Source organism: Ursus americanus, chromosome 28 (assembly GCF_024610735.1).
Source record: "Ursus americanus isolate L20-20 chromosome 28, mUrsAme1.1.p, whole genome shotgun sequence".
NCBI lineage: Eukaryota > Metazoa > Chordata > Mammalia > Carnivora > Ursidae > Ursus > Ursus americanus.
In genome coordinates, this window is record NC_142154.1 from 31,141,981 (window position 1) to 31,244,406 (window position 102,426).

At 49.5% G+C, this 102,426-nt stretch overlaps 3 protein-coding genes across 22 annotated transcripts; all 3 read left to right on the plus strand.

Annotated features, from left to right (window-relative positions):
* Positions 1–5,781: 5,781 nt before the first annotated feature.
* On the plus strand, positions 5,782–32,554 carry PARP6 (poly(ADP-ribose) polymerase family member 6). Of its 9 annotated transcripts, none has more exons than XM_045795269.2 (24): positions 5,782–5,935; positions 7,172–7,431; positions 9,301–9,498; positions 10,118–10,195; positions 10,946–11,040; positions 11,448–11,508; positions 11,752–11,842; positions 12,219–12,285; positions 15,043–15,192; positions 16,152–16,362; positions 16,885–16,938; positions 18,659–18,754; positions 19,361–19,453; positions 20,088–20,213; positions 21,484–21,549; positions 22,461–22,528; positions 23,836–23,884; positions 24,133–24,245; positions 24,989–25,061; positions 25,764–25,833; positions 31,079–31,158; positions 31,556–31,619; positions 31,767–31,851; positions 32,194–32,554. In XM_045795269.2, the coding sequence occupies exons 3-24, from the start codon at positions 9,496–9,498 to the stop codon at positions 32,294–32,296; spliced, it is 1,896 nt and encodes a 631-aa protein (XP_045651225.1). In that variant the 5' UTR covers positions 5,782–5,935; positions 7,172–7,431; positions 9,301–9,495; the 3' UTR covers positions 32,297–32,554. The 9 variants fall into 9 exon arrangements, 8 of the variants coding, with proteins under 8 accessions (XP_045651225.1, XP_045651227.1, XP_087712928.1 ...); XM_045795271.2 differs by having other exon boundaries at positions 5,787–5,935; positions 7,175–7,431; XM_087856802.1 differs by having other exon boundaries at positions 5,796–6,155.
* Positions 32,555–39,026: 6,472 nt separating this feature from the next.
* Positions 39,027–65,580, plus strand: PKM (pyruvate kinase M1/2). 2 transcript variants are annotated; one of them, XM_045795277.2, is made up of 11 exons: positions 39,027–39,161; positions 49,684–49,865; positions 50,417–50,508; positions 55,146–55,277; positions 55,703–55,889; positions 56,470–56,740; positions 58,460–58,610; positions 58,839–58,991; positions 61,482–61,648; positions 64,016–64,197; positions 64,846–65,580. In XM_045795277.2, the coding sequence occupies exons 2-11, from the start codon at positions 49,712–49,714 to the stop codon at positions 64,950–64,952; spliced, it is 1,596 nt and encodes a 531-aa protein (XP_045651233.1). In that variant the 5' UTR covers positions 39,027–39,161; positions 49,684–49,711; the 3' UTR covers positions 64,953–65,580. The 2 variants fall into 2 exon arrangements, with proteins under 2 accessions (XP_045651233.1, XP_045651234.1); XM_045795278.2 differs by lacking the exons at positions 39,027–39,161; positions 61,482–61,648 and adding an exon at positions 62,048–62,214.
* A 1,141-nt stretch (positions 65,581–66,721) lies between these two features.
* GRAMD2A (GRAM domain containing 2A) lies at positions 66,722–99,726 on the plus strand. Of its 11 annotated transcripts, XM_087856807.1 has the most exons (13): positions 66,751–66,817; positions 71,503–71,811; positions 90,771–90,863; positions 92,078–92,135; positions 92,526–92,601; positions 93,216–93,319; positions 93,915–94,013; positions 94,139–94,210; positions 94,752–94,814; positions 95,751–95,895; positions 96,152–96,251; positions 97,118–97,222; positions 97,465–99,726. In XM_087856807.1, the coding sequence occupies exons 2-13, from the start codon at positions 71,783–71,785 to the stop codon at positions 97,475–97,477; spliced, it is 957 nt and encodes a 318-aa protein (XP_087712933.1). In that variant the 5' UTR covers positions 66,751–66,817; positions 71,503–71,782; the 3' UTR covers positions 97,478–99,726. The 11 variants fall into 11 exon arrangements, with proteins under 11 accessions (XP_087712930.1, XP_087712932.1, XP_087712938.1 ...); XM_087856804.1 differs by lacking the exon at positions 71,503–71,811 and having other exon boundaries at positions 66,722–66,817; XM_087856806.1 differs by lacking the exon at positions 71,503–71,811 and having other exon boundaries at positions 66,722–66,817; positions 97,500–99,726.
* Positions 99,727–102,426: the final 2,700 nt, after the last annotated feature.

Below are 102,426 nucleotides of genomic sequence, written 5' to 3' on the forward strand. Positions count from 1 at the left end.
TGTGGCGTGGAGGATCAGACTTTTTCTCTGGAATTTCTCAGGCCGTAAACTCCAGTATCTCCTGTTGGATGTCCCATGTCCATGCTTTTGTTTTCACTCACTTAAGCTTGAGGCAGAAGGTCTGGCTTTTACAATCGCTAAGACACGTGATAACCTTGGCAGCCTGGCTTGCTGGCCGCAGGCGGAAAAGCCAACTCTGAACCAAACTGGGTATAATTCTGGTTCTGCCAGCATGGACGCGAGTGGAACTGCAGACCTTAATGAAAATCTGAAGAGGCCAGCACAATTCAACATTCAGACATTTTTCCAGTGTGTCCCCAAGATCTCCATCTAGGACGGATGCATGGCCCAAATCTCAAGATACAATAGGGGACCATTTAGCCAGCTGATTTGATATCACATAACAGGGATTTCCAACTCCCCAGCCAAGGACTGTCAGATCCCCACTGCCCCCATTTCACTTTGGTTCCACCATTCTAGAGTCTGCACACCCCATTCCATTTTTGTATTAGAACGGATTGGGTGACAGGTGATAGAAACCAACACAAACCAGCTTAAGCAAGAAGGAATTGAGAGGTGTAGTGGTATTATTGACTTTAGGCAGGGCTGAATTCAAGGGTTCAAATAAATGTCACTCCATCTCTCAGAGCTCTGCTTCTCTTTGTGCCTTGGTCCCATTCTCTTTCCTGCCACAGACACACTTTCTCCCTGTGGCAGAGACAGCCGGATACCAGCAGCTTCAATCTCATATGCTCCTAGCACCATGGCCTCAAAAGCAAGAGAGCTTTGAGGAGAAAACTGATTGGCTCTACTAAGGTCACGAACTCATGCCTGAACTAATCACTTTGGGCAGGGTGATGGAGTCCCCTGCCTGGCCCAAAGGGTCATGTATCCATCTCTGTGGGGTGAAAGGGGGAGGTGGCATCGTGACTCTCAGCCCCATCGAGGACTTATGGAGTGTAAAGACATGTCCTGCAGGGTCTGTAAGAATGTGTCATTTGACTTGGCTGGAGTTTAGGATGCAGATGAAGGAGTAGTGAGAGTCAGATGGGAGCCAGGTCCATAGAAAGGGTATCAGTTTCATCATGGGGGCAGGAAGGAGCCATTTTAGGGCTTTAATAGAGGAGTGACCTGATCAGATTTGTGTTTTAAAAAGATTCTGCTGGACAGCTAAGTGGAGAATAGACCAGAGGAGTAGATACTGGGATAGAGGGTCTAGTTAGGAGAACAGTGCAATGGTTCTGGCGAGGAAGAGTAGGAATATAAAGGAGAGACTGATTTAAGATGTATTCAGAGGTAAAATGTAAGATGTTTACAAGATACAATTGGTTTTGTTTAGATGAGGGTGGGAGAAGTCCAAGCTGCTTCTCTCGCAGACTGAACAAGTCATAGATGCTATTTACGAAGTAGGAACACGGAAGAGATGCAGACGAGAAGATGTGTTTGCCTACGAGACGTACAAATGGAGTTGTCTAAAAGGCAGCGTATCCAAAAGACAACTTGAAGTTCAAGAAGGAAAGGAGGGAGATATACATTTAAGAGTCCTAGTCACCTGCAGTCAGGGTGCCACACAGGATGATTTAAACAGAAAAGCCATTTGCTGAAGGGCACTGGGTGGGTCACAGTATTGCCAAGCAGGACATGCAAATTTGGGAAATGAGTGGGAACAATGGGAGGGCAGTCCACCAGAGCACAAGCCAAAGTCAGATGTCAGAACCAGACAGTGAGGATACTGTGGATTTCATCATCAGTGGGTGCCTGATGTCCCCGCCACCAGTACCCTAGCACTACAGCCCCCCAAGCACGGGGGAGAGCTGACCCTGCTCTGACCGCTGCCAGGATGAATTCTCCACGGTTCTATTTCTCTGAGTCAGTTACTCCAGAATCTACATTTCTGGAGGCTACTTGGCCAGGCCTAGGTCACATGCCTCTGTCTTAGCTGCCGACCTTTTCAATGTCTGTCATGGAATGTAGGCTCTGCTTATCTCCAAGACTTGTAAGAAGGAAGGGGAATCAGATTCTGAGAGGCTCCAAATTACCAAGGTCTGCTTTGGGTCGGTGCTGTGGAGGTCACTGGGAAGGGTGAGAAGATGAGGAATAGTGTGGACTAAACTGTTTTCTCATTTTGGGGGAAGATTTTTATTTATTTTTATTTTTATTTTTTTAAAGATTTTATTTATTCGACAGAGATAGAGACAGCCAGCGAGAGAGGGAACACAAGCAGGGGGAGTGGGAGAGGAAGAAGCAGGCTCATAGTGGAGGAGCCTGATGTGGGGCTCGACCCCATAACGCCGGGATCACGCCCTGAGCCGAAGGCAGACGCTTAACCGCTGTGCCACCCAGGCGCCCCGGAAGATTTTTATTTTTAAGTAATCTCTACACCCAATGTGGGGCTCGAACTCATAACCCCGAGATCAAGAGTCACATGCTCTACTGCCTGAGCCAGTCAGGTGCCCTGTTTTCTCATTTAAATAGTGAATGACACAAAAGGAGTCCATGAAGGATACTGTGGAGTGTAGTGAGTGTAGGAAGAAACCGGAATTGTGTAGCCCATAAGAGCTAAGAGAAAAAAGGGGTACAGGGTCAGGGTGATCAACAAGCTAAATGACATCAAGTGGTCAAATAAGTTAAGCCTGAACATTTCCAGTGGATTAAGTCATTTGCAACTTCAGTGAAAGTATTTTCAGTAGAGATTTTGGGAAGAGGTCACTAGATCTAAGCACTAGATTTGGAGCACCTGGGTGGCTCAGTCGTTCAAGAGTCTGCCTTCGGTTCAGGTCATGATCCCAGGGTCCTGGGACCCAGCCCTGGGCTCCCTGTTCAGCGGGAAGCCTGCTTCTCCCTCTCCCGCTCCCCCTGCTTGGGTTCCCTCTCTTGCTGTCTCTCTCTCTGTCAAATAAATAAATAAAATCTTTTAAAAAGATAGATTTAAGCAACTGATTGAAAGAGTACATTGGAGGTGAGGAAGTGGAGACGGAGAGTCACACTACTCCCTAGAAGCTTGTTGAGGGCAAGAAAAAATGTGCAACAGTCAATAGCGTGCGGGATTAAAATTGGATTTTTTTTTTTTTAGGTTGGGCCAGTTGATCAAGTTTATGTGCTGAGATAAAAAGGTAGGGGAGAGGGAAAAGTTGAATATCTGTGAAGGAGAGGCATAAGTGAAAGAGCAAAGTTCCTGAAGAGATAGAAGGGAATGAAATCCACATCACAGTGAAAGAACTAACCATGGATTTGAAGGGAGACCTCTCTTCTGAGAAAGAAAGGGTGGGAGAGATTCAGATGCTTGGAGGGGACTGGAAACTAAGGCAGTTTCTTCCCTCTTGCCTTCATTTTTTCTGGGAAGCAGAATAGGGGATGGTGGCAGAAGCTGCCATGTGTAAGGATTGCTGAGTACACTATGGACCCAACTGAAGAGACTGAATTTGTAGTAGCTCTGCCCTGGATCCATGCTAAGTTAGCTTAAAAGATTTATTCTAGATAAATGTGACTCACAGACCCCAAGGTCAGAGGGCCTCACAAAGGGCCGGGGAAGCTTTCAGGAACCAGGGACCAAACCCGCCATTCCTGGTCTCTGCCTCTAGATGGATCATTTTCTCCCTGCAGGCAGTCTTTCTCCATCTCTCATTCCTCATAGTAGCTGGGAGGGAGATGACCATAGCTCCTGAGTTTTTATCTCTTCTCTTCAGGAAACCAGTTCAGTCAGAATCATAATCTCTAGTCCCTAATCCAAAAGTCCCAGGAGAGAACATTTGCTCAGCACAGCTTGGATTAGGAATCCACTCACAGTTCAAAAAAGCTCAGCCACAGTGCCAGGGGTCACAAAACAAACATGGCCCTGGGGCCTACAGATCTGGAGGGCGAGTATAGAAAATATAATTTCCGGGGTGCCTGGGTGGCTTAGATGGTTAAGCGTCTGCCTTCAGCTCAGGTCATGACACCAGGGTCCTGGGGTCGAGCCCCATATCAGGCTCTCAACTCAGTAGGGATCCTGCTTCTTCTTCTCCCTCTGCTGCTCCCCTGCTTGTGCTCGCTCCCAAATGAATAAATAAAATCTTAAAAAAAAAAGAAAATATAATTTCCGAAGAATAGGGTTCATGGGCTGGACTAACTCAAAACAGTGTCCATTCACAAGCTCAGCTCTGCAGGATTGGGTGATTTCCCTTATCTTGGTTTAGGATGGGAGAGGAGAGGAGGTAAATGGCTGGAATGACCCAAGATTTTGATTTTAAGGGCAAACATATTAACAAAAATGTGATAAAAGTAACTGACCATAGGATCTGGACTGGTTAGGAAAAGAAGTGAAGTCAGGAAGATACTGATAAACCATGAGGTAGTCAAGACTCACGTGATTCATGAGTAGAAGAGCCGGTGGCGTGAGATGGGCGGGGGTGAAGAGGGGAAATCCTGGAAGGTTGTATAATACTGGATTTTAACATTTTACTCATGGGGACAGACCCCCTCTGCTTACCCAAAGTGCTTGTGTTCAAACACTGCCAGGCATGTACGGCTTTTAAATGCTGTTATGAGGCCCTTGCTGGGGAGCTGTTTTAGGGAACAGAGTCAACTCCTTCCCCAACTACTCTGAACTTCTACATTCTGAGACTAAGGCCATAAGCCCTGTTATTTATATTGCTCTGGCTTTTTTCAGTTATTTTGAGCAATGGGCGTAACAAACTGATGCTAAGACAGTGTTGTGGTCCAGGCTGAGAGCAAGGTGAAAAGATGGGTGGTGGGGAGAGGCATCAAAAGGAGGGAATCTGAAATGAGATGCTGAGGATATCCAAATGTAAAAACCACCACCAGGAAAATCCTGACTGCAAGGCTGCTCACGAGGGATAGATATGACATGCCTATATTACTCAGGGCAAAGAGGGAGCGAGGAAGGACAGTAGATCTAAGATAAACCTTTCCCCGTTAGTGCTGATGGAAAAGAGGGGCATATGGGAGTCCTGACACCCAATTCTAAGGATGAAGGGAGATGTGGCCATGTCTGAGATTAATAACCATAATAGCCACAATTATAGCTTCCATTTATGGACTACTTCCTAGTCGCAGGTTCTTACATACATTATGTTGAACTGTATGACATTCCAAGTATTTGACTCTTTATAGCCTACAAAATGGCAATTTCATAAGGTTCAAGCTATTACCTTATTTCATTCTCACCACAACAACCCCATTAAAAGGTATTACTGCCCCCACTTTACAGATGAGAAAACTAAGACTCAGAAAGTGAAAGTCGTGGTTTGAGGCTGAACAGTCCGCAAGTGCTGAAACCAAGCTCTGAACCCAGATTGTTTAAATAGAAAGTCAGTGCTTTCCGGCATGCCACAGCTACCAGAGGAGCAAATGAGTTAATCTTAAGAAAAGAACCGGAGATGTTTGACTCCCCCATTGCAAACCAGAGATTTTTGGAACCCGCGAGGTGTCAGGAAGCCCTTCTCAATCTCTACCTGCGGCCCGGCCTCCAACGCGGAGAGGCAGCCGGGACGGTCCTCCCTGTTCATTCCTCCCAACCACACGGGGCGCCAAGTGCCGTCAGTCTCTTTCTGAAGGCTCTCCGCGCACCCCCAGAGCCCCTCGTTTTTCCACTCACCCGCCCCAGCCGAAGGCGCAGGCGCCACCTTCGCCCGCACCGCACCCCTCCCAACCAGTGACCACCGCGCAAGCGTCGGAAGCCTGGCGACCGGGGCGGTGGCGCGCCCAGAAACAGGCCGCATGGCGATTGGGCAGGAGCCGGTCACGTGACTACGGTGTAGCCGCGCGAGCGTGCGCACAGTGGCTCTGCGCGCCCGTGACGGAACGACGAGGCGTGGGGGTGCGCGACCTCGCCCGCCCGGCCCGGCCCCCGCCCCTTGGCCTGCCGCTCCGCCCCCGCGGGGCGTCCCGGGCCGCTCGTCCCCTCAGCGGCGGCCGCACGCGGCCCGGGGTCGCCGTGAGTACTCGCGAAGCCGGCCTGTGGGGCGGCGGCCACGGGGACGGGGCGGGGCGGCCGGGCCGCGGGAAGGGTGCGGGGCCCGCCCCGCCTCGGCCGGGGTGGATGAAGTAAGGGGCTTGGACCGGGTGGCTCTGAGGGGCCTCCTAGGCTTGACAGGCTTCGCTCAAGGCCGGGCGGCTGGCGACACCGATCGGGCACAGAGCTTCTTCCCCGGGAGGCAGGTGTTGGGTGTCTTTGGGGTCTCCGGAGGCAAGCGGAGAAGAGCTATCGCTGCTCCCCCCGGGGAGGCCTTAGGGCCTGCCCTGGAAGCGCGGATGGCAGCCAGTGTTTTGGGGGCTGACCTCGTCCTCTCTCTCCACCGGGTGTACCGGAGATAGCGCCAGCCTTTGAGAATCTCCCCTCCGTGGGTTCTCCCCCGCACTCTTTGTTCAGTGACTTAGTCTTTCTGAGAAAGGAGCACTCGGTATAGAGCGGAGTAACCCCCTTTCCCGGGACTACAAAGCTGGGAGTCAAACCGAGAGTTAAACGTTGGGGTCGGAAGCTTTTTTGGCTAGATGAAAAGTTGTCACACCGAGAAGTGCCGGTGGACCTAGAAAAGGACCTTTGTGATCCAGACTTGAGGTTTATTTACATTTGGCCTTTTCCCATACAAATCCGTAAAGCCTTCTGTGTTAGCTGCCATCATCCAAACTTAACACTGAGCTGAACAACACCCTTGTTTTGGGTACTCTTCACACAGTGTATACTTGGCCCAGCTTCTCTTGAAAGCTTCCCTCCTTCACCTCATTCAGATAAATCAGATAGGTCTTTCTTGCTTAATTCATTAAACAACTCCTTTAATTAGTTATAACCACATTACAAGAAAATTGGATGTAATTAGGACCTGTCAAATGTGCTTAAGTCCCAATTCCACTATACTGATGCTAAGCTACTTGCTTGGCCTTCCTGCACCTGAGTATTCTAAGTATAACATGAAAGCATTGAGATAGATCATCTTTTAGGCTTGCTCCTCTTTATGTCTGTGAGTCTGTGAATTTCATGACCCACCACTACCCATTTCCCACTCTTTTTAAACCCATTCTCTACCTCCAGAGGAATGGGCTTTGAGAGTAGAAGATGGGGGTCCCTTTCACTGAAACAGCGTGGTTTGGAGAAGATGGTAGTCTCTGAATTGTTTCTTCCCTGGACAAGAAAAATTCCCTCTGAACTGCCTTTTTCTCCTTGTGATAACAGCAGAAACCAAGCAGCAACAGCCCTTGGAGAGAGGCTAAGTTTTTCTTGACTTCTACGGTGACAAAGACCTTGAGAAAGTTGGTACTTCTGGCCTACGCTGCCAACGTCCTACCACCCAGCCCAAGACAGCCCAAGCTGGACATTAGTGCCTCCCTCTTTATTCCTCATCCTGATCAGCACCTGACTGTTTATTTTCAAACCTCACAAACCCAGCTCAGCCCTCAGATCTTCATAATTTTGGTTCTCAGCTGCTCTGGAAGGTGAATGGAGTCTTGCTTTTTAAAATCATTTTTGTGTGATTTTGTCTATGTGTAGACACATTTAGGTTCTTGTATGTATCTCTCCTTTGGTTTAGGTATTTAGCAGACAGTTCATTCATTTATTAATTCAATAAGTGTGAGTTGAAGGACTGACAACATAGTAAAGAGTCAAAGCCTCTGCCACCACAGAGCTTATATTCTGGTGGAAGATAAATAAACATTTTGTATGTCAGAGCGTGATGCTGTGGGAAACTGTAAAGCAGGTAAGGGGGATAGAGAGTGCTAGTGTGTGTGTGTTGAGGTTCTGCTGTTCTATAGAGGATGGTCAAGATAACCTTTGAGCAGAAATCTGAAAGTAAGGAGCAAGCCATATGGATATCTGAAAAGCATTCCAAGAAGAGGCAACAGCAGGGACAAAGGTGGGAATATACTTGATATGTTTGAAGAACAGCAAGGAGGCAGTTGTGGAGTTTCAGGGATAATTTTCCTGTTCACATTTAGAGTTGACTTTTTAGGGCCCCTAAAAAAGTCCAAGAGTAGCCTATGATTTTTTTTAACTTGTTGGGAAATTTTCAAGCTATACACAAGAGTACAAGGAACTCTCATGAACCCATCACTCAGATTGATCATTAATATTTGCTGTATTTATTTCATCCCCCCCCCCCGCACACCCTACCCCCCTTTTGGGGCTGCAGTAGTATTTACAAGTAAATCTCAGATATCAGGCCATTTCATCTCTAAGAACTTCAATTGAAATTTCCCTTTGCATATTGTTTTTGATGAGTCAGGCACTGCTATCAGCTCGAGGACAGCTATGGTGTTTGCCCTGGCTTTGTGCCATATGCCCCACCCTAGGTCAGTTACCAGGCTTAAGTTAGTATCTGGGGAACAGACCACAGGCCGCTGGAGCACGCAAGGATTTAGAACAGTGGTTCTCAAATTTTATCGTGCATCAGCATAACTTGGAGGGCTTGTTAAAACACAGATTACTGGACCCCAGCTCTGGAGTTTCTAGTTCAGTAGGTCTCAGTAGGGGTCTGAGAATTTACATTTTAAATAAGTTCCCAGGTGATGCTGATGTTGCAGATCCATAGACCCCTCTCTGATCTATAAACCTAAGGTTCAGTAGAACCATATTAGAGACCAAGAACACCTCTGTTTAAGGTTGAAGTGGCTGAGACAGATATGTGCAGAACCAGGAAGGCCTAGATAGTGGTTCTTAATTTTGTGTTAGGGATTAGTGTTTTTCTGACTATTTATTAGGATCAGTATTGCATTTTTATTTGGGGAGTAAGTTCCAAGATTAGTCCAGGGTGTTATTTTGGCCGTGACAACTCAGACCATGTCTACCAGGAGATGTTCAGTGTTGTTGAGGATTTTTTAAGTTAGCTATGATTGTCATATAAAGGCTCCTAATGATACTGATATTTAATAAGACATGATGATTCAATTTGAGTAAATAACTAGGAGTAGAGATTCCCAAAAAAATCTGATTCTGACGAGGGTTGGTACTGTAAAGAATGTTCCTAAATGAACTGACTAGACAGAGTAGCATATCATCTGGTCCTGCCACCCTCACTTTTGGCTTAGGGTCTGATACAGCATTATAATCTAGAGCAGGGACTTGCTTTAGTCCCAACTCTTGATCTCAAATGGAACAGTAGTGTCTTATGTTTGTATAGTGCTTTCATGGTTCATTATCTTTAAAGAACTATGTGTACAAGTGTGTGTACATGCATGCAAGTATGTCTCTATGTGCAAGTGTCTGTAATATGTCCAATAAAAGTGTATCCATAAACATGTGTGCCTGTGTAAATACCATCTAGCTGTTAAGTGGTGATGAAACCAATTGTTGTCTACTTTCCACAGGACAGTGACTTGTTACCACCACCACAGCAGAGCCTGACATCCCCAGCAGATCTCCAGTCAGCCCCTGACATCACCCCCTCCCTTGTCTCCCTCTGTGGCCTCCTAAATGCCCATCCCGTTGGCCTGGGTTCAGCTGGTGGTATGGAGGGGTGCTGCCTAGCACTGACCTGGGAGTGTGTGTGACCCACTGACCCAATGGTGAGAACTGACTGCCCACCTCTCCATAGATGGGACAAAGTGCAAAACCTTTCCCTGGTTTTTTTCCCTCCCACCCTTTTGAAAGGTAGAGTGGGTATCTGAAGTTAAAGGAAGAAGGAGCATGGAGACTGTATTACTTGGGGTGTATACAAGTAGATTTTCTTGGGAAGGAAGGAGAGAGTTAAATAAGGGTTACGAAGGGAGTGATAAGACGAGAGAGCTTGCTTATGTGTGGTAGCTGCTTTGCAGTAATCCTAGAAGAGGCCAGCTTGCACTAGGATCTAGATATGCTTAGGAATCAACATTGATATTGAAGTCTGCATCCCTCCCCCACTGGCTACCAGAGCCTTAGTCATCATACTTAACACTCAAGAAGGCCAAAATTCCCTATTTTCTTCCATCCCTCACAAGTCAGAGGTAGGCCATGGATATGACCAGATTCAGGAAGAGACAGGTGTTCCCAAAGGGTGAGGTGAAGGGAGAAAAGGGAATAGGGCCTCAGTTTTTCTGTCCCAAGGGACCTCCCATTCTTTGTGGGAATCTGTTCCCTATCACCCCACTCTGTTCCATGGGATGATAGGGATCCAACAAGGGTTGTATCCTTATTTCTCATCACTAGGACATCAAAGGCCAGTTCTGGAATGATGATGATTCGGAGGGAGATAATGAATCAGAGGAATTTCTCTATGGAGTTCAGGTGAGATTACAGCCCCTAAAACCCATATTGGATAGTCTAAATGTGTGCTTCTCTGAATACAACAAGTAGTGAGAAATTATTCTGGAGCAGAGGTAAGATGAGGATACAATACAATGTTGGTGTGGTCTGAGCTCTGTCTTATCAGAGCTGATCTCATATCCTTGCTCTTGCCTGGGACTCATACCTTTCCCAGACTAAACATCCTTTGTATGTGGAAGCTACCAATGTGTTCTTGGTCAGAAATAATTAGTTTTTGACTCTTCCTTCACTAGCTAGTGGGTGTCATTTCATTCATTAGGGTCAGTTTTTTAAAAGATTATCCTGCCAGTGATTGCTTTATATTCTGACTACCCAGGGCACAATCCTGAGGAGGAATGTTGGACTCTTCACACAGAACCATCTGAGTTAAATTCTGTGCTCTTCAGTCTGTCCTGAGTTCTCATAGAAGGGATACCTAAGTATCCCTGGTCAGGGTCAGAAGAAAGCTGCAGACTTAAGGCTGTGTACTTCTCGAGCAAGGCCTACATTTGGTCCACTGAAAGTTCTTAGAGTGGAGATGGTGGGAGACTTGTGTGCCAATGGTGGGTGGCTAGGGCCACCATCAAGAGCCCCTTCACAGAAGTAGTCTTTTACTTATATGTACTGCTGCCATTTGATTTTCTTGTTCCTGGTGTTTGTTCATGTTCTTTTTATTTCGCATCTCTCTTTCCCCTCCCCCCAAACTCCCTCGCTGTTTTGCTGCTGACTCAGGGGAGCTGTGCAGCTGACCTGTATCGACACCCACAGCTTGATGCAGACATTGAAGCCGTGAAGGAGATCTACAGTGAGAACTCTGTATCCATCAGGTGGGGCTCCACTTCAGGAGCAAGCCACTTCTTTCTGAGCTGTAGAAGGCTAGAGGTTTTTCTTTTTATGGTATGATAGGGGGTCTGTGGACATTGATAAATTATGAGCTCAATAATAGATAGTGGGAATTGCTCAGAATACTTAAGCTTGGCTGATGGGAGTGTTGAAGGAAGTATAGCCACTTTTCTTAGAAGTTTCCTCTTTAGGCTGATAGTTTGACCTTTGAGGTCAGAAGGGCTTCTGGAGAAAGCCCTGATCATGTAAGTGGCTTGAGGCTGTAGCTAAGTCTAGATACAGAGCTGCCTTCCACTCTTTCCTCTCCCCTGGCCCCACGCTCAGTTCTCCCTCCACCTCAGTCTCTGTTCCCTTCTTTCTCCCTTAATGAGTCTCCCCTGTATCTCTGTAGAGAATATGGAACTATCGATGACGTGGACATTGACCTCCACATCAACATCAGCTTCCTCGATGTAAGTGGTGCTAGTACCCACCAACAACATGTCTAGCTGGACTTGTGGATTTTGTCATGTAGGCCAGGAGTCTTGTTCCTGAGTGCTGTATTTGGAGCACATATTCTTCATCCCTGTCTTACCTAGACCATCAGCAGACAGTGGTGTGTACTGTCATGTGCACGTGTGCGTCATATAGGGAAAACTTCCAAGTCCGTTCCTCTCTGTTGCTAAACTAGAACCTGTTTCCCTTACTCTTTTTAGGAGGAAGTCTCTACAGCCTGGAAAGTCCTCCGAACAGAACCTATTGTGTTGAGGCTGCGATTTTCTCTCTCCCAGTACCTTGATGGACCAGGTAAGGCAGTGACTTTTGGCAAGTAGGTGCCTTGAGTGTGGTCTAATCCAAAGTCCTAAGTTAACTAAGCCAGAGAAAAGGTAGGAATAAGGCCCTTGGGTGTAATTTGCAGGCCATTGGTAGGGGCTTTTCGGTTTTCTGTCATTGGTGTCTTCATTTCCTATCACCTGATAGCCATCCCCTAAAGCCTTCTTGGTTAATGAAATTGTTTTCTCTGGTCCCCAGATATTATTTATTCTTTCCATTCCCCTCAACTTCTTTGCAGAAGCGAAATGATTTGTAGAATCTGAGGAAGCTTGACCACTGAACTGGGGCTTTGGACTCCCACAAAAATAGAGACATGTACATACTTAGGAGCTTTTTCTTCTCTTTGCAGAACCATCAATTGAGGTTTTCCAGCCATCGAATAAGGAAGGGTTTGGGCTGGGTCTTCAGTTGAAAAAGTAAGAACTTTGATCTTTCTGGTTATGGACATATGAGGGGAAGAGATGAACATATGAATGGACAGGCAGACTGTTGGATGGAATGTTTCTTCCCACAAATATCTTTCTGAGATGTGCCCAAGAAAGACTAAGTTAATTTGGAAAGCCAAATTTATGATTAGGTAGGAGATCCTCTGGTTCTGGGTTGTCTGGCCTTGAGACTTCCTAGAGATGAGGTGGGCTCATCAGTACTTACCATTTAAGGATAAGTACAACCCTAGAATTAGGATCATGCTTTTCACATTTTCTCTGTGGTTTTCTCAGTGGGGCTCCAGATGCTCAGTTTTAGTTTATGGAATGTGTCGAGCATCTTGCTAATGTTTGGTATACAAAGAGAAATAAGTGAATGATAGATTCTACCCTCAGTGAAGAGAGTCCAGTGGATACATGTTCCAATACAAGTGAACATGTAAGGGTTAGAAAGAATATAGAGGAAGGGGTGACTCAGTCTGGTGGTGGGTGGAGGGCTATGAGTGAATGAAAGGGAGATGATTCATGTTTTCAAGGATGGGTAAGAGTTGTCCATGCAGACAGACACTGAGAATGAATAACATTTGCAAGGACACAGTCAGGTGAAGCAGCCTGTGTGTAGGAAGCTCAAGTAGTTAAATATTGCTAGTAAAATACAGGGGGAGAGTGGTGGGAATTGAAGCCAGAGAAGTAGGAAGGGGTCCAAATCAGAGAAGATCTTGGGCTTTTATCTTGTAGGCAGCGGGAGCATTGAAGGGTTTTAAGCAAAGAAAGGATGTGGTCAGATTTCGTTTTAGAGAAATGATTCTGGTAGCACTGTGTAAAATAGGCAGGAGGGGGTGAGACAAGAGACCAGAACTAGTTTAGTAGGAGCCTTTTGTAGAATTCCAGACATGAGATGATGAGGGCCTGAGCCAATGTGTTAATGTAGGTGAGAATAGAGATGAAAGATGGACTAGAGAGATTTGTGGAATATAAAATCAAGAAGACTTGAAGACTGATTTGGATATGTCGTATGTGGTCATAAGAACCAAGGAATAGTGGAAAATTACTCTTAGGTTTCCAGCCTAGATGTCTGGGTAAATTGTAATACCACCAATTTAAATAGGAATATAAGAAGAGGAGCAGGTTTATGGGATAAGGATAGATAATTAGTTCCATTTTAAACATGTTGTTTAAAGATAACCTTGCCAGGGAGGGAGCGGAGGACACCTGGGTGGCTCAGTCAAGTAAATATCCAACTCTTGGTCTTGGCTCAGGTCTAGATCTCAGGGTCGTGAGTTTAAGCCCATGGAGTTGGGCTCCATGCTGGGGATGGAGCCTACTTTTAAAAAAAAAAAGTGATGGTAACCTTGGGTTATTCACGTGGAGGTACTCAGTACATAGTTAGATATGTAACAGAAGTTAGGGTTGAAATATATTCAGTGAATGGGTGGAGATTACATCCGGTGTAGAGTATAAGATTGCTAAGGGAAGACATGATAAAATGAAAAGAAAATAGGATCAAGGGCAAAACACCCTTTGACATCCAGACAAAATACCCAAGAAAACCAGCAGGATGGGCAGAGAAAGAACATTGAAGGTAGGTCAGAGAAGGTGGAGAAGAATAGGAAGTGAATGGTGTCACAGAACGCAAGGGAGAGAGTTTGTGCAGGGAGGGCAAGATGCCAGAGATATAAGTAAGAGGAGAACTTAAAAGCGTTTTTGTTGGATTTAGCGTTAAGGTAAGAGCAATCATAGTGGAGGGGCGAAGGTAGAAACTAGACTACAGTTGAGTTGAGAAGTGAGTGGTTAGCAATGAAGTAGAAACAATAAGTGCGGACTGAGATACTTGGATGAGGATAGGAAGGGAAGAGGGAGAGGTGGCTAGACTGAGGTGCAGAAACTTGAAACTTTTTTTGACTTTGGGAAAGGAACTGACAGGAAAGGGGGATGATTGACGGAACAAGATCGCTAAAGAGGCCAGAAGGGGCTGAAATCTAGAGAACAAATAGAGGAATTAATAGAAGGGTCACCTTGTCTTCAGAGAATGGAGGAATCAAGGTAGAGTGGAAATGGAAATAGATTTTGTAGTAGGGTTGGAAAATTAAGGGAGCTGGTAACTGATGGCTTCGGTTTTCTTTGTTAAGAAGGAAGAGGTTATTGGCTATAGGTGAAGTTAAAAGCTTAGAGAAGGCGGTAAGATTTAAAATAATAACTTAGAGTAATGCCAGAGAAGACTGATCAAAGACAAATGAAAGGATTGACAGGACTAGCTGAGGGCCCAGCTCAAGTTGGAAGCCATAAGTTTGGGGATATAATTTTTTGCCTAACAATGTCAGTACCCCTAATGTCCCTACTCCTTTTCTTCACTGTTTACAAAGTAGAGGGTGGTACTCAATTCCAGCCCACTACTTCTGTTCCACTGTCAGTATAGTCATTCTTGGCAATAAATTCCCAGGTTTAAGACCATTGAAGGCTCACCTTTGAGATCTTCCATTAAGGGCAAATCATCTCAGAATTGTTCTGGTCCATTAGACCAGGTAATGGGAGTAGATATTTGCCCCTTAAGATAAAGAGGTACTTTAGGACAGTACATTTCCATGTGCTAAGGTCATTATCAGGGTGTCTTCAGACATACATTTTCCCACCACAATTAGCTTTATAGCCCCTGGGTCTGAATTTTGGATTAATTGCTTTTCATTGTTCTATTTCTTGACCTACTCCCCTGCCTGAGTTTTCATAAGCCTGTTCTCTTTGATTCCTTAGGATCCTGGGTATGTTCACTTCCCAACAATGGAAACATCTCAGCAACGATTTCTTGAAGACCCAGCAGGAAAAGAGGCACAGTTGGTTCAAGGCAAGCGGTACCATCAAGAAGTTCCGAGCTGGCCTCAGCATCTTCTCACCCATCCCCAAGTAAGTGCTCCCCAGGAGCAGATCATCTCTAATGATCGTGGTCTTGTCTGAGCTCCCACCCCACTTTCTTGATTACCTAAACTTATCTATTTTGCCCTCTCCCAAGGTCCTCTAAATTCTGCACCTTTAACTATTAACACCACCCACACAGTCCTGTCCCCTAGGTGTCTTTATCCTTGTACTTCTGACACCAGTATTCATACCTTGTTCTTTATGTAAAACACAATACCTAGCTCATGGTATGTATTTGAAGAATTGTATGCTAATATTTTCCATCTTCTCTCTTTGAACTTCATCCATTACTCCCTCTCCTAAGAAGGCAAAGTCTGAGAATAGGCATCAACTCCTTATTCTCATGAAAGGGTGCACTGATTTATTATTTAGGTTTTAGAAATAAATATTATCTCATTCTCTGCCCCCAGGCCTACGTTTTGTCCCCCTGGGGTCTCTGACTTTCCCAAAAGCTAATATAAACCCAGATTTGTAGCTTCCCAGGCAGTATTATTGACAGACAGAGATTGGGCTCTTTGGGTTGCAACTACTTCTTGCTTAGTACAGCAGTTAGCAGTTAATCATATGTATATAAACAACACACACACACACACACACACACACACACACACACACACACACACTGAGTAAATGAAACACGCATCCTGTCCAAGGGATCATTCCATACCTGGCCTAGATGCCATAGAGATTGACTGAGACTTTGCCTCTGCTTGTTCTCCGTGTTCCAATCTGAAGAACACACAAGTAATGACATAAAAATCAATCCAGGTTTGTGATCTACTTGTTTCAAAAATGTTTAAGATCCAATGAAACTTTACTCAGGTAGAAGTTCTTCTTTGGCTTAAGTCACTTCACCCATCCAGGCCTAGGACCTGCTTATCTCCAGTGTTCTTCTAGGGCTCATTCTGAATCCCCAGTTTCATCACCTCTCTTTGTTCTCTCTCCAGGTCTCCCAGTTTCCCTATCATACAGGACTCCATGCTGAAAGGCAAACTGGGTGTACCAGAGCTTCGAGTTGGACGCCTCATGAACCGTTCCATCTCATGCACCATGAAGAACCCCAAAGTGGAGGTGTTTGGCTACCCTCCCAGCCCCCAGGCAGGTCTCCTGTGCCCCCAGCACGTGGGCCTCCCTCCCCCAGCACGGACCTCTCCTTTGGTACATGGGCTGGGGAGGGTTTGACTTGGGTGTCAGGAGGGTGGGAATGGAAATGTGGGAGTATAGCTTCCAAAAATGAGGTGGGAGTATGGTTTTTCAGGTGCCCTAAATCAGACTTGGGCATGTACCATGAATGGGTAGAATGGAGCACATTTTTTAATGGCTGAAAACCTATCTAAACTGTTTGGCACACTTCTCTGATAGCAGGCCATGAAGCAGGGAGTCTGAGCTTGGGCATCCTAAGATGTCATGTATGATTTTATTAGGTTGTGGTTAGGACTTGGTCATCATCTTCTGTATTAACGTATCCATCTTCCTTGAAGAAGGTTAAGGACAGGTGAGCCTTTTTCAGAAACCTTTGGCAAAAATGTCTAAAGGTCTTCTCTCCAGCTTTGGGATTATTTAGGCTAATCGGAGCTAGGGCGTAGCTGCTTCAGTAGAATCCTAGGTGGTGAGTGTGAGGTCTCTCTAGGCACCAGGTTCATAGGAGGCTGATGATGTCTGTCTTTCTACTCTCATCAGGTCAGTGGTCACTGCAAGAACATCCCCACTCTGGAATTTGGATTCCTTGTCCAGGTAATTGAGTTCAAAGCTTCATTCCTAAGCCTTCCCCCTGTTGTCTGACGCATCTGATCTTACATCTCGCAGCTCCTCAGTCAGTTAACAAATATATCCTGAGTTGCTCTGCTCTCAGACCTGTACTAAGCATTGTGTGGATAGGAGAAAAGAAGGCATAGTTCCCATCCTCAAGAAGCTTATAGCATTACTGGGAAGACACTAACAGATCATGTCTGATCAAGTGCCAAACGATGCAGTGCAAATTTTAAGTGCATAGGTGTCAAGATACGAGAGGGATTGACATGCTTTCCTTATGATCCCCAACATCCTCACGCAAGTGGTCTTCAGTTTTCCCTATACCTCTTTCATTGCTCAGCTAGTACTGCGTCATCTCTTTTTCATATCTCTTTATTCCCTGGACATGCTTTTTTTTCACTTTTGCATCTCTGTTATCTTTGTTCACATCATTCCCTCCACTGGCCTTCCTCCCCATATCTGCCTGTTGCAGTCAAGGCTCAATGCTACCTGTGCCATAAAATTCTTCTTCGTTACTCCAACTATTTTAGGTGGGAGTGATCTCTCCTCTCATTGAACTCTTAAGATGCTTTCTGTTTTGTATGGCACCTGTGTGTCACATGTCCTATGCTGCTCTGAGTTGTAATTAATTTGTATACATGCCACATCTCCCTTGTTGGTGTTGAGGGTCTGAGAAAACAATCCTTTATGTTACTGGATAATCAACGAGACCATTCGCCGATACTGGGTACATAGCGGGCATTCAGTACATCTGAGTTAATAAAAGCTGTTCCATGTCCCTTCACCAGCCCAAAAGTCTATGAAATGGGAACAACTTGATTTATGCAAAACCTGGTACCTGGTAGAAAGAGTCATGTTAAGACAGAGTGTGGTTTTATTTCATTATTGTTGTTCTTTAGGTTTTGTTTTTGTTTTTAAGTAAGCTCTACACCCAGTGTGGGGCTTGAGCTCATGACCCCGAGATCAAAAGTTGTGTGGTCCACTGACTGAGCCAGCCAGGTGCCCCTAGACAGAGCGTTTTAAAAAAACTCTTCAGTAATGAGCACTGGGTGTTATGTGCTGCTGATGAATCACTAAATTCTACCCCTGAAACTAATAATACGCTATATGTTAACTTAAAAAAACATTCTTTAGGATATTGCCAAATGGCTCTGGATTTGTGCTGTCTTCCCAACAATTGTTTCTGTGCTTTTGACCAGTGAACAGACTGATTGTTCTGGGTAGCTGAAATGGCTTCTCAGGCCCCCTACCATGTAATCATGGACTGAATATTCACCTGTCTCAGAGAGATAATCTGTAATTACTACAACTAAGGTTAATAGTTTGGTTAGTACCTGTTAATGTTTATAAAATACTTTCATGAAAATTATCTCATAAATCTCCATTCTTCTGTGGGGTGAATAATACCCACTTTATAAATGAAGAAACCAAGGCTCAGGTTAACTGATTTGCCCAAAGTTATATGTGTTATTAAGTAGTGGCGGGGGGGAGGATTTTAACTCCGGTCTTCTGCCATGGCTGGTCCTGTGTTTACTGTATATAGTTGTAGCTCTAGAGTTGGGCCATCAGTTTAACTAAGCACAGGGCCCAAGAATAGATTCTGCCTTAGGCACAAGGCTGGCACAAGGCACAAGGCTCAAATAATTTCCCATATCTGTGCCTGTTCTTCCAAAAGACTTGGTACAATCTCTTCTCTCCCCAGATCATGAAGTATGCAGAGCAGAGGATTCCAACGTTGAATGAGTACTGTGTTGTGTGTGATGAGCAGCACGTCTTCCAGAATGGGTCCATGCTCAAGGTATATGCCCTAATCTGTGACCCTCTTCCTTGGACCCTTAGCCAAGGCTGCTTCACTCCTCATCTCGCCTTCCTTTCTTCCTGGGTCTATGGTAAAGGTAGAATTCTGTCCATATTCCCTGAGACTCTAGAAATAATTGTTTTTCTCAGAAAACAAATCTCAGCAGTCCTGTTTGGAAAGATGAGGATATATGAATATTTTTTGAAGCTATAACCCCCACCCAACATTTGAAAATAGGGATCAGGTATTGATCAAGATGATTGCATATGATGCTGTTCTCAAGGGCGCCCAAGTCTAGGTGGGTGGACAGATATTGCACTATAAGTATGGAGAGGAAAGATGAGCAATGTTGTGGAAACGCACAAGAGAGAGCATCTAACTACCTAGGGAAGTCATGGAAGGCTTCATAGAGGAGACAGCATTAACTCTCAAACTTATATATAAGGTGTTTTAATTAAGGCTATTCTATAGTTTTCTCATGACATAGAGGGCCCCAAATTCCTACCTCATTCTAGAGTTGTCTGAGGTCAGATTTGTCCTTCTGTCTATAACACCTTCTTACTGCACGCCCTGTGCCACTACTGTCTGTTTACTATGTCCATTCAGCCAGCCGTCTGTACTCGTGAGCTGTGTGTTTTCTCCTTCTATACGCTGGGAGTCATGTCCGGAGCTGCAGAGGAGGTCGCCACTGGAGCAGAGGTATGGGAGAGGGAAAAGCTGCTGGGGAATTGGAACAAGAAAGGCCAGGCAACCTAGCAGTTTCACTCCTTGCAGTTTAACCTCCAGAAATGCTTACATATGTAAGGATGTTCACGATACTCTTGTTTGTAATAGTGGAGAAAAAACCACATGGATACAATTCCATCTGTGGGATTCTGTTAAAGAAACCATGGTATGTCCTTCCAGTGGAAATGCTGTACAGGTATTACTTATGGGTAGAACATTACATATAAAAAAGAAAATACAACAGTATGTGTAGTACAGTTCTTTCTTTTTCAATGGTCTATATAATAAAATAACTATTTCCATAGTAAGGATAATCTGAAAGGATAGACAGCAGACTTAACAGTAGTACCTGTGATGTATGAGATTTTTTGGGGGCAGGGGATAATTTTTATCTTTTCTTTAGTCACTTTTTAATTAACTGTTACTTGAGTTTTTATAAACAGCCTGTATTTTCTAATGAAGAAACCATAAGCATGTTTGCTTTTAAAAAGAAAAGCAGAGAGAAGTTCTGAGAGCCTCCGAAATGTAGATCTGTGCTGGATACTGTGTGACTGCCAGCTCTGGGAGATCCTTTAGCTTCTGCCCTCTTTGTCTCTTTTCCCCTAAGGTGGTGGATCTGCTGGTGGCCATGTGTAGGGCAGCTTTGGAGTCCCCTAGAAAGAGCATCATCTTTGAGCCTTATCCCTCTGTGGTGGACCCCACTGATCCCAAGACTCTGGCCTTTAACCCCAAGGTATCGTTGCTTGGGAAGAAAGTCAGGGCTAAGGAATAGAAATGATAAGAGATAGTGGGAGTCTTTGGGCATCATTCTAGTGTATCTGGCAGCTTGGAATGCAGGACAGAAGGAATGGAACACTTGGTTCTTGGGAACTCTTAAACCCTAAGCTTTAGCTATTTTAGTGAATAAATAACAGTTTGTTAGAAGGAGGAGAGAAGAATTAACCCTGTTGGGGTTTGCTAGTGAAGAATATTGACTTTGGAGCCAGACAGACCTGGATTCCATTTGAGGTTCTATTCCCTAGCTGAATGGTGTAAGAAAAGTTGCTTAACCTTTGTGAATCTTGATTTCCTTATCTATAAAAAGGGGATAATACCTACCTTGTGGATTGTTATAAAAATGAGAGATAATATATGTAAAGTACTGTATTAGGGTTCTCCAGAGAAACAGAACTGATAGGAGCTAATATGTAGAAAGAGATTTATTAGAAGGAAGTGGCTCATGCAGTTATGAAGGCTGAGAGGTCCCAGGATCTGCATTTAGCAAGCTGGAGACCCAGGAGAGCCAGTGGTGTAAATTCCAATCCAAAAGCTGGCAGTCTTTTTGGAAAAAGAACAGATTTTTCAATTCCAGTCCAAAGGTAGAAAAAGACCAGTGAGTGTCCTAGCTTCAGCAGACAGGAAGGAAGAGTTCCTTGGCCTTTTTGTTCTCCTCAGACCTTCAACTGATTGTGCGAGGCCCACCCAAATGAGGGCAGGCAATCTGCTTTACTCAGTCTGCTGATTCAGAGGTTAATCTCATCTAGAAACACCCTCACAGACACACCAAGAGTAACTGTGTGACAAAATGTTCAGGCACTCCATGACCCAATCGGATCAACTCAACGCAATTAACCATTGATGAAATTAACTACCACAAGTACCCAGCAGAGTGCCTCACTATTACCCTTCTTGCTATATATCAGGCACTATATAGGTTCTTTACATATGTTATTTAGTCCTCAGAACATCTCTGTGAGTGTAGCGGGAATTTTTATCTTCATTTACATACAGGGATACTGAGGTTCTAAGAGGTTAAGTAACTCCCCCTATCACTTCCAGCTGGTAAAAGAACTAGCATGTGATTCTAGAATTGTCTGCCATTAAATCTGTATTCTTTCCATGACATGCTATACTGTTTCCCTGGGTCCTAGAGTTCTTTTGTACACTGGCCCTCCTTTTCATCATATCTTACTCTCCTCCACTTTTCTTCATCTGGGTCTTCTCTTCCCATTGATTCCCCACAGAAGAAGAATTATGAGCGACTTCAGAAAGCTCTGGATAGTGTGATGTCCATCCGGGAGATGACCCAGGTATTCTGCCCTCTGCCTGTCCTGCTTAAGTGCCCTGTTGTGCTTGGAATCCGTGGGAGTGGAGTGAAGATTTAGAAATGCTACTCAGATTCCTCACTGTATTTTCTTTAGTTTTCCCTCTTCAGCCTTCCCAATCCTTGTTCTCTGTTACTCCTTTTTCTCACTCCTGATGTCTCTCTCAACCTTTACCTTTGCTGCCAGTTCCTTCACAAGTTGTTCATATTTAATGTTTTCCCCATAATTCTTAAGGGATTAGAGAAGTGAGGGAAAGACTTCTGCCCAGGGTGGGGAGGGTGAGGAGGGGGCTTTGACATAAGGAACTAGCCCCAGGGGCCTACATCTTCTGTCCTTCTAGGGGTGGGGCAGCAACATGGAGCAGTGACCATCCTTTGACTCAAGGCTGCCCCTCACCAGACTTCCCCACCCCTCGTCTGCAATCTCTGCATGAATAGACATTCATTTGTACTCACATTTACAGGTGGGCCTCTTCTCAGCAAATCCTATATATCACAGTTCAGAGTAACACATAAGATATACCTAGGAGGGATGATTTGTCAGAAGGACTCTGCTTTATGTAAAGTTTTACCACAGGATTCCTTAGTCTGATCTTTCTGGGACATTGATTTTATTTATTTTTGATTTAAAGTCAACTTTTTAGGGTTGTAGGAATTGCATAAAATGAGGGAGACCCACCTGCATGTTGTTTTGTAAGCATTTTCAGTCATTTTCATATTTATTTATGAGTCTTTCCAATCTGACTGGGCTCCTTGAGGGTGGGAACCCCATCTCCTCTTGCCTCTGTGTGGCCTTTGGTGCCGCCTTCCTTGCCCTGGGCCCTGATAGTTAGTCTGTCATAAGTGGGAGGGCTCCCACCTCTCCTGGGAGATAACTTTATGGCCTTTGTCTTACAGGGCTCATATCTAGAAATCAAGAAGCAGATGGACAAGCTGGATCCCTTGGCCCATCCTCTCTTGCAGTGGTAAGTAGGATGGATAGAATGGGACATCCTTCGGGGGATTGTAAGGGGGGCGTGAGGGTGTATGGTATTAGACATGGAACCTACACCTTCTTTTAGAGGCAGTTTTAGCACCCCACCCCCCCGAGGTTATAGATGTTCTGGCTGCTTTTTCTTGGGATTTTATTGATATCCTTGCTTTGCAAAGAACTCAGAGCCTACCAAGAACTCACAAATTCTGACGCCATGTTTCAGGTTCTCTTTAGGTGTGGCTTCCCAATAGGTTTTTAAGTATTCTCTGCATGTAAGCATTAGCACTGTTTCAGCTAAGTTTTCTGTGCATCCAGAGAGGTCTGTCTCCCTCTTCTATTCCCTTTCCCTGTCTCAAGTCCATCCCTGTTGATGTACACTGTCCAGAGCCTTGAGGCACTATTATTATTCCCTTCTAACAAAGATTCTGAGCATTCTCCACTGCATTCCACCGCCTGCCCTCCTTCCCTGATCTTGATTTCTGTTGTTTTCCTGACATAGCTTTCCCCTCTTTTCCTAGTCAGCTTTTGACATCAGTACTTTCTCAATCAACATGCTCCCTCATAGCATGAGGTGTGACCAGGCATGGGCTATCCAGGATGGCACCACAAGTAAACGGGTGAAGCCTAAAGAACCACACTGTATCCACTACATGAGATAACATTGCCTTGTTGAGCCCTCACTGTTTTATGCCTTTGTTCTCTCCTGCACTCTGAGTTCAGCCTACACACAGCCCAGTCTGTCCTTGAATCCTCAGGAAGATTGTCGTAGTTTCTTCTGTTCTTTCTCCAGGCCAAACAGTAACTTTCTTCCATTCCTCCCCATCCTCGAGAGCCCTGAAGGCTTCCTCTGAACTCACATGGGATGGTTCTTGAGCCCTAGTTTTATGTGCCTAAATCCCAAGTACAAGTTGTCACCTTGCTAATAGAGATCCCTGCTTTCTGGTTTTTTTTTTTCTTTTTTTTGTAGCTGATCTTATGTACTCTTCCTTTTGTGTTATCCTCCTCTCTTCCTAGATGTAGCAATCTCCTTTCCACCTCTCTCTTTCTTTCATCCATCATTTACTCACTAACTAGCTGATCTCTGGTCAGTAGCTTCCCTTTTGTGTTTTTCTACATGAGCGTTACCACCCATGGGAATACCCAGGTAGTGATCTGAACCTTTCACACAATGCAGACAGCCCTGGAATCCTTGCGTGTTCTCCCAGGGGTTCAGCAAGGCTGCTGCTTTGTTCTGGATGGTCTAGCCACACACTCATTCTTTCCATTCCTTTTTTTTTTTTTTTTTCTGTTTTATGCTAGGATCATCTCTAGCAACAGGTCACACATTGTCAAACTACCTCTCAGCAGGGTAAGTGACCATTCTCCTTCTAAGCTCTTTAAATTTCTGGTGCGGGGCAGGGAGGGGCTCCAAACCAGCTACCACATTGGTCCTAGACTTGCCTCATTGGCTCTGTCCATCAACAGTAGTCTTCGGACCTAAGCATATTCTCTTTATTTGGGGTCAGTGCAAGCCTGATTTGCTCCCTATCCCCAACCCTTCCTTCCCTGATCTCCATTTCTTCTTTGTTTTCCTGACCCGACCCCCACCCTGGGCAGCAGCTGAAGTTCATGCACACCTCACACCAGTTCCTCCTGCTGAGCAGCCCTCCTGCCAAGGAGGCTCGGTTCCGGACCGCCAAGAAGCTCTATGGCAGCACCTTTGCCTTCCAGTGAGGAGGGTGGGGACTGGGGGTGGTGGGGGTTGGGGGGGACAACAGATAATTTAGGGGGATGGGAGGGCAACTTCGCTTGAGGTATATGAGTGTGTGTTACCTATATCCATCAACTGATGAGTCAGATATTTATTATTATTGTGGTAGATGATGTAGAAGGTAAAAAGACGCATATGGTCTGGTCTTTATTCTCAAGCTACTTACATTGTAGCTGAGGAGAGTTACATTTACATATGAGAAGATGTGGTTGAAGAGAACAGATTGAAGGAGATAGATTTGAAAGCCGTTTTGAAGGAAATCAGCGATTTATGCCTAATTGCGGGAGGGGAGAGAGAGATTAAGAAGGGAGTAGTGGTACCCTTTTCTTAAAATAGATGTCAAGTCGGGACTGGCAGCCATGTTTGGAATCAGTGAAAGTTTGTTGAGTGTGAGATGAATCTGTTTAACTTGAAATATCAGGAAAATAGGCAAATGAAAATACAGAACCAGCATTTGGGGATTTAGGATGGGACTAGCCGAAGCACAGAAAAAAGGATGGGACTGGAAATTAAGATGGAGGGTTCTCCACACACACATATCTTGCATGCCTGTGACTGTGTCCATGTGCATGTCCATCACTAGGTGTCTCTGTGTCTATCATCATGTCCTGTATGGGTGAGGATGGGTGGGAGTGGCAGTCTTGGAAGTGCTTCTGGGAACCTCCTACTGTGAGGAGACCTGTATTCTACCCTGCCTTACAGTGGGTCCCACATTGAGAACTGGCATTCGATCCTGCGCAATGGGCTGGTCAATGCATCCTACACCAAACTGCAGGTGAGGCTGTGCCCCTTTCCCTTTCTCTCCACCCCCCCCCCCCGCCCCACTCAGGTATGGGGAAGGCTGCTCTAGAGTACTCAGCTGTTTTTGCCTCAGCATCCTCAAATCTAGCCTGTTGTGGGGCTTCCCTAGGAAAGAGGTTGGAGTTGTTTGTGTAGCATGAATGTGGCTGTTGTATAATTGACCCCAGGCTGTGTTTTTGGGTGGTTTGGGGCATGGGATTGTAGCAATAGGCACAAATATGAATTGCTGACTGCAGCCACTGTGATGAATTAACCTGTTAGAGCTTTTTAATTTATTTGTTCATTCAGAGAATTGACATTAAAGACTTATTTCTTTGCCCTGTGAGACTCCAAGGAATGGTTTTTGTCCTTCCTCTTGGCTACCTGTTCTATAGTTCCTTTTTTGGAATCTGCGTATGTACCAAGGCCTGGGGACAGGAGTATGGATTCTGAGGGACTGACTCAGTGGCTCTGCCACTCCTCAATTTCCAAGACATCAGTATCTAGTAGGGCAGAGGGGTTAACCTGCATCCACTTTTCAGCCAATCAGCTTTTTAAGCGTAGGTTCCTAGCATTATCTGAATAAGTGAGAAAGGTAATTGGAGGGACAGAGGGCTGGATAAGCCTTGCGGCTGCCTAATATACAGCCCCGGGAGGGCCCAGGCTCATATTGCTCATCCTGGTGTTTCCCTGCAAGCTGCATGGAGCAGCCTATGGCAAAGGCATCTACCTGAGCCCCATCTCCAGTATTTCCTTTGGATACTCAGGTAAGAAATACTCTCTGGCCACCTTGACTCTATTTACGTCGCATTCATTTTGTAAATACATAGTCTATGCTGTCTCCTCGTTCGTCACGGATACTTAGTCTGTGTTAGCTCTTTCCCCAGCCCTAGATACATAGTCTGTCTCTCTACCTCCTCTTATTAAAAATCTATATTCTTTACAAGGTGAGGCCAGTTGTCTCCCTTTCTCTTAAGTAGTCCTCTTTCCATAGGGATGGTTTTATTCATTGTAGAGGCTTGGCTCTGAGATTGAGTTAGGGAATAACTGGGAGATTGAAAGAAATGAAGCTTTTCGTAGGCCACATTTTTAGTGTTAGCGGTAGCCTGTCGTAATTAGGGATGGCGTATGTGAGTTTATATATGAATACACTTGAAGGCTTGAGTATCTTCCATAGGCTTACATGTTTGGAGACATTGTTCTCCCTGTCAACTACCTTTTAAAATTTAAACTGTCTATAATTACATAATATAATAGTTACATTGAATGGAAGAGAAAGCCTTTTATTCCAAAAATAAGGCATGACTGAAGCCCATATTCCAGTCAGGAGATAAGTCCCGCTTTGTTCTGTTCAGAAAACGAATCTGACTTGAAACTCTCTCAGTGTTCCAGGGTTATGTCTTAGTTCCTCTTCAGTTTTCTTTAGTTCTTGTTCTGTATAGTCTCTGTATTAAGGATAACCACCATATATTGCACGTCTGCCATATAAGGGGACAGTATGAGATTCTTTATAGATTATTATTTAGTATTCTCCAGTAATTGTAACTGTTATAAAGAAAACTTAGATCCAGAATCATAGAACTTAAAAGAGTCTCTAAATTTTAAACTACTCTAACAACAACAAAAAACAAACCAAAAAACGCACTGAGCCCAGATAGTTTTATAAGTGAGTCTTTTTTTTTTTTTTAAAGATTTTATTTATTTATTTGACAGAGATAGAGACAGCCAGCGAGAGAGGGAACACAAGCAGGGGGAGTGGGAGAGGAAGAAGCAGGCTCATAGCAGAGGAGCCTGATGTGGGGCTCGATCCCATAACGCTGGGATCACGCCCTGAGAGGAAGGCAGACGCTTAACCGCTGTGCCACCCAGGCGCCCCTATAAGTGAGTCTTAAACCAAACTTTAACCAAACGAAACCAATTATTAGTCTTATATAAAATTACTCTGAGAATGGAAAAAAATTATAAATCATAAAAAATCAGTAAATTTGAAAACTAAAAACTTGTGTTTATCAGAAGACATCTTAAGAAAGTGAAAAGCTACAAACCAGAAGACATTTAGCAACACATTTAACTACAAAAGATTAGTAATAAAGTATTTTTAAAATACTTAAAAATCGGGGCACTTGGGTGGTTCACTTGGTCAAGCGTCTGCCTTCAGCTCAGATCATGATCCTACGGTCCTGAGATCGAGCCTCGTATCAGGCTGCCTGCTCAGCATGGAGTCTGCTTTCCCTCTGCCCCTCCCTCCTGCTTGTGCTCGCTCTCTCTCTCTCTGTCACTCTCAAGTAAGTAAATAAAATATTTTTAAAAAATAAAATGCTTAAAAATCAATAAGAAAAAGACAACCCAATAGAAAAATAGGCAAATGATATGAACAGGTATTTCACTGAAGAGATGGCCAAAAAATATGTAAAGTTGCGTAACTGCTATTAATTAAGGAAATAAAATAAAGACCAAAAAGACTTACTATTTAGCACCTGTGTGGATTGGCAAAAATTAAGAAATCTGGTAGTACCTCTAATGGTTCTAGAAATTGTAGATCAGCAGGATCTCTTTTATTGTTTATGGGACTATAAATTGGTACAACCACTTTGGAAAACAATTTTGTGTTAAATTTCATAGAGCTAAGAAATTTTATCCCGGTGACCCAGCATTTTCATTGCTGCATACATACACCCAAGGGTGTACATGAATGGTCAAAGCAATACCATTTGTAACAGCAAATCGTGGGAATAACCCAAGTGCTCATTATCAGATTATCAGGAGGATGGATAAATACATTTTAGTATATTCTTAGAGTGGATTATTACTTAGCAATGCAAATGGATAAACAGTGGCTCTCAACCATGTGGCAAAATTTTAGTAATTAGTTGAATTTAAAAAAGGCAAGCTCAGGGGCACTTGGGTGGCTCAGTTGGTTAAGCCTTCAACTCTTGGTTTCAGCTCAGGTCATGATCTCAGGATTGTGAGATCAAGCCCCATGTCAGACTCTGCACTCACCGTGGAGTCTGCTTGTCTCTCTCCCTCTGCTCCTCCCCCCCCACCCCCACACACACTCTCAAAATCTTAAAAAGAAAAAAAAAAAAGCAAGCCCAGAAGACTACTGTATGATGTCTTTTTTATATTGTTCAAAAGCAAATAAAATTAAACATTAGGTGCATGTGTGTGTGTACGTATGATAAAACTAAGAAATTTCAGGACAGTGGTTACCTCCCAGTGAGCGGCAGATAGATATGTCACTAGTGATGTTTTAGTTCTTCGATTTAGTTTGTAGATTGGGTCTATAGGTATAAGAGATAATAAATAAATAAATGATAGTGTGTCATAAACCAAACCTGATGATGAATCCACACAGCGTAAGTGCCCAAAAATATTTACTGAATGTGTGAATGGATCTTACTCTGTGTGCCTGGGGTGCAAAGTAGGGGTTGTGTTGGGGTAGTCTTTTTGGCTTCTTTGTCCAGGTTTCTCAGTTTTTATCTTTGTCCAAGCCTGAGCTTCCCTCATTAAGCTCTTATTTTCTGAGTTAGTGAGATTCTCCTGGTTCTTGGTACCTAGAAAATTCTTGCTTCCTGTCTGTTCTCTCCCTCTTTCCCCTCTCACTGGCTTCTGTTTACTGCTAAGTACCTGAGCCCCTGTAGTTATCATATGGAGCCAGGAATCTCTGTTGACTCTTTGTCTTTCCTCATTACTTTCCTGATTACATAAAACATCATTATGACACCATCCTTTTCCCTCTTGCAAATGTCCATTGATTATGGATACAAAATAGAGCAGAATTTTACTCTTCTAGATCATCTCATCCAGTCCTTTATTACTTTATAGTCAGGAAGGCTCTTACAGAGAAGTTAAATGACTTTCCTTGGGGTTCACAGCTGTGAGTAGCAGATCTAGGATTGGAATCTAGGCCTCCTAACTTGTAGGCCACTTTTCTTATCACTATATTGGATTGACTGGGTAGGCTTTACTTGAGTGAGTCTTTGAGGGCCCACAGATATGTGAGAGTCTCCATAATATGAGATGTGTATAAATGTCCAGTTTATTGTAGTTACTCTAGCATTAAGCCAACTCTGTATTCTTATATGTTTCCGTCTACCCTATTCTGCTCTGGTTTTTCTCTGTTCTTCCTCAGGGTATCCTTAGTTTTGTGGCATTCGGTACCCTCTGGGAGCTGGTATAAATGGAGAATATCCATTTGGCTAGTGGAGCCTCCATTCCAATGACTAATGATAATGGCCATTATGTGCAGGTTATAATGAGGGCCAATGAGGAAGGAGATGGTAAACATCTGTTTGTTTAGTTCTGTTTAGAGACTTCTGATATGCGTATACTCTGGACACAAAGCATCCAGGGATTATTCTAGCCACCGTGTTCTCAGGTTCTGGTCTTGGTAAACTGACAGAAGATCATTGGGTCAATATGGACAGGACAGTGTGCAACAGGAATGGGATGAGACAGGATTTGGATTGTATCATAAGGGCCATCTCTGAGACCAGCCATAGAAATCAGATTGTTCTTTCATGTCCTTGGGTAGAATTTGAGTGGGAATTTCACTCAGAATCTCGCACTGAAATACCCCGGATGAGAAGGTCATGACGTTTGGATTCAGAGCTAAACCTAGTTAAGGCTAATGGAGAAGTGGAAATAGAGGGGTGGTAAGTGTCCTGTAGGAGAAAGAAATTAACAGTTTAAGTCTTGCCCTCAGTTTTGTTCAGGCCATAAATCTGTCCTGGGACTTCAGTATAAGTGCATGATGAATTGACAGCCTGAGCAGTGAAGAATGTCCGTCCGGTCATCACCAGTCATGCACCATGGCTGTCACAAAACCAAGAATTGAAGCAGAGTGGGAGTAGTAATAGAAAGTTCCAGGGTGGAGTGGTGAGATAGGGGCCCTGTTTATGGTCTGTTATGATAGCATCATTTCCTATCTTCATCTCTCTCCCTCTCTGACAGAAGGGGACACACACACACACACGACTGTGATAAGGCTGGGCCTATGAGAAAGCTTAGTACGAAGACTGAAGTCCTAGTCACGAGCCAAAAACAGTTGAGAGTAGGGGCACATAAGCAGTGTTTTGTATCTAAATAAGAAAAATATAGAATGAGTCTAAAAATGTTACAAATAGGGCTATTCACTGGGAGATAAGGATGGTGGAGGATTTATGAATTTAGGTAGGGGGAAACTGGAGGGAATTGGCACCACTTCCTCAAGTCTGGGAAGACTTGAGGAAGGAAGCAGGATTCTTAAGGTTGTTGCCATTGTGGTTACTTGTGGAAAATTATTCATCACTTACCTGCTATGCTTTCTGCCTTTTCTCTTAAGCGACTCTGGTCATAGTTTTCTACGTAACTTTGAGACTAGAGCAGATCTGACTTGCTCTGCTTGCTTCCTCTTCACTCATTTTACTCAACCTGGCGTTGATCCAAAGTGTTGATACCACTTGCCTGGGCCCCTCATTACTGGCTCATTTCACGTGTTCCTCCCTGCTGAGGGCCTTTTAGTGATTCTCTGAGGTTTTCAGGATAAACTCCAGTTGCCTTAACATGGTCTGTAAGGCCCGCCTGTTCTGATCCTAGCTTAAAGCTTCCGCATCGTCTGTTGTCACTCTCCTTCCACTGATTATGCTCCATAAAAACTAAGGCACATTGCTTTTTTCCTCCAGGCTGTCCATGTCCTGTTGCCTCTGCCAGAATACTTTCCTCCTCTTCATTTAACTAATTCTTCCTAGCTGTCACTGGGAAGCCTTCTTCAAACCCCTAGCGCAGGCTAGTTCCCCTCCTCTCGCAGCTCACACATTGTTCTAGAGTCTCCCCATCACACCTCTTACCGTACTGTGCTGTAATTACTTGTTCTTTGCCTCTGGTCTCCATCAGACTAAATTGTGTCAGGGCAGATACCTTGTTTGTTTTATTCGCTACATGTCTAGCTCAGTGCCTGGCACATAGTATGCACTGTAGTAAACATTTGATTGAGGAATGGGTGAGTGAACTGGATTTGTTGTTCTGTGACAGGAATGGGAAAAGGACAGCACAGGATGCCCTCCAAGGATGAGCTGGTCCAGAGATATAACAGGATGAATACCATCCCCCAGGTATTATTGGTTGGCACTGCTCTAGTGAGGCAGAACCCCTCCCCTGGGATAAGTTCAGGCTACAGAGATGGATGGGGAAGCAGATGGTGGGGGAGGTGGGTAGTTTACAGATCATTTAAGGAATCAGATACATTCTAAGGTGAACACACTTCCAGAGTCATATGTGGCCTTAGTCATAAGTATGAATGCAGAGACTGAGTCTAAATGCAGTGACATGAAAATGTAAAGATGGAAGCTATGGACTCATCCAGACTGATTATGGGAAAGCAAATTTGGGGAGATGGTGACTGGGGAGTCCCAGATATCCCTGATCTGCACCGCTAGCCATCAGTAGCTAACCGTCCTGTCTAGGGAAAGCTGTAACAGTCCACCTGGCTCTGCTCTCCTTCTCTTCCAGACCCGATCCATTCAGTCGAGGTTCCTGCAGAGTCGGAATCTAAACTGTATAGCACTTTGTGAAGGTAGGTAGCTCACCCAGTCCCTGCTTTTCTGTGTCCCCAACCTTACGATTCAGCCAAGGGTGGTGTTGACACATTATGTCTTCCCTCCCCTCCCTGGACTTTGTGACTTAAGCATCATGTCTATAACTTCTGGCCCCTTCTTCCTAGTGATTACATCTAAGGACCTCCAGAAGCATGGGAACATCTGGGTGTGCCCTGTGTCTGACCATGTCTGCACACGGTTCTTCTTTGTGTAAGTCTAGGAGGGTACCTTGGGGCTCACTCTGAGGAATGAGGGTGGGGGTGCAATGGTGTGACTACTGGGAAAGTCTGTTTCCGTCATCCAAGACTTGGCTCTGGCTACCCTGAGTGGAGCTGATACTGGAACTTTCCCTGTGGAAGATGGGGTTGGGTGTAGGTCAAGGTCTGTTTAAAGGAAACCAGATAAGCTGAATCTTTTCCACCCAGAAGAGTAGCAAGAAAGGGTTTTGACTTCTGGGATGGGATGGCCACACCTCCAAATATAGTTCCACTGGTTGACATTATTCTGGTATTGTTCTCCCTCTTATGCTCACACTTGCCCTATCTTTGGCAGATATGAGGATGGTCAGGTGGGCGATGCCAACATTAATACTCAGGACCCCAAGATACAGAAGGAAATCATGCGTGTGATCGGAACTCAGGTTTACACAAACTGAGGGGGCCCCAGCCCTCGTACCACCCCTGTTCCCCCAGGATCCATCTGCCCTCATTCAAGGGCTCAGGAGCAGCATGCGAGGCTGCCCTGAGGAATCAAGGGGCCATTACCAAGGGGCAGGAAAAGGATAGAAGAGGCGGCCTTCATGGTGGAGACTGACCCAGGAACCACTCCACATTTGGATGGCCCAGACTGACTCCCTACTCCTGATTTTCCCAGTTGACTTCACCCTGTTTGTAAATAAAACAATAAAATGGAAGGTGCTGTGGACTGGATATGATCACTGTGGTCTGACTAGCCTTGGCCCAGCACCTGCCCCAAGCCCCCAGATGGGGTGTTGGGTGGGGAGAGTGGAATATCCTCAGGGTTGGAACTAATTATGTTGGCTGGAGTCAAAGCTGAGTCCATCTAGGGTAGTGTCCTACAGATCTGGCAACATTTTTTTCAGTGGACTGGATAAAGAAGGGAAACTTACCAGTTGTGCAGATGACACAAACTCAGAAGGATAGAGAATACCACTGATGCCTGTTCCTCAAGACTTAAAAGGACTGTTGAGGCCAAAGCAGCTCAGAATTGCCCCCCTTGGGACCTCTCTCTGCTTTCTGCATTTAACCTAGCCACTCTCCCTTTCTCTCTCAGGGGTTGGGCCCCTACTCTCTTCCTCCCAGCTATTTCTTTAGGAAAAGGGAGGTGGGGGGGAAATAGCTGACAGGCGCAGGAAGTTGGCTTGGTCTCGAATTTGACATCTAGAGAAATGCAGCCTCCCTTAATAAAACAAAATCCAGATTCTCCAAGGAAAGACAGCTATTTCTGGGAGACCTAACTGTTTCAGTGAAGTGCATCTCCCTATTGAAATTCCCACTGCCAACCTTCTGCTGGCCTTTCAGGCTGTGTTTCATGTGCCTATAACCCTAAGTTGGTTCTCTGACAGGTTGGGCATTGCCAAATATTTTATGAAATATTAATGAAGAAAAATAGGAATATAAGCACAGAGGATACAAAAAACATTAAACAAGCCTGGCTTTTCACGTATTGGCTTTTTATTCTGTTATAGCTTCTTGATTTACAGTGTCTGCCCAACACCACCTAAGGTAGCCTTCTTTGCCTGAGCACCTTACCTGTGTTGTAGTCCCTGACCTGCCTTACATAGAAGTACCATTCTTAAGGTCCATCCCCCAGGAGCTTTTTCTTAAACTTCCTCTCCCGTTCTTTTTTTTTTATTTTTTTTTATTTTATTATTATTATTTTTTAATGATTTTTTATTATATTATGTTAGTCACCATACAGTACATCCCCGGTTTCCGATGTAAGGCTCAATGATTCATTAGTTGTGTATAACACCCAGTGCACCATGCAATACGTGCCCTCCTTACTACCCATCACCAGCCTATCCCATTCCCCCACCCCCCTCCCCTCTGAAGTCCTCAGTTTGTTTCTCATAGTCCATAGTCTCTCATGTTTCATTCCCCCTTCTGATTACCCCCCCTTTCTTTATCCCTTTCTTCCCCTACCGATCATCCTAGTTCTTATGTTCCATAGATGAGAGAAATCATATGATAGTTGTCTTTCTCTGCTTGACTTATTTCACTTAGCATTATCTCCTCCAGTGCTGTCTTCCTCTCCCGTTCTTAAGACTGTTGCACTCTGACTCTACAAGTTTCCTAAGGCGTCTGTCCCATTCTGTTTTCAGGTCTAGGAGAAATACCCTTCCACTAAGTAAATGACCCCATCAGGAAGCCTACCCTGACTGAGATTCCTGTCTCCTAGGAGAAGCTCATCTGTATGGTGTTAGAGATAGCTAACATGTTTTAGTTCTTACTAGGTAGGTGCCAGGCATTATGCTAGTAAGCACTTTAATAATTTGCCAACACTTTGGTTTACTGTGTGCTTGGCATTGTTGGAAGTGCTCTACGTGTACGGCCTATGAAGTAGGGGCCAACATTCTGATTTTATAGGTGAGAAAGCAGAGGCATAGAGGATAAGTGATTTGCTCATATTCCACAGCTAGTGACTAACAGGTGACCTGACTCCAGAACTGTTGTTCTGTTTCTATGCTAGATAGCCTTTCAGACTTTACAAATCACTTTTTCATTAAGTCCTGATAACAGGAAGATAGATTTTCTTTAAAGATCTTAAATAACGTGCCTAAGGTCGCATAGCTGGTTAGTGGCAGTGCTGGGTTGTTAACCAGAACTGCCCAGCTCCAGAACCTGAGTTCTTCACCATTGTTTTAATTCCTCAGAGGTTCTCAAACTGCACCTACAGGTGTTCCAGCAATTCAGCCTAGGTTCTTGGCCACTCCAGTGGTATAGCAACATTTTGCTCAATTTTCAGAAATTGTTAATGGATTTTTCTCGGTTGTAAGCATTTCATATAATTTATCAGTGGCATCTGCTATAGCAAGTACTAGCAAATGATAGAATGAGAAGTAATGCACAGGTAGTATATACGACCAGGAAGAAAATTCAAATATCTGAGCTAGTGTCATGAGTGTTACTTTTTTTTTTTTTTACAGCATATACATAATGTCTTTTTTATGCCAATAAAATTGTAATGACCTTAAATACACCATTTTATAGTGTTCCACATAAAAGCAACAGGACTCTGAATCTAAGCACTTTGAAAGCCATACATAATCATATCTGAAAAATTTTAAAACCTATATGGTATAAAACAAATCTAATTAAAACCTATGGCACTTCTCTAACAGCAATGCCTTCATTGCAGGGACCTTGCAGGGTGGGGCCCTGAGTTTCTGGAGAGGAATGCTCCCACAGCCTGGAGGAGGAGTGGAGGGAGGATTGCCTCTTTCCCTGACCCAGGCCTGCCTACCGGGGAGGTGTGGATTGGGGCCTGTGAAAGCCAGGTCTGAACCAGAGATCATCCTTCACAGAGGCCAAGGCTAGTACAAATACTGCACACAGGGTTGACAGTGGCCTCCTATCTTTCACATAGTCCTGGGCTCAAGGAGCCTTATTTCATTTAGACCTGGACATGCTGAGTTAGGGCTAGGGCCAGGGAAAGAACTATCTTCCTCAATTAGTTCCAGGTGGAGAGTGGCTATGATTTCTGGATTGAGAACTGGAAAACCCCTGGAGTTTAACTTTCCTCCTCCTTCTCGTGGTAATTTTCCATACAGGCAGGGTGTGGTCCTGACTCAGTTTGTGGTGAGGATGTGGCCATCCATAGGGGAGGAGCCTTCTGCTTGGTTCTGCCTTTCATTCTGGCCAGTGGGGAGAGGGAGGAAAGAGTCTGGTGCTGAGTCATAACTGGGTTACTTAACAGCTTCTCATAGGATGGATTCTGACGTGGAGGTTTGGGAGATGTCTCAGCTTCTGGGACCAATTTGAGAGTGGTGGGGAGGAAGCCTCATGGGTCACCCAATTCCCCCAAAGCACCCCTCCCCAGAAGAGTGGGAATAAAAGTCTACTCCAATTCATTTGAAGGGGCATCATTCTGTCTGGAGCATAGGACTTTCCGCAGAGATTTCAGACCCCCCCTCCCTTGCAATGGGGCCAGTGATGCCATCCTTTAAGTTAGAGCATTACCTACAAAAATATTTTATCTAGGAGAGAGAGCAAAGTGTCCTTAGTTCTAGCTGTCCTTTCTAGGCTAAGTGGGTCAGGTTATCTGGTAGCCAGTAAGCATGGAGATGAAGACCGGAGGTATGGTGCCAAGGAAAAAATTTGGCCGAATTGCAGCAGGAGGAATTCCTGGGGTGGGGGGTGGGGGTCACTTAATCCACTGCTCACTGATCCCTTTTTTGGTCTTCCAAATCTCGGTTACTTTTGGGGGATAGGGTCTGCTCACAATCCCACCTGCATCTTAGCGAGCCTAGCCGTGACTACACTTGAAGGGAAAAAGGGGAGAGCGCAGGGCATCCATGGGACTGGCTTGGTGGATAGGGTTAAAGTACTTTCGGGAGAATTTGTCCTGTGAGCCCTAACAGTTACGGGCTAGAGAAAGACTTGCAGTGGGTCATGTAGGCTGATGGGGTCATTTTGGCTGAGGCAGTACTTCCACTGGAGTGAACAAGGACTTCTCAAGCTTCCCTCCTGCTTCTAAGTGCTGATGAAGCATTTCCTCAGGAGGGGGGACCTAGCTACACAGTTGCATTCAGAAAGCATTCTATACCTTTCCTATCCCCTGGAATGGCCTTCCTATACCCATCTCTATCCTAACCAACCCTCCATGTCTCTTCCTACATGAAGCCTTCCCCTTCCCAGACAACTTTTTTTCTCATCATCCCTAATTTGAAATGCCCAACTTTCTCTTCCAGGACTTTTCTGTGGGGGAACTCTGGAATTAAGATTTTGTGCCACCCTGGTGAGCCTGAAGAGCTCTTGGGAGTCTGAAGGAAGGCATAGAATAAATTACATCTACTTGTCTAGCTCTGGAAAGGGCATATAAAGTCCAAAGTGATAAGCACTTCTGCTTCAAATCTGACACTCAGGGCCAATGGACTGCCCTGGAAATCTGTATTGGCCTGAAAGAGAAATAATGCTGCCATTTCAGGCGGAGGCCCAGAGGTCATGTAATGATAAAGCCTGTAAACCTCACCCTCTTCACCACAGCCAGAGCTTGTCTTTGGACCCTAGGGGTTTGGGTCCAGTACCATTTGTTGATACACTTACCCATCAGGGACTCCAAATGACATTCCTGAATTAGACCGTTTAATCCCAGATTCTGTGGTTCTGTGGCCATGAATCCAAACAAGTACCACAGCAATCTATACCCTCACTCTTACCCCAGTCCAGTGAATCTAGCAGCTTCCCCTCCCATCCTGCCATGTCAGAGAACATAGTGGAAGGACTGGCTCTAGGGGAAGAGCCTCTGCTGCGGGGAGGGGAGGGTCAGTGTTCTGCCTCAGCTTCCCTCCAGGTTCATGTAGCCGGGGGAGTTACTTGTTGCTGGGTCAAAGGAGTGGAGATTCAGGATGACCAAGAGAAGGCAAACGGTTACTTGAATTTAGAAGAATGTTCTGGCACTAGTCAAGAGGACCATCCTCCACAAGGTCAATTCCCAAAAGAGGGGAATCCTGCTGGGCACCATGCAGTACTCATTCACATACATCATCTGATCAAACCCATCCTATGAAGCAGGAATTGTCTTCAATGTACTTTTAAGGAACTGGTCATAGAGCTAGTGAGTAGAATTGGAACTAAGATGGAATCCTAACTTTCTTGTATATTATGCCACTTTTCAGCAGAACAATGACAATCACCTTAAACTTCATGACAAATTTTCACTATGCATCTAAATGTGAGCGAGCAAGGATACGCTGGATTAGTCTCTGCCAGAGTTTCATGGACAACATTTTTTTTTAATGACTCTCCAGTTTAATACATGTGCATTTCAATCTTGGGAATATATCTAGACTTAGAACGTAAATGCAGCATGGCCCAGCACTGGCCAGATCACTGACACCCGCTCACCCTGGTGTGGTCCACCACTGTTCTTAGTTCATCTTTAGCTCAGGGCCTACCAACCTCCTATCTGCAACTAAGGGGAACCAGAAAAAGCTTCTGGAAGAAATTGAAGGATTCTAATGCAAACAGAAACTTACTTTTAGGCTGTGACTTTCTGGTCCCACCTTATCTGAACTAACAGGAAAGCGGAATGAAAGACCTGTGATTCAGCGGCAAGGCAGATGTCTGCCTAGCAGGTCACACCCATTGGTCTCATTTTCCAGGAAAAGGAAGGACCCTAAGAGAATAGTCTTAACGATTTTTAATGAGGCAACATTGTATCTGTTCTCAAAACTTGGCTTAATGAAGGCAAGAGTTAACAGCTGCTTCATTGATAACTGCTGTCATCACTGATTGTTGACCAATCACTAGGAATCGGAAAATACTTTGGAGAAAAATGTAAGAAAAGCTCTACCGATATTGATTTAAATACATAAGGTTGAAAACAAAAGTGCTGATTCCTACAGATTATCGGTTGTAACGTTCTGACATATATTTCCTGATGGTCAGTTCTGCACTAATATTAATACCTTGTATTCGCTTTCTACTCTCAGGCACGCTCTGCAGGATTCCAGCCCCAACTAAGTATTCACCTGGCCCCAACTTGTCCTTCCTTGTTCTAGCCCTAAGAACAAAAAGACCTCGCGCTCCCGCTCCATGCACACTCCGCCCTCTGTAGTTGTCCCCTCGCTCCAGTGCTAGAGCCCTTCCGAAGGCGACCTCCAACCATCCCACGAGTCTCCATCTCTCCCCACCTTCTGATCCCAACTCAGGCTCCCCTAACTTCTTGTGCGACTCAGTTTTCGAGGTGTGTGCCCGGGGCGGGCACCCGGAGGGATGGGGAGTCGCGGGACGGCGTTGGGGGAATGTCGCCGGAGATCCATAAATCTGGGCACTGCCCGGTTAGGTCAGGACAGCTGGGGCAGCCTGGGCCGAGGGTCAAGACAAGAACCCTCGTCCAGCACTCCCAAGCTGGCAGCAACAGGTGGTGGGCCCGGCGCCCGGGGGTCTGGGAGGGAGGTCTCTGGAGCTCCCGGGGCGGGCCTTGCCGTCTCGCCACTTCCCCATTGGTCGGCTCACAGAGTCAAAGCTGCGATTTTGATGTAACGTGTCCTTCCGCCACGGAATATAGTCCTCCCCTAAAGGGCAACCTGACGGCGCGTTCCGCTGCGCGGCACTTCCTCCTTAAGGTGACTGAGCTCAGCGAAAACGCGGAGGGGCGGGGCCCGGCGAGCCGGGAGCCAGGATTGGGTGTGGGGCGGGGCGGCGGAGGGATTGCGGCGGCCGCATCCGGGATAACCTTGGGGCTCAAGCTGCAGACTCGCACAACAGCGACGCGTCGCGAGGGTCCGGACCCTTCTGCAGTAGCAGTGCAGCTCGTGCGGGACCGCGCCGGAGGTGAGCGGGGCAGAAGCCGGGCCATCCGTCCCCACCTGGGCTCAGTGCGCTCAGCCAGTGCGGAGTCCCGGCCGCCTGCGCCTTCAGGGCACCCACACCCGGGCCGGCGCAGGATCTCGGGCATCTTGCACCCGGTTGGGGTCGGGAGAGAGGAGACAGGCAGCTCGCGCCTTAGGGCCTGCTCTTCAGGGCCCCCAGATCCCCAGCTCCTGTTCTTCCAAAGCCGGCCCTCTCCTACCGCAGTGCTTACACCCACTGTGGTCCCATCCTCGTCTCCTCGATCTGCTTCCATTCCATCATCGCCTTTCTTCCAGTATTCCCTCCTCATCGGGTTCCTTCCTCTCCCTTCCTCCCTCCACCCCCCGCTCCTCTGTTCGCCTCCTCCCGTGGCCCCTTAATACTATACCATTCCCCCTCCCCGTCTTCAACCTGGCCGTGTCTCCCTCATTCTGATGTTTCTTTGTATATTCTCCTCGAAACCCGTTCCCCAGCTCCCCTCCCCCGTGCCGCCTCCATTCAGCGTCGTGTGCTCTTCCCGCGTCCTTGTCCCCCCTCGTGCCTACCCCTTCCCCCATTCATGCTCTGGTTACGCCCCTCCCCCTCCATTCTAGTCACGTCCGCTCCTCCGCATCCCTCTCCTCCGCTCTCTGATTCGTTCTGCCCGGGTCCTCGCCCCTCCCCTCCGTCCTGGTCACGTCCGCGTGCACCCCCCCCCCCCCGCCTCCCGGGTTTCTGCAGCGTGTGGGTCCTGGAGCCCCGGGCCCGCGTTCCGGGCTCACCGTCTGAACCGCAGTGGCCTGAGGATGGGCAGGGCCTGCTCCCGTGCGGCCGGGGGATGCCGCCGCGGCCCGGGGCGCAGTTGGAAGATTACGTAACCCTCGGCCTTCCCGCTGCTTGGGGAGGAAAGGGTGGTTGCCCCTGTGGCGCATTCCCGCTTGAGCCCGCCCCGGATTCGCTGAGCTGGCCCCAAGGGGGTCGCGGGGCTCCCTCCCGCCGCGGGGCTGCACGTAGCGGCCCGCGACCCGCCCCGCCCCTCCGGAGGACCAGCGCAGCCTGGACTCTGCTTCAAGACCTTGCTGAACGTAGGCTCCCGGATCGCAGAACACGGAGGTCTCGGGTGGGTGGGATCAGGTTATAGGCAGGGTAGAAATACGTCCAGAGCTGGGCACCACATACCGCGTCCACTCAATAAAATCTCTGTGTGTTAAGCTGTTTTGGGGAGGGGGGATGGCTAGAAAGGTCACAGCCTGCAGCGCTCACAGTGTGATTAGGGAACTAGCATAAAAGTTACCAGTGGTAAGTGCTGCGAGGAAGGGACCGCTTCCTGTTGGGTGAGCGATGTGGGGGTGGTGGTGGTTGAGAAAGGCCACACAAGGTGGCATCACACACTGGGTTTGAAGCAGAAAGGTACCTTCCAATGTGAAGGTTGTTTAGAAGTCCAGTCATGGAAAGGCGTTCCTTGGCTTTTTATCCGTGTTCTTCAAACCCAGGACATTGATTCTCTTCTGTACACGTGAGTCTGATAGTTAAGATCCAGGAATGATGGACTGAAGCATTGGGAATTTAACAGGCTTTTAGAATCCGGTTTGACTCATTAACATACAGGAATGATGGAGGGAATTCAGCCCCAGGACCTCCGTTTCCCACGTGTGAACTGGGAGTAACATTTTCCTCTGGATTGTTGAAAAGATTGGTTCCTGTACACATACCTACGTGTATATGTGGTGAATATTCTGCGCACTGCCTAATCTTTAGTGAGATGTCCAGAAGAAATGGCTCCAGGTGTATTCTTTGGTCACTGAGCACAATTACTTAAACTGTAATGGAGCGAGGGCTCACTTCTCCTTGCCATCCCCAAACACATACTCACATACTCAGAGTTAATCTTGGGATTAACTCTTTAGTCAGGGTTTCTAAATACCACACATCTCCTGGAAACCAGTCCCCTAAGGGATCCTGGTACAGTGTTTACAAAGTAACTCATAATGTTATCTTGCAGCTCTCCACTTGCTACAGGGGCTCTTTGGTCTCCGAGGAGGGGATGGGGTTGGGACCTGGAGACAAAGGAAGGCAAGGAGGGGCAGAATTCCGGCAGTTGGTTGTTGGTCTGTAAGAGTAGAAACAAACTTGCAACCCCCAAACTGAAGTCTGCCCCTGCTATCCCCACCTGCTCCAGGTGGAGTTCTAGGATTTGCTAAGCCAGATGGTAAGTGCCAGGTTAGGATTGGAGGCAGGGACAGTAGCCTCCTGTTGTCAGGACAGGGGGTGTGGCTACCCCCTGGGCTACAGAGGGTATCCTAGTCAGGACTCCCTCTCTGTGGCATTATTAGCAAATAATTTACTCGCTTGTTGCCTGAAGATGCTGTTGGGAAATTCAGTGGGGCTGTCCTGAGGGGAAGGGTATGTAACCCATCACCAGGTCTGTGGGGGGATGGGGAGGCCTCTGGGGGGAAGATGACTCAACCTTTGAACTTCTCTGCTTTTGAGGGAATTCTCTTTATCGGGTGAGTGGGAAACTGCATTGTGGTCTTCACAGTTTTTATAAAAAGTCCCTTCTCTCCATTCAGTGAGTCAAATAGCGAAGCGTGCATTTTCCCCAAATTAAAAATGGTTTCAGTTAAGTGAAAAATGGTAGTCCAGGTGCCCCAGCTCTCTCTACTGCCCTAAGAGCTTAGGCACAGTGTGGCAGAACCCCGTGCCTAGGTAATGTAGTCTGTGCACCCACATTCCTGAGGCTTATGCGGGGGGACATGGCAGCCCTTTGTGGGAGGGGGGCTGTCGTGGTCATGAATAACGATGACTGAAAGGATGACTGAAAGAATGTCTTTGAACTCATTTCTGAGTTACTGGACTTGAGTCAAAATAAATGGACATTAGTCTCGTCCTGTCTTAGTATAGCCACTCTCATCTTAAGCACTGCGTTAGGAGTAAATAATTTTAGTGTTGAATTCATATTTTAACAAAAAGCATTATTGGGTCTCTACTAATTTGCCAGTGACTTGGCAAATTTGGTAGCTGGGGCTCCAAACAGAGCTAGCACCTTGTTGGCACAGAAGCCGCATTGCTTCTGTGCCTTGAATGTTGTGACATGAATGGGGGGGGGGCTCCACAGGAAAAGCCATTTTATTTCTTAAAGCTGTGTGTTTCTTAATGGTGAGGCAATGGAAGAAATGAGGAAATGGCTTATGAGCTAGAAAGTACAAAAAACACAGCTCTTGCATTATCAACTCACACTACCCTGGTTCTAATTTACTTTGCCTCAGCTTGTATGCAGGCATGTCAGGGTGTGTTATTTTCACCAAGAGCTAAGAGTGAGCTGAAGGTAGGGGAAAATGACTCATTTGACATTTTATTTCTGAATCATTCCAAACATCCACAGTCAAATTTCAGTTAGTTGGCACACCACAAGGATGAGTTGCCCGTGTGAGCAGAGTTCTCTTGCAACCTTGTCGAGGATGTTCAGAGATACAGAATTGATTTACTTGGTAAGAGGTCTTAGAGGAGGGGTGCCTGGCCGGCATGCAACTCTTGATCGGGGTCTTGAGTTTGAGCCCCACAGAGATTAGAGAAAAATATTTAAAAAGTCCTCTAGGACCGTGAGTCATCATTTTAAATCCCTATTCTGGAATAGGTAGCAATAGAGCTAAGGAAGATTGTTGCTAATGCTAGCACATTTTCTGAGAACTTGGATTTTTCACGAAGAGCCAGGCTGACTAGATAAATGAACGGTCTGATTGTTTGGGGCTTTGTTAAAGAAGCTGTTTCGGGGAAGGTGAGCTGGGGTGTGGAGTGGATGGGGTGTGCAACATCTGGTGGGCCTTTTGGCCTCCCGCTGTGACTGCTCAGCTCTGGAGGATGGCAGGGCCACCAAGTGGTGTGGCGCCCCGCCCCTGCAGTGGTTTGTGCTGGTCTGCACGTAGGAGGGCGAGCCTGGCTGCAGTACCTCTCCCGGCCTCTGAGACTTACCTCCCCCACTTCTGTCCATAGGCAAAGCTTCTGGGGAGCTCTAAGCCTCTCTTTCCTGACGCCAGCAAGCTATGTTTGGAAAGTTAGGCAGGGGCCCTGGTGGGGGAGATATCAAGACCAGCTATGATAGTGCGAGCTTAGCTGATACAGTCTGAAAAATTCTCTGGAAAGGAGGGCATGCCTTCCAAGCCTTTGAAATCAACCTACAGCTTGTATTTATTGAGCTTTAGACAACTGGTGTCTTCCCTGTTTCCAGCGATGAGTGCAAAAGAATTACCCATTCAGTGAGTCGGTCAGTCATGGTATAGGAGACAAAACCATGGGCATTTTGGTGGAGCCCTGGGAGTTTTGATCTAGTTAGAGGTAGGGAAGTAGAGACTTTTGATATCCAGTATCCCTCTTGTTATTACATTAGAAAGCAGATGAATAAATACCATCTGTCAGGAGGGTGAACATTTTAAAGCTCTGACAATATTGAAAGTTGGCAGGGTGTGAGAGGGCCAGAACTCACGTTCCTGGTTGGTTGTAAATGGATATAACCACTTTAGAGAGCAATTTGGTGATATTTAGTAAAATAGAAAATCAACATACCCTGGTGACTCAGGAACTCCATTTCTGGATATATGTAGAAGCTCACACTTGCACAAGGAGCCGTGTACTAGGAGAGTTGTTACTGCATTGATTCATAGGGGAAAGATTGGTTTAATGAGGGGAGGATGGCCAACCAGTTAGGGAACAAACAAATGACTGACCTAGTCGTGCAGTGAATCAGTGTAGCAGTTCATACGTGTTAACTAGGTCTACATACCCACTGAATACATCTTAAATGTGCTGAAAAAAGCAAGATGTTTATTAGGGCATTTTAGAAAAACAATATTGTAGGGGTCAGTGTAGATATAGGTGCACTTACACGGATAAGAAGGATACAAAATTCCTGACAGTGGTTGGGTGTCAAAGTTAGGGACGGGCTGTGGAAGGGTTGGAGGGGCCTGGGGATGGAGGGCAAAAAAACTACAAAATTGTAAATTTTTTTTTTTTTTTTTAAGTCTAAAGGAATTCTGGCTAAATGTTAGTGGTCAGTTCTGGGTAGTAGAAATACAGATGTTCATATTCCTTTTTTTTTTTTTTTCTTCTTCTTCTTTAGTTCAAAGTAGAACAAAATAGAAGCAGACCTATGAAGGTCACTGTAGGAAGACCAGTCAGATGAACTAGGTCAGTGTTCTTGGAGAGCTGGCACGGCCCTTCCTCCTTCCATCCCCCCTTCTTCTCCCTCCAGCTCTGATGCAGGGCAGCTCGTCCTATAAATGCTGGGCTAGAATGCCTCACTTTGTGGAGGCCGTCACCGATCCTGGTTGTACCCGACTTTGACGGGCCCTAAACTACAGAGTCCCCAGTCCCTTGGGGCTTCCAGAGTATGAATATCATGCCCTGAAACACTGCTTCATTATGTTAAGCCTGGTAAGGAGGCCGCATAACACAGGACGACAAAAGCTTCCTCCGAACTTCCTCCTCCAGGCTGAAACCAGTTCTCTGCTCTGAGCATCTGTGGTCAGGCAAGGACATCTGAAGGTTCTCCGACTGACTTGGGACCTCCTACCCTGGAGCTGAGTGGTCCTGGGTGGGCCCATTTTGTATCTGCTTTTGTGCCCTAGTCACACTCTAAAATAGGACCTGAGGTTCCTGCTTATAAAGTTGAAGTCCCTTAGGTTTAATAAATGAACGCAAGGGAGTGGGCTCATTTTGGTTTATGTAACCAGGTAAGCGAGACTTCACTGTCTGTTAACGAGGCTGCTGAGGGGAGAAGGGACTTAGCGCAGAATTGCTTCTCCTCTGTGCCCTGTTCCATATGCAAATGCACGATATCCTTACTCTAACTATAAATCAGGACAAACAGCCGTTCAGTGCAGACCTTACTGGGCTCCGTGGGTGGCCCAGCACCCATTTCGATCTCCTCGTCCTAGATTAGGGCCCGTCTTGGGAATTCTGTCGCTCCATCATCCCGGAACGCTCTAGAGAACAGGGTGGCCCGAACACCTGGTCTGTTCTGAAGATCAGGGAATCGAAAGGCCTTCCTCATGCTGGCTTGCAGACTTGGAGGTGTGGGTAGCACATTGACGACAGAGCCGGGAACACAGTTGTGGGCGCTGGGTGCCATTATGATTGGGTTGCTGTGTGTGGTGAGGTCGGCATCAGGGCAGACTTGGTGCAGGGAGCCCTGGCCGGTTAAAAACTGGCTTATGGGGCGCCTGGGTGGCACAGCGGTTAAGCGTCTGCCTTCGGCTCAGGGCGTGGTCCCGGTGTTCTGGGTTCGAGCCCCACATCAGGCTCCTCTGCTATGAGCCTGCTTCTTCCTCTCCCACTCCCCCTGACTGTGTTCCCTCTCTCGCTGGCTGTCTCTATCTCTGTCAAATAAATAAATAAAATCTTTAAAAAAAAAAAAAAACTGGCTTATGCCCGTACAGGCTCACGGGCCAGGCTGGTTTACTAGGGCAGAATGATTTGGGCCTTTGTGAAAGAATTGGTGGAGTGAAGCGTGAATCTTTCCCGGCACAACTTGCCAACAGTACTGGCTCTAAGAAGTGGCATGTTGGATTTTTTTATATGATCCCTCCCCCTGTGCTTTCTGGAGCGTGGCCAAAGAATTGTGTTTGGCACAGAGGAAGCTATCATTCTAGAGACCCAGGAGCTCCTTGAGAACGGAAAGGTGGGAACAGGGACACGTGGAGCTGAGCTGTGACTGTGCCTACCCCATTCCCTCGGCCTGCCCTAAGGCCTCTCATGGTGTCTCGTTTCTCACAGAGGAGAAATGGCTCTGAGGAAGATTCTACTGCAGGGGCTCAGGCTCAAGAATAAGGTTCCCGTACACGGGCCCAGCATTGGCCACCATCGGTGGATACACCGGGCTTCCACTGCTGGCTGGAGGTTGGCTCTGCATGTCTGTGCCTCCCGTGGAGGGGGATGCAGTAGTCAGACTAGCACCGGCTGGGCTGCATGTCCTGGCAGGCCTCCGTCCAACGGCCAGCACAAGGGACCCGCCCTGAGAAACCATGGCTTGGGCTGCTGCCCTGGGGCCAGGGGAGAGTCCCAGGGTGTTTTAGGAAGAACTGGAGTTAGGTGGTTGGCAGGACGGGCGCAGCTGGTGCTCAGGAGGAAGAGGCTTCTGGAAGACCTGGGAGACAGGCAGCAAGAGCGCTGACCTTCAGCAAGGGAGGCTCCCGGGCACAGCCCGAGTCAGGAGACCACTTGGTGACCTGGGGATGAGACCTGGGTTCTCTAGTTTGGTAGAGGTCTTTAAGGGCCTGTTGAGATCTCGTAGGAGTCTGGACAAGGAAGCTTTTTTATTTTTATTTCATTTTTTTGATTGCTGGTGTGGAAATCCACTCATGCCAAATAAATTTTCATTTGTTCATTTTTGCAGTTCATAGGCTGGGTAAGCAAAACATCAGAGCTTGTAAAATCTCAGATTTCATTTGAGATGGTAAAATAGGGTTATTGTTTGAGTGCAGTGTAATTATATGTGCTAATGGCATCTCCTGGCCTTGGAGGCGCCCTTCCGTACTAGGGCACCCTTGTCATAAAGATTTTGCTGTGAAGCTTGAGGACGGACCAAACAGGAAAAGAACTTGGCTGGATTTGGGTGTGTAACTAACAGGTGTTTGGCATAGACTTGTCTTGTGGACGATATTAACTTCTGTTTTTTTCTTTGAGGTTCAGAATGGATGAAGGTTGGCCTTCTTAAGGCAGTGGAACGGTCTGGCAACGCATGTGTGGTCTAGGGCCTCAGATGGGTTCTCTCGCCTCTGCCCCGTTTAAGCAAAGTGCTTCTTAAGCGCGCAGAGCGGTGGTTGATTAATGAAACTGGAGGCTTCACCTTTATTTTAATTCCAACACTTTTACCAGGAAACTTGCACATAAATCATTTTCGGAAGAGGTACATTTGTGATTTTTCTAATACAAAAGTATTTTGTATCAGTAAATTTATTAGTAAAGGCAAGAACAAACTTCCCTGTAATCCTACCACCCAGATGACGTGCTGTTACTTTTTTGCATAGATACACTTCCAGTCTTTATTTATGTTTAATTTAGTATCCCTTCTCTCTCAAAAACTGGGAGCAGCCAGGTTCATGAATAGTATAGTCAAATGTTAGTAAACCACAGACTTAGAGAGAACTTAGAGGGAAGACAGTCTGGGTACGTGGGAGGCGAGAAGCGTTGTAGAGCAGCCAATAAGAACTTAGCTGCAAATTTTCCGTGACCAGTTTCTTGGTATTTTCTTGGGAGGTATCTGTGTTTTTCTCTGTAACTTAGCCGAATCTCTAGGAGCAGCTGCCACCTGGTTACCTGGTTATTAAGGTAATTTTTCCATTACCCCAAAGAACTTCAGTTACACTCAGCTTCTACCTTGATCCTTGTACAGCTCTGCAGAGCAAACCTTACTCAGCTCCGAGCGGTCTTTGCAAGTGGGGCCAAGGAGCCACCCTGAGCCAAAAAAAGAGCATTATGTCACCGGAAGCCCAAGCCCTGAGAACACAAGGTATGACCCAATAACCTGTGGCCCCAGCCAGGTCTTTGCAAGGAAACCCTCATGTCTAGGTCTAGAGAAGAGGCAACTGATGATTTTTTTGTTTTGTTTTGTTTTTTGGTTTTGTGTTTTTATTTTTTGGCAGCTTATGATTTTATCATAAGGGGTTAGGGGTTAGTTAGGGGTTAGTTACTCCAACCCACTCATTCAGATCTTATTTTCTTTATGATAACAGTCCTCAGACTGGGCGATGACTCCAGTTGGAGGCCACAGGAAGGCCTTTGTGTTCCAATTGGCGGGGCGTGCCCCCGGTGCCATCTCTTCAGTCATGTTCCCTTAACAACCAGACTTACCCAAGCCCCGCCATGTGCTTCGAAGGCACGCGAGCCCTGACTGCCCGTGAGTGCTGCTAAAGGGACCCTGGCCGCCGAGGCAGTCCCTCCAGGAATTCATAAGTTCTTCAGATTTGGGGAAGGGGAGAAGGGAGGTATAACTTTAATTTTGACCAAGAGGCATTAAGATACACGGAAAGGGAATTCAACAAACACTGGAATACTTCCAAGTCTGTGTGCTAACAGATACGAAAAACCAAATAGGTCATGGAAGAGAAGACCTCCAAACGTTGTCATTTTGGTGCCTGGTGAATTAGGGAGTTAGGAAACGCACAGTGCACTTGCCATGTGGAATAGTTAGCCTGTATCTTATGTCCCCATTTTTAAAGTTTTAGCCTCAGTAGCTGACCGAAGGTTTGCCCACAACGGGTCACAGGGCTTCTTGGGCTTTCAGTGAGAATTCTTGAGGGTAGCAGAGACGGGTTGAGATGCTTGCTCCACCCGAGCTACCCGGAAAGGGCACAAAGTCAGGACAGAGGAGGAGAAAGTAAGAGTGATATATGTGGGGTACGTTGATTTAGGGCCCTGAGATTGAGGAGGAGCTGGGACAGGGCTGAAGAGGGGCTTGTTCGGGAGCCTGGGCTGAAGCCTTTGGGCTCGAGGGTTTTAGGAGTAGCCTTTGGTCGAGAACTTGAGGGAAGCGTGGCTTTGTGCTGAGGAGTGTGCGGTTTCACACTCCCATCCTTACCTGATGGTTGTTCAGACATTGCCTGGAGGCTTCTTAGGTCTTTGTTTGTAATCAGCTAACGAACCGGCTGAGTGAGTTTGGTTGTCAGTCCGTAGTGAAGAAAAAAGCAAAGGTCGGGACCAGTTGTCAGGATTGTGACCTGGCCTGGTTAATTACCTGAAACGGATAGTCTTTGCGGTGTACTTGTCAGAAAGGGAATTCGGATGGTGTATCAGAAAATAGAAAATCAGTTGGGAAAAGGACTTGGCAAGCCATCTTGATTTCCTTGTGTTGTAACCATCCTGGGAAAGTAGCTGTAATGTTTTTAGAACCAGACCAGTGTCATTGGGGTTCTCTCTCATTTTATGCAAATTGCTTTGCCCGCCCTAAAGTCCTGCTGACCAAAAGTCGTTGTAGTTTGTAGTTGTCTTTACAACCAGGAAGATCACTTGGAGTTTGGGTGGGGATTGTTAAAAACCAGCGTGGATGCCCCGCCCCGTAGCAGCCATTTATAGCTTTGAGATAGCTTGTCGTACAAAGATGTATATTTGCCAAGGTACTAAACCAGGAGTCAGTTCTTTGTATCACTGTGTATCACTGGGAGCTTGGTTACAACTTCCTTTGGAGGCCGCTCCTTCAGCGTCTGTGAACTGTTCCTTGGAGGATTAACAGGAAGACTGTCAAGGTAGATAGTAGCCCATTGGAAGGGAGGTCGGCTTCCGGTGGATACTTGGGAAGTACACGCATTGGGTACAAGGTTTTAAATTGTTCTCTGAGGTCCTGTCTGCTTGCTCACGGTCACGTGAACCCTCTGCCCGACTTGAGGAGTGCCCGCACGGGCAGAGTGTGGCAGGGCTCCCTGTGGCTTGTGCACAAAGTGTGCTCATTGAGTTAATGTGTAAGCAGGAAACGGCCTCCCGTGCCGAGCGGTATATTCACCACCTGGGCTTCTCAGACTGATCACTCTCTCTCCAGCTCCCCTGGATCCAGGACGTCAGCAGCCATGTCGAAGCCCCACAGCGATGTCGGCACTGCCTTCATCCAGACCCAGCAGCTGCACGCGGCCATGGCCGACACGTTCTTGGAACACATGTGCCGTCTGGACATTGACTCGCCGCCCATCACGGCCCGGAACACTGGCATCATCTGTACCATCGGTGAGTGGTCGTGCCTCCCATAGGACCGTGATCTTTTCTTTCCTTGAAGAGACCATAAACGTCGCAGACCTGGGTGCTGAGTGAGCTGCCACACGGGTTCTTGTGGGGACTCGGGTCCTCGGAAGTTGCGATAAGGAATTTGCATGCTTTGTGTTTGCTGCTAACGGCAGATTTTAGACCGTGTCTTCCTTAGCATATCTTTTAGGAGCCTCTCAGAAATCTAGGGAAGATCTTTTTGACGTGCTCTGAGATTCTGTGGCTGGAAAACCAGCGAGGCTTTGGGGAGAGCAGAGGGTTGGCCAAGTCTTACTTAGGCTTTCCTCGTTCGATGGCAGCCTGTAGCATTTGAAGGGAGTAGGAAAAGTGTCCCCTTAAATCAAGAAAGTGGGCAAACACATTAACAGCCATCTGTACGCTTTTTAAAGAACCGTGAACGATTTGTAGGAGGAAAATTTAGTGAAAAAGAATATCAAGGGTTCTTCAAACTTGAAAGTGTTATTCCTCCTTTGAATAATTAGCACTTTGGCTTTAAAACTTTTTTTTTTCACTAGGCCCAGCTTCCCGATCGGTAGAGATGCTGAAGGAGATGATTAAGTCTGGAATGAATGTGGCTCGTCTGAACTTCTCTCATGGAACCCACGAGGTGAGCCTCGGCTGGGCAGGTTTGGCCACTGGGGCAGCGTGCAGGAAATCGGGTGGCAGATAACTGTTCATTTAGCCACAGTGGATCAGGCAAGAAAGAATCTGGGGTTTATAGCCAATGCAGAGATCATCTTCACTGGCCTGTCCCTGCTGCCCTTCCCCCATCCCAGCTGGTCGAGGCTCCTTACGCAGAGATGACCTATTTGATTATTGGCCATGGTTTTCCCACACACCTGCACTGACAAAAGTGTGGAAGGCTTGGGACACCTGGCTGGCTCTGGCAGTGGAGCATGCAACTCTCGATCTCAGGGTTGGGAGTTTGGGCCCAAGTTGGGTGTAGAGATGGGTGGGAGAATAAATAAATTTTAGAAAGTGTGGAAGGGTCTACTGGAAAACCCTGTAAGCCATTAGGTATCATGGCCACAGTGCTTGACACCTCCTACCCGTGGGTCTCTGTCACAGCTCCTATTGCAGAGATGAACCAAAGGTCAGATTGATTTCTGGCCTATTCTAGATACAAGATAACTGCGCAGGTCCAGGAGAGGAGTTGATACCATTGCAAGTTGGGTGCTGACTCTAACGCACCGACACACGCCAGCATGTAATACCCGCTTCGTCAACATTGTGTGCCTGGCCTATCTCTTCCCAGGGGTTCTGGTCCGTTAAAGTCGGCATGTGTCCCCAGCAGCCCAGCCAGGGTGTGTTTGTGCTGAGGCTGTGCAGGACCTGACTTGCCCTGTGGACAGAAGCCTTACCCGGGGACCAGGTGGCAATGCCTGGTACATGCTCCATCCCTGCTCCTGTCCCCAAACTCATTTTGAGGGAGGAGTGGAGGTTCCCTGAGGGACGGTTCCTTTTAAAACCCATCTGGCCCCATCGTAAGCTGTGGGATTTCATACGGGCATTGATACAGAAGAAATGGATGAGCCAGACTTGCCCCTCTCTTTTTTTTTTTTTTTTTAAGATTTTATTTATTTATTCGACAGAGATAGAGACAGCCAACGAGAGAGGGAACACAAGCAGGGGGAGTGGGAGAGGAAGAAGCAGGCTCATAGCAGAAGAGCCTGATGTGGGGCTCGATCCCAGAACACCGGGATCATGCCCTGAGCCGAAGGCAGACGCTTAACCGCTGTGCCACCCAGGTGCCCCCAGACTTGCCCCTCTCTTGACTCCTCATACTTCCTGTTCGGAATAAGGAAAATGCTACCCTGTAAGGACAGGTGGTGAGGGGTTGCCCTCTGGCATTTGGAAACTGGTGTTAAGTTTAGACTAAAAATAAAGCCTCAGGAAGTACAGTCCAAGAAGTGAATTTCTCGTTCTGGAAATGTGAGACTCTCCATCGTGGGTTCCCTAATCTGTGTTTCATAAACAGCCTATGGCCTGGCAGGCGGCCGGCCTCCAAATGTCATGGGGGCCTGACCAGGCTCAGAGGAACTGTGCTCAGCCAGCAGCTTAAGACAGCCTGTGATGACATTCCATAATTTTCCAAAGTCAGGGTCCTTGGTGGGAGTCACCGGGAATTCTTGCAAGTGTTAGCCCAAAGAGAGAGCTGAAGATACCAGTGGGGATTGGTTCACCACTGATCCCTGTTGCTGGACCGTGCCAGAGTCTCCTGTGTGCAGCAGAAGAAGCAGAAATAGATTTTAAGAAGTTGACCTTTAACGAGGCTTGATGGCCTCTTCCATCCAATCCAGTAAATTAACACCGCCACAGCTCCAAAATGGCGAGGCCGTGGGGCGTCTGCTGCACCTGCCAGAGCGGGGCTGGCCCAGGGGTTTGGGTGTTTTTAAACTACAAGAGGCATTTGAAGATAATCTCTGCTTTAATTCTTATTCCCAGATTAGAATTGGGATTTAAAAAACAACAACAATCACACCCCCAAGGGCCTCTCATGGGTTTGAGGTTTTTGACCAGGATAAGGTTGTCTTTGGTGTCAGGGGTTTGGAAACTCATCTCAAATTGTTCTAATACTATATCATGTTTATAACAGTTTGCGTGTCAGGGCTCTTCATAGGCACCTGTGACTAGTGGCTGCAACCTGTTTTCCCAGCTTTTAACAATTTTTAAATATTCTTCCAAACAGAGCATTGGAATAGTTTTCTCTCCCTGACTCTGACAGAGGGACATCTACTCTCTGCATCTGATCTTTTCTGCCAGCTTTGCCCACCCCGGTGTCCCTAGCCCCATTTGGCAGTTCACATGCACAAGAGGTGTTCTTCCTGAACGTGTGGTCCCAGAGATACATTACTTTGAAACAACCTGAATTTAGAACCTTCCACAAGGACAGTATTGATTGATGGAATTCTTTACCACTTGGTAGCATCCAACAAAAGCACAGCCATAGTGGGAAACTGCAGTACCCCTCCCAGAAATGTATAGAGGATTTGAATAATGTAAGAGCTAATAATCTCATTGGTATGTATACAATAGATGATTTATGTCCTCCAAGAACAAAAACCCATGTTTATTTAAAATGCTTATAATTATAAAATAGGTCATGAAAAACCCTCAAGTTCCATAAAATGGAAATTATAGAGACCATATTCTCAGACATATTTTTTTAATGGAGATTTGACATTTAACAGTAATCAAGAAAACTTAGAGGGACATGGGTACCCGGGTGGTCAGTCGGTTAAGCATCTGACTCTTGATTTTGGCTCAGGTCATGATCTCAGGGTTGTGATGAGTGTGGAGCCTGCTTAGATTCTCTGTCTCTCTCTCTGTCTGTCCCTCTCCCCGCCCCAAAAAGAGAAAAAGAAGAAAAGAAAACTTAGAGACTTAAATGTACTTATTAGAAAGCAAAAGACTTAATGAAAGTAAATGAAATAAGTCCTCACATACTAAGAACCAAACATCTAAAAGGGATGAAAGAAAAGCATTGATTTAAAAGCATAACTTAATGAAATAGAAAATTGACAAACCAAAAAACCCCTGTAAAACCGAAACTTCCGGAAAGCCTGGTCAAGAATGAGGATGCACAAAAAAAAAAGACCACGGCAAGGGAATTTTTCCTATACATTAGCAGAGAATTTGAAAATCATAAAAAGACTTCTTTAATTTCTAGAAGTTGAGATGAAGTTGACTATCTTCCAAGAAAATGTAATGTCCAAGAAGTAGAAAGTATAAATCGATTAACAGCCTGAAGAAATTGAAAAGGTAACTATAGGCTCTAGCTCCGTTCAGACCACCAGGCCTAGAGGACTTGGATGCCTTACTTCTGTCTCCCCTTGAAGGAGCAGTTACGGCCTTTGTCATGCTGTTCCAGAGCCTAGAGAAGTACAGAAGTCTTCCCAGTATGTACCTTGAAGCCAACACACCGTGATAGTGAGATGAGACAAGGACAGTACCCCAGCCAGCCAGGTTAGCGCGTAGGCCCAGTCTCACTTAGAAAGAAGACAGAAAAGGTAAAATTCAACAGTCCACATCCGGCTGTCCACTAAAAAATTTCCTGCGCCATGACCACGTAAATTTTATTCTAGGAACACAAAGTCCACACTGGGATGAAATAAGAGTGGCCAGTAGGAGATGAGGGTGATACTAGGTGCTTACCTCTGTTCTAAGGACTTGGTGGATTCTTGTACCCCTCACATCGGCTCTGAGGAAAAGCCATTTGACAACATGAAACACCCATTCCTTAAAAAAAAAAAATTATCTCTGTATTCTATTCTATACTGTTTTTGTTGCGAGCCAGCAATAGAAAGAAATGTTCATAACTCAGAGTATGGACCTCTGCCCCCAGAAAACAAGCCAGCGGTCCTTATTAGAGACTGTAATTAGAAGCTGAAGATTCTCAGATCCAGGCTTCAGGCAGCACCGTCCTTGGAGATCAGCCTCTGGTTCCAGCTCCCCTCCAGCTGCCTTGCGGCTGCCATTCTCCTGGACAGGCTGAAGGACAAGGCCTGCAGAGTGCTGACCAGGGTGCCTCTGATCACCAATGGCCTGTTGGTTACACTAAGAACTCTTGACATCTTGGCTTTGAGTCCCTTTTTTAGTCAGACGATAGTGGCAACTGGGAAAAGAGCGAGGGCTTAGGAGAGAGATGGAAGTCAGGGCAGTTGGTTCGGAGAGAGGCACATTTTCACGTTTCCCCGGGCCATTCCAGAACGTGATTGTGAAAACCAGGTCTGCGGAACCTTAGCAAAGGCTTGTTTAGTTTGGGCCATTGTAAGCTTAAGTAAATAACTCCAGAGTTTGAATTGTCGTCGGGATCAATAGAGGAAAAGCTCAGAATTGCCAAATCTATCAGAATCTGACACCTGTTGTCAGACCAGTATGACCCACACCCAAGGGCAAGGTCTTTTACTCCAGTTGTCTGCTGATTTGCCGAGGGCGTGTGATGGGTCCCAGGGAACATAAGGGAGACAAGCTTCTTCTATGTTGAGACGTGTTCATGCCATCCCTGTAGTGGGTTTTGCTGGCAGTATTCGAAAGTTTCTCAGATTGGCCCTGGAGTGAGCGAGTGCTGTGGAGGAGGTGGGCGGAAGCCGAGCAGGTGGAAGTGAGCAGGGAGGGGTGGCTGGCCCTGACGCCACACGCAGAAGGTGGAGTAGAACATCACAGGCCTTCCTGAGGGCTCGCCTCAGCCCCGGCGCTGGACCCTTGTGTGGGAGCACCCCTGTCATCTTCCTTTCCCCCCAGTACCACGCAGAGACCATCAAGAACGTGCGCACAGCCACGGAAAGCTTTGCTTCCGACCCCATTCTCTACCGGCCGGTTGCCGTGGCCCTGGACACCAAAGGACCCGAGATCCGCACGGGGCTCATCAAGGGCGTGAGTATCACGGGGAGCCGCGAGAGGGAAGGCGCAGGAGGGAGCGGGCTCCAGAGAGCCACCCTCCGCAGTCCATGCCCCTCAGAGGCCACGTTCCTCAGAGTTCAGATCTAGACGCGAGCGTTGTGTTCATCATTGTAAAGAGAGGTTGCTTTGGTGTACTTTGCTAAGACACGATACAGAGAGGAGCTCTTTACTCTAAAAACCTAGTCCCAGTCTCTCTTCGTTGCTTTTCCCCTTACCATTTACATAGCGTGACTAAAACATGGTAGGTTTTCCTTGGGTGACTTCCGGAGGTAAGTTCAAGAACACGATCCTTGATTCCCAAAGCCAGAAGCTTTATTGTTACTTCTGCCGGAGAGGAGAGCATTTTTCCCTGGGGGGAGAGCTGCTCTTTGGACTCCCGCTTATGCTCTGGTCCGTAGAGCGGCACCGCGGAGGTCGAGCTGAAGAAAGGGGCCACGCTCAAGATCACTCTGGACAACGCCTACATGGAAAAATGCGACGAGAACACCCTGTGGCTGGACTACAAGAACATCTGCAAGGTGGTGGATGTGGGCAGCAAGATCTACGTGGACGATGGGCTTATTTCTCTGCAGGTGAAGCAGAAAGGTAGGTACAGGAGGTGGCGTCTCAGTCTCTAGAACCATCTCTAAATTTCCCTTGACCCGAGGACGATGGGAAGTTTGTTGGGCTGCCAGCGAGACGAAGGCTGTGTATTCTCACGAATTGCTTTTATGCTTCCTTCCCCTTTCAAGCAGACTTCAGTCCAGCTTAATCGCACACTCAGGGAGCACGTGGGAAGATTTCTGTTTTTTGTAATCCGTCCTCACTGTTTCTGCCTTTCTCCTTTCCTTCCTCCACCCCTCAGTGTGACCGGTGCAGGAATACCTGGGGATGATAGCTGATATTTAACTGTCAGGCGCTGTGCTAAGCATTTTACGTGGTAACTTGTTTAAATCTTAAAACAACCTCTTGAGCAGGTATTATCCCAATTTGACGGGTGGGGAAACAGGCACAGACGGGTTAGTCGACTTGCCCAAGATGATACAGTAGTGAGCTCGGATCTGAATTCCCGACATACGGCTCCAGTGCCCACAATGTGCCGCGTTCCAGTTCACTCTACAGGGAAGCCTGCTTCCTGTTGGACATCGTGCCCTCATTGCTCCCCCGCACCCCCAATTCCGCACAGGTGCTGACTTCCTGGTGACGGAGGTGGAGAACGGTGGCTCCTTGGGGAGCAAGAAGGGTGTGAACCTCCCTGGGGCTGCTGTGGACTTGCCTGCTGTGTCGGAAAAGGACATCCAGGATCTGAAATTCGGGGTGGAGCAGGATGTAGACATGGTGTTCGCATCTTTCATCCGCAAGGCATCGGACGTCCATGAAGTCCGGAAGGTCCTAGGAGAGAAAGGGAAGAACATCAAGATAATCAGCAAAATTGAGAATCACGAGGGAGTTCGGAGGTGGGTGCCCTCTCTGTCCCTGGCCTTGCTTTCCAAAAAGCAGACCGTATCCCGTGAATACCCAGATCCCAAACCCGGCGACCTGCCCATCCGAATGCAGACTCCCTAACTGAGGCCAGACCCATTGAGTCCAAATATCTAAAGAAGGGGAGTGGAAGGCATTGGTATTTTTATTTATTTATTCATTTACTTAGGTTTTTTTGTTTTAAAGTTTAAGTAGGGGCGCCTGGGTAGCGCAGTCGTTAAGCGTCTGCCTTCGGCTCAGGGCGTGATCCCGGCGTTCTGGGATCGAGTCCCACATCGGGCTCCTCCTCTGGGAGCCTGCTTCTTCCTCTCCTACTCCCCTGCTTGTGTTCCCTCTCTCGCTGGCTGTCTCTCTGTCACATAAATAAATAAAACCTTTAAAAAAATAAATAAATAAAAATAAAGTTTAAGTAATCTCTACACCCAATGTGGGGCTCAAACCCATGACCCTGAGACCAAGAGTCTCATGTTCTTCTGACTGAGCCAGCCAGAGGCCCCAAGGCATTGGTATTTAAAAAAAAAAAAAAAGTATGTATCTTCCCAGGTGATCGGCATGCTGGTGATCTCCCCAGTGGTGACTGACATTGTTCCATAGGCCCAGGGACCAGTGTTGGAGTGGACTGGGTCATTGCTCACAGGATCAGGGGCCATCATGCTGTCCTTCCTGATTAAAGGAGGATAAAGGGACATTTGCCCCCATCCCCCACCTCCACCACCATTTTTCCCAGTGGAAGGAAGGTGGCAGGCTCTAGGAAGGGGCTCTGTTTTGGCCCCTCACCTGGGAGATAGGTGGAAGTTCCTGGTGTCCTTGTCTTCACGTAGAAAGCAGCTGGCCTGATGACTGGGCTAGCTCTGGCATGTGGTCAGCTGCCTGGAGGAAAGCACGTGCCTCCTCCAGTGTGCATGGGCCCAGCTCCACTCTAGCACGTCCCCAGTATCCCCAGGTAGAGCCAATGAGTACGGCCAGCTTGGCGCCATCTGTTCCTCTTGGGCTCCCTACTAGGAACCTGTCAGCACGGATAAAATCCTAGACCTACTTGTATGGATTAGGCGTGTACTTGGGGAGGGCGGGAGGAGTGGCCCTACCCAGTGTTTGACCTTGCCATTCTTAGCTCTGTAGATGTCCTTTGTACCAGGCAGTATGGAGTCCTCCTTCTGCCCTCTGATAAACCATGGGTGCTTGCTGACCTTGGCCTCAGGCCAGGCAAAGCCACACATCCTCTTGCCTTCAGCAGGTGGGAGGGGACCTCCACCTCAAGTGTCCTTGGCTGGAAGGCCATGGACCTCTGTGTCAGGAGCAGTCAGCAGCTGGCCTTGTGTTCTCTTTCTGCCTCGGAAGTGCTGGCTGGAGTGCAGATGGTAGAGAGATGCCTTAAGAGGGGCCTCATCAGATGCAGATGGAAAGGAAACAAACCCACGGGGCTTCCGAAGAAACCTTGTCCTCTCCCCGGCCCCTTCAGTGAAGTCCCCATCCTAGAGCTAAAGAATAAAGAAGGTCAGCAAGCAGAACCATGAGCCCGCCTTGGGAGACGAAGGTAGCTGACCCCATCACCTCTGCACACCCAGGAGGAGGTCATGGTCGGCCGTCCTGGTGAAGGGCTGCTAGGTCAGAGAATGCAGCAGAATTTCCTCTGCATCACTGCACTTGCGGCCTTGTTCCATAGAGCCCCTCTCTCTGCCTACCCGCTCTGGCAGGTTCGATGAGATCCTGGAAGCCAGCGATGGCATCATGGTGGCTCGTGGTGATCTAGGCATTGAGATTCCTGCAGAGAAGGTCTTCCTGGCTCAGAAGATGATGATCGGGCGGTGCAACCGAGCCGGGAAGCCTGTCATCTGTGCGACGCAGGCATGTGCCTCTCCCCCACATTGACACGCTTGCCGGGGGTGGGGGGGCTGGTCTCTTCCCAGGATCCTGCCTCCCGCCTCTCAAACACGCGAGCACCCTCCCTTCCCCTCACGCACACACACAAAGCCGTGCTCTGTGCACAGACACACCGTCCAGGCAGTCAGTGTGTAGTCCTTCCTCTCTGAAGACCACCCCGGCCACATTTCGCTATGCTCTGTCCCCTCCCAGATGCTGGAGAGCATGATCAAGAAGCCCCGTCCCACCCGGGCTGAGGGCAGCGATGTGGCCAATGCGGTCCTGGATGGAGCCGACTGCATCATGCTGTCTGGAGAGACAGCCAAAGGGGATTACCCTCTGGAGGCCGTTCGCATGCAGCACCTGGTGAGTTCTCGGGCCTCGCGGTGCCCGCGGGCTCGGGCCGGGGTGGAGGCCAGCTCCAGTGCGGAGCGACACCTTTCAGGCTTCTGCGCCCACAACCTTCTGTGATCCTGAGTCACAACAGGAGTGAGGAGGTGTGTGCTGGGGGAGAGGGGTGTCTTGGTTCTTTTCTCTTCTGCCTTCCCTGCCCACACTCCCTCTCCTGTTTCCTCCTGTTCTGGAGGCATCCTCCTTCATCTGCCATAACACAGTTCACTTCTGGCTTCAAGGCTGGGAAGCTGTCCCTGGGCTCAAGTCCTGAGACACTTGTACGTCTTCCTCCAGACAGCCCAGAGGACCCGAGATCCTCTGCCCTGTTCCGGGAAGGGCCGTGGGCTCCTTCCAGCCAACCTGTTTGGCTTCCGTTTGGTCCCCACCTGTCCCACATCAGGTGCCTCCCCTGGCCTGCACCGGAGGCTGCTGCGTGCGCTGAGATGACTGAGCTGGCCTTGCATGGCACCAGCAGCGGGGCCTGCTTTGCGGAGCTGCTGTGCTCGCCTCAGGCTGAAAGGTGGGGTGTAGTGACTGGCAGCCAGTCCACAAGTCGAGACAGGTGGAAAGAGACAGCCTGCTGGGCCTGGCATGAGAGCATCCGCAAGGGTCCTGGAGGCGGCCCTTCTCTCTCCCCCAGGCAGCTAGCTCTTCAAGGCTCTTCAGCTTGGTCACGTCCCACTGCCTGGCTCCTTCTCAGTTCCTCGGCCCTGTCTGGTCCTGCTCTAGACTCAGTGAAGAGTGAACCCAGGGTTCGGTTCCAGGGCTCCTGGGAGACAGAGTGCTGCAGATTCCCTTTCTTACAGCAGTCCAGTGTCAGTGCTTATAACGTGCGTGAGCTCAGCAAACTCGCCTCGGATCCTGAAGTGGTTTTTCTTTGACCTTCAAGCAAAGGATCCCCATGCCCTTTGTGTGACGCCCCCTCCCTTGCTCTCCCCCAAATGTGAACACCCCCCCACACACAAAGATCTCTTCCTTTCCTCCTCCTACTCCGTGTGTCCAGTGACTAGGCTGTTTGGATTGATGTAGTCTTCGTCTCCTCTGCGTGATAGATGTCACCCCAACTTACAGAGGAGGATTACGTGATGGTAAAGCCTCAGTTTGAACCCAGGTCTGCTGGCTCCAGAACCGGTGTTCCCCTGTAACAAAGTGCTTTGTCTAGCGGGAGCTCAGGCCAGGTCTCCATCAGGGGCCTGTACTGGGCTCAGGCTGAGAATCCCACTCTGGCCTCTGAACTCCTGTTGTCTGTCCATACCCCAGCCTTTCCTCTGCACAGACAGACAGCTTAGAGAGAACCACAGGGCTCGGATGGCCCTGCTCAGAAGATAAGTGATGGGCCCTGGGCTAGGCGGTGCAGGCCTCTCCTTTCCACACCCCCAGTTAACACTGGCCGAGAGCTTCTCTTAACCCGTCACTGCTTTCTCTTATGTCTAAGTGAGGCAATTAACCACCCCCAACTAAGGGCTGGGCAGTCCCAGGTATGGTTCTGTTTCCTGTTCATGTCTCCTCTCTTTTGGACTGCATGCCCTCCCTTCTTAGAGAAAGAAAACCTTTAACCTAGTAAATCCTGCCACGTTCCTGCTTCTGTTGTCAAGTTAATGAGATGTTCTTCCTGATTCTCCCCGCACCCCTCATTCTCTAAGATGCTGGTGATTGCATTTCAGTCTCCTGAAGCTTACGTTTTCTTTCTAAGCCGTGATGTTATCTGAGCAGGTGGTCTGTGAATAACTGAATGGCTTTCTCATGACTGTGATAACCCTTACGTTTTAATCAAATGTCCTGTTAAACTCACCTGTGTGCTCCCACAGGCACCTGTCCCTTCACATGGCTGTTCCGTGTGCCCCTCACAAATCTGCCATTTTCCCCACCTTTGTGCTTGGACCACGGTTAAGCTGCGTGGCTTTGGCTTCGTCTGACCCCAGCTTTCCGGCGCGGCTCAGCGCATTCGCACGGCAGCCCATCGGGAAGGCTCGTAGCAGCCCCGTGCGAAGCCAAGCAAGTGTTCCATTCCAAGCCCTGCAGTAACCAGACAGCCACGTGAGGAGGGAGGGCCTGTTCTTCCCTGTGAGCTGTGTCATGAGGCAGCGTGGTCAGGTCCTGCCAGGGAGTGGCGTGGGCCCCACCTGGGCATGTTTCTGCACCGAGGGGCTAGAGCTTGCCGCCATGTTGTCTCCCCGTACCCCTACCCCCGATCAAAAAATCCTTCCAGAATGGAAGATCCCATTTTCCGTCTGTGGGAGGGAAAGCAGCAGCAGTCGATGCTGGAACTGTCCACCCATCCCTGAGCCTTGGGCTTTCATCACGCTGCCTCCGCATCTGCATGAAGGACAGATGTAGCCAATTAACCTAAGGTTACCTTCCTCTGATTAATTCCCCGTTCTGTCTTTCCGTGTGTTGTCTCTCTCGTTTTTCCCCTCCTCCTTCCCTCTTCCTCGCCTCTCCTCCCCCCTCTAAACCTTACAGATAGCTCGTGAGGCTGAGGCAGCCATGTTCCATCGCAAGCTGTTTGAAGAACTTGTGCGAGGCTCAAGCCACTCCACAGACCTCATGGAAGCCATGGCCATGGGCAGCGTGGAGGCTTCTTATAAGTGTTTAGCAGCAGCTTTGATAGTTCTGACGGAGTCTGGCAGGTAGGGCCCCAAGGGCAGGTAACTCCGTAGGATAACCAGCCTCTCGTGCCAGCGGATCTGGAAGACAGCTAGGGCCCAGCCCTGCAGCTGGGGCCTGGGCTCCAATCCTCTTCTCATCTGCAGGAAGGCAGCCAGGGAGGTCAGGGCAGGGCAGGACCAAAGGGCCCTCGGCTCGGTAGGCAGTGGATGTCACAGGCCGCTGGCGAAGGACTCCTTCCTGTGAGTCTTGATGCTGCTCAGCTTAGCACCTCCGGTGCTTGGCCTCCTCTTGGCCTCACATCCAGGGACACGTTCCTCGCCAGCTGTCTGTGCGACCCTTCCCCTCCCTCTCCCGTGCGACGCAGCTCTGACGAAGCTCTGTCCCCCTCTTGTCCCTCTGGACGGATGTCGCTCCCCTAGATTGCCCGTGAGGCAGAGGCCGCCATCTACCACTTGCAATTATTTGAGGAACTCCGCCGCCTGGCGCCCATTACCAGCGACCCCACAGAAGCCGCCGCCGTGGGCGCCGTGGAGGCCTCCTTCAAGTGCTGCAGTGGGGCCATAATCGTCCTCACCAAGTCTGGCAGGTAGGAGGTGGCAGCGGCTCCAGGGGACGCCCTGCTCCGGGGCACCTTCCTTGGGCGTCCTGAGAGCAGTGCAGTGAACAGGGCTCAGCTGGCACTGAGCCCAGGTAAGACCCCTCTGCCTGCCACCTGGGCCTGAAGGACTCCATCCAGGCAGCACTCACCGGTGCTGCCGGAGCATTTGCTTCCGAAGCGAGTTGACATCCTCAAGATAAACTAGAGACTTAATTACAGAACTACAGATAGACTGACAACAAGTGCTTATTTGGTTATTTACAAGCTAGTCTTTTAAAAAAGTGAAAGGTGGCCAGTTTTGTTTATTCCAGCTACTATGTGCTCTTTAAAAGTTCTGTCTGGAAAATTAGTGCTGTTCACCGACCTGCTGTTTGGTTGGCACACCTGTCCCTGTCTGTCTTTGAGCCCCAAAGGCAAGTGGTTTCAGGACCACGAAAGGTCACCGTGTTGTCTCACTGGCACTCTGGTGCCGTGCAGCCAAGCTGAGGCCTGTGCTTGGACTTGGACTTGGACTTGGGATCTCTTCCTAGTCCGGCCACGGAGTTAGCCTCTGTCCCTGCCCCATCTGGGAGTGTGCTCCTCATCCCTGCCCCCAGGGCCATGAGGGAGGGATTCCTGGAAGGGAAGGGTAGAGGGGGTCAGGCCGGCAGTCGCCCTGCACGGAGGATCGGCGGGTGGGGTTGCCTGTAGGACCAGGGTGTGAGATCTGTGCCGATTCCCTCAGCAGAGGGCTCGGATAAACAGCTCCAGCCATCAGGGTTGACCTTTGTGGAAAGGTCCAGCCTTTGCTCTTCGGCTATTTTTAGCTCTAGTCTTCTGGGGTTTCACTCTCACAAGTCCCGACTGCAGCATTTGCTTCTCTCCGAGAGCCTTGTATGGGGGCCAGGCCCTTAGCAGGGCATCGCTGCTGTGCCGTGGCTTAAGTTTCCCTGACACCTGTCGAGTGTCCTTAGAGCCTGCCTTCCGAGGCCCCGGGCCTCCTGCAAGCAAGCCCCTCCCCAACTCCGGAGACAACATCTACATCCACAAGGGTACAGTGTCTGTGTCTAAGGAAGCATCTGGCACTGGGGCTCCAAGGGGCCCCCTACCCTCCAGAGGAGCCTTCACAGGCAGAGCCTCCCACACTGACCTTCCCATCTCCTGGTCTTGCCTCCTGGCTAACACCCAGATTTCTAAGCCTTGCTTTGATACTCAGGTTTGGCTCTAGAGCCAGTTGCTGGGACTGCTTCAGGGATGTGGGGGCCATGTGGGCTGGGGAGAGGGCACAGCAGGAGAGAAGGCTTGCACTGTAGATTCCCAGGGGGGCTGGTGGGCTCCACTCCTGTTCTTTGCAGATGTCAAGAGTCAGGTGCTGTTCACATGCTGCTTGGCTTGTAGCTGTTGCTGGCAGCAAGAGCAATGGGTGCTGGTGAGGTTGGGCAGGGCTGTATCTGTGCCAGGATGGAAAAGTTCAGAGGAGGGGCTTCTGCCAACTACGGGCCATGTCGGGTGAATGGGTGAGACTGATCATGCTGGGCCGGTATGATCGTGGGGCCCTGGGCTGTGGGGAGGGGAGGAAGGCAAGTGGGTAGCATGGCATAGGAAGAAGAGTCATATTCTGTTCCTTGGAAGGTAGAGGACGAGGGGCTGCCCCGGCATTGGGAGCACATGCTAAAGTGGCCAGAGTCTCGTGCTGGCGGAGTGAGTTGGCTTAGAGGGTGAGCTGGTGCGGAAGGCCCTGCGGGGCTTCCTGGGAGGCTCTGGAACACTGTTTAATGGTCTCTTCTGCCCATCCATCATCCCGTCTCAGGTCTGCTCACCAGGTGGCTAGATACCGCCCCCGCGCCCCCATCATTGCTGTGACCCGGAATCACCAGACTGCTCGCCAGGCCCATCTGTACCGCGGCATCTTCCCTGTGGTGTGTAAGGACCCAGTGCAGGAGGCCTGGGCTGAGGACGTGGACCTCCGGGTGAACTTGGCCATGAATGTTGGTGCGTGGCTGGGAGCAAGGGCTAGAACCTGGGGGGGGGGGGCGGTGCTTGAGCACTGGTCTCCCTAGGATCCTCTAAAAAACTAAACAGGCTGACCTTAGGCTGTGCAGGAGTCCTAGCTGTCTTCCCTGGGAATGGTCTCTGAATCCTCCTTCCCATTCCCTGAAGGTCTGGCCTAAGCTTCCCACTTCCTCTCCTCTCTTGTCTTCCAGTCTGGGGCCCAAAGCAAAGGTTCCTGGATAGTCAGGGATGTCCGTTTTTGGGCATCTGCTCATTACTGAGGGTTTAAAAAAAAAAAAAAAAAAAGCCGCAGCTTCTACACTGTGGGGTGTCCTACACACAGATTATGTACTTATGGCCTTTGTCCCTGATAAAAGTAGGATGTCAGTGGATGAGAGGAAGCACTCCACCCTCTAGAGTGTAAAATGATGTCCAAAGGTCCCTGGCAACTCTGCCACTGGATCGATAAGGAAGTATCAGGGCTTTGCCTGGGCTGGGAGGCGTGCGCCACCTCGTGGTGTAAGGAAGTAATACCTGCTTGCTGCCCCGGCTGCCGGGCAGTCAGCTAGGTGCATACCTGCCTGGCTTGGTATAAAATAAAATAAATAATAAAATAAAAATTCACCAACCTTTCTTCTCTTCCTTCAGGCAAGGCCCGAGGCTTCTTCAAGAAGGGCGATGTGGTCATTGTGCTGACTGGGTGGCGCCCTGGCTCCGGCTTCACCAATACCATGCGTGTCGTGCCTGTGCCGTGATGGGCCCCAGAGCCCCTCCTCCAGCCCCTGTCCCATCCCCTTCCCCCAACCCATCCATTAGGCCAGCAATGCTTGTAGTACTCACTTGGGGGCTGTCACGTGGCACTGGTGGGCTGGGATGCCAGGGAAGATTAATGCCTCTGTAAAACGTGACTGTTTTTTAGGACCCTGTTCGGGTGAATTGACCCAGAGCTGGGTTGCTCATCGTGTAACCTCAGCCAAGCAAGGGACGAAGGAAGCGTGCAGGACTGGAAGCCCCAGAGCTTAACCCAGAGGGCAACAGCTCCTGCTTCCCTCCTTTGCGTATTCCACTCGGTTCCTATAGACAACGGATACCCAGAGAACTCCCAACCCTGGCCTGGGGTCAAGAGACCGCCAGCAAGAGTAGCAGCATAGGGCAGTGGTTCCGGTTCAAGGAGACTGGCTCAGGCCCTTACTTGCTTCTCCACCCCCTCAGTCTCCCCCCACCTTCACCTTGTTGTGCGTTGTGCACTTTTGTTCCTACACTCAGCTGTCGCTGCAGGCAAACACTCCACCCTCCACCCTCCATTTTCCCCACTACTGCAGCCGCCTCCAGGCCTGTTGCCATAGAGCCTACCTGTATGTCAATAAACAACAGCTGAAGCACTCGTTTCCTCTCTTTTCTGATGGCTTTTCTGATGGGGGGTGGGAGGGGTGAACCCTACCCTCTGAGTAGGGTGAAAATGGCAAGAACCTTGCGCCTCCTGGTGGTCGCTCCTGGGTGGTGAGCCAGGCCACCTGCCATCCTGTCCTCTGCGGGGTGCACAGGTGCTGGGAAAGCTGGAGCTGACCGTCTTGAGGAGATAGGTTATCTCTTCAGCACCCTGAGGAGGTGGTAGCTGGGTCTCTAAAAGCTGCAGCTGGGACATCTTACTGACTTATTTGGACCAAAGCGGAGAGGCCAGCAACAAGGGCCCCTACCCCCTGCTCTGGTGGGTTAGGTCTTCTGCAGCAGAGGCCCCAAACGTAAGGGCACTGTAGGAGAACAGCAAGTTGCTCTCCCAGTTTCCAGAATATTTCTCTCTCGGCTCCATTTGTGCCCCACCTGTCTGCCAATGTCCTCCCCCCATGACAAAACAGGGCCAAGGGGTTGGGAGAGGTTTAGGAATGGAAGGGAATCTGGCTTGCACCTTCCCTCTCCGCACCCCTCCCAAGGACCAAGCCCTACCTGGCAGGAGGAGGGAATGGTCCTGAAGGTCAGGTGAGCTCGGGGAATAGGGCTTTGGCTCCGTTCTCAAGGCCCAGGTCATTGTACCATCCCACCGCTCAGCTTTACTGTCTTGCTTCCCCACTTGGTTTCTGGCCATCGTCAGTCCCTCCACAGGACCCAACTCGGAGAAGTGCGCTGGCTCCCGGGCTGTCCGACTGCCCGACTATCCTGTTTAAAGTCTCCTGTGTTCCCTAACTCACGTCACTTCTCTGGTGGGAGAAGTTGAAACCTACCCTGGAGCCCAGAGTCGGGAGGGTTTAGGGGACGGGAACGGGTTGCTGCAGAGGGCCCCGAGCTCCGAGACCGGTAGGGCTGAGGAGGAAGAACCTGGAGGGGACCCAAGGCCCGCGCTGTGAGGGGCAGGAAGTGCAGACCCAGGCCCGGGCCACCGGGACTTGCGGGTCTGGAGGTAGTGGTAGAATCTGCGCAGAGCTCCCGGCAGAACCCGGAGGAGGAAAGGCCAATGGGCGGGGCCCGTCCCGCGGCAGCAGCCAATGGGCGGACGGGGGCGGGCCCTCGGGGCGGGGGCGGGGGCTGGCGGACGAGCGCCGGGTCTCGCCGCGCGGTCCCCGGCGCTAGCTGGAGGTGCCGCGATGACCGCTCTGAGTCGGGGTGAGGCCGCCGAGGCGGGCAGGTAAGGAGCTGAGGCCAGCGGGCTGGGCTCGGGGGGCCGGGGGCTGCCGCGAGGGGACGCCGCCTGGCAGGGCGAGGCTGCCACGGGGGGCCCCGGCGCCTAGGCACATTCTGGCCGCGGGGCAGTCACTTCCCGGCCACCGGAATTTGGGCTCCGCTCCAGAGCTGCTTAGCGCGGGCCCGGGCGCCTCCGGGGGCTGCGAGGTGTTGGCGAGGGGGCAGATGGACCGGCTGTCGGCCCTCCGTACCTGGGGGAGGAGAGAAGTCCGGGCTGCATCAGGATGGTGGAGGGCACCCTCCTCGGGACTCCTCTTACCGCGTCTCCGCCACCATCGCTATTCATTCATTCGTGTATTCATTCATTCATTCATTCATTCACTCATTCATTTATTCCCCAGCCAAACCGATCGCCTCATCCTGACTGTCCCTCACCCAAAGTCTGGCGCTTTCCTGCTGGCCCTCGGGGGGGTCAGCCTCTCTCCCCTCCCAGCCTGGTCTGCAATTGTAGTGGCCCGCGGCGGCCCAGGAGGCAGCGTGGAGCTGTCCCGGCACGACCCAGCCGCACCCGTGCACCAGGCCTGTCCCGATCGGGCGCGCTGGGGCCGGTCTCTCAGCCTGGAGATCTGACCCAGAGTCGCTTTGGGAGGAAGGAAAGTTCTTGCAACCGGGCAAGGGGCAAGGAGGCTGGGCAAGCTGGAGGTGGCGTTTCAGGTGACAGCAAGAATTGTGGCCTGTGCTCCTTGAGGTCTTCGGTACTGTGGGAGGGATTATTTAGGGAAGACAGAGGCAGTGAATGAAGCTGTAACAAGTTCCTGCCCTTGCCCAGGTCCCAAGCCCCACAGTCTGAGCTCTGGAGGGCAGCCTGGCTCCCCTGGCCAGCTAGCACTGGGGAAGGTAGGGTGAATGTGTGAGTCCTATGCCCATTCCATGCAGGTTTATGGACCTGGCTGAACCCTTACCGGCTCCCTCCGTCCTGTTTTCAGAGGCTGGTGCGTCTCTACCCAGCTGTCATTTGCCCTCATTTGCTTTGCTTGTCTCCCCCCTCCTCATGGCTGTTTAAGGGTGCCCCCATCCTTGCAGGGATCGGGCTCCTAGGGAATAAGAGAGTGCCCTGACGATCTGTGATGTCTTCGCCGCATGAACACTTCCAGTTGGCTCCAAAGTCCAGCTCCTTTCAAAGATTTATGGGGTTGCAGGGAGAGGTGGCTTAGAGGGTGTCCCTCCCATCCTGCAGTGAGGGGGCCAGTATACCCCCTGCACAGTCGTCTGTTACACTGGCTAGAGTCCAGTCCATGCTGACAGATACTCTCGGGTTTGAGGTTACAGTTTGACAGGGCCAATTAAGCAGTGAGCATCTCTGGGGCAAATGGACAGGTCTAGAGGGCAAAGCTGACGGAGGCTGCCACTGAGCCTCTGGGAGAGTTTCGGCTGGCACCAAATCAAAGATCTTCCTGACTTGCCTTAGGGAGAAATTTCGGAATTAGCCTAGAGGGGACAGCCCGCCCCTATCCATGCCTTGATGTTACAGGTTGCTTTCAAATTTCTGAACTTAGGTGAGTCCTCAAAAGCCTTAATGCGGGGCGCCTGGGTGGCACAGCGGTTAAGCGTCTGCCTTCGGCTCAGGGCATGATCCCGGTGTTATGGGATCGAGCCCCACATCAGGCTCCTCCGCTATGAGCCTGCTTCTTCCTCTCCCACTCCCCCTGCTTGTGTTCCCTCTCTCGCTGGCTGTCTCTATCTCTGTCAAATAAATAAATAAAATCTTTAAGAAAAAAAAAAAAGCCTTAATGCAGGCCAGAAAGACCTGTGTGCCAGTTTGTCCACCTAGGATGACCCCCCGAGGTTGAGGTCGGCCAGCCAGCCTCCCCGAAGCTCTTCCCAGGGCCTGCTTGGGCGGCTCCGCCCAGTCCTTAACCTGCTTAAGCTGTGGCTTTTGCCCCCCGAATGCCACATACTGTATTTATCGGATCAGCACGAAGAGCCTTCCTCTGGGAATCAGAAGTGAGTTCTAAGCCTCACGCTGTTCCTATTTTGCTGAGACTTGGGAAAAGTCAGTACCCCTCTCTGAGTCTGCTTGGCCATCATCATAACGGAAGGAGATTGGATTGTAGGCTCCCTGAGGGCCTTCTCTATGATGTCCTATTCAGTGATCCTGCTGATTGGCCTCAATTTCCCCTCAATTTCTGGAAGCATTTTATTTCTTCACATAATTTCTTCTTTGCTATGACTCCCTGTAGAACGTCCATGAAATCAAGGGGCGCCTGGCTGGCTCAGTTGGTGGAGCACATGACTCTTGATCTCAGGGTCATGAGTTCAAGCCCCATGTTGGGCATAGAACTTAATAAACACACACACAGGCCCATGAAATGGAAAACGGCACAGCATTCCACTTGGAACAGTGTCCAGTGGCTGAATTTGGACACCAGAAAATAACTTGCTTTTCTCCTTTCCTGAAAAGTGAAAATAGGCCCCCACGTTTCTGCAGCTGCCTCTGGTCCCAAGTGTAAGTTTGGCGTGAAGTCGCTGTGGGCCACCGTGCTGCTATTCACCTGGGCCTCCGGGCACCAGTCTGTCACGATCTGCCGTCACCAACCTTCGCAGCCTTGACGAATCCCCCAGGTGTTTACTGATGTAGGAAAGGAAGGAGGAGGGGAGAGCCGAGGCCCCGGGAATGGAGTTTCTTGGGTGGTAAGAAGTAATTGCCTCCCCGACCCCCATCCCAAGGAGTGCCTGCCTGCTATAGGACAGATTCCAGAAGCAAGGATTTTCCCCAAGAATGTAAGCCTCTATAGGGTAAGCTGGTTCCTCCCTTCTCCCTGCCACAGCTGCACATTTTTACTGGTTTAGAAATGCTTGGTCCTAATTTAGGACTGGAGTTTTAACAACCCGTGGAGGTTGAACCACTCCTCAAGTCCGAGTCCTAACTGCATGTTTCCTCTGCTGATGTTTAATATCCACTGGAAAATCACATGGTGAGTTTTTTTTTTAAACAGATGTGTTTCTGGCTGGCACTATTTCTTTCTTTCTTTTCTTTCTTTCTTTCTTTCTTTCTTGCTTTCTTCCTTTCCTTTCCTTCTTTCCTTCCTTCCTCTTTCTTTCCCTTTCTTTCTTTCTTTCTTTCTTTCTTTCTTTCTTTCTTTCTTTCTTTCTTTCTTTCTCTCTCTCTCTCTCCTTCCTTCCTTCCTTCCTTCCTTCCTTCCTTCCTTCCTTCCTTTTTCTTAAGGAGCCTCTACACCCAACGTGGAGCCCGAACTCAGAACCCCGAGATCAAGAGTCGCGGGCTCTGCTGACTTGAGCCCGCCAGGCGCCCCACACTATTTCTATGTTAATCTGAAACAGGAAAGCACATAAAGAATGAGTTTAAACAGGGCACCTGGGTGGCGCAGTCGGTGAAGCGTCTGACTTGGTTTTGGCTCGGGCCATGGTCTCAGGGTCATGAGATTGAGCCCCGTGTCACATTCAGCACAGGGTCCGCTTAAGTGTCTCTCCCTCTCCGTCTGCCCCACCCCATCCCCACTCTCCCCCACTCTCTCTCACATAAATAAATACATCTTAAAAAAAAAAAGGAATTAGTTTAAATCAAACACGAATTCAGTTTCCTCCTAGCAGGTTGATGTCGCACATCGGTGGTATATCAAATAATTGTCGAAATCGTCCTGGCATTTCGTGTCATTGGCATCCCTCTTGTTCTCTGACTTCGGGTCACGGCAGCAGGGCTGGTATGCCTGAGCAAACAGCCATGACCAGTTATAAGGGTTTTCTTTCTCTCTTCTGCTGAAAAAAATTTAAATGTTTCTAATATGTGTTAACATGAACTGGATTCCTCAAAACTTGCCCATACCAACCCAGGCCACACAAAGTGCTATTTAAAAATAAGTTTTGAATTTAGAAGGACTATCCAGAAATGTTATTTTAAAACAACCCAGCGACAGGGGTGCCTGGGTGGCTCAGTTGGTAAAGCGTCCGACTCTTGGTTTCGGCTCAGGTCACGATCACAGGATCCTGAGAGGGAGCCTGTGTTGGGCTCCCTGCTCAGCGGGGGTCTGCTTTTCCTCTCTCTGCCCCTCCCCCCTGCCCATGCATGAGCTCTCTCTCTCAAATAAATAAATAAATCTTTTTTTTTTTTTAAAGTTAAAAACAAAATAAAACAACCCAGTGACATTACCTCAGAATTGATCATCATACTGGGCTTCCTTGACTACCAAACAAGTTGAAAAATTCTTGTATTTTTCATTGTTAAATCCTTTTATTGCAGAAAAATTCAACCATATATAAAAAGAGAGAATGGTACAATAAGCAGGATGTGCCCATCACCCAGCTTCAATAATTACCAACCTTGTTTCATATATACCTTCCTCCTCTCTCACTCCTGGATTATTCTGAAGCAAATCTAAGATATTATTTTATCCACAACTATTTGAGTGTGTATCTACTTTAAAAAGTATAACTGCACTACTGTTATCACACCTAAAAAATAATAGTAACTCCTTAAAATCATCAATGAATTAGCTTTTAAAGATCCCCCATTGTCTCATAAACGTCTTTGTACCATTTGTTTAGTTTAATAAGAATCTGAATGAGGTTTATGCAGTTGGTTAACATGCTGAATCTCTGCGTCTATGTCTGTATAATCTTTTGTAATCTGTAGGTTACCCTTCCATTTCTTCTTCTTTTTTTTCCTTGCAGTTTTTAACTAATCTCTACACCCAGCATAGGACTTGAACTCACAACCTTGAGATCAAGAGTTGCACGCTCCACTGACTGAGCCAGCCAGGCGCCCCTCGCTTGAACCTTTCGATAAAGAAATGTCCTTTCCTCAACTATTTGGTCACTGAGGTATAGCGCCAACAGTGACCTTGTTGTATCAAGGAACAGGATGCCCAAGGTTTGTTCCTTGGTGAAGGACCACTAGCTATAATGAGGTCCATTTGGGTGTTGGAAAGAACTTTCTAATAGAACTTTCTGCATGACACACCTGACGGATGATACTCACAGGTAGGTACACATTTTTAAATTCTTTCTACCTGATTGCAACTTTACCTTTTTTTTTTTCCACCCACTGGACTATTTATTTCCTTATACCAAGTTCCTTGATGTGCGTAACACTGAAGGAGTTTTTTCTTCTTTCTTTCTTTTTTTAAAATGTTTTATTTATTTGTCAGAGAGAGAGAGAGAGCACATGCAGGGGGAGCGGCAGGCAGAGGGAGAAGCAGGCTCCCCACTGAGCAAGGAGTCCCATGCAGGCCTTGATCCCAGGACCCCGGGATCCTGACCTGAGATGAAGGCAGACGCTTAATGAACTGAGCCACCCAGGAGTTCCAGTTTTTTTCTTTTAAGTTATTCTCAGATCTGTAGTCATTGTGATAGAATAATAGGAAGAGGCTGAGCGAAGGACCTGGATTCAAATCCTTTCTCTGTTACTAAGTTACTACTGGCTTTGAGTCCCCCTTTCTTCATCCGTAAAACAGAGTCACATCCGGCCGGCCTCAAAGGCTGTGTGATGGCTGAGACGCAGCACGCGCTCCCCAAAAGTTCCTTTCCCTGCAGTGCGTCCAGCTTGGAGAATCTGAGACCAGGCCTCTGGTGACCCAGCCCCAGCTTTAAGAAATCTTGGTCTGTTTTCCTTTTGAAGGTGCAAAGTTTATTTTTCGGAAATAAGCTTTATATTTTGAGGTAATGGTAGATTCATATGCAATTGTAGGAAATGGTACAGAGATCTCATGTACCTTTCACTCAGTTTCTCCCAGTGGTAACATCTCGCTTAAGGAGAGCCCCGGGCACAACCAGAAAATTGATGTTGATATCACCCACTGACCTTATTCAGATTTCACCGGTTTTATATGCACTCGTGTGTGTGTCTCTGTGTGTGTGTGTGCGTGTGTGTGCGCGTGTGTGTGCGTGTGTGTGTGCGTGTGTGTGCCTCTGTGTGTGTGTGCGTGTGTGTGCCTCTCTGTGTGTGTGCGTGTGTGTGTCTGTGTGTGTGCGTGTGTGTGCATGTGTGCATGTGTGTGTGTTTAGTTTTGTGCAGTTTCATCACGTGCGGGGATTTGGCAAAGTTCTTTTTTAAAATCAAGGTTTCTTTTTCTGTTGGATTCTAAGAGTTTTCATGTAAGAAGAATGAGGTTTTAGGAATTTGAAATTTCAGAGGTGTCTATTAGTTAATATTGCTGTGCCCTTGACACAAGTCTTTTTCTTGCTGTATCCCTTTTCTTCCTTTTTATTCTTTCCACCAAATGAAGATAGTGTATTGTGGTCATAAAATTCAGGCAGAGTATACAGAAAAGTATAAGGAAGAAAATTTAAAAAACTCGAAAATCCCAACTCATGGAGAAAGATATTGTTGGAATTTTGGTGAGCACGCTTCCCACATATATTTTATTATGCGTGGTCTTCTGTATAAGGTCTTTCCAATGCTATGCTATCCTTTCATGCTTATATAGATTTAGTTTTAATAAATAACTTGATAAAAATCACTTTAATTGGGGGCGCCTGGGTGGCACAGCGGTTAAGCGTCTGCCTTCGGCTCAGGGCGTGATCCCGGCGTTATGGGATCGAGCCCCACATCAGGCTCCTCTGCTAGGAGTCTGCTTCTTCCTCTCCCACTCCCCCTGCTTGTGTTCCCTCTCTCGCTGGCTGTCTCTATCTCTGTCAAATAAATAAATAAAATCTTAAAAAAAAAATCACTTTAATTGTTACATAGCCTTTCATCCATGAGTAAACCACAATTTGTTCCTGCTCTATTGTTCTTTTTTTCTTCTAACTACAGTTCAGTGAACATTCTTATACATTTAAATTTGTGTCCACTTATTTTCTAAGGATAAACTGTTAGAGGTGGAATTTATGGGTCTGACGGTTATCTACGTATGAAATTTATGTACGTTTTCTCACACTGCCTTACCACACAGTAGTGGGTGAGACTGCCCATTCACCAGCACGTTGCTCAACAATAGATATTATTAAACTTTTGAGCCTTTGACAATAAGTAGAAAAGAAGATATCATTTCTACCTTTTATTTTAAATATTAAAAACAATATTGTTTTTATTGCTGGTTTTGAAAGTATTACATGCCTATTTTAATAAGTTTAAATGAAAGAGAAATTAAAGAGAGTAAAAATCAGGGGGCGCCTGGGTGGCTCAGTCAGTTAAGCACCTGCCTTCGGCTCAGGTCATGATCCCAGGGTCCTGGGATCTATCCCCACATTGGGCTCCCTGCTCAGCGGGAAGTCTGCTTCTCCCTCTGCCTCTGCCCCTCCCCCTGCTTGCGAGTGCTCTCTTTCTCTCTCTGTCAGATAAATTAATAAAATCTTTTAAAAAAAGACTAAAAATCACTCTATAATTCTCACACAAGATATAATCACTGTTGTTTGGTATATACCCTTAGGTATAGAAGGTTAAATTTTATAACTGGATTAATTATATCTTACTTACTAATCTGTACCTACTTTTCACTAAACAACACATTTTGGGCCTTTTTCTCTACAAGCCCATGCAGCTGTACTCCACTATTTTAGTCAATTGCGTAGGAATCTATGATATTGATAAAATATTATTTAGGTATTTCCGCTTTTTTCACCATAATTGTTAGCCATATGAATATAAAGTTTTGCCTACTTGTCCATTTATTTCCTTGTGCCGAGTTCTGTGAGATGGAGTTTTGGATCAAGGGAACTCTCTAGATTTGTGATATATCCTGGGTGGTACTGAGCACTATAAATTTTTAAGTGTTTACCAATAATACAGTTATGAGAAATATTTCTTCTTTTTTGACTTGCCTGTTTAATATTCTTTGCTCACCTTTCTATTAGATCATTTACTTCTTACTGACTTGGATGAGTCAAACATATAATGGCTCATTATATGTTTAAAAATATCAATTCTTGGGGCGCCTGGGTGGCACAGCAGTTAAGCGTCTGCCTTCGGCTCAGGGCGTGATCCTGGCGTTCTGGGATCGAGCCCCACATCAGGCTCCTCCGCTGTGAGCCTGCTTCTTCCTCTCCCACTCCCCCTGCTTGTGTTCCGTCTCTCACTGGCTGTCTCTATCTCTGTCGAATAAATAACTAAAATCTTAAAAAAAAAAATCAATTCTTTGTTTAAATTTTGGTGTACAAAGTTTTTAATTTTTGTGCAATTAAATCTTTAATGTGTTCTGGGTTTTATATCTTGCTTAGAAAAATCTTTCTCAATGTTTTAATACTCTCCTCTATTTTGTTTTAGTTCTTTATTGATTTAGAAAATATTTGGGTGTTCACTCTCCTTGGAATTTATTTTTGCGAATGGTGTGAGCTAGCCAGGTGCCCCAATACCACTTATTGGACAATCCATTCTTCTCTTACTTATTTAGAACGCCTTCTTTATCATGTACTAAATTCTCAGATAGCCATAGATCATGTTCTGGACTCTCTGTTAGGATCTGTTCATCTTTCCTAAGCCAGTAAAAACCATGGTATTTTGTGTTTTTTTTTAATTAAATTAAATTTTATTTAAATTCAATTAATTAACATATAATGTATTATTGGTTTCAGAGGTACAGTTCAGTGATTCATCAGTCTTATATAACACCCAGTGCTCATTACATCATCTGCCCTCCTTAGTGCCCGTCACCCAGTTACCCCATCCCCCTTCCCTCCTCCCCTCCAGTAACCCTCAGTTTGCTTCCTATGAATACCATGGTCTTTTGATTGCTCTAGCTTTGTAGTTTGTTCTGACATCTGGTAAGGCAAGCCCTTGCATTAAATTTGAGATACATTCGCTCCTTTAAAACTTTGAATCTTCCCACTCAACATTTATTCAAGTCTTCTTTTATGTCTTTTAAAAAAGGTTTGTGGTTTTTTTCTCATGGACTTTTGACATTTTAAAAGTTTATTCTTGGGGTGCCTGGGTGGCTTAGTCGTTTAGCATCTGCCGGGATCGAGCCCCGCATCAGGCTCCTCCGCTGGGAGCCTGCTTCTTCCTCTCCCACTCCCCCTGCTTGTGTTCCTTCTCCCGCTGCCTGTCTCTCTCTCTGTCAAATAAATAAATAAAATCTTAAAAAAAAAAATCTTAAAAAAAAAAGTTTATTCTTGGGTATTTTATGTGTTGTTTCCATGTGAATAGGATCATTTTCCCAAATATATTTTATTATATATTTTAGAATATAGAATATATATATATATATATATATTTTTTTTTTTACTGTGGGTCTATAGAGAAACTATTGCCTTTTATGTTGATCTTATAACCCCTAGAATAATAAGCTCCATAAGAAGTGGTGTCTATCCCCACCACAGCTCTGCCTTGCCTACTGCCCAGATATAAGAATGTCTGGGCCACTTTGTTTTGTTTTTGCAGTTGATTATGTGTCCTCTAGATAGTTTATCTTACCATCTTTCAAACAAAAATTCTCTCTTGTGGGGGAGCGCCTGACTGGCTGAGTCGGTAGAGCATGGTACTCTTCTCGGGGTCGTGAGTTCAAGGCCCACTTTGGACATAGAGGTTACTTTAAAAAAATATATGGATAAATAAAAATTAAAATTTCTCTTTTTACTGTCTAAACTTTTTCTTTCTTTGTCTTGCTTTTGTGCAATGGCTAGAACCTCCAGAACGTTGTTGACTCATAGGGGCGAGAGCAGGCATTCCTAGGGGGTTTCCATCAGTTAGACAATCTGGAGTTCTCCCTGGAGGAAGAGGTCCCAGGACCCAGCAAGCCCCTCAAGACTAGGTCATGGCTCAGGAACCTGAACCCTTCGCGGCCGCACAGCTTGGGGGAGCCCAGTTGTCCCGAGCCTGCGGCAGGGCACCAGCCAGACCCTGCTTTGGGCCATCCTAAATCCGGGCCGGCTACCAGGTTTGGTGCTGGACACCGATCCAAAAGGGGACCTCGGATGGGGGCGCTGGATCCCTTTTCAGGGAGGTCGGGGGGGGGGGCGGTGGGGCTGCTGCACTCCCGGCAGCGCACCCCCCCGCCCCCCCGCGCCCAGTCTGCGCCAGCTTTTGCTCTCAACGCTCAGGGCCCATCAGCCCCCTCGGAGGTTGGGCCGTTGGGCCGGGCGGGCCGGCGGGATCTCTGGCGCCGGGCCTCCGCCTCGGGGAGCCGGCGCTCAGTGCGGGGCTGGAATTCCGGGTGTGGCCGCCCTCTGGCGCCGGGTGACCCGAGCCTCCCAGCCCCTGCGGAGGCAGGCGCCCGGGACCGACCCGTGCCTCTCGGGCTGCGGCAGACGCGCGCGGGGGGTGAAGGAGCAGCAGGTGAGGACGCCGGCGCGGTTGGACCGGCAGTGAGGCTGCGGGCGCAGGGGGCTGCGGGCGATCGTGGCCCCCTCCCCGCAGGGAACCTTCTCCCGCCCTCCAGCATCCCCGCCGACTTTCACTGGGAGGAGGGCAGCAGGATCCGAGGTTGGCCCAGGACTTGGCTCAGTGGCATCCTCCCTTGTACTCAGAGACCCGGCCTCACTGTCCGTCCCTGGGATGCGGTCACCGGCCTGGGAGGGAGCAAAGGGGAGCAGGTCTTTCGCGCCCGAGTCTGGATTCACACCCTCCCCACCCCACCGAGATGGCGGAAGTTACCCATCCTGACCTTGTTGCTGGGGGGACTGCCTTCAGCCTTCCTCCCACCTGCCTCTCAGTTAGCCACTGACGCCCAGTCCTCCTTTGGACACGCTCCTTCGGCTTCCATGACAACCCCTACCCCTGGTTTTCTTTCTACCTCTTGGCTCGCTCTCTCCTAGTCTCCTTGGGGGACACCCCCCCCCCCAATCTTTAAGTCTTGTGCTCCTTCGGGTCCCAGATTTCTCTCCTCCTTCTCCGCCTCCTTGAGATATAATCCAGACCGTAAGATTCACTCTTTGAAAGTGTCCAATTCCATGGCTTTTAATAGTATTCACCAAGTTGTGCCGCTCTCCCCACCGTCTAATTCCAGAACAGTGTCATCACTCCAAAGAGAATCCCTACGCACATTAGTCACTTGCCATTTCCCCTTCCCCCAGCACCTTGGCAACCACTCATCTCCTTTCTGTCTCCACGGATTTGCCAGTTCTCGACATTTCCTGTACGTGGAATCAGTATGTGGCCTTTCATAACTGGCTTCTTTCACTTAGCAGAATGTTAAGGTTCTTTCATGTTGTGGCTTGTATCAATCCGGCACCCTTTGCACGGCTCAGTAATATTCCATTGTGCGGAATACCACAGCGCATCTGCTCATCGGTTGATGGCTATTTGGGCGGCTTCCGTTTTGAGGGGCTAATTACCATAATGCTCTGAGCGTTCTTGTACAACACTTTGTGTGGACATGTTTTCAGTTCTCTCGGGCTGCATAGCTGGGAGTGCAACTGCTGGGTCATGTAGTAACTCTATGTTTAACCGGCTGAGGAGCCACCAGGCTTTTCCAAAGCAGTGGTACCATTTTACATTACCAGCAGCAATGTATGAGGGTCCAATTTCTCTGCATCCTCGCCAACACCTAATACTGATTATGGTCTCCCAGTGGGTGTGAAGTGGTATCTCACTGTGGTTTTGATGTACATTTCCTTGATGGCTGATGACGCGGAGCATCTTTTCATGTCCTATTGCTCATTTGACATCACCTTTGGAAAAATGTTTATTCAAACATTTGCCCAGTTTTAGCTGGATTACGTCTCTTTATCATACGATTTTAAGAGTTCTTTTTAGGGACGCCTGGGGGGTGCACTCTTGGTTTTGGCTTTGGTGGTGATCTCAGAGTCATGAGATTGAGTTGTGAGATTGAGTCCTGGGTCAGACTCCACCTTCAATGTAGATTCTGCTTACGTTTCTCTCTCCTTCTCCCTGTGCCCCTCTCCCCATCTCCCGCACGTGCATGCACGCATGCGCGCGCGCTCTCTCTCAAATAAATAAATATTTTTTTAAAAAAGGAATTCTTTTTTAAAAGATTATTTTAATTGTGGTCAAGAAAAACCATAACAAAATTTATCATCTTGACCACTTATAAGTGCATCTGTACGATTCAGAAGTGTTAAGCACATTCAAATTGTGCAATCCGTCTCCAGAACTTTTTCATCTTGCGACACTGAAATACCCATTAAATACCTCTCCACCTTCTCCTCCCTCCAGCCCCTGGCAACCACCATTCCGCTTTGTGTTTCTTTGAATTTGATACTCCAGGTACTTCATATAAATGGAATTATACAGTATTTATCTTTTGGGACTGGCTTATTTCACTTAGCATAGTGTTTGCAAGGTTGTAAGAGTTCTTTGTATATTCTGGATATTAGGCTCGTATCAGATATATGACTTGCAAATATTTTCTCCCATTCTGTGGGTTGTCTTCACTTTCTTGATGACATCATTAGCACAAAAGTTTCCACTTTTGATGAGGCTCAGTTTTTTTCTTCCGTTTCCTGCGCTTTCGGTATCGTATCTTGAGAGACTGTCGCCTGATCAAAGGTCACAAAGATTTACACCTGTTTTCTTCTAAAAGTTTCGTGGGGTTAGCTCTGACGTTTTTGAGCTTATTTTTATAAGTGGTGTGAGATAGGGGTCCAACTTAAATCTTCTGCATGTGAATATCTGGTTGTCCCAGCACCACTTGTTGAAAAGACTGATCTTTCTCCTGTTGAAGTGGTTTCGGCACCCTTGTTGATAGCTTCTCTTTGTGTATCCGCTTTCCTAGCTCCTGTACTCATTCATGGGCCAGTAACTCCGAAATGTATCACTTTAGTCTGGACCTTTCTTCTGAGCTCTTTACTCCTATATAGCTTGGCATCTCCATTTAAACGTTTCTCACACAACTTCAAGACTGAACTCCTCATTGTTTCCTTCGAATATGCTCTTTTTCCAAAATATTTTTCCCTGTTTCATCTCAGTAAAACAGAGCAGTATCCTACTTGCTTAAGCCAGAAATCTAGACTCATATTCGACATTTTTCCCTTCTACCCCACATTCAATGGATCACCAAGTCAGGTTGATATCATTTGGAAATATAGATCCTGAATCCATTCCTGGCCCTCCATCCCCACTGCCACCAAGTCTGAGACATCATCTCTCCATTGGAATGCAGTCTCCTAACTGATCTGTCTCCATGGAAAAAATCTTAAACATACACAAACAAGGAGAGAGTTGTAGGGTGGATACCCATGTATCCATCACCCACCTATAATAACCATCAACAAAAGATTGTCCCTATTTCATCAATACTTATCTCTACTCCCCCTTCCCCACCTCCTTTGGATTACTTTCAAGCAAATCTATGTGTCAGAGCGATCTCTTTAAGATACAAAGTTGATAGTGTATTTCCCTGTTTAAATCCCTTTACTGATTCCCCACTGCTTTTAAGAAAATGACAGAAACCCTTATTGGGGTGCACAGGGACCTGCATGATCTAGCCCTGCCACCCTTCCAACCTCATTGCTCCCCATTTCACTACTTCCACCCTCCAGACAAAGGCTCTGTTTATGTTCCTCATACATGCTACACACCTCTGGCCTCAGGGCCTTTGCACACCCATCATAAACACTATACAATGACCCCTCTCTAAATCTCTCCAGATACCCTCCCCCATCTGATTAGCATCCATTGGCTATCAGCTCAAAATGCCACTGCTTCTTAGGGAAAGCTTCCCTGCTTTCCACAGCTGAGTCAGGACTCCCTGATAGAGGTCCAACTAGGATTCTGGGCTCTTCTTTCATAGCATAAATGACACAGTTATAATTATGTATTGATTTATATAAATATTTGTTTCGTGTCTGTCTCTCCCACCAGGCATTTTGGGGATAGTAGCTTGCCTTATCCCTCTCAGTATACACAGTACTTACACAGAGCTGAGCGAATAGCAGACATTCAGTTGGTGTCTGTAGGAGGGAGGCAGAAAGGCTGGCAGCCCTTTGAGGACTGTGACCCTGCCAGCCTCTCCTGGGATAGGGGTTCCTCTGACCGCAGAAGAGTCGGTGGCCATTTGCAGTTCACCGAGTTCCTGGCTCTGCTTTGTTTTTCCCTCAGACGACACTTGCTTTCCTTCCTGGGCTGAGGCTCTCTTGCCCCTTTGCAGAGAGTAACTGAGGCCCAGAGAATGGGAGTGGCTTCTCCAAGCCCCCTCACCAGCGAGAGGTATGTCCAGGCCTGCCTCTCTGTCTTCCTGACCCCACACCCAGGCTCTCTTAGGACCCTAACACTCCTTCAAACCTGCTCTGTGCCCTAAGAAGGGCCTGGAAGGTCCAGAAAGCCAGAGGGATTCTGAGGTGGGTGTTATGGGGTAGTTGGAATTGGGGTGCGTTGGATGCTATCCACGGATGGACAGAGCGGACTTGTCCCGCGAGTAGCCACGCCCCCTGGCAGCCTCGAGTGGGGGCGTCCAGGCGGCTGAGGCTGCCTGTGGGCCGTCCCTCAGCAGGCCCGGCAGAGGGGGGCCACCGGGAGCACAGGGGTGCTCTGTTTCTTAATGAATGCAAGTCTGTTTTTCGACCTGAATGCCCAGCTTCTTGTCTGGACACGGCCAGGCCCTAAGTAGCCGGCCAAGAAAAAGTGGTCTGTGACCAGGTGCAGGGGTGCCAGCTCAAACAGATGCTGCCACAGCAGTGTGCACGACGGGATGAGGCCAGCAGCCGGCAGGCCACTCTCCACAGAACCGGCCGCCAGCTCCACGCTGTGGCCTGGGCTTCGTGAGAAAGCCTGGGCTTCCCCAGCAGCCGAGCTTTCATGTTTCAGCTGTGTGTCCTGTCTGTCTCCCTGGTGACTGCTCTCACTCCGCAGGCCTTTGAGCTCTGGCCAGGAAGGGGGCCTAAGACCTTTGGGGGGGGGGGTAGGGGTGCTGAGCTCGGTGGGGCCCAAGCTGTGGGCGTAATTCCTGGTGTCCCCTCAGGTGGGAGGCAGTCACTGGGTGTGGCCCAGGTGCAGAGACGGCCCTCCCCGCAGAGGCGCGCTGGCTGCAGTCCCGGGGAAAGATCCAGTCATGCAGGACGTGTGCAGAGCTCTGTGGGTGCCGTTTGGGGCCCGGCGGGCGCTGGTGCCTCTGTGTCCGCTTGCCATGGGCAGCTGCACTTCTAGGCATCCCTCAAGGGGCATGATGGGATGCAGAGGTCTCAGTGCGGCAGGCGGGGCGGGAGATGGGGGTGCGGCTCAGTGGGCCAGGCTCTGAGAACCGGCCCCCTGCCTGGGGCTGGGCCATGAGCTCTCGGATCCCCACAGCGGCCCTGAAGACGTGCAGGTCAGAGAGGGGATTTCCCCCCACGTGATAGGGGAGCTGACCCAGAGGAAGGTGCCTGGGGACCATCCAGGAGGAGGTCAAGGGCAGCGAGAAGCTAACTTGAGTGACGTGCTCTTGCTCCAGGTCTTGTGTTTGTGCCCCGAGGTCCTGGGGCTGCGGGAACAAACTGCACCAAGGAGCTTCTCAGCAGGGAGTGTTTGTTTATTCAGTACACAGTTATTGAGCGCTTACTGCATGCCTGAAGCGGTGTGTGGGCTGGGGTAGGAAGGGAATAAGGAAGACTGTCTTCGTGGGGAGATAGCCACTTAAATGGGCAGTACAGCAGTGAAGATCCTGAGCAGAACGTGTGCGGCGGCAAGGCGGGAGGGGTCTGCTATCCCTGGAGCTACCAGCTCACCAGGCTCGGGGAGCGGAGGTGTTGGGGGACAAGAGCGAGAAGGTCTCTGTCTTGGGCAGGAGCACATTAGCTAAGCAGAACCCAGGAGCGAGAGCAGAGCCGGGAGGGCAGCTCATTAGCAATCCTCCCAAATGCCTGAATGCTCGAGAGGAGTCAACCTGAGCGCTTTATCCTGAATTCCATCCCTGTGAGCACCTGGGCCTTTTTAGTGTGCCCTGAGAGCTCAGAGCGGGATGGCAGGGCGGCGGGGGGCCCTAGAGCAGGGAAGAGGGCAATTGGGGTCCTTTAACTAGGGTGGGGCCGGTCAACCAAGCAGCTAAGGGCTTGGCGGACCAGCTCTGGGCTCCACAGAAAGACCTGGGCAGTGGGCAGTGTCTGGGCTGCCGAGAGTGGGAGATGGGGCCAGCCTTGTTCTTGGCCCTCCCGGCTCCCATTGGGTGGAAGGCCCGGGAGCCTCTGAGATCCCTGTAGGTAGGAGTTCTTGTTGGCAGCAGAGCTCAAAGGGGTCCTTGTTCAGGCTGGATGCAGCCACCTCCAGAGGGCTACGCCGGCTCCCATCTCCAGAACAACTAGCTCTCCCAGTTTGTTTGGTTCTTTGAGCAAAGAAGATAAAGGCTTGGTGGGTGGGGGGATGGGAAGGGGTCTGATCTAGGGAACCCCACTTCCCAGACAGGCCCCTGCATGGCTGTCTCAGCCCAAGAGACCTCCTTTGGTGTCCTCCAATCCCCGTCTACTGGGAGCAGTACGGGAGAGGGCCGAACACCAGGCCCGGAGCCCTCTGGGCAGCGTGCTGAAGGGACAGAGTGCAGGATTTCGGCCAGACCGGACTTTGAATTCAGCTCCACTCCTCCCCAGTTGTGTGGTCGGGAGCTGGTGCCTTACCTGTCTGGGCTGCCTCCTAGTCTGTATAGCCGGCCGGAAGCCAGAGCTGGCCTCAGGACTGGAGGTCGGGGGCCACACCTGTTCCCTGCCCTTCTCCCCAGGGGCTCCCTCCGTTGATAGGGCTTGACTTGGTTTGAACCTTCTGAGTCCTTCCCACTCCTGATCCTGAGGGCTCATTGGGGGTGTGGAGGGACCCAGGCCTGGGTGTCAGACCTCCACGGAATCCTGGCCCTGCCAACGACTGCGTGGGGGCAAGTCACTGGAGCCAGCCGAGCCTCCGCTCTCCACCCGTGAAATGCCCGCAGAACCACCTGCCCCATGTGAGAGGCTAAAATGACAACGAGGTGTGCCATTGCAGGTGTGCCCTGGTTTGTGGGCTTTGGCCAAAGCAGGTGGGGGCTTCTGGGCTGGCGGCAAGTGCTGGGGCACCGGTGCAGAATTGGAAGCTCATGGGCTGCTAGCGGGGCCAACCCTCTGCTCTCTCCCAGCCTGGGGGCTTGACCTGCGCCCCGCTGCTTCTCTCTCTGCTCCCTCTTCGCTTGTTCTAGACCCGGCTCCAGGGGCACCCGGAAGTTCTGCTCCAGTGTCCCTGCAGCATGCCTCCCTCCTGGCTGCTCACTGCCTCTGGCTGCACGCTGCCCATCTCGTAGTCCTGGTTAGGATTCATTAGAAATGGAGTTGGATGGGCCAAGGTCATGCCGTCCTCCCAAGAGGCTGCTGGTCAGCTTGCTGACTTTGCGTAAGAGCATCTGTGCTGTGGCGGTCAGGGTCATTTGGTCCAGACTGTGACGTCTTGGGAAGCAGGTCGCCCGGCCCTCCACCTTCCCATTCATTTCAAGGCCGCCATAGGTAGTCAGAGGGCACTAAGCACACTCTGGGCCAGGTGTTCTCAGGCCTGCTCCTGGGAAGCAGGGTTCATACCTGTGCTGAGCGCCTGCCCCTCCTGAGTCCTTTGCTGCTGAGCCGGACAGATGGATGGGGACCCAGCGTGTGCCCCCCAACACACCGAGCCCCCCCCCCCCCGTACACTCAGGATGGAATTCAGCTGTGGGCTTTCTCCCCTCTCCTTGTCCAAGAGCAAAGCACTGGTCCTGGACAAGGACCGTCAGGGCAGAAAGTAAAGTGAGGTGCAGCTTCTGCGTAAGAAATGCTAGGATTCTTTTTGCAAACTACCTTTTGCCTTTTATCTTCAGGTTTTAGAGGACTGATGATAAGCTTGACGCTATCAGCATTATTCCAGTTTCCCTTTGGCAGAGGTCTTGTCCACCAGTGTCTGGGCTGTGTGTCAGGACTCTGGCCCTGGGAGGGACGTGGGGAGGCTCTCGGGAAGAACGCAGAGCCAGCGTCCGCTGCACGGAAAGCTGCTCCTGCTTCCTTGGCATGACCTAGTAAATGTGCTCTGTGACCTTAACAGATGAAGGAAATCTCTCTGAACAATGTGATTCCTGTCTTGCCGACGTTGTTCCTGGAACTCCAGAGGGGCAGAGCCCTAGGTCCAGAGCCCAGGCAGGGGGATTCACCCTGGATTCCAGGAGGTGTGCTTGTGGCTCCCTCTGAGCCGCAAAGAAAGGAGAGACGTGGGGGCCAGATTCATCCAGTGGTTTCTTGACACTGGTTGCGTGTTTCAGATCACCTGAGAGCCTTGAAAAGCCTGAAACTGAACATACCTTATGACCCACCAAATCCAGTCCTAAGTGTTTACCCATAGAAATGAATGCTTGTGTCCACACAACAGGTACTGGAATGTTCTTGGCCGCACTTCCGCAATAGGCAAAAACTGGAAAACTGCCCAGATGCCCATCTACTGTCAAATGAATAAATCAGCTGTAGTACGTCCGTGTAATGGGATACTAAACACTCATGAAAATGCACAGTTTACAGCTACACACAACACCGTGGAGGGGCCCCACAAACGCATTGCTGAGTAAAGGAAACCACGTGAAGGAGTATGTGTGGTACAATTCCTTTCACAGAAGGCCCACGGAGGCAGAGGCCATGTGTGCCATGGAAGCCCGGATGACGGCCATCCTTGTGGGTTTCAGGGGGAAGGGATGAGGCCAGAGGAGCAGGGGGCCTTCTGGGGGCTGGCTTCCAGCTGGGTTCTGTTTGTGAGATGCACTGAATTGTACACTTATTTTATGTGTGCTTTTCTGTATGCAAATTATTCTTTAATAAGAAGTTGAAAATATGTAGTTACCTAGCTGCTCCCCCAGAGGCTCTGATTTAATTGGTGTGAGACAGGGCTCGGGCATCATTTTTTTGCTTGCTTTTTGAAAAAGCTCTATGTGTGATGTTCATGTGTCACCAGCAGGCCGCACATCAGAGTTGACCGGACGGTCTCTCTCCTCCGTGAAGGAGGTAGTGAGCTGTGTGCCGGGGTGGAGGTGGGCCACCTCAGTGGGTGGTGGGTTTTGTGCTTTCAGGGACGTGCTGCTAAGGCGTGTTTTTTGTTTGGAAGGGGGCTCTACGCGGAGGTCCCTGGGGCCCAGTGTCCTGGCTGGTGGCTGAAGGGGTGAGGGTGTCGCTGGGCCGGGCCCTGAGAAGGGCTGGCAAGCCCCACAGGATGCTCTTATCTCGAATGTCCAGGAGAAGTCAACTTGGGAGCTGCCCCCAAGTTGCCCCAGGGGACCTGCCAGTGACCATGAAGGCCCGGCTGGCTCAGGCTGCTAGGCCTGGCTTTCTGTTCCAGCCTGGCCTGGGTATGGCTCCTGCCAAAGGCTTGGAGGAGCCCCGGGTGGAGGTTTGCCCTGGGGCTACGGAGGGTTGAGTGTGGGCAGGGGGGCTGGGTAGGCTGGAGGAGTGCTGCCTAGGCACAGGATGGCCCAGGAGCATGCCATCCAATGAATAGTGCAGTGGAGGCAGGAGGGCCCGGCCTGTGCTTTCCCCAAATACCACATCCCATCCCGTCTGAGCCACTTTCTCCTTTTGCTTATGTCTTCTGCCTCCCACTTGAGCTCCCCCTTTGATCAGTCGGCCAGCCTGGACTGGGCGGCTGGTGGTGCTGGGCCAGTGCTGACTGCCTGCTCCATGGGCGAGGTTCTGTCCGTCTGCAGGGACCCTCATGGGCCCCATCCGCTGTGCCTTCTGTCCTGCTGCCTTGCTTTTCCCTCCCCTCCTCCCTCTGGGAGTGTCACCATCTCTCTTTCTCTGTCTCCTTCCCTCACGGAAGCAAACACTGGGTGCCTGCCGTGCGCTGGGGATACAGGGATGTATGAGACACACCCCTGGTGGAGCTCAGAGTTGACTGGGGGCAGACGTATGTGTAAACAGACAAGCACACTTTGGTGTGGTAAGTGCTGGGAAGACAGCATGATGGAGGGGATGAGGGACCACAGAGGAGGGACTGACCAGCTCTGCACAGGGGAAACCAGGGAAGGCTTCACAGAGGAGGTGACATTGGAACTGGGGCTCAACAGATGAGTGGAATTCCCCAGATAGATGAGTGCGGAGAGGAATGCCGGGTGCGGAGGACGCGCCGCTGGGGAGGGCAGCTGTGGCAAGGAAGCTGGGACTTAGGGGAGGCTTGTGGGGGAGCCCAGGAAGGGAAGCAGGGCGATCAGGAAGGCCTACAGCGGAGGCGAGAGGGAACTGAAGAAGGAGCAGCGGCAGCAGAGCGGTGGGATCGGGTCTGGGCCCAGGGTGGCTCTGTTGGCCGTGCAGACACAGCAGAGGGCCAGGCCCGTGAGCAAGCTTGTCGCCAGCATCCGCGGAAAGGCTGGTGGCAATGTGGCTGGCCCGCGCAGCAGGAGTGGGGGAGGTGGCCGGTGTCGTGGGTTAAGCAGTGGTAAGGCCCTTGGGGCCTTGGGGAGCGATGGGTCCTAGGGGTGGGGAGGAGCCAGCTGCGGATTCTGGCTTTGACCCAGGTGGCAAGAGGGGCCTTGCAGGGATGTCGGGCGCACGGAAGGAGGCATGTCTTGGGGGATGAGCCCGAGCGTGCTTGGTGGATGCGTCCTGATGGCGGCTGAAGCTCAGGAGGAGAGGGGGTGTCGAGGTTAGAGATTTAGATCTGAAAGTGCCCGCGGGTGGAAGCATTCTGAACTGGGCGGCATCGAGAGCGGAGTGCCCGTGGCAGGTGTCCCGTGAAACCTGGTCCGTGAGTTCTGCAGTATGCAGCTCGGCTCTGGCACCTCTGGGTTCCCTCCTCGTTGTCTCTCTCTTCCTCTCCTGCTCCTGGCCCCCCTTTCTTGACTGGCCTGGCTCCTATCCTGACATCTCCCCCAATCTGCTAGCTGCCCTTCCCGGCCCTTTCAGCAGCCCCACGCTGGGCTCCGGGCAGGATAAGCTCAGTGAGTGTTTGTGGAAGGAATGAAGGAAGGCTTGCGGGGGGGAGGGGCAGTACCTGCCGTGTCCTCTGGGGAGACCTCCCACACCTTGGGATCCGGCTCAGCACGGTGAAAGGGCCCCATCTGAGGTGTTCCCCGACCTTTCCTACCCCCTCTAATGTGCAAAGTATTGGGCCTCCCCTGTTGCCTCCCCTTGATGAAATAATGATATTTTGGGGGGCTTTCATTGAAAAAACAGACAGGGATTTGAGGACTTCTGATCTTACCCCACAGAGTGGAGTTGGGGTGGGACCGGCTGGGTTTGGGGTATCGTTCACCACACAGAGTAACCGGCTTGAGGAGGTCTGTGTGGGAATGCACTGAGGCTGCCAGCACAGTGGGGGGACCCAGGCTGGTCCCCCCATTCTCCAGCTTCCTGCTCTTGAAGCCTCCTTCCTGGCCTTCTGTGGCAGGGCCCAGCGGGTCCTGGGGGCTCCCCACCTGACTGGTTCTGTGGTGACCACTGTGCCCCAGACCTATGTGTGTATCTGACTTCGCTCCCGAGTCTTCACTCGTCTAAACACTGCAGGGGAGAAGACTGACTGGTAGAAAGCCTGACTCGATCATTCTGAAGCCGGTGCATTTGGGCCCCAGGCGGGGTGTCTGTATCAGGAGCGATATGAGGCCAGCCAGGAGGGACCGGCCTTCACAGATGGACAGGTAGGAACGGCTTGTAACCGTCCTGTTCATCACGCATAAGGGAGTGTTGCTTTTAAGTTTAAAGATATTTGAGAGTCATTGGCTCCCGGTGACTGTGTTTTACCCCCCTTCTCTTCTTCCTGGAGGTGCTGTGGGGTCTTTTGTTTCTCTCATGGTCCATCCCTCCTGCAGCCTCGCTTCCTGTCCCCACACGGTCATTCCTCAAACGTGTCATGTGTGCCTGCCGCACGCTGGCATTGCCCCCAGTTCAGGGCCTTCAGTGAGGGAGGAGGCAGGGTCCCTGCCACGCCGGAGCCCCCAGAGATGAGCAGTTCTGAGTGGGAGGCAAGTGCCTCTGAGACCATGGCCAAGGTCCTTCTTGGGGTCTCTCTCTATCCCTGGTCCTCTAGGTTAGAGTGTGTTCCTTTGAGCAGGCCCCACATCCTTCTCTTTCCTGGTGGTCCAGGAAAGCTCACAGGCTACAGGGGTTTGACTTGTACACACTCCGGCTCGGGGGCCTCTCCAACCAAAGCACGGGAACCAAGTGAGGAACCGAGAGATGGAAGACGTGGAAGGAACCTACCGCACAAAAACGGAACGAAACCACAGACAAAACTAAGAGGCAAATGACACGCTGGGAAGGATGTTTGGAAACATGATAAACTAAGGATTAATATTCTCAAAAAAGCATTTGACACAAATCAATAGGACAAAGGTGCAGATCCTCCTAGACAATGCACAGGCGCAGTCCCGGTGGTTCACGTGTCTACATGGGAAGACGCGTTCAACCCCTCGTAAGCAGAAATAGAAATGCAAATAGCATGTTTCCACGTATCGAATTTGCAAAAGTGAGAGAAAGAATAGCCAGGGTAAGGCCTGGATGTCGGGAAACGGGCGCCCTCATGTAGCGCTGACGGCCGTGGTCACCAGTAGAGCGTGTGGAAGCACTTTGGGGGTGGGTCTCAACAGCCTGAGGAATATGCCTTCTCCACCCACGAATCACACTTCTGAGAACCTGTCTCAGTCATGGCCAGGGACACGGGGAATTCCTCATGAGATCATGTTAAGCAACGGAAGTAAGACCTATGTATTACAATGCATAATTCCATTCACATAAATTCTATATTTATGCATAAGCCTTTTCTTTGGGTGACTTTTGAAGAATTTTTTTTCCTTCTGGGTGATTTTGATCATCATATTTATATGTTTTACCTTTTTCATATTTTCTATAATGAGCATAATAAAAATCAAGAGGGGGAGGGAAAACCCTCTTGAAATGTGAAATGATGGAACCAAAGAAACCTAGACATTCCCCGTGGGGGTCAAAAGGGTCAAATCACTAGCAAAACTTGTCACCTTGCAAGATTCAGGAAACCTATGTTGATGTGTATACCGAAATTCTCCATAAGGGGAAGGGCAGAGGTCACCAGGCCACAGGGCTGTGGATGGGCTGATTTGGGGGGTGAGGTCACCTGGCTCTTCACTGTGTGATACTGGGGCCAGCCGGTCCCTTGGCTGGTCTGTTTCCTACTGTGTACACAGCATGGTAAGGGGTCAGACTAAATCATCTCTGAGGGTCTTGGCAGGTCTCGGCTGAGTGGGCAACTCCGTTCTTGAAGAAGAGAACTTTGACTTGTCCCAGTGACAGAGCTGAGAGGTCCTGTGGGCTGGTATTTGCTAGCCTCAGGTTCCAGCTTCTTATCTGCCCGGGATATTGTAGCCTCGTTGTGACCACCGCGGTGCCCTGCCTTGGCCCTGCTTTTGGCCACCCTCTCTTCCTGTCAGCTTCTGGGCCCGCTCAGTTGGGGGTTAGTCGGACTGCTCAGGTTTTATTGATTCCTGGCCTGTCTTAGGGAGGACCCTATGCTTCAGAGCTGTTTAGGGGAGGCATGAACTCAAAAGCCACCGGGGAGCCCCACCTGCCCAGGGAGATGGTGTCTCCTCCCTCCAGGGCCCTCTCTCTGGGACATTTTTGAGACGGTTTGGCTCTCAGGGCCAAGGGGCCCTGACTGTCTGAAGGCCACCAGGCCACCTCCTGGTGTGGGGCCCCTCCTCCCCTCCCAGCCTGCAGTTACCTATGGGCTGACTGGAGCCCCTCCCACAGCAGCAGTGCACCAGTCCCTCAGCTCTGCTTTGGCCTCGTGCTCAGCATCCTTTCCCAGATCCCGATGGCTTATGGGAGCGCTGCTCGGGCACCTCAGCAACTTACACTGTCAGCCGTGAGCAAGTGTTTGAGTCCTCCTTCCCACTGTGCTTTCTCAGGGGTGGGGCCGGAGTCCTACTTGCCGGGTGCCCCACTAAGGTAGGCTGATTTTCCTTCCGCTCTGGGCACAAACTGACCTGCAGGCTTCCAGAAAAGGTGGCATGAGATTGCCGCCTCTGTCAGGAACCAGAAGACTCCTGCCTAAGCTGCCGCCTCTGGACGGTGACATCTTCAGCCTCAGCCTGAATAGCAGGGCCGGCTGGGGTGCGGGCAGAGGGGCTGGGGCCCATCCGCGGTGGAGCTGGGAGGGGAAGGTGTTCCCGTGGAGCCCCCCTTCCTGATGTGGGCCTGTTTCTGCTCAGCAACCAACAGATGCATGGAAAGACGGCTTCTCTGAAGAGCACTGTGTCCTGCTCAGAGAAACTAGCCAGGGTCCAGGCACCCGTGGACTCCAGGTGAGACCCCTCCCCGGCAGATCTAGCCACGGATGGGGGGTGGGAAGCCCTCAGGAGGACCTTAAAGAAGGGGGCAAATGAAAAAGAAGGAAATTTTGCCATTTGCAACGACACGGTTGGAGCTGGAGAGCCTGATGCTGAGCAAAACAAGTCAGAGAAAGACAAATACCATATGACTTCATTCATACGCGGAATTTAAGAAACAAACCTAACGCGCCAAGGGGAAAACAGGAGAGAGAGGCAAACCAGGGAAGAGACTGTGAACTCTAGAGAACACACGGAGGGTCACCAGCAGGAAGGTGGGTGGGGGGACGGGTGACATGGGTGATGGGGTGAAGGAGGGCACTTGGGGTGATGAGCTCCGGGGGATGTATGGAAGTGTTGGATCACTGGATTGTACGCCTGAAACTAATATTACACTGTAGGTTAACTAGCTGGTATTTAAATAAAAACTTAAAAAGAAAGGGGCAAAGGGGTTAAAGAAAGGGCAGGTGTTAGGCTGGGCATAGGCTGCCCCGTGCCTCTTCCTCCCAGTCCGGGGCCTGTCCCAGCACACGGGGACCAGCACTCCAGGCTTCTCAGGTTACCAGCCTCCTCCCTGCCCACCTGTCCTCAGGCCAACCTGGCCAGGGCAAAGCTTTGCGTTCCAGCACCACCCCCTCTCCCTCAGCCTCGGTAGCCTCTCTCAGGTCAGGTGAGTCTGCTGAGCGCCAGGCTGCCAGGAGGAGGGTGCAAGGAGGGCAGTCGTGCTGGGATCATGGCCCATGGCCAGGCCCCGGAGCCGTGAGTCTGATATTTCCACCTCACCCGCACCCCAGACTGGTCCCCATCCCTGAGTCTCTGCTCACCTATCCTCGGGTCTGCTTCTCTGCTTATCCTTTGGCCAGAGAAGTGGGAGAGGGTTTTGATACCCAGGGGTGGGCAGCTCCTAAGCCTCTCTGGAAGGTTCACATGGGGCAGACAGATCTCCTGGGGGGCCCGCAGGCCACTGCTGTCTGGGAGGAGGGCTCCCAGCATGCAGGAGTGCCCGTCCCCCGGGGCTGAGCTCCATACTCGTTGTTGTTTATCACCTTGCTATGGCTCCTGGAGAAGGGCCTCAGTCTTCAATCTCTCCCCCAAGCTTCTGGCTTGAAGCCAGGGCAGACCTGGCTCTGAGGATGTATGGGCAGAACTTGAGGGTTCCTTGTCCCTGGAATGGAATGTCTCCTTTGCAGTCTGCACTGGCCAGAAGGCTTGAAGGGTGAAGAGATAAAGAAGTGTGGCCGAGAAGGGGTAAGTGTGTGGAGGCCGCCTTTTCACTGCCCACAAAGAGGGGGGGGGGGGCGCTGGGCTGCCTGAATCCGGGGACTGTTGGCTCCTTGGTTTCCAAGGCCTGTCACCAAGGGAAACCTGAGTGAGTGTCCCCTCCTGGGTGGGGGTGGTGCGTCTCCCCCTCCAGTCATAGGCTGCCCATCAGGACCTATTGTCATTGTCATGTTACCTAGAGACAAGCTGTGCTTGGAACTCAGCCTTTTACCCCCTCTGGCTATTTACCGACTGGACTGCTTCGTGCAAGTCCCCAGAGCCCCTGCCCCCATGGCATTATTTCCTGGTGGCTGGTGCAGGGCCCCTTTGGTGGTCTCATCCCCCAGGACTTCTCAGCCTCATCTTGTGTGTTTGCAGACACTACTGAGTAAATACAACCAGCAATACCACAAGCTGTTTAAGGACATCCCCTTGGAGGAGGTGGTTCTCAAAGGTGAGCTGTCTCCCAGGTGTGGCTGGACAGGTGCCTGGAGGGCCTGGGGCCCAGGTCCTCTCCTCCGGAGCCTCCAAGGCGCAATTTTGATATGGGAACTGGCTGCCCTTTGGATGTGGTTGGGCCTGTTTTCTTCAAAAGTATGAGAAGACAGGCCAGATAGGGGCTATGAAATGGAATTTATGAAAGTTTTCTTGAGGCCATGTCAGGGCTTCCAAATTTTATTTCTGTTCCACTCTTATCAATGACTGTTCTTTCCCACTTGGGCCTCTCAGTGAGCATGTGGGAGCATTTGCACAATCCAGGCCCTCTCTCCAGGGCAGGGCAAGGAGTTCTGCCTGGGGGAGCCAGAATCCAGGCTCAAGGAACACTTCGAAGCATGAGTAGGGAAGGAGGAAAGCTCTAGCAGTTTGGTGGGCTCAGATGGGGCCATCAGGACTCTCGAGAAGGACTCAGGGTGCTGGTGGAATGGGTGTTTTGGGGCCTGGGGTCGGGAAGGGGGATTCTGAGGAAGGCGGTCCCTGAGGCTGGGCTCTGGACTCCTGAGTGTGAGGACGCAGGCCCTGGGCCTTCAGGGTTTGCTCATGGCCATCTTCTTTCCTGTGACTTCCCAGTGTGTTCCTGTGCCCTCCAGAGAGACCTCCTTCTCCAGGGCCGGCTCTACATCTCCCCCAACTGGCTCTGCTTCCATGCCAGCCTCTTTGGCAAGGATATAAAGGTAGTAATACGTGGTAAGGGCTGCAGTGGGCCCCATGAGGCCGCAGCCAGGAAGGAGACAGGGCCCCTGCCCTATGGGTGTCAGGCACTTGGTGAAGTCTCTCACTAGGAAGCATCTCACCTGGTCTCCGGGGAAGTAGCTTCACCCCTTCCAAAACAGGGCCCCAATTTAGACTCCAGAGTCTAGAACAGTTCACAGCTAGTTTATTCTGCCTATGGGTGCCTCTGAAATGCCTTCAGAATCCGAGTGGGATGTCACACTTTGGGGGAGCCATAATTGTGGCCAGGTGGTAGCTCAGGGAGCTCCATTACTGGAGTATGGGATTCACCAGGGCAACCATCCTTGGCCTCCTGGATAACAGGGTGAGAGCCTGGAGCAGTGTATGCTGCCCAGGCCGGGGCAGGGCAGTGGGACAACTGGAAGGGGAGCCTGCATCAGAGAGTGGAAAGCTCACATATTCTCCCACATGGGCCAGGCTTCTCCATGGTGTCCATGCTTGGCTAACTGCCAGTTGTGGCTGGGGCCCTATGCAGGAAGCAGAGGGACCATGTCCTTTGGCGTGAGTCCTGAGAGAAGCATGCCTGTCCTCCCTCAGGTGGTCATTCCCGTGGTGTCTGTCCAAATGATCAAAAAACACAAGATGGCGCGGCTTCTTCCCAATGGCCTGGCCATCACCACCAACACCAGCCAGAAGGTCAGTGAGTCTCTGGGCCAGCCATCCCTTGTTAATCTCCCCATCCCAGCCCCGGGATCCTGACTCTGGTACTCTCTCCAGACTGTACTTACCCTGCCCTTTTCTGTTTTCTTTTTCTGTCCCAGTACATCTTTGTGTCACTGCTTTCCCGGGACAGTGTATATGACATGCTGCGGAGGGTCTGCACACACCTCCAGGTATGGAGCTCCGGGGCAGGAGTCAGCCAGGGAGGTTGCTCAGGCCTAGACTGAAGTCTTGGGACAAGGCTGTTGGGAGCGGTTGGCCTGTCTCTCCAGCACAGGGACCAGGGGCAGGGAGAGGGGAGTAACGGGTTCGGGCCCAGTGTATCTGGGCTTAGCCCTTGGACTGGGTGTCTATGCTTATGAGCATGTCTCTTTGAGGCCGGTGGCCCCTGTGTGTCCCCATGTGCATGCCCTCCTGGTGCTTCTTCAGTGTGCAGACGGAAGCACGTGGCTGCTGCCCAGTACGCCCGCAGCTCTCTTTGGCCCACGGTGAGGAAGTGGGGAGGGGCAGCAGCATGGGCAAGTATGTTGCCCTGGATTCGCCCTCTGCTCCAGCATTAACCAGGGGACCCCTGCAAACTCTGGGAGCTAGGCTTTACTGACTCAAGGTGGCTTCTCTGGAGGTAAAGCTCTCTCGAAGAGTGCTAAGGCCTCCTCACTCCTGACCTTGGCTGTTCCCGATGGACAAGTGACCCCAGTTCCCTTTCTTCCTTAGCCTTCCAGCAAGAAGAGCCTGAGTGTAAGAGAATTTCCAGAGGAACCTGAGTGCGAGTCTCTGGTGAGAGCTGAGGTTGGAAGCAAAAGCTGCTGGCGTGAGGGAGCCTCTGGCTCTGAGCCTTCAGGGCCTCCCGGGCAGTGGCCTGCAGCACAGAACTGGGGCTCCAGGCTCAAGAGCCAGTGGCCATGCTATGCCAGGGGGTCCCCTAGACCTGACGCCCTCCATGCCATGCAGAGCCGCTAGGTCCTGGGCAGATCTGCTGACTTTCTGAGCAGGACAGTGCCCAGGTTGGATCCCACACTTTAGCAGGGTCAGGAGGGCCTTCCAGGGGCTAGGGACGTCCTCGGGGAAGAACTCCAAAGGCTATCACTGTAGAACTCAGACTCATTTGAGATTTGCCGAGGTCCCAGCAGTTTCCTTTGCTGCTGGGGTTCTGGGTAGGCAGAGCTGAGTTTCTAGAACAGTGATGGGGATGGAAATGATCCCAGGGTGTTTGAAGTCTCCTTCACTAACCATTAAGCATTTAGCCAAGCATACAATATGCACAATACTATACAGAGGATAGAAGGTGCTGTTCCCATTTTTATTGGTGGGGACTTTAAGTACCCCCTGCTAAGGTCAGTGATGTCCTTAGGGCTAGAGTCCAGATTAGAAGGACTTATCTCAGCTAAGATATATTGTGCCAAGCCTTCTTGGACTCAGCGGATCTGAGCCCGTACGTGGGTTAGCTCACATCCTAGATCCCACTGTGGCTCTATACCAGCAGTCTTCAAAGACATTGCTCCCTGGAAGAATGGCTGGTCCCAGCAAGGGAGCAGATAAGAGAGACGGGAGGTTGCTATGGCAATGGCGTCCCTCCTTCTGGGTACCTGCCATCATGCTTACTAGGTATCCATATTGGTAATATCTGGAAAAGCTTTGATAAACCTAGTGTGGGCCTCTTAGGACAAGTGAGATCCCAAGGGTCATAGAGAGTTTCTCCTGCCTTCTCTGCAGGAAGTCCTTATCCCTGAGATGAAGTGGAGAAAAGTGTGCCCTGCCTCCAGGTCCCTGTCCCTCCCAGACAACATCCCTTGTATCCCTCGGGCATCCATGGACTCCACGGACAGCTTCTTTCCCTCCAGGACGCCTCCAGGGTCTGGTGAGCTCAGGGTGCTCGTCCATGACATCTGCTTGCAAAGACCAGGCTTTCCCTGCCCCCACTTCTGCAAGAAGCAAACATCAGAGCCAAAAATGCTTCTGAGAGCTGTTTCTTACTTTATCCAAATCCACAAGGCAAAGCCAAGCCAAGAGCCTAAGCAGCTTTCAGAGAGTGGGGGGAGGCGGGCATGCTCCTTGCCCGGGCTGGGCTCCTGCCTCCCGCCCCACGAAGATGCCTAACTGCTCTCCTATCACAGAGAAGGCCGTCTGTGAGGAGGAGAAGCTGGAGGAGGAGCCCAGGAGCGGCGGGGAGCTGAGGCTCTGGGATTACCAGCTCCTCAAGGTCATCTTTGTGCTGTAGGTGACTACATTGGGGGCGGGGGGTCAAACTCACACGGTGTCTGGCTGTTTGGAGCAGGGCCTCTGTGTGTGGGGAGGTCACTGCCCAGAGGGAAGGGAAGGTCCTAAGTCAACTGAGAGCTGCCGCGGTGTCTGGAGGCTACATGGCAGGCCCTTCGGCAACGAGACAACGCGCCTCCAGTCTTCATTCATGCACCCCCGTAATTTCGGGTTAAGGCTGTGCAGTAGGGAGGGGCAGGATATGAAGCTATTGAGAAAAGGAAAGTTGTACAGGATTGGGGAGGGGTCAGCTGACAAAGTTGGAGAGGGCCATCGGGTAGACTGGGGGAGCCGTGGCCTTCCTGCCAGCCATGTTTAGAGCAGTTGTTGGAACCCCAGACTTGTCTGTAGTTCTGCCTAAGGACCAGCAGAGTGGTGAACGTGGGGGGGGGGGCGCTTTGTGAACGGCCAGCCCCTGGCTTGCCCTCACCTTACCTCGTGACCTTCCTCTGGTCCTCCCAGCTGAGTTCCAGCTGTCAGCCTCAGCACTTGCTGGGGGAGCGGGCCCACCACCTTAGGGGATAATCTTAGCGGCCTTGAAGGAGGCACAGGACCAAGGTGGCTGGTCAGAGGGAGGGTGGGCTCAGTTTAAGGACCCAGAATTCCTGCTGGGCTTCAAGGACACCGCCAGGGGGACGAGTCTCAGGACCCCCACGTGGCCTCTGGGCACAAAGATGTCCAGGCCCAAACGTAGCCAAAGGGCAAAGAGTTCTTTACTTCCTCCAGTTGCAGGAAGTAGCTTTGTCCCCATTACTATTTTTGGTGAGCCTCTAAAAATGTCTTTTTTTCCGGATAAGATATCCTTCTTATCTCTCTTTCTCCAGGATCTGCTTCTTGGTCATGTCCTCATCCTATCTGGCGTTCCGCATCTCCCGGCTGGAACAGCAGTTACGCTCCCTGAATTGGGATGGCCCAGTCCCTGGGCACAGGTGATGTCCTGTCTCCTCCTAATGCCTCGGGGAGTGGGGGTAAAGACAGGAGCCAATACTTACGGCCAGGCTGCTTGTTGTCCTGGTTGGATTTGGCCCTGCCCGTGAGCTGGCTTGACAGCTCAATCTGGCAAGCAAGGTTGGACGGAGTGTGCAGGGTACACAGATCGTGCCCTGATCAGCTCTCTTTGGGGGGGTGGGGGTGGAGAAAGGCTCTACTGACCTGTCTGTCTGCCTTCTAGGCCCTTTCTCTGATCTGGGAATCTCCTGTGTGCAGGTAACGGCCACCTTGGCTTCTCCAAGAAGAATGCTCTGGGTGCTAAGGTTCCACCAGTGACCCCCGTGGTTTATGCTGCTGTTGTGCTGAGGCTGAGTATGAAGGAAAATACTCCAGATCCTTCCTCCTCCCCTCAACCCTTATCCCTCCTGTTTACAAAGCTCCTACAATTTGGGGACTCAGACACAAAGCCAGATTCTTGGAACCAGCCGAGAAATTCTGTATACTAAGCTTCAGCAAGCACTTGGAAAAAAGAAAATCAACTTGTTCCTTGGAAACAATGTGGCACCGAGGCAGAGCACCAGCAGCCACCCAAGGGACAAAGGCCATCTTTTGATACCTGGAATGCAGCTCTCCACGGTCACGCGGCTCACCGCATTAGCGGGACAGAGGCCCGGACCCAAACCACCAGTGGGGCTCTGCTCTCTCCCAACATCCGGTGCTCTCACTGGGGCCCCTGAGAGTCCCTGTTCTGGGGCCCAAAGGGCTCCTCTTCAGGGGGCTGGGCACCTGTCAGGCCAAGGGCAGACTGGGGAAGTGAGGGGAAGCTATGAACAAGGAGAGGAGGGTGTGTGGCTAGGGTTCCAGCCCGAGGGGAAGGTTCATGCCCTGTGCTGAGGCTCCGTTCTGGCCCCTCATGAGGAGGCTGGCTGAACCCGGAGGACAGGACCGCAGCAGAGGACGGCGGCAGGGGCTGCGAAGGAGGGCAGAGGTCCAGCATTCTGTGTCCTTAGCCGCCACTTCCTGGTGAGGCAGGTAAACGGGGCCTGTGATCACTGTGGTCACAGGCCTGGCACTGCAGCTTCCCCTGTGTGCTCAGACAGTTCTGAGGTGCCCCAGGCGGCAAGTAGGGGATGGGGGGATGGGGGACGGGAAGGTCGGCGGCTTTGATTTGTACTCCCTGCCTGCCTGCCTGCCTGAGAGGCCGTGACCAATAGCAGCCTGCTGGGGGGTGTGGCTGGGCAGCGGGGCGTGATGGTGTTGGGGCCCCACAGGGCAGAGCTCACGAGTCTCACCTGCAATCAGTGAGTCGCAGGCCATGGGGGAGGGTCCTCCGCTCCATGAATGAGGTGGGGGTGTCCAAGGTGAGCCTGGTATGGTGCAGGGACCGGGTCAAGGGGTTCTGTCTGATACCCCTGGGGACGAGAGAGGCAGGGGAGGGGAAGAGCGGACACAGTGTAGCTTTGCCTTAGAGATTCCTCCATCTCTGCCAGGCCTCCTCCCTTCTAAACAGCTCCTCTGTGCCTCAGGCTCTGCCTGCTTTCCCTGGGGCTGTAAAATGCTAAGACAGTGCCTTTGTGGGTTCTAGGAGGGCCTTAGTGAGGAGGTCAGAGGTATCAGGCAGTGTCACTGGTGATGGGGTGAGTGGGGTCAGAAACAGTCACTGCTTTTCCTTCTTCAAACACCTGAGAGGTTAATCAGGGAGAAATCCAAGTGGAAATTCGTTATCGTGGAGCCATGATTGTCCTGTTTATGGCAAACCCAAGTGAGGATGTGAGGGACGGTCTGCGGGTGACCAGTCCCTAAGCTCAGCCTAGTGGTCTCTTTACCCCCCCCCCCCCCCCGCTGCGGGCTCTAGGATGAAGCCTGGGGGGGTGCTAGTACCACATTTTGTGTGTCAGGAGAACTCATATCTGTTCTCCCCACAGCACCACACGGGATAAAACCCCATCCTTTTTTTGGAACCCGCCCCCTTCGTCACTCCTTTGTATCCCATTTTCAGGGAAATAGTCCGACTTGCCCCAGTGTCTCCCCGCCTTGGTCCTTGCTGAAGGGCAGGAAGAATACGTCCATTCTCTGAGCCTTGCTAGATTGAGCCAGAGGCTCATGAGAGGCCACCAGAAGTGCCAAGTCATGGGTAGCTGTGCCAACATGCTGCTGAATCTGGTCCCCAGCCGTGCCCCAGGCTCAGAAAGGGCAAGAGGCCTGCTATAGGGCAGGTGGCTCTGGAGGTCCTCTTGGGTCCAGGGATTTCAGTGGTGAGTGTGCCTGTCGCTCTGGAGGGCCCTCTCTCCGTTTCTCCCCTTTGTTCCTCAGCCTGGTCCTCTGGAGCCAGTGTCCTTTCTGTTGTGCTCGTTTGTAAGCTATGTGTATTTATACACACCTGCTTGCACTGGCTGAGGCTCTCTGCTGCCCTGAGAGATTGGTTCAACTATCCTTGGGTTGTTCCAGCATGGCATTAGCCTTTGAAAATATTTTAAAATACAAACATTTGATTTTTCTAGTGTCCTGTGGTATGGAAAGTTCATTTTTATCTTTTGACTACTCACAAAAGGTACTTGTACTGACATATTTGGCACCAAGGAGACTGGCGGAGCCCAAGTCATTCCCAGAATCTCAAGCACTCTGCAAATCTCACAAGGCTGTAGCCGAGCTGCCTCATACTTCAGGCAAATGGGAAGGGGAAGCGCGGCCACAGCAAACCCCCGTCGCCCTCTGCCTCTGTTGGGTGGGCACCGAGAATGCTTCCCTACTTCTCTTGGGCAGCTCCAACGCAATGTCCCTGGCTTAAACGGTACTGTGCTTCTGATTCAGGAATTCAAGCCCAGAATTCCGAGCCGGAAAGTCCCTGTGTCCTTTTCTATGACATCAAGCCTAGATTAGGCAGGTTAAGTTCCAATGTGGGCCACATCACCTTTCTTTTCCCCTAGGATGACCCTTCTAGTACTGATTCATTCATTCAGCAAATACTGAGCCCAGACCACAAGCCAGGTACCATGCCAGGCACCGAGGGTATAGCAGTGAACATGCCAGGCAATATCTCTGTGTCCCCACGGCACTTCTGCTCCATGTAAACATAAGTTCCAAGTAAATCTGTAAACGAGCAGGGTACGTGAAGACTGTGGTCAGGGTCCGTGAAGGGAGAAATGGTGATATGACAGTAGGTAGGGAGTTGGCTGTAGATGGGCGGTCAGGAAAGGTTCTCCAAAGTGACATTTAGGTTGGTGTTAAAGGATGAGGAACCAGCCACGGGAGGAGCATTTCGTGGCAAATGGATCAGTCACTGCAAAACGTAGACGAGAACGCATATGTCTCTTCTGCACAGAGAGACTCTGCATGACTGTAGGACACTGCTCCGGGGGAGACTGATGTGGAAGGAGGTTGCAGAGGTCAACACCAACGACATATACAGCCAATTAAAAAATGGGTAAGGAACGTGAACGGACGTTTCTCCGAAGAAGAGATACAGATGGCCAACAGGTACATGGAAAGATGCTCAACTCCGCAGTCATCGGGGAAACGCAAATCAGAACCACGGTCAGGCGCCATTCCACACGCATCAGGCCGGCTACTCGAACAGAAGACAAGTGTTGGCGAGGGTGTGGGCAAACTGGAGCCCTCATGCACGGCCGGTGGGAGTGTAAAATGGTGCCGTCACTGTGCAAAACAGCATGGCAGTTCTTCAAAAATTAAAGGCAATTACCATGTGATCCAGTAACATCACTTCTGGCTGTGACCCCAAAAGAACCGAAAGCAGGATTTTGAAGAGTTATCTTTCTGCACACCCATGTTCAGAGCAGCATTACTCATAATAGCCAAAAGGTGGAAGCAACCCAGGTCGGGTGTCTATTACCAACGAATGGGTAAACAAAATGTGGTGTATGCATATAATGGGATGTCATTCATCCTTTAAAAGGAGGAAAATTCTGACACATGCTATAACATGGATGAACTTTGAGGACATTTTGCCAAGTGAAATAAGACAGCCACAAAAAAACAAACATTGGGGCGCCTGGGTGGCTCAGTGAGCTGAGCCACTGACTCTTGATTTCAGCTCAGGTCATGATCTCAGGGTCTTGGGATCGAGCCCCACACTGGGTTCTGTGCTCAGCGGGGAGTCTGCTTCTCCCTCTCTGTCTGCTTCTCCCCCCTCACACACTCTCTGCCTCAAATAAGCAAATAAATCTTGAGGAAAAAAACCAAGACAAACACTGTATGTTTCCACTTATATGAGGTACCTAGAGTGGTGACATTCATAGAGACAGAAAGTAGAATGGTGGTTGCCAGGGACTGGGGGGAAGGGAAGTGAGAGTTATTGTTTAATGGGCACAGAGTTTCAGTTTTACAAGACGAACAGAGTCCTGGAGACGGTGATGATGGTTGCACAACAGTGGGAATATACTTGACACTATGGAACTACACGCTTAAAAATGTTTAAGATGGTACATTTTATGTGTATTTTACCACACGCACACGAAGAGGTTGGAGAGGTAAGCAGGCAAAGGGAGTTGGGGTTTATACAATCCCTGGGTCCTGCTGCTCCGATCTGAGTTTGGAGCCTGTAGGATAAGCGGTTGCTAGAACCAAGTGCTTCCTTCTGCTAGAGGAAGTAAATACGTGAACACCGTACGCGGGAAAATATGGCTGAAAATCTACATAATATACTCCCTTTCCATTATTCTCAGGGTTGGTTCATAGCAGCAGCATCACAGAGAGGGCATATAATCTTTATCGTTTTAAAGTTGAAATGAGCTAACTTTATAAGGAGGAAACAACTGCCTTAAATTTGGAGAAATTGGAGGAAAAAAAAATATATATATATAATGCAGGAACCTAGGTTTTACAACATGGGTGTAGCCAGACGAGGTGGGGTCATGGGAGGAGCAAGAGCTCTGGTGAAAAGGGCATTCAGGAATGAGGGGAGCTCTGGCTGAACTGTACCCCACAGGGGTCTACTGCCCCCACCCCTACTCCCGGCCCCCAGCCAGCCAGCTTTGGCCCTCCTACCTGGTGGCCATGGCATTAGGACCCCTGTCGAGCTGGGTGAGGTCATAAACCCGGGCTGCTCCTCTCTCCCAGCTGCTGGGCTGCAGAAGCAGGGCATCCTAGGGTAGAGAAGCTTCGCAGAGAAGGCTCTCCGGTTTGCCTCAGGCGGGGACTGAAGCCCCATCTCCAGGCTGGTCTCTTCGAGGGGGAAGAGACGCCA

Coding starts and splice junctions, on each gene's coding strand:
- PKM (XM_045795277.2), top strand. CDS start 49,712: ATGTCGAAGCCCCACAGCGATGTCGGCACTGCCTTCATCCAGACCCAG. Junction 49,866..50,416: donor TGGCATCATCTGTACCATCG/GTGAGTGGTCGT, acceptor TTTTTTCACTAG/GCCCAGCTTCCCGATCGGTA. Junction 58,611..58,838: donor CTGTCATCTGTGCGACGCAG/GCATGTGCCTCT, acceptor GTCCCCTCCCAG/ATGCTGGAGAGCATGATCAA.
- PARP6 (XM_045795269.2), top strand. Junction 11,843..12,218: donor CCAGTACCTTGATGGACCAG/GTAAGGCAGTGA, acceptor TTCTCTTTGCAG/AACCATCAATTGAGGTTTTC. Junction 25,834..31,078: donor TATTTCCTTTGGATACTCAG/GTAAGAAATACT, acceptor GTTCTGTGACAG/GAATGGGAAAAGGACAGCAC.
- GRAMD2A (XM_087856804.1), top strand. CDS start 66,777: ATGACCGCTCTGAGTCGGGGTGAGGCCGCCGAGGCGGGCAG. Junction 92,602..93,215: donor GGAGGAGGTGGTTCTCAAAG/GTGAGCTGTCTC, acceptor GTGACTTCCCAG/TGTGTTCCTGTGCCCTCCAG. Junction 95,896..96,151: donor CAGGACGCCTCCAGGGTCTG/GTGAGCTCAGGG, acceptor CTCCTATCACAG/AGAAGGCCGTCTGTGAGGAG.